Source organism: Hylobates moloch, unplaced genomic scaffold (genome assembly GCF_009828535.3).
Source record: "Hylobates moloch isolate HMO894 unplaced genomic scaffold, HMol_V3 SCAFFOLD_14, whole genome shotgun sequence".
Taxonomy (NCBI): domain Eukaryota; kingdom Metazoa; phylum Chordata; class Mammalia; order Primates; family Hylobatidae; genus Hylobates; species Hylobates moloch.
The window spans coordinates 93,194,365-93,309,805 of NW_026652289.1; the positions used below are offsets into that span (position 1 = coordinate 93,194,365).

General features: G+C 39.8%; 2 protein-coding genes and 1 pseudogene across 5 annotated transcripts in view; 1 reads left to right on the forward strand and 2 right to left on the reverse strand.

Annotated features, from left to right (window-relative positions):
• Window positions 1-19,097, reverse strand: part of SHC4 (SHC adaptor protein 4) — a 138,866-nt gene extending 119,769 nt beyond the window's left edge. Inside the window, exon 1 of the mRNA XM_032174244.2 lies at window positions 17,606-19,097. Within this exon, the coding sequence (XP_032030135.1) occupies window positions 17,606-18,190 (585 nt within the window). The 5' untranslated portion in view covers window positions 18,191-19,097. The remainder of the gene's footprint in view (window positions 1-17,605) is intronic.
• A 7,823-nt stretch (window positions 19,098-26,920) lies between these two features.
• On the forward strand, window positions 26,921-28,523 carry LOC116482185 (keratin, type II cytoskeletal 8-like; annotated as a pseudogene).
• A 15,231-nt stretch (window positions 28,524-43,754) lies between these two features.
• SECISBP2L (SECIS binding protein 2 like) lies at window positions 43,755-101,800 on the reverse strand. Of its 4 annotated transcripts, none has more exons than XM_032174394.2 (18): window positions 101,355-101,800; window positions 93,060-93,238; window positions 90,817-91,141; window positions 88,148-88,283; window positions 83,784-84,013; window positions 83,480-83,504; window positions 82,700-82,815; window positions 74,529-74,663; window positions 72,668-72,748; window positions 71,968-72,135; window positions 71,682-71,823; window positions 67,781-67,950; window positions 66,852-66,984; window positions 64,318-64,480; window positions 56,039-56,259; window positions 54,996-55,150; window positions 51,510-51,729; window positions 43,755-48,050 (listed from the first exon to the last, which is right to left on the reverse strand). In XM_032174394.2, the coding sequence occupies exons 1-18, from the start codon at window positions 101,376-101,378 to the stop codon at window positions 47,368-47,370; spliced, it is 3,306 nt and encodes a 1,101-aa protein (XP_032030285.1). In that variant the 5' UTR covers window positions 101,379-101,800; the 3' UTR covers window positions 43,755-47,367. The 4 variants fall into 4 exon arrangements, with proteins under 4 accessions (XP_032030285.1, XP_058283383.1, XP_032030287.1 ...); XM_058427400.1 differs by lacking the exon at window positions 101,355-101,800 and adding an exon at window positions 97,979-98,159; XM_032174396.2 differs by lacking the exon at window positions 74,529-74,663.
• Window positions 101,801-115,441: the final 13,641 nt, after the last annotated feature.

The window sequence follows — 115,441 nt, forward strand, 5'->3', positions numbered from 1 at the left end:
TCCTCTGCAGACTCCTTCCTACCAAAAAAGAGCTCTGTGAAAAGGTTTCTTATTCGAATCAGTTCAGCAGCTCTTAAATAGACTTTCCTATATGTCAGCAAAAGTAACGTCTTAATTCCCATTATCTGAAAGTAGAGTCTTTACACAGTAACACCTTACTGAAAGTATTACACCTAACAACTTCAAATGTCCCAAGCATGGCTAAGAATACGAAAATATGCACCCAAAAACATCTAAAAATACAACTAAGTCAACACTAATGTTTATGCTTATGTTTTTCTCTTAGGAGAGCAACCCAGTCTTTCATTAAGAGCCCATTTATCCTTGGTTTCCATAACAGTGGTAACAGGTTGTCCTCTCCAGAGCTCAAGAGCCCAAACTGAAATGTTGGGTCCTCCCAGGGACAGACTCACTCTGAAAAGCAAAAAGTGATAGCTGACTGAACAAAAGAAATCTGATAAAGTGTAAAAATATAGACAGATAAGTTCAAAAAGCTCAACCACTTGGGAACCCAGACTTCAGGGGCAACCAACCATTGCATTCCATGACTGTTAGAATGAAGGCTCCATTTCCATCAGAAAAAAAAAAGCAGATTGAATTCCAATCAGTATCCACTTCTGGGTGTACACCCAAGACAGTTGAAAACACATGTCTGCACAAAAACGTACCCATGAATGTTTATTATAGCACTATTCATAATAGCCCAAAAGTAGAGACAACCCAAAGGTCCAGTAACTGGTGAATGGATAACAAAATGTGGTATTGCCATACAATGGACTATTATACTGGAATAAAAAGAAAGGAAGAACTGACACATGCTACAACATGATGAATCTTGAAAACACTTGCTCAATGACAGGAACCAGACACAAAAGACCACATATTATATGATTCCATTTATAAGAAATAGCCAGAAAACACAAATCCACAGAGACAGGAAGTAGATTAGTCTCTGCCAGGGGTTGGAGGGGAAGAAGAGGGAGTGACTGCTAAGGGTTACAGGGTTTCTTTTTGGAGTGCTAAAAATGTTTTAACATTGGTTTTAACATTTTAACATTGCAACAATGGTGATGGTTGCACAATTTTGTGACTATATGAGAAACAATTGAATTGTACACTTAAAGAGTGAATTTTACAGTATGTGAATTACAGCTCAATAAAACTGTTATAAAAATAAACCATAGATCTAGAAAAAAACCTGACATTTACCTCCACAATTTTTTTTTCAAACAGTATCATCTGTCTATGAAGAGAAAGAAGCATATAATCTTCATTATACAGAGGTTTCCATGTAAAATACTACATTTTTAGAAGACTGACATCTAAAGGGAGAAGCTTCAATTATCTGAAAAAGTCAATGATTGCCTAGTGATGTCAACTAAATGAGCTTTACTGTGTCAAGATTCTTACTGGTGAGTGTTGACAATGTCTGTGGGCATCTTATTCAGAAGAAATAGCTCCCTTCTCCCTTCTTATCACTTAAAGAGTTGGGTGATGACTCACAGAGTTTCTGCTCTTTCCATTGCTTAGAGTTGCTCAGTGTGTGTAGGAAGCATTAACTCACTAGCAGGTGAGCCACCTCAAACCTTTTTGGAAGTCAGCAGGGTATAAATCATAAATAAATATATTACCCATGACTGTGCACATTATGCTTCCTGGAGGCCTCCAGAATCAATACTCACTCCTCGCCAGGGCCCAGGGGCCTCCCACAGCAATGCCCACGTCCTTCCTCATCCTTCCTCTTCCTTCTCCCTCCTCTCTTTCTCCTCCCCCTTTCCTCTCCCTCTCCTCTTCCTCCTTCTTTTCTTAAGTGATAGCCTAGTTGTAAAATTGGATTCTTACATTTTCTGAAGAGAAATTTGGAGATTTATCACACATCCCAGGCCAGAATCTCTTTCACTTGTTTCATGTTGAGATTTTCACTGGATGGCTGTTCCCCGTTCCTTGCTTATCTTTCTTGCTCTCTGGGCAATGCATTTGGAACATTCTCTCCCCAGAACATTCCTATCACCGGACTAGGCACAATGATATGGTACTTGCCTTTATTTCACAGAACTTTGCAACTTATTGCTGCTTGTCATAAAAGATAAAAAAAATTCAAGATTTAGCGTTGAATAAGAGTTTCTTTGTTTTTAAGTGAACAGCAGGTATCTATTTCAGATGGATTAACATTTTTTTAAACTCACCTCTGCATTTGAAAGGGTTGAGAAGAGACACTTGACATAACTTAGACAGGTCCTGAGAGTCCAGCATTATGTAAATAGGCTGTGTGAGCTCCTGTGAGCTATCTATAACGCTTATGCTAGGGGGGTTTAGGGTATGAGGCTTCAGTTAGAGCTACTCTGAAAAGTTTTAGTCTTTTATTTCAAACTGTCAGTATTTCCAAGATACATATTTTTTCAAATCAAAAACTATTTCTAAGTATGTCTTCATTTGGCCAAAATGAGCATCTTTATTATTTCAGAAGCCAAAAGAAAATCAGCATGAAAACAGACCAGCCTCTGGCCAGGGTCCTCCAGCACCTCTGGGTCTTGTCTTTCAATAGAGGAACGGCTAGAAGTGTGACCCCTTCCCCAAGACACTCTCCTGCCACTGATGGATCAACAGGTACTGACATGCAAGGGTGCCCCGATCCACAAGAGAGAAAAAAACACACACATTGCAGACCAGCATGCACAGTATTAATTTTCATCTGTGTCAACAATTATATTTGTGTATATATACAAATATGCAACACTTAGGAAAAAAGTCTGAAAGAATACAAAACAAGCTGTAAACAGTGCAACTGCCCCTCAAAAAGTCATTGCATGTCATCCTTTTTTCTTGTCCTGACTCCTCTATTTAAAAAATACAAGTGAGAGAACAATCTCATTCGCCAGGATCCTGGAGGCCTTTGAGTCCCTAGAAGCATTGGGTAAGTAAGAGCTAAAATATATCCACTTTGTGGGTAAAGTATCTTGGTTTTTGCCAGCGTATTTCTGATAGTTAACATCATCACACCTGAGAAAGGTATACATTTTTTGCAAATAACAAACAAAAGCTATTGAAAAAAATTACACCTGCTTTTGTAACACCCTTTATTATAATTTGTTTAATGTTTGCAGAATGCTATGGAGATGCAAAGGGCCCTCTAGAAGATTGATGTTGTTATCAAGAAAACAAAAATCAAGGCATCTTCACTTAGTCTTCAGCTGATAAAAATATTGACAACAGTGGGAGAAACTCAAAACTCACATGTTTTGGCTTTCTTTATAAAGGGAAAGGCCATAGATGAGTTTCTAAATTTAAACCTGCATCCCCAGAGATACCCTTCTAGTTGCTGATTCAGTTTCATCTCATGAATACAGAGGGTCTTGGATAGGATTCTGCATGGGCAGCCAAGATATCTGTTGTATTCCTAGCTGTGTTTTTTATTTCTAGGTTGCCCTGGGACACCCTCTATATATCATTTTCCCTGAACAGAAACCATTTTGAGAGTAAGTACAACAGTATTCGTTAAATGCTCTCTGCTCTTCAAGGGCAAGATGTTGTCGTCAAGTTTAGTAGAAAAAGAATTGAATGTAAAATGGGCTCATTGATTAAAGCTATACAACAAAGCATTTACATGTGATAACAAAAATAGGAAACGCATTGTAAGACATATCAACAAATCATGTTGCTGAATTGTTAACACAAAATTCAATACCATAAAACTCTGCTGACTGATCTCCAGTTGACAACTTGCTGCATGAAGCCAGCAGGCTACCAGTATGTCCACACTTTCGGCTGTGACTATTTGAATTGTGGGCTTACCAAGAATTCTGCTATGTTTGTGCAATTGTAATTGCTGTATATGGTACCTTTATATAACAATCGTAATTGCTATTGAAATCACACAATTTAGGCAGATCTTAAACACACTGGACTGGGTGCTGTGGCTCACACCTATAATCCCAACACTTTGGAAGGCCAAGGCAGGAGAATTACTTGAGCCCTGGAGTTTGGGCTCAGTCTCTACAAAATTTTAAAAATTAGCCAAGCCTGTTGGTGTTTGCCTGGAGTCCCAGCTACCTGGGAGGCTTACGTGGGAGGATGGCTTGAGCCTGGGAGGTTGAGGCTGCAGTGAGCCGTGATTGCACCACTGTATCCCAGCCTGGGTGACAGAGCAAGACCTTGTCTCAAAAAAGAAAAATCACACACCTCGCTCTCATCTAGATGACTCTGCCACCTCAAACTCAACATGTTGGGAATGGAATCTCATCTGTTCCCTCTCAATACTGCTTGTCCTTCTGTAGTCCTGTGTCTTCCACTGGCATCTCTCCCATCCCATCCTAGGCCACGTACCTCAAAACCTTAGGCAGGCTGGCCAGGCATGGTGGCTCACACCTGTAATCCAGCACTTTGGGAGGCTGAGGCAGGCGGATCACGAGGTCAGGAGATCGAGATCATCCTGGCTAACACGGTGAAACCCCGTCTCTACTAAAAATAGAAAAAATTAGCTGGGCATGGTGGTGGGTGCCTGTAGTCCCAGCTACTTGGGAGGCTGAGGCAGGAGAATGGCATTAACCCAGGAGGCGGAGCTTGCAGTGAGCCTAGATCATGGCACTGCACTCCAGCCTGGGCGACAGAGTGAGACTCCGTCTCAAAAAAACAAAACAAAACAAACAAACAAAAAAAAACCTTAGGCAGGCTGGACTGAATTCTACCCTCTCCCCTTTCCCTCCTCATCAAATTATTCTTCCACGATATCTCTATCTCTTTACGTCATTGCCTGTATCAAGACCCTGATACAAACAGTTCTCACCTTGACTGTTGCTGTCATCTCCCCTTAATGGGCTTCCCCACTTCAAGGCACTTCGTTTGCCAGTGCACATCCTCATGCCTCTGCTCAGACACCTAAACTTCTTAGGCTGATACTTAAGACTTGTTATAATCTGGATCGAACCTCAGCATTATTGCCCACCATTCTTTTCCAGCAGCCTTTACTCTGGCCCAACTAAAATTGATGCCCTCCCTTGTGGATAACCTATAATTCCTTATCTATGCTCCTTCATCTACAATACCTTTAAAAAATTATATATATGTAAAGTAATATAATTTTATAATTATATATAATTGTACATTAATAGATATAAATACAAATTATATAATTTATAATATATTATAATTAGTATATTACATATAATTTTATAATGTATACAAGTTATAAAGTATACATATAATTTATATAATATATTAATATGCAGATTATATATTACATAATTTTAATATATAAAATATAAAATATGAAATAATATATAAAATAATATATTGATATTATTAAAACATTTATTATTAATAATATAAATATGATACAATAAATATAACATATTTATTAACATACAATAAACATATATAAAATAAATGTTTATATTAAGTACATAATTATATAATATGTGTTTATTTTATATTATGTAATTATATATTATTTTATATTATATAATTGTATTTCTATTATTTTATATATATTTATATTATTATATATTTATTTTATGTTATATAATTGTATTTATTTATATTATTATATATAAAATTTATATATTATTAAATTTCATATATATTTTAGATAATATATAAAGTTTTATATATATATATATATATTCCCTATGGTTAAACAGAATTCTAACTGATCATTAGGGACCATCTCAGAGGCCATCTCCCTAGGAAGCTTTCCTTGACTACTCAGCTAGAAGACATCTCTACCAGATAGAAGACATATCTACTTCACCACACTGATGTATCTGACTGAGTTTCCCAACCTGTGTTTCACAGAATATTAGCTCCATGAGAAGCTGATCAAATAAGTTTTAAAATGACGCATGCTAGAGCCCCCACCTTAGAAACTGCAGTGGGGATGGAGGGAAATGGGAGTGTGTGAGGAATGTCATAAAGGTGGAATTGACAGTTTGTGATAAGAGGAGGCTGCGTGTGGCAAGACAGAGTGAGTGGTCTAGAATGCCCCCTAGACTTCTGACTTGGACAACAGGGAGGCACCATTCACTGAGTGTGCGGAGGTGACAGCAGAGGTGTGGGATATCCAGTGGTGTCCTTGGGTCGCGATGGTTGGCGTTAATATCCTGCAGGAGGGTAGGAGTAGGAAGACAAAAGACAAAGCCCTGTGGTTCTTTCTCAGTTCTCATCTTCCTTGAACCCTCCACGGGTTTTGACATGGTTTTGACCAACCTCTCTCTCCTGGAAACTCTCTCCACCCTCTCCCTAGGTGACCTGCCATCTCTTCATCCTGCTCCTCATACTGCCCATTCCCTTCTTCCCTTTCCATAGAACACCTAAATCCTAAATCCTGCTCTACCCTCTCCTTGTGGCAGCCTTATCCATTCCACGGGCCTTGATGACAACAACAACAAAAATAATTTCTCCCCAGTCCTAACTATTCTATTTTTTGCTGGAGATTTCCACCTGGATGCTTTGAGGTCACCTTGAACACAGCAGGTGTACAATGGGACTCGTCCTCAGCCCCATCCTTCCTGCCCCCTCACTTTCCTGCCTGTGACCCATTTCCAAAGGGGCGAGAAGCTGGTGGCTTCTTCCTCCCTTAGGTGTCCCATCTTTCTCCTCTCTTCCTAGTGCCACTGCCTTTGTTACCACTCTGTTTTTCTTCTGGTTGCCTTTCTCCAGGCTCCCTCCTCTTGCTTCCTCTCTGAGCATTGCAGCCCATGTAATCTTCCTAAAGCATATCTCTGCATTTGTCATTCCCCCATTTAAAAAAAAATCCAGTGGCTTTCTGTTGAAAACCCAACTTTTCAGGTACTATGCAACCTTGTTGTATCAGTCCATCTTATTTTCCCTCTGATTTCCTACATATGCCTCTTGCACTGTTCAACCAAGTCAACCACTCACTGCTCCCCAAATACATCCTCCACTTTGCCACCTCCATGCCTTCACTTTGCCTAGGATGTTCTCTCTCCATCTCAGCCTATGGAAACTCTACCCATTTCTTAAAACTCAGGTAAGATACCTCTTCCTCCATGAAACTTTCTCTAATCATCTCAGATGGAAGGTGTGCCCTTTCTTCTCTGAACTCCCATATTCCTTCATTGGTATCACTTTGGTTTCATTTATTATAACCTAACATTTATTACAGTAATGTGTGTGGACATCTTTGCTTTACTTTCCTACTACACCTCCTCATGCAAGAATTTTGTCTCATTCACATAATGTAGTGGAAAGACTACTGGCCTGGGAGTAAGGAGATGTGAAATTTAGGCTTTGCTCTGCTGCCGATGAGCCCTGTGACCTTGGAGAGCTTAACTCACCATGAAACAGAACTTTGTAGTCTAATGTTTCAGAGGAGTTCTGAGTCCAGGGTTAAAGGAACCAAGCTGAGAGGGACGTGGGAGGGATGATGGCCTTTCAAGGAGCTAGGATTGGCATTAGGTTAAAAAAAATTAAGTTTGAATTATGCATTTTACCACTTCCCAATAAATGATTCATATATATAATAAATTATTCTCTGATGATATTGAGGGTAAAAATCCAATTTCTGGGGTTGTCCTTAAAGCACATGGGTTTTTCAAGCCTCCTGCCTTCTGGAATGTCAACCCTCTAATAGAGGAAGTATTCATCCCCAAGACAGGCTCTGCTCTTAAAATTTACTTGTAAATTAGTTGTTAAAAATCTTAATGCGTTTCCCTGTGGAGATGAAGGTACTAGTAACAGTAGGATACCATGATTAAGATACAAAGCTATCTGCACAGCAAAAGAAACTATCAACAGAATAAACAGACAACCTACAGAATGGGAGAAAAGTTTTGCAAACTATGCATCCAACAAAGGTCTAGTACTCACCATCTATAAGGAACTTAAACAAATTTACAAGAAAAAAAACAAACCCATTAAAAAGTGGGCAAAGGACATGAATGGACACTTCTCAAAAGAAGACATCCATGTGGCCAACTATCATATGAAAAAGGCTCAACATCACTGATCATTAGAACAATGCAAATCAAAACCACAAACCATCTCACACCAGTCAGAATAGTTATTAAAATGTCAAAAAATAACAGATGCTGGTGAGATTGTGGAGAAAAGGGAATGCTTATACACTGTTGGTGGGAGTGTAAATTAGTTCAACCATTGTGGAAGACAGTGTGGTAATTCCTCAAAGATCTAAAGACAGAAATACCATTTGACCCAGCAATCCCATTACTGGGTATATACCCAAAGGAATATAAATCGTTCTATTATAAAGACACATGCACGTGTATGTTCACTGCAGCACTATTCACAATAGCAAAGACATGGAATCAACCTCAATGATCATCAGTGATAGACTGGATAAAGAATATGTGGTACATAAAAAAAAAAAAATATGTGGTACATATACACATGGAATACTATGCAGCCATAAAAAAGAATGAGATCATGTCCTTTGCAGGGACATGGATGGAGCTGGAGGCCATTATCCTTAGCAAACTAATGCATGAACAGAAAACCAAATACTGCATGTTCTCACTTACAAGTGGGAACTAAATGATGAGAACACATGGACATATAGAGGGGAACAACACACACTGGGGCCTATCAGAGGGTGGAAGATGAGAGGAGGGAGAGGATTAGGGAAAAATAACTAATGGGTACCAGGCTTAATACCTGGGTGATGAAATTATCTGTACAACAAACCCCCATGACACAAGTTTACCTATGTAACATGTACCCCTGAACTTAAAATAAAAGTTAAAAAAAAAAACACTGTGTAAAGCAAACTACAGTAGTGGAGTTGATATGTTGGACTCCCATTTCAATACTGACGCTTGCTACTTATAAGCATCAAGGCCAGATAACGGGCCTCTCTTGGTGTCAGTTTCCTCTCCATCTACCCACTCCACAGGGTCATTGTGAGGTAATTGATGCAAGCTTCCTGCAACATACACAGAGCTCAACAAATCATAGCTATTATGTTAATGAGAATGTGATGTTGTGTTCCTATATTTCCAAACAAAAGCTAATAAAATCTCATATTTCCGTCCCCCTCCACAGAAAAAGAAAGTAAGCTAGGCTGTCAATGTCATGTAGCCCGAGTGCTCCTAGGTTAAGGTAGAATCTGTCCTAATGTGGACATCCTTGATGTACGAGTGGCTCATAGCAACATATGGCTCATGTGGCCCACCCTCATCCCATGACTTGAGATCCTGATATGGAAGCCACAGGAATATTGTTTAGGTGGAAAGTGGTGTGAACTATAACTTTTAGAGAATCTGTAGATTTAAAAGAGGGGAAAGAAGAAAACGAGAAGATTTAGAAGTGGCTTAGATTAGATTTACAGGAATCACTGAGCAGTTGTTTATTTTTCCATTTAATATTGCCTCTTAACCTACGTCCCGGGTTCATACACTTCATCCCACTGGCTCAAGGTTTCTCACCCTCCGCACTTCTGATGTGTTGGGCCTCACAATTCTGTGTTGTGGGAGCTGCCCTGAGCCTTGCAGGCTGTTTAGCTGCATCCTGCCATCCAGCCACTAAAGGCCAGTTGCACTCACCTCTCCTCCCAGTTATGACAATTAAAAATGTCTCCAGACATTACCAAATGTCCTTTGAGTGGCAAAATAATCCCCAATTGAGAACCATTGCTCTGACTGGACTCAGCAGAGGTTCCGAAATCTTCTCTGCTGCAGAATCACATAAGGAGTTTGCCCAAAATGCAGGTTTCTGGGCCCCAGCCTCAGACATTCTGGTCCAATAAGTCCAAGATGGGGACTGGGAATCTGCATTTTAACAAGCATTTTTAACTGATACAGGTGGTCCTCAGCAAACTTTGGGAAACACTACAATAAAGAGTGAAGTAAATAAACATCTTTCCAAAATGCAGATGCTTTTTGCTGTGCTGCACTGGATGAGCAGGGGACTAGCGGATAAACATTAGGCAGCTTTAGAGAAGAAGGCAGGCAGGCCCTCCCTGGTGAGCAGCACAAGGCAAGACTTAGGGAAGAAAGTTCTGCCAGGGTGGCGCTGCTGGCCAGGAGAAAGTATGCCAAAGGAATGTGGGGAAATGCCAAAACCAACTTTAGTCTATCCTGAGTTTTTGGCCCAGAGGCACCCCTAGGCTATTGAAAATTCATTCTCCTCCCTCCACTTGGGACCTACTATGAGACAGACTCTGTGCTAAGCTTTTTACATGCAGTTTGTTATTTTATCCTCTCCCTAACTGTATGAGAAGGCTTATCAAGTTCTAGTTTTATTTCTCTGAGAAATTCCATGTCTCAAAGAACTGATGTACAAATTAACTCTTCACCCCCAATCTCTTTATGAAATAGGAACAGCCTGTACTAATCCTAGAGTGCTACTACCCTTAAAAACTCTTTGCAACATTGTTACAATGAGAAAAAGCTCCATGAGTTGAGAACACAGGATTCCTCTCTTGGGTCTCATGCAGCCCCCAGTACTCTGTCCCTTTGCATAAAAGAAAGACATCCCAGTATGTTTACCCAGGAAGGGGACATTCTCAGCTTCTTTCCCACATATTCTGAGGTGGAAAATGAAAGACAAAGGGACTAGAAATGTCTTCACATCCCAATGCCACGGGTGGGTGTGCAAACCTAGCCACCTTCAGGTGCAGACAGATGATGTAAGTGAGTGAAGCTGGGTAGGAGGGGGGTGTGGCGCAGCCTGTGTGCATCATTTAGATCACTCTCCTAGTGATGGAACTGTCATATTGGGATCCAGGCTTGGTTCGGTCCCTCCATATGATAACACCGTATTGGCTTCAGAGTAATATGAACATGGAAATGAGAGGAAGCCATATTGGGGAAATAACCCTAAGGTCATTAGGGTTGTAGCAAATGAATGAAATGGGAGCCAGTCCATGCACGTGGTAACAAGTCCTGGCCCAACACGGACACGCTGCCATCCACAAGGACCTCCTTAATCAAAAGGTTGAAACTGGCCAAGCCAGGGCTCTTTGGTCTCCTTGCCACCCTTCTATGCTCCCTCTTTTCTTCTCCCTTCTATTTTAAGACAATTTTCCCATTAGAAAGAAGTTTTTGTAATTATCTTTCTAAAGAGCACACCCAGCATTTTAAGCATGTAGAGGCATTTGGTGTAGCACATTTATTTCAGGGAGTAGGGGAACATGAAGCAAGGTGGAGGTAGAAAATAGAGTGTTGTACACAGAACTGGGAGCTCTTGTCTGGGCGCCACCACTGGTAGATGTGTGGTTGGGGGCAAGTCACTTCACGTGTCTGAGCCTTAGTTTCCTCAACTGCAAAATGAAGTGTGTGGACTCACTGATCTCTAAGACTCTTTCTTGCAGTTAAGGCTCTGGTGTCCAGGGGCATGAAAGGACTGCACCAATCAAGGGATATGTGAAGGTCTAGAGAGAAGAACATGGGAACGGGTCAAACCTGCCAGGCTTTCTCTAAGTTCCAGCAGAATCTACTTCCACATCTACTCCAAGAAAGAAATAGGACGGAAAATATAATACCCTCAATGCCAAGTCATCAGTTTTAGCTGGAATTATTTCCTCCCATCCATCCTATCTCCCTCTCAACCACCAATAACTTAGAAAAGAAGGAAATTTACAGAGGCAGAAAGCCATGTCCCTTTGCTGTGGGTACCTGAGCGACCCAGGTCTGGCTTCATTGTGTAAACCATGTGACTGTCTCTCCAGGAGTCTCCTGGAGTTACAAATCTCCCTCTTTCAAGGTTAGAGTTACCAGACTATGTGTGTGGCGAGGCCTTTATCTCTTGGCTCTTTTGTCCAGAGAAAATAGAGATGGCTTAATTTCTGTCATTCCTGCAGTCCTCCTATTGGACACCAAGTCCAGTCAGACCTAGCTGGCCAGACACGTGAGGAATGCCATGTTCCCACAGTCCCATCCACTATCGCTCACCTCTTCCAACCCTGGCCTGCCCCCGAACTAGCCCACCCTTCACCTCTCCCTGGAATCCTACTCTTGGATGCTGTTCTACCACCCTCCATCTCTCTAAAACTTACTGCCTCCACCCATGCCAGTATAACACCCTCCTTTCTGCCTTACTGCTGAAGCCAGCTCAGTGTTAGTAAGAGGGTGCTAAAATAGAAGTGAATGCATCCCTGAAGGACATCCTTTCTCTTCTCTGCTAACATAAAGTGGATAAACATTATTTCCTCAAGGTAACTCTAACCAAAAGAGATCCTAATAGTAAGGGGTTTCAAACAGGTAGGAAAGAAGACCTGGAGTCTCAGGATTTTAAGCAGCATTTTCTTCAAATTTTTTTTCTTTTTTTGACACAGAGTCTTGCTCTGTCGCCCAGGCTGCAGTGTAGTGGCACGATCTCAGCTCACTACTACCTCCACTTCTCAGGTTCAAGCAATCCTCCCACCTCAGCCTCCCAAGTAGCTGGGAGTACAGGTGCACACAAACATGCCCGGCTAATTTGTGTATTTCTAGTAGAGATGAGGTTTCACCATGTTAGCCAGGCTGGTCTCGAACTCCTGACCTCAAGCGATCTGTGTGCCTCAGCCTCCCTAAGTGCTGGGGTTACAGGCATGAGCCACCGTGCCTGGCTGAAACTTCTTTTAAATATGAGAAAATGAGGCCCACAGAGGTGAAGTGACCCACCCAAGATCACACAGCTTAGTGTCAGAGCCATTACTTTAATACAAGTCTCCAAACTCCTAGACCTGTACTCTCCTATGGAAAAGCTACTTGAGGTAGACATGACATTGTGGTACTGTGGACTACATCTAGTCTAGACAACAGATGACTGACAATACTAGTTTACTGGATCAGTGATAAGATACCTTAGACAGGAGAAGATGGATGGTAAGAGTATACTGTGGGATTTGTAAAGGAAGTAAAGAAAATCTTTCAACACAAATTTCTATTTGCACACAAAGCTGATGAGCTTGATACCCAAGAAGGCCTATGTGAGCAAACACATTGCAATAAATGTTCTTGGGGACTGTTTTGGGTTGAATTATGTCAACCAAAAAAGATATGTCCAAGTCTTAACCCTCAGAACCTGTGAGTGTGACCTTCTTTGGAAATAGGGTCTTTCCAAATGTCATCAAGTGAAGATGAGATTATATTAGATGAGAGTGAGCCCTAATCCACTGACTGATGTTCTTATAAAAAAGAGGGAAATTTGGCCATGGACACACAGAATGCATGTGAAGACAGAGGCAGAGATTGGGGTGATGCATCTACAAGCCAAGGAGCACCAAGTATTGCTGGCAACCACCAAAAGCTAAAAGAGACAAGGAAGAGCTCTAAGATTCCTCCCCTAGAGCTTTTAGAGACAGCGTGACTTGGCTGATACCTTGATTTCAGACGTCCAGCCTCAAGAACTGTGAGAGAATCGATGTCTATAGTAGTAAGCCACGCAGTTTGTGGGACTTGTTACAGAAGCCCTGGGAAACAGTTGGCTGGGCTGGGCTGAAGTGAAGAGACTGAAATCATGCAAATGCGTATCACAAGGCAAGTTCCATGGGCTGGTCCTATGATGAGGCTATCCTGCACAGTGTGGCCTTTCATCTACGCTACTCCATTCCCATACTCCAGAGACTGCCTGTCTTGCTTGGAGGCAAGTGAGAGGTTGGGAAGTGGAGGAACACTGGAGTGAGACACACCTGGATAGGAATCCTCAGTCTGCTACTTACTAGTTGTGAAGTATCCTGTGGATCACAGACACCTGGGCTCTCAGTGTCCTCACCTGGAGAACGTGGCCTTCCTCAGGGGGTGGTGGTGAGGGCCACTGCAGTTACCTGCCAAAGCTCGTCAAGGTTGGTTTCTTTGCCTCTGCTTTATTAAGTCTTTGAGCCAAGTTGAGAGTTGGAAAGGAAGCTGACATTTTAAACACCTCCCGTGTGAGAAAGGAACCCTCCATTCATTAAATACTGGTGCTGCAAGGGGGCTTTCAAGCCAATTCTCTCATTTTAAAGAGGAGAACACTGTCACGTTGTAGATTTTCCACATCCCCCACTATGTTGGGCACCTGGGAGACCTTTAAGTGAATGTCAGCTGATGGATGAATGGACTTGGAAAGGCCTCTAAAGAAAGGAGACTTAGTCTTATCGGGAGAATGAAGTCGCATTTGACACCATTTAATGGGCTTTGCCCACCTCACTACTTTGCCCAGACTGGGATCTCACTGTCCTATTTCTGGCTCAATGTCTTTCAAAGAATGGTTTGCTAGGCCCCCTTCCCTGAGAGACTTTCAGGGGGTCCAAAGTCTGAGCTTAAATTAAAGTTACTCAAAATAGGTGGTCAGGATTCATAAAGTGTTTTCAGCTGTATAATTGATTCTACATCATAAGACGAAATGAAGAACCATTTTTAAAAAAGAATATTTAACCCAAAGTCAACTCTAGCTTAGTGCAGATGGAAAATATAGTCCCTATCATAAAGAGAAAAGATGCAAGAAAACAAAATAAAGACTAGCTATAACAACCCCACTTTTTACTCAAGAGGAATATAGCTTCCATTCCCACCCAAGCTACTGCCTTTTTCACTTACCCCACTTTATTGCTCTCCATAGCACTTAATGCCATATGAAATAGCATATATTTTTTCATTTATTCAATTGAACCTATCTCCACTCACTAAAATATTTCACAATGATTCAGACCTGGTCTCTTTCGTTTACTCATGCTTAGAACTGATTCGTTTTGTTCATGGATGCCCAGTGCCTAGAACAGTTCCTGCTGCATAATTGATTCATAGTACATATTTGTTTAATAAATGGATGAATGGATTAGCAAATAAGTTGGGGCAGGGAGAGGAGCAGTCACATGATATGGATAAGAAAGTAGAATAGGAAGTGGCTTTTTTCCTGTAAAATTTGCCCCTAAATCCACCAGCCCTGTGTCAACTAGCCATTAAGATCATCTTTCTCTCAGTTCTCTTCTCTGAATCCATTATTTCCAAGCAAGGTTTGATTTAAAATTTTTGTGTGCTTTTTCCTACAGATGGGAATACAGAGCTCACGACTTTGGTGCATTTGGTATGATATTTTTACTGTAAATTAATAGCTTAGCATTTCATTTTTCAAAATTGGTTCACATCTCAAAAGAATTCTGAGGAACAGAACAACAACCAGGATGGAAACCTGTGGTGAAGACAGATAAGAATGGCACACAGGAGATTTGGGCTCTAGATCTCACTCTGCTTTAACTCATCTGTGTGGCCTTTGAAAAACCTGGGGTTTGGTTGCACCATAAAGGAATTGACCTTGGTAACTTCTGAGTCTTCCATCTTTCAAAGTTAGGATTCTATAAAACTTAATAAGTAAGTTCTTTCACGTATTTTGACTTCATAAGAGATGTCATTAGCTTGTATTGGACATCATGGATATTGGCAATCTTGTGAGGTTCATCTGGGTCATGGGGTCGGCACTTTTTCTGGAGTCAGTGATTACTGCCATGAAAAGACAGATGGCGCCCCCGTTAAAAATCTAAAACGCCAGAGGAGGCACTCCCTAGGGAAACTGGAGATCACACAGCAACTCTTTTCACATTTAAAATTGTACAGGTGTGTGGGTATGGGGAGCTTGCAGGAGGTACAAGAGGAAAGGAAAGCTGAGGCAGAGGCTGGAGGATGTGTAGGTGATGGTAAGGCAGGTGCAGAGAGCCCAGGTTTGGAGAGTCACTCGTTTTCCCATGAGGGGCTGCCACACACCTCATCTTGATAAATGAGAATATTCCCATGAACTTTGAGTAGAAACATGAAAATATTTCCATTATGTGCCATGTCACTGTGGGTGTGGGCGAGAGCTGCATGTCCCATACATTTATCTGCTTTAGAGGTTTTAGTTCCCCATTTGCCAGGACTGCCCAAGCCTGCTTTCTCTGTAACCCTTCCAGTGTTTATTATTTGACCTTCCCTGAGATCCTGTTTGTCTGTTTGTAATACAGTTCTTGGGATAGCTCTCTGTACCTTCGGATCAGACATCTCGCCTGAGTGCTAGCCTTGTATGACTGTCTTCCTACATATTAGCATTATTTAGAGATCATTACATTAAATTTAACACGTCAAAAACAAACTTAAAATGAGTCCATTTCCTAATTTACTCTGTTTCAGTCATTGGCATCACTGATGTCATTCTGAGACTTCAATTTGAAAGTTTATTTTTCACCTTTTACAACCCTCCATCAATAATCATTCACAACCCCAATAAACAACAATGGTAACAAACTAATCAATCTACCCCCTGCTCCATAAATGCTCACTATTCTATTAGTTATATTATGATCTGAAATGATCTGCTTAATCTCCCAGGGTTGTTGAGGCTTCTCTCATTCTTCTCTCACAGAATGCCTTACCATTCACCTCCTTTCTCTCCTCTCCACCTTAATCAGTGTTCTCGTTCCCTCATACCTAAACTCTCAGAGTATCTTACCGCCCTCCAAGTCTCTAATTTTTCCCTGCTCCAATCCATGTCAAATAAATCAACCGACTGGTCTTTTAAAAATTACTTTCAGCAAGTCATGCCCTACAAACCTAGGAGGATTCTCATTTACCAATCAGAGTATTTACAATCTCCTCATTTGGCATTTAAGAGCTTCAGTCAACTTCGGTCTCCCAAGCTACCCATGAATTCTATTTGTCTTTATTCAACTCATACTTGTTTGAGTACTACAAGCCAGCCCCTCCCTCAGTCACCCACTATTCTCCAGCATTCCCCTTCCTCTTCCGTAAGGCCCAGCCTGTGTGATGCTCCCCTGCAGCCACCACAGTGACTTTGCTCCTATTCTTGGCCTACCAGGAATCTCCTCCTTTCTGCCAACCCAGATCTGACATTTCTTCCAAGATTCATTTTCTCCTGAGGGTTCCCCATGGGAATGAATCCCAGATCACATAATCTTTCCTTTTTTCTGAATTCCTTCAGCATTCTCATATTAGCTATCTACTGCCAAGTATTATTATCTTAGTATTTCACATGTATTCATTGATCTCATTGAAATCTGAGCCCCAAAAGGGCACAGGCCAAATCTTCATTTGTCCAAATCTTGACCAAGCAAGGACAGATACAAGGCCAGTAAGGACCTTGATTTTGCCCATAGCTCATGGACAAGGCCTACTTGCTGCCACGTAGGCAGTAAAGGCAATAAATGTGCACCGGAGAGCTAAGACTAGCTCCTAGCACAAGGTTAGAGACTCGGACATGTTTCGAGAAGTGTTTGTTAAATGCTGAAATAAATTTTTAAAGAATAATTCAAGCCCCTTACACACCATGTGTTTCTATAGCACAGAAATCTTTACTCTATTCATCCAAAATACAGTGGCCAGTATAACCTACCAGGTCTCAATCACTGATCAGATTTGAAGTCCTTGACTCTTTTTGGCCAGAATACTAGGTCCAGTGGGGACAAAGTGGTGCCATCAGCTGCCTCTATCAGAACTTGCCTCTACATCTGCCAAGTACCCACAAGTTCATGTCCTTGAACCAAAGGCTGCCTGACTCCAGTACAAGTTAGGTAGTTGTAGGGACATTTGTAAACCCAGCTCCCCTCCGCCTTGGTCCAGTTGAATCATGTCCTGTCCAAACACAGAACCCAGGCAGGTAACGTTAGACCCCTTGCAGAAAGCAGAGAAGATGCCCCCTTCCACAGAAGTTCGTAGAAAGAGTGCAAAGAGGAAAATGGACTTACCCTCACACAGTAGTTCATGCCCATGCCCAACAGGTGCTGTAGAAAGTGCCTGTCCTGCCCGCTCCTAAGGGGTGGCTCCCCAGGGCCAGGAAGCGGGCACAAATCAGGGGTTAGGGCGGTTGCCCTGTGGCCCACCAGGTCCTGCTGCGGTGGAGGTGCAGTCCCGGACCTACTTAGACTGGTTTCTGGGGAAGAGGGGCCGCTGGAACCTGGGTCCCGGCTTTCCTGGAGCTTCAGCCGAGGCACCTCTTTGGTACCCAGGCAAAAGTTTTTCAGACTCAGCAAAGTGGCCGGGTTGGCCAGCTTCATGCTTGCCATGCGGGGGATCAAGGTGCACAGTGGGGTGGGGCTCTCCTGCGACGGCAAGGTGGCATCTTCAGCCGGCAGGTGAGGTGCCAGGGCGGGGTGTGGAGGCTGCGGCGAGCCCTTGTTCCCGACCGAGCCTCCGGAGCTACCTTCGTCCAAGGACGTGATCGACTCGTTCCGAAAGCGGCTGTACTTGGCCCTGTGCAGCATCCCGGGGTGCCCGAAGAGTCCTACATACAGCACGAGTCCTGCCAGGCTGTCCTGGCCGCGTTCTCGCATAGCCTTGGCAATGCTGAGACAGGATACTGTTGCATAAATCGCCTCGTCGTCGTCTGGTAGATAAACGGTGCAGACATCAAATGCCTCAACGCCCGATGCAACTCGCAGCAGCCACCTCTCCAACTCTGCTCTCGAGCTCGCCCACCTCGGCTCCCGGCCCCTTAAGGGTGACGGCCCATGGGGGAAACGCCTCCCCTGCTCTGATTTCAGTCCCTCCCTGGCCCAGGCAGAGGCACCAGTGTTCTCGCATGGAATCCTTGTCCGGAGAGCCTAGACCCAGGCTCCCGGCGGCGGGGGTCGCTCACGGCCAACTCTTAGGCACAGAACCCGGGAGAGGGCCGGTCAGGGGGACCGGCTGCATCACTAGCCTTGCAGGAGCCTAGTAGAAATATTTAGCACCCGACTCTCACCCTCACCCCAGCCTTCTGTTCTGCACACAGGAACTTTCGAACCTGCTCCCTTCTGCTCCCACAGGGCGGGGCAAATGACTGGCCTATTAACCCTTTATTTGTTCCAGTGATTGTTCATTTAAAAAGGGAAAAAAAAATGTGTCTATGAACCAAAGGCCCTTCTGCCTGGGTTCGTTGATTCCAAAGGCTGCCCTCTCTTGGAAGATCTTGTCTTGCATCCCGTTCTGGGCCACCAGCCAGGAGTACTACTGACGGGCGCTGCTCCTCATTGTTTCACTGACTTGTGATGGGTCCGTGTTCCTCAGATCCCCTCCCAGCCTGCCTACCCTCGCTCAAGCTTCCCTCCCTCCTGGACTCCTCTCGGAGCTTTTCTCAGAAGCCCATTTGCAGCCGAAAGCTGAGATGTGCAGGATGATACGCAGCGTGTTGAAATTTTTATGAATGAACTTTGCCGAATGAATTTCTCGCTGTGTGTGCAAGCTAATAAATCTGTGAATGAAGCTGAGAATAGCTGTAATTGACTGACGGTCTCAGAGGTGCTTGGTTTTTATCCAATCAGGAGGCAGCTTGATGACTCATACACCATAAATATACTAAACTAGTAGCCGAGAGAAATAAAGCTAGCAGGAGAGGAGGGACATATTTTATTCCGTGGTATCTGATGAATGAGTTAAAAGGAAAGGCAATCTTTACTACAGATCATTAGCCGGGGAGCAGCAGGTTAAAAGATCTGTTTTCTTTCTTGTTGAGATGGCCGGGAGGGCAGAGCAGAAGAGCTAAAAATTAGACCCATTGTTCCAGGGATATTAGGACATATGGTTCACAACTCCTGTGGGAAGCCATGATGCATTTTTCTTAGACACATAGTTCTTTTTTTATTGATTGTTGGTTCCATCTTCCGTCTGGTGCGACTTCCTGTACCTATCAAATGCATCCTGAAGACATGATGACAACTGCAAAGGCTTAGCACACAGGAAGCCAAAACTAGAGCTGGGAAAAGGAAATGCAGGTTCTTCAGGAATGGAGAAGAGGAAACTGCTGAAACACTGGGGGTGTGGGGTGTTGGGGTGGGGTGGAAATCACACATAGGAAGAGATGAAGAACTCTCAGAAAAGACTGCACTACTCCACGTCTCAAGGCTTTGACATCTGAAACTGTTCATTAATTAAAAAATTAAGACAAACTGGCAACCAAAGGAATCAAGGGTGCCACCTTCATTATCTTATTGACCCTAACGCTGGATTAGCCTCATGTATATTCATGACTTTGAGAGCCTGAGCTCCCTTGGGATCCAAACACAGGTTCTGAATTAAATGGTCGAGAGTGACCAGTGAAAGCGGCATCCTCCTCCCAAACTCCCTGGTCCCCCAGGGAAATAACGCACCTATCACATCCTGTCTGCCAAGCCTGTTCAGACGTTTCTATCCCTGGAAAGGCCTTTCTGCATCTTCATAAATCTTCCCTTCAACCCTTGTTGACCTCCTTTTCCCTCCCCTACATCTCCTCCTGGCAAAACTGAGGGAAGTAGCTTGGACCCCACATCCCTGGGACTGAGGAGACAGGCTCTGGGCAAGAATATTTACCTCTCATTCCTCCTCATTCCTCATCTGCTTTCTTCCTCTCATATTTCTTGCCTTCCCTGGGGTCCCTGGGTCCCTGCCTTGCTTCTGCTATGCTGTGATGACCTCATCATATGCTTCCTTTAGAAAGTTACTTTACCTCTCTATGCCTGAATGTCCTCATATGTTGGCAGCAGCCATCTAATGGGGTTGTTATGAGGGCTTATGAGGCTCAATGCTCCATACAGTGCCCATCTCACTAAGTACATGTGGGCAGTATGAAAAAATGGCCATTGGAACCAGAGCTGCCTCCCCTTGAAGCTCATACTCTTACCCCTCACACTGCAGAGTTTACATCATTCTAGGCAACTAAAAAGAAAAATTAGTACAAAGTGGGAGAAGCCAAGAAAGTCAACATTGTCCACAGAAAACAATTTTTTAAATCAGGTGGGCCTGGAGAAGGCTGGAAAGGAAAGGGGCCTGCCTGGCTGATAGGAATCCTTACAGAGGTCTCATGACTGCAGGATGGGGTGTCCAGGGGAGCCAGCTCATCTAGGTAGGCACCATGCTGGCCAGACTCCAGGAGCTCAGACCAGCCTACACTCCTCAGAAAGTGTGAGTCCTGGGAGGGTTGGGGGTTGCGAAGTGGGACTAGATAAGGTAAGAAAGCAGTCATGGCCATTGTGGGCTCCTTCTCTTCCTAAAGCCTGGAGACCTTGGCTGTCTTGGGTAGCTCTGCCACAGCGTTTTATGAGGGTGAAAGAGACCAGATCTGCAACTGGGAAGTGGGGAATAGCCTGTAGGCTGAGCCTGCCCAGCTGGACCACTCTCTCAGTCCTAACAGCCCAAGAGAAGGCTCATTGATTGAATTGCTTCTCATTCTAGGTAGATGGGTGGGTAAGGCAGATGGTTTGCTTTCTCCAAGGCATTAGAACATCCTCTTCAATTAGTACTGATTAAAATAATATTAATAAGAGCTATTTGTGGAACACCTGACAGTTTATCTACATTCTGGTTCAATTATTATAACAAATTGTGGAGGCTTGGATTATGTTCCTCACTGCCTTACAGATATGAAAATGAGGCTGAGACAAAGGGCAGTCACTTGTTCAAGGTGCTCTAGCTGTTGAACAATGATCCTGGGATCCCTCTGGGCCTGACTGCAAAGCCTGTGCTGGCAGCCACTGTACTCTGCTGCCTCCCAGGGGACCAGAGAGCTCAAGTCTAGTTTCCAGGCCTATGATGGCTACAGGGCATCTTACTGCTTCCTAAAGCTCTGAGAAATGACTGGACAGGAAGATGAGCTGGGGATTTTTGGAGGTTCTAGGGTTGTTGGGAAGCCTACCCCTGAGCTGGCCCTCACAGATCAATGAGATCAGGGCTGGCAGAATATTTTCCTATCTATGGTTTTCCTGTATCTACCCCTCCAAAACCCCCAGGGAAAGTGTATTTAGCCCAAAGATCATTTCTCAGAAGATAATACTAGACTAGATGTCTCAGGAAACCTTGGTAACTGGGCCACTACCTACAAGCAGTATGCACTCAGCAGCAAAATATAACTGGATGAACATTAATCTGGGAATTCCAGAACCAGCTGTGGGATTCTGAGTAAGTCATTTAACCTCTCTGAGACTTAGGTTTTGTATATGTGTGCAATAATAATCAATAATATCTGCTGAGCACTAACTCCAGATCAGGTCCTGAACTAAGCGCTTCACATTTAAGCCCCCCAGCAAGTCTATGCAGCAGGTGCTGTCATTTACTGACTTGCCCAAGTCACATAACCAGGGAGTGGTAGTTGTGGTATAGAACCGAGCACTGACTCACTCCAAACTATGTCCTTAACCACTGTCATATGATCCAGTGTATATGAACCTAACTCCTACTGTATGCTCGATAAATGTTAGTTCTTGCTCCTTTTCCTCCTTGGAAAGCATACCTATAAAATTCACCCTAAATACCTCACAAGTAAAAACATGAATAATAGATAAGAAAAACCATTATTGTCATTAAAACATCTAAGAACTATGAACGCCTCATCATTGCCCTTGGAAAACAGAGTTCTGCTTAGACCCCAGTGGTATGCCTCCTTTACTTTGAGACATCCCCCCTCCAAAGGCACCTGCTAGGAAACAACATGTCAGCTTCTTAAGAGATATCTTGTGCTGGCTGAGCTTCTTGAGTAGAACAGGCAGTTTCAAGGAAGACCTGGGTCAGGCTGGGCCATGCTGCAATGAGCCAGGTCCAGGAGGAGGAGAGAAGAGAACCTGCAAAAATGCCAGCCCAGCTTTTGAAGATAACCCGATATGGAATTTGGGGTAGAGGAAGGTTGTGCTAGAGGATATGGGGAAGAGGAGAGAGACCAAGGCGGAAACATAATAACCCGGGGGGGCTGTGGGCCGATTGCTACTTTGGAACAAAGTGGAGCAGGTGGCATCTGAGTGCTATAGCACAAGGACTCTTACTCTATCCCTCCACTACAATTTCTACCATAAAGCAGACCTACTAGCAAAGGATTTTCACTGAGCAATACCCACAATGAGTCTAACAGCCCATCAGCTGGGAATGAAAACATTGCTGAAGCTCTATTTTGGGGGAAAAATTCCACAAGAAAATATTGATATAAAGTTCTTGGTAGAAACCAAAATATCATTTTCAGGATGGGGAAATGAGATGGTGAAGAAGAGTTGTATCTCTGAGAGTAAGGGCCTAGCCTCACAAAAATCAAGGCAGGATCATATCCCCCAAAGTTGTCATTAACTCTGGAAATAATTGCCTTTTGCTTCCTGAACCCAATGTTTTCTGTTTTTTTCACAGTCTCCAGCCCTGTAGGTCAACAGTTTTCTGATGGTTGCTGTTGATCTCACACTCCTAGAACTAGGACCAGCTAAAAAAATGTACAGGAAAATGGATATTTTCCTATCTGTTGAAAAGAAAATAATGTACCTGGGAAGGCTATGCAAAGAGTTAGACAGCATGCAGATGAAAAGTAGATGAATTACTTAGGGTCAGGTTCAGTTGAAAATAAGATGAAAATTAAAAATTACAATAGATTAAATAGAAAGTTTATCACTCTGGAGGTGGGACATCCGGAGGCAGTGTGAGCTCTTGGCCATTCCTGAAGTATAGTCCTTCTCCTCATAGCCCCAAATGGCTGATGGAGCTCCAGATATTTCATCTGCACTCCAGGCAGCAAAATGGATGAAAGGACAAAGAACGATATGCCCTCTCTCTGGAAAGAAACATTCTGGATACCCCATACAATGTTTTAATTTTTACCACATTAGCCAGAACTTAATCACATGCTGTACCTAGCTGTAAAAGAAGATAAAGTCTTCTTCATCTGAGAATGAAAAAGTCTTTTGTCTGGGTGCATGGTTGCTGCACAGAAAATCACAGTTCTGTTACTGGGGGGAAGAAGATAAAAACATATTATCTGCCATGGTAATATTTTTAGAAGTCCTTCTACTTTATTAAATTTAAACCTAGCATAGGATTAAAATGTTCTTGGCCAATGTGGTCCAATTTCCCCCTTTTTCGTACATGAAAACACACACACACACACACACACACACACACACACACAATGCTTATAAATGACCCATGTAAAAACAGGCACTGTCAGAATAGAAGCTTACCTCTGCAGAGCCAGGGGACTGATGGAGCCTCTAGGCCTCTGAAAGGTGGTCAGGTGCTTCCAGAGGCCAGCAGCAAGAAGCAACAGAAAGTGCACCCAGGCCATGTCAGATGGCAGGCCAAGTAGTTAATTGGGGCCAGGAATATTTTACAAGGAGTAAGTGGGTGTTAAAGTGGTCCGAGTACAATCATCAGGTGTCTGATTCAGGAGCAGAATCTCCACTCTAATTGTGACTGGCAAGAGAAAAAGGCAAAGATAGAGTCCTGACAGGTTGAAACTCTGACACTATGAATTGGCTAATCCAATCCTCATTTCCAACTTTCTTTTCCTTTGCCCACCTCCACCAGGAAAAGCTAAATACTCTCCTTCTCAGGCTTCCTTGCAACTGCAGGGAATAGGGGCATTTGATACAGTTCTGATCTATGAGATGCAAGTGAAAATATGATGGGGACTTCTGGGAAAACATCTGCTTCCTAATTAAAGGGGAAGATAAAACCGGAGCCCACTCTCTTCACCCCATGTCTTCTCATCTTGAATGTGGATATGATAGCTAGAGTTATGGTAGCCATACTGCAACCATGAAGGAAAGACCAACCAAATTATGAAGCCAATGCTTTGACATCGTTGAATCCCTGAACCAACATCAGCAATCACCTCTAGATTTGTTATGTGAGAAAAATGAACCTCAACAGTTCAAGCAACTCAAGCAGCTCTTAGCTGTTAGTTAGTACTTACAGCCCAACACATTGCTACCTGACACAAATACAGTGGCAAGAACAGGATCATAAGAAGAGCAGGGCCTCTAGGCATGAGACAGAAGCACAGTTATGAGAGGAGATTATAGAATCAGGTGGGAAAAGTCCAAAAGCAGTCAGATCAACCTGGGTTCAACTTTGGATGTTGACAGTATGGTGAGCAGACTAAGCACTCCCAAAGATGTCCATACCCTAATCCTGGGAACATGACAAAAGAAACTTTGCAGATGTGATTAAGATTACAGACCTTGAGAAGGGGGAATTATCTGTGTGGGCCCAATCTAAACACACAAGTCGTTCAATGCAGAGAACATTTCCTCATTGTGGTAAGAGCTAGGAGATTTGAGATATAAAAAAATGGAGGAAAAATTTGAAGTGTGAGAAGGATTCACCCTACTGTTACTGCCTTTGGTGATGGAGGAGGGGGCCATGAAGACAGGGTCCTCAGCTGACAACCAACAAAGAAACAGGGGTTTCAGTCATAGAGCTGTAAAGAATTTAATTCTGCTAAGTCTGAATAAGCAAGAAACCAGATTCTTCCCTAAAGTCTCCAGAAAGAAATGTAGCCCTGCCAATACTTTGATTTAAGCAGGTGATTGGAGAGACCTGTGTCAAACACCTACCCCAACCCTTACAGTAGCAAGATAATAAATGTGTGTTGTTTAAACTAAGTTGGTGGTAATTTGTTATGGCAGCAATTGAAAACTAATACAGATTTTGGCACCACAAGTGAAGTACTACTATAACAAATATAACATGTGAAGTGGTTTCAAAATTGGGCAATAGGCCATGGCTGGAAAAATTTTGAGGAGCATCACCAGAAAAGGCTAAATTAAGATCAATATCATTGTAATAGTCAAACTGCCCAATGCAATCTATAGATTCAATGCTATTCCTATCAAACTACCAACATCATTTTTCCCAGAATTAGAAAAAACTATTCTAAAATTCATATGAAACCAAAAAGGAGCCCAAATAGCCAAGCAACCCTAAGCAAAAAGAACAAAGTTACCCAACTTCAAACTATACTGTAAGACTACAGTAACCAAAACAGCATGGTACTGGTACAAAAACACACACATAGATCAATGGAACAGAATAGAGAACCCAGAAATAAAGCCACACACCTACAGCCATCTGATCTAACCAAGTTGACAAAAACAAGCAACGGGGAAAGGACTCCCTGTTCAATAAATGATGCTGGGATAGCTGGCCAGCCATACGCAGAAGAACGAAACTAGACCCCTACCTTTCACCATGTCCAAAAATTAACTCAAGATAGATTAAAGATTTACATTTAACACTTCAAACCATAAGCATCCTAGGAAACACCATTCTGGACATCAACCTTGGGAAATAATTTATAACTGAGCCCTCAAAAACAATTGCAACAAAAAGAAAGATGGACAAGTGGGACCTAGTTAAAGAGCTTCTGCACAGCAAAACGAACTATCAACAGAGTAAACAGACAACCTACAGAATGGGAGAAAATATTTGAAAACTATGCATCTGACAAAAGTCTAATATGCAGAATCTATAACTTAAGCAATTGAACAAGCAAAAAAAAAATCCATACAACTCTACTAAAAAGTGGGCAAAGACATTAACAGACATTTCTCAAAAGAAGACATACAAGCAGCCAAAAAACATGAAAAGATGCTCAGTATCACTAATCATCAGAGAAATGCAAATCAAAACCACAATGAGATACCACTCATACCAGTCAGAATGGCTATTATTAAAAAGTCAAAAAACAACAGATGTTGGCAAGACTGCAGAGAAAAGGGAATGCTTATACACTGTTGGTGGGAATGTAAATTAGTTCAACCACTGTGGAAAGCAGTTTGGAGATTTCTCAAAGAACTTTAAACAGAACTACCTTTGATCCAGCAATCTCATTACTGGGTATGTATCCAAAAGAAAATAAAACATTCTACCAAAAAGACACATGCACTCATATCTTCATTGCAGCACTATTCACCATAGCAACCCTAGTTTTCTTTAACTAGGTCCCACTTGTCCATAGCAAAGACATTAAATCTACCTAGGTGCCCATCAATGGCAGATTAAAGAAAATGTCATACAAATACACCATGGAATATTATGCTGCCACCAAAAAGACAAAATCATGTCCCTTGCGTTGACATGGGTGAAATTGGAGGTCGTTTTCCTAAGTGAATTGATACAGGAACAGAAAACCAAATACTGCATGTTCTCACTTATAAGTGGTAGCTAAACATTGGGTGCTCACGGACATAAATATGGCAAAAATAGATACTGGAGACTATTGGGGGAGAAGCCAGGAGTGAGGCAAGGGTTGAAAAACTACAGGACCTAGAAGCAGCTTTTCCGTTCCTTCTCGAATCTCTGCCTGGTTCAGCGTGCCTGCCTCCACTCCTACCTCCACCATGTCCATCAGGGTGACCCAGAAATCCTACAAGGTGTCCATCTCTAGCCCCCGGGCCTCCTAATGGGATCATTAATACCCCAAACCTCAGCATCATGCAATATACCCTTATAACAACCCTGCACATGAACCCCCTGAATATAAAAGTTAAAAAAAATTATTGACTAAGCTTGTTGAGCTTCTCCCGAGTGGGCAGCAGCAGCTTCCGAGATGTCCTGGGCACCAGCACGGGTCTGTGTGGAGGCTATGCGGGGCCAGCGTATGGGAGGCATCACAGCCATCACAGTCAACCAGAACCTGCTGAGCCCCCTTAACCTGGAAGTGGACCCCAACATGCAAGGCATGCACACCCGGGAGAAAGAGCAGATCAAGTCCCTCAAGAAGTTTGCCTCCTTCATTGACAAGGTACGGCTCCTGGAGCAGCAGAACAAGATGCTGGAGACCAACTGGAGCCTCCTGCAGCAGCAGAAGAAGGCTCGGAGCAACATGGACAACACGTTCGAGAGCTACATCAACAACCTTCTGCGGCAGCTAGAGATCCTGGGCCAGGAGAAGCTGAAACTGGAGGCGGAGCTTGGCAACATGCAGGGGCTCTGCATGTTTGTCTTGAAGGAGGACTTCAAGAAAAAGTACGAGGATGAGATCAATAAGCCTACAGAGATGGAGAATGAATTTGTCCTCATCAAGAAGGATGTGGATGAAGCTTACCTGAACAAGGTAGAGCTAGAGTTTCGCCTGGAGGGGCTGACGGACGAGATCCACTTCCTCAGGCAGCTGTATGAAGAGGAGATCCCAGAGCTGCAGTCCCAGATCTTGGACACATCTGTGGTGCTGTCCATGGACAACAGCCGCTCTCCGGACATGGACGGCATCATCGTGGAGGTCAAGGCGCAGTACGAGGAGATGGCCAACTGCAGCCGGCCCGAGGCTGAGATTATGTACCAGATCAAGTATGAGCAGCTGCAGACACCGGCTGGGAAGCACTGGGATGCCCGGCGTCGTACTAAGACGAAGATTTCTGAGATGAACCGGAACATCAGCCGGCTCCAGGCTGAGATTGAGGGCCTGCCTCAAAGGCCAGAGCAGAGGGCTTCCCTGCAGTCCGCCATCGCAGATGCTGAGCAGCGCGGGGAGCTGGCCATTAAGGACGCCAACGCTAAGCTGTCCGAGCTGGAAGCCGCCCAGCAGCGGGCCAAGCAGAATATGGCACATGGCACGGTAGCTGCCTGAATACCAGGAGCTGATGAACGGCAAGCTGGTCCTGGACGTCGAGATCGCCACCTACAGGAAGCTGCTGGAGGGCGAGGAGAGCCGGCTGGAGTCTGGGATGCAGAATATGAGTATCCATAGGAAGATCACCAGCGGCTATGCAGGTGCGCTGAGCTCGGCCAACCCGAGCGTCACAAGCCTTGACCTCAGCTAAGGCCTGGGACTCCAGCTTTGGCTCTGGCCGGGCCTCCAGCGCTTTCAGCCACACCAGCTCCATCAGGGCCGTGGTTGCGAAAACGATCAAGACCCGCGATGGGAAGCTGGTGTCCGAGGCCTCTGATGTCCTGCCCAAGTGAATGGCCACGGCAGCCTATCCCTTCTGCCGCTGCCTCAGAGCCTGAGAGGGAGGCCGCTGCGCAGCGGAGCACAGGGAACAGGAGGCCCACCTGAGGCTCAGCCCTGGCCCTCAGCCCACCCGCGGGGAAATTTACTGCCTGGGGGACCTGCCTTGCCCGTGCCTCCAGTTACAAAGCAATTCCATTTTTTTTTTTTTCCAAAATAAAACCTCAGCTAGCTCTGCAAAAACAAAAACAAAAACAAAAACAAAAAATAAAAAAACTATGGGGTACTATGCTCAGTACCTAGGTGATGGGATCATTAGTACCCCAAACCTTAACATCGTGCAATATACCCTTATAACAAGCCTGCACATGTACCCCCGAATATAAAAGTTAAAAAAAATTGAGTAAACAATGCTTCAGTATTACACTGAAAGGACATGCTGCCTACATTTTTGCCTTATTCTTAAATTTTTAGTGATGTTTAAAAACCTATCACTAAAGGAGACCAAAATGAGGGAATTTCAAGCACCAGTCAATAGACGTATATGGATAGATACATACGAGTAGATATATTAGCATTCTAAGATATAATTCTCCCCTAGAAACCACCTATATGAATGGCCTTGTTGATAAAGCAAATAATGAAATTAGAGAGGAACTTTCCTGAAAGGCGAATTCCATCCGATGAGCTCAGTGATTTTTCAATCAAAAATAAAATTTGACCCACTGGGTGTAGTCTGGTGATCCAAGTGTAGCCAAGACTTTCATTTGCTTTTCAGTTAGGTTTTCTCTTGGTAGAATCACACTGGCAATGTGGTTAGACAGAGGCAATCTGCAATAAGAAAAAGCCACTGGTAGCAGACAGACTTGAATTTGATTCTAACCATTCCATCAGCTGATAGTCTCTAAACCTTGGCTTCCTCACCTGCAAGTGGGTAACTCTAAGTATCAAAAACAATGGAGCACTGTTCCCAAACCACTGATTATCTGTAAAAATGTTTTCTCCAGTTTATATAGAAATAGTAATAACCTTAAAATACATGGGGGAGAAGGAGAACCTTATAGTGAAGTTCTATTTAAATAGTGCTTTTTTAAAAAAAAAAATTGAGATTGTCTTTCCTATTTTCTGTGTGTGGTAAAATGTCTTTTCTGTTACGAAGTAATGGCAAACATGGATACTAGGCAGTTTTTTAAATGGCTCTACCTGGCAAAACGTAAGTTAGCAACCCTATTTCTATCTCCAAATGATTTTGGATATGCTCTGAGAATCACTGTAAGGGAGTCTGTGGATTTACTTTGTGAACTAAAAATACGTGTACGAAGTGAGCTATTATTGCTGTAGTCTCCCAAAGTGCCGTTGCCTGTGTAGTGATGAAAATATCGTCCAGCTGGTCCTAAAGATGCCTAAAGAACCCATACTAAAAAAAAAAATGCTTTTTCCCAGGAGACTAACTGGGACAGGCCTCTCACAGAGAGACAGGTCAGGGTCTGCTTCTGGGTTAAGCCCCAGACTTCTTTTTAAGAAGAGGAATTTTATCTTACAAGACTTTTGCTTTTAGTGGGAAAAGTGAATAGCATGGTAGGATTCTCTCTTTATAGAGACTAAGGAACCTCTCTGGCTTAAGAGTAAGTGATGACAGGGAGGAATGCAGTTTGCTGCAGGAAAGCAGGGATAAGAGAAGGGAGGATCTAGTGCAAATTTGGGAACCTGTGTGGGGCTGGTGGAGCTGGAAATGGCCAGAAGGGGCAACACAGTAGTGTTTGCATGTGGGCTGGGAGAGCCAGGACTTCTGTCATGATAAATAGTGCTGAAATAATCCCACGGAGACTGGTCAGCTTCTTGAGCTGACCACGTTTTAAATTTCTTTTTTCATTTTGCATAGAAGTACTTCACTGATAGATAGGTTACAAAGATAAGTCAGATATGAAAACTAAATTCATCCTTAGCCACAATCCTTATTCACATTTTAGCGACAAAAACCACCTCAGGCTGCTTTTCCCCTATACATATTTTTTTCAAACAAAAACAACACAATATTGTGCATACGGTTTTCCACCTGCTTTTTTTTAACTTAACAAAAAAAATCTCCATATCACTGAATATACGATGTTACTTTAACGGCTATATAGTACCATTGTGCAAATGTCGCATAATTTAACAAATCGGAGAGGGGGATTTAGATTCCTACATACACACACACAATAGGACAGTGATAGCCATTGTTGCTAAATCCTTCCATACAAAATGCTAATTGCAGACGCCAGATAGCGGGTATATAGGTGTCTATTGTACCATTCTTCAACTTTTTAGCATGATTACAATTTTTCATAGAAAGATTTGGCTGAAGAAGTTTTTTTTGACATATCCTCTCACAGATCCCAATCTAATTATCTCAGAATGAGCTCTCAGAACGAGCTCCCAGAGGTAGCATTGCCGGGCCCCGGGCTGCCTGTTTTCCGACTGAAAGGCGGGCCGCGGAGGAGTTTCCCGGATGAGCTTCGGCCGCGTGGGCTCCCCGCGGGCAGGCGCAGCGCCCCCTCGGTGCGGCGGCGGGAGCTGCAGGCCGCCGGCTCCGCGGCCTCCCCGGGCTCTGCCCTTCTCGAGGAGCCCCGGCGGGCGGCGGGGAGAGCGTCTGGTCCGCGCTTTCGCACGGTCTCCCTGAAAAAGACCAGCGGAGCACCCGGCTGCCAGGCGCACAGCATCAAAGCTGCGGGCGCCCCTAGAAGAAAAGGGCCAGTGTGCATTCCGTGAAACTCCAAACCCTTCTCCAGGCACAGCGACTCAGGGGGAGGGGAGCGGGGGCTGGAACTGCGCTTTCACAGTGTGGGCAGTCAGGCCCCGGGTGCCCCGCCGGGACAATAGGGCCTCAGTGCCGGATACTAGGCGGCCCGGGGGCCTGGTGGGAGCATAAGGGAAGCTGTGTCTCCGCAGCACTCAAGTTCACCTTTGTCTTCGGAGTCTAAGTCAAAGAAGGCTAAAGAAGGAGCCTGCAGGCTTTCCTCCCTCGTCATGGGTCTGGTCGATAGGAAGGGCCAAGTTCTTTCCCCAAGATGCTAGGAATTCAGATGAAAATAGAAATGGGCTTGCCTGCTAGCTTTGACAGCGGTCAGTGTTTCTATCGAGAGCTGAGTCCTCTGGCCGGGACCTACGAGGAGGGAGACGCCAGTAGCAATTACTGTAGCCAGCGGTCCGGAAGGCGCCTATGCACACGTGTTGTATATCAATGCGAACTTGCCCTGGTTGGGGAGAAGTAGCGGGTGGGAGGTGGGCAAGTTTCTTCCCACCAACTATCCGCTGTCCATACTCCGCTACTGCCTCTTCCCCAGAGAGAGAAGCCGCCCTGTACTCTGGCTGATAGCAGCAGCCCACTGATCAGTGGTGGAAGGTGACTTAGGCTACCGTCCTTATACTTGGCCTTGGCCGTTTTCTCCTGGAGTTGACACAAGATCAGCTGGCTGGGGTCAGGTCTCTATTGCCACTTAAGGGAAAACAAAACCTGGCTCTTGGCTGAATTGCCTAAATAATGCCAATGGCTTGCACCAGACAGAGGAGTAGCTGTGATTGAAGAGCAGTTCACAGTCCCTGCCCTGCAACACACGCACATCCACACAACCCAGTTGTACATCAATTTCCTAATCCTTCTCTTTGTTATAGAGGGTCAAGATAGTTAACAACAACAACAAACAACCAAACCAAACAAATAAATAAACTAACACACAGACTTTTTTTTTTTCAACTTTTATTTTAGGTTCCAGAGTACATGTGCAGGTTTGTTATATAGGTAAATTGCTTGTCATGGGGTTTGCTGTACTGATTATTTCATCACCCTGGTAATAAGCATAGTACCCAATAGGTAGTTTTGAAAAATTTTCTACCCCTTCTCCCCCTCCCCCCTCCCCCTTCCTCCCCTCCCCCCTCCCCCCTCCCCCCCAGGCAGGCCCTGGTGTCTTTTGTTTTTTGTTTTTGTTTTTTGTTTTTGAGATGGAGTCTCGCTCTGTTGCCCAGGCTGGAGTGCAGTGGCACTATCTCAGCTCACTGCAAGCTCTGCCTCCCGGGTTCACGCCATTCTCCTGCCTCAGCCTCCAGAGTAACTGGGACTACAGGTGCCCGCCACCACACCCAGCTAATTTTTTTGTATTTTTAGTAGAGACGGGATTTCACCGTGCTAGCCAGGATGGTCACGATCTCCTGACCTTGTGATCTGCCCGCCTCGGCGTCCCAAAGTGCTGGGATTACAGGCGTGAGCCACCACCCCCTGCCTGTTTCCTTCTTTATGTCCATGTGTACTCAATGTTTAGCTCCCACTTATAAGTGAGAACATGCAGTATTTGTTATTTCTGTTCCTGCGTTGGTTCTTTTAGGATTATGGCCTTCAGCTTTGTCCATGTTGCTGCAAAGGACCTGATCTCGTTTTTTTTTATGGCTGTGTAGTATTTCATGGCGTATATGTACCACATTTTCTTTATCCAGTTCACCATTGATGGGCATTTAGGTTGATTCCATGACTTTGCTATTGAACACACAAACTTTGAACTCTTGATCTGAGTTTTATTCTGACTTTACCACTTACTATGACTTTGGACAACTAACTAACTTCATTCAATTGTGTTAGTTTGTGAAGTGAGCATATGAAATCTGCCTTATAGAGTTGCTGTGACAATCAAAAGTGAAAGCATACTGAACATTCCTAGCACGGTAGTAAGCTTTCAAACAAAGGTACCTATTTATTTGTTTTTCAGATAAAGGTATCTTTTATTTGTTTTAAAAAATTTGATTATTCCTAATATTGTTCCAAATGGATTTGAGGCTACTTACACAAATACAGAGAGTACTATGACGTAATAAATGAATACTTTCAAGTTTTGTTCTGTATACTTCTGAGTTCTTTTCATTATTTACAACAAGAACATATTATTCATCCATTAACTTATGAAATAAATGAATGTAAGAAGCAACTGATGAGAAAAAAACAAGAAGGAAATTAAGGTGAAAGCAGTGGTGACAGTATATAAAGTGTTTCACAGAAGGGCAAGTAAACTTTCTAGAAGTTTAGGCTGTCAGTCTAATTCTGAGCTCCCAAGCAAACATGTCAAACAGGGGAACATGATCAGTTTCATAATTCATGCTGTTCACTGATGAAGCCAAACCTGTTTCTCAGGGTCACAAGCTATTTCTTTGGAAAACTCTCTTGAAAGTTTTTGTGAAAATAAACACTGCAAGAGAGATTAATTTAAACAGTTAATTGAGGAGAACCCTGGAAAGAAAGTCTTGGGTAAAATACCTGTGCTCAATGCCTTTAGGTGAAGGTGGAGGGTGGAGATTTAGGACATAGTAGCTATATTAGTCTGCTCAGACTTCCATGACAAAGTGACACAGGCTGGGTAGCTTTAACCACAGAAATTCATTTTCTCACTGTTCTGGGGGCTGGAGTCCAAGATCAAGGTGCCAGGGTTGGTTCCTGGTGAGGCCTCTCTTCCTGGCTTGCAGATGGCCGCCTTCTGGCTGTGTCCTCACATGACCTTTCTTCTGAGCATGCTTAAAGAGAATTCTGGTGTCTCCTTCTCTTATAAGGACACCGGTCCTGTCATATTAGGGCTCCATCCTTATGACCTCATTTAATCTTAATTATCTCTTTGAAGGGCCTATTTCCAAATACAGTTACATTGGAGGTGGGAGCTTAAACATATGAATGGAGGCAGGGGACACAATTCAGTTCATAACAGGAGCCAAAGTGGGGAGGGAGGAGTGTCACTAGAACACAGGGAAGGAGAGCAGTCCAGACCTGCCATGAGGACCTTATTTCCTCAGGACACAGCCTAATTCTACCTGGTAAAGAATGTGGAGCTAAGAGGCTCTTTGTCACAGGGTGAAACTTGGGCAGAGTCTGACAAGGGACCAACATGTGGCATCACTGCATGTCAACGTGAGGACCCTACTGACCAAATCCCTGGCTTGGAAGCAAATGACCTCTGTGACCTCGGGCCAGTCACGTAAATGCTCACAGCCTCAGTTTTCTTATCTGTAAAATGGGGATGATAATACCTACCTAGTTTACCTCAGAAGGTAGAAAATTGAGCTACAGTGAGGAATAGCAGTAGTGAGAAGTAATTCCCAACCTCACCTGGCCCACCCACTCCAACTGTATATAAGTATTATATATAAATATTATGTACAACTAATAAAATGAAATGGCGGATGTCAAAAGTGCTGGGTAGACTACAACCTGCCATGTAAATTAGATGTAAGGGATATTCTCAACAATGCCACCGATGACAGCAGTAGAAGCTATACACTCAGCATCTTGTCAGTTCCACACCCTCCTTGGCTGTGGGTGTGAGAGGCGTTGCCTGGCCAAGGTCAGCATTCATTACAGCTGTGGCAATGGGAGGCCCCCCAAGAGGACTGCCCTGTGATCTCTGGGCTGAAAAAGAGACCTTCTTCCCCTCCATGCAGTAACGGGCCCAACTACTTCTACCTCTGCTCATAGTCTCTTCCTCTCTACCCTCCAGTCTCCCTCACAAACTGAGATGTTGGGAAGGCACTAGCAGATGGAGATGGAACTTCACATCCTCTTGAACCAGATCAGGTCCCAAGCCAGGCACATCCCTTTCTCTCTATCATGGCTGTGAATGAATAATCAGATGTGTAGTGAGACTTTGAGGTCTGTCCAGCCACGGGGATAGGAGCTCCTTGAGGATCCGAGCTGCCATCTCTGCTCTGGCCCGGGGTGTAGCACAGAGGCTCGGGCACAAGAGGGCTCAGCACACATCTGAAAATGTGTGAGCAAGTGAATGTCACCTACGAAGCGCCCCAGGTCCTTGATGTCTTGGTTTTAGTGACTTTTCTCTGGGGAGCCAGGTGATAAAAGAATGAGAAGGAAATTGCCATTTCTGTCTATGCCTGGGAAGAAGCTCTCTGAGCCTTGATTTTCTCTTCTGTGAAAAGCGGGTAACACAGTTCTCGGAGGGAGTTTGAGCATTCAGTGAGAGGATGCGGGTAAAACATCAACTACAGGGCCCGGCACGTGGCCGTTCTCATGTCATTGGAAGGCTTGCCTTCTCCATGTGCCACCTGGGTGCCTTGTACATGTTTCTACAGTGGCATTCCTTCTGTACGATTCTGAAAATCACCCTTTATTGAATGTCTATCAAGTGCCAGGCACTGTTTTAAGTGCTGTGCATTATTTCACTTGATGCTCACAGCTCTATATTATTATTCCTATTTTACAGATGAGGAAGCTGATGCTCACGGCAAGTTGAATAACTCATTCAAGATGAGATTGGACCACAAGAATGTCTTACCTGCAGGTAAGAGTCTATGCTCTTACTCTCTTTGTGAATGCCTTCCCAACCATTCTGCTGTAATAAATATAAAATATAAAAGCATTTAGTATAACATAAATATAAAAATAAATAAATTTGTATTTTTAGATCTCCTTCTCCAACCTTAAGTTTTAAACATTTTAAGGGCCAATGCCTTTTTTCTCCAGTACCCAGGACAGTATCTGGCACATAGTAGGCATACAGTAAGTAGCCACCATTTATTGGACACGCTATGTGCTAAACATGTCACAGACACTCTCTCACTTACGTATTAGGAATCATGATGTCCATTTGTCAGATGAGAAAGCCAAAGCCCAGAGAGGTTTTGTCACATGTACATGATCGATACTAAGTCTGTCCTAGATCTGCCTGACTGCAGAGTGCCTGTGCACTGAACTATAAGATACATCGCCCACCTTCCACCCAAATGAGCATTATTGATCCTTTCGGAATGCAGCTCCACATGGGCTGAAGTGGAAAATACATAGTTTAAGAGGATAAAAGCTGTCTTTCATTTGTGTTTATGCACATGCACAAATACACACATATAGATGTATTTCCATACACGTATCTATTGTTGGGATGTGCATAGATGGGCTCTGGAAGGCTGCATATTTAGGGAGCTGCCTTTGGGGAACAAAGAGAAGCAGGAAAGGGACTTGCTTTTCATTGTACATCTTTTGGTGTCTTTGGAATTATGAACCATGTGTAGATATTGTCTATTCAGGAACAATAAAAAATTTTGAAAAGACTGCTATATGTTTGGTGGAAAAGACACTGGATCCAAGAGACTCGGGTTCTGATCTTGCCTCTGCCACTGGATACATTTGAAGAATAATCAGATTTATTTTCAGTTTCTTTGTCCATAAAATGGGTATAAGAATCACTTCCCTTACCTCCCTCACAGGGCCACATGAGATCATTTACACAAAAGCATTTTTCAAGGTGTGAACAGCATTGCACATGGAATACATTATTATACCATAGTGGTATCATTAAGGTCAATTCCTTGATCCACCCACTCTGGCAGCCTGAGGACCTCATAAAGAGCAGCATGGCTTTGCCAAGATAAGAAAAGAGGTTTGGAGGCTTATCAGACATCTGTGGACAGAGGGCCATGGAGCACCAATGCTACATCTTTCGACAAAGTGTTTGCATTTCTTCTTCCATCACCATCACACACCTACAAAGAGCAGTCTCTCTCCTCTTGAGAGTTAAGAACATTCTGGTCAGATGGCCAGAGGCGGGGCAGCTCCTTTCCAACGAGTGGAGATAAACATGGTGAGGATGGGAGACATGTGCTGGTGTCTGGTGGTGCTGCCAATTGCTGATTTCTGCTTGGGAGAAGGAAGATTCCAGGTGCAGAGAAACTGCAGCACCTGCAGTATCGTGGGGTGGCAAAGTTTGGCATTCTCTGCCTTGAGAGTTCTATGACCTCAACTCAGCAAGCACAGCTATTTTAGCAAAAGTAGAATTGGGCGTTGGAAGGAGCCTGAGGGAAATTCTAGTTTCTGAGTCTCAGGATGCAGGGACAAGAGCACAGCCTGGGGATTGGTGGATCTGGAATCCCAGCCCTAATATGCCTCCATAGAGCTAAGTGGCCTTAGCCAGATCCCTTCACTTCCCTGGACCTCAGTTTCCCCATCTGTAAATGAGGGGCTTGGACTGAATCATCTTTACGATTCTCTCCATATTAAAGATCCCCTAACCTGGGACCTCTGTGTTGGGGAAACATGCCGCCTGCCCTGTGTCTCTATTTGACAGATTTCGGGAGTGTGCTGTGTTTTCTTATCCCTGTCATTGCATCTGGAGGCCATAGCCAGGAGAGTGTCTGTTCTGAGACATCAACACCCAGCAGGGGAAAGTGCTGCTGACCTGCCTTTGCACCGGGAAACCTTGATCCTTGATTCTCACACTGCCCCACTGGTGGGGAGTTTGGGTAGGAGAAAGACCGTGTGTGTGTGTGTGTGTGTGTGTGTGTGTGTATTTATATGTGTGAGTAGGAGGGGCCAGGTAATTGGAAATGTGTACTTATTTTCCTGAATTATACACTTTTCTCCTAGAAACAAGGGGAATTCAACAACAGTTTCAATGTATTTCACTGTTGATTCAAAAGCTGAAACGCATTTGTAGCAGCATAGTTTCCTATAACTGTGGGTGTTTCCTATCATTTCAGCTCCAACACGAGTTATGGTTAAGGGTTTCTAGGGCTTAGCTTGGGAATATAATGAGCACTTTAATATGGCTACTCTGGGATAATGTTCCATGTTTCAAGCAATTTAGGAACTCTCAGTACACAGCCATGTGTGAGATGGGGCAGCCTGTGTGTCTGTCAACTCTGCCAGGGCACTAACTCAACCGTGGCCCAGAATCAGCATCAACCAACACTGATTTGATTAAAATATAACAGAGGGTCCTTAGTTTGTGGCTTAGTAAGTCTCCCTATGTCTTTCAACAGTAGAATAATCTTAAGAAGGGAGCTTCTTCTTTGTAGACAGGGGCTTTGTGTTCCATTCTCTCCAGAATTACAGGAGCTGCTCAGGCATTTCCAAGCCCCTGTCCAGTGATTCTCCTGAGGGACTTGGTTCCAGGGCAGCCAGTCCCTGGGAGGTGGCTGGTGTATCCTGCAGAGGGTTTCTTGTGTCTCTTTCAGAGATGCTACTCAGCAGGGCAGGCAGCTGGACTCCATGTCACAGTGTCTTAGAAAACTCAGTCCCCGCCACCTTTGCTTGATTCAATTGTGTGATAGGGCCAGACCACCGAATTCCTTTGGCCTCCTGTTCGCACTTGAGTTGTGCTTTTCTTGGAGTGTTCACTGAGCAGCCCTTGCCAGAGGTGCCTCCCTGCCCTTTTGCTCCTCACACGCCTGCCCACATGATGGGACGAAACAAGTGGGAGACATGGGAGGAGGTACTGGCACGTGATCAGAAGCTCCAGGTCAAACTCTCTTCATTCTCTTCCCCAGGCGGTTGAAAAAAACACTTTTTTAAAATAAGGCCTATTGTATCAGGAAGACCTGGATGTCTCTGGCTAAGCCAACTCCGGAACATTACAGAATATATAAACATGTGCCAGAAACAGAAGTCAAGAGCATTTGACAACTCACCATATGAACACATGCCCACCTTCTTGGGGCCATGAACCTATATGGGACTAATGCGGTCTCCCAGGATTGAGTTAGTGCAGGGCCTCTCAACCTCTGCACTGTTGACATTTCAGGCCAAATAGTTCTTTCTTGTGGGGTGGGGTCGCTCTCTTGTTTACCATAAGGTGCTTAGCAGTATCTCTGGTCTTCACCTGCTAGATGACAAGTAGCCCCTTCTTCAGTTGTGACAATCAAAACTGTTTCCAGACATTGCCAAATGTCCCCTGGGGGTGAAATTGCCCCCGGTTGAGAATCTGCGAGTTACAGCAGTCCAGGTATTCCTTATGTGCCTCATCCTCCTGGACCTTCAGAGTTTCAGCAACATAGATTATGTTGCACATTACATGAAAAACTAGTTCTCCAGGATGTTCATAGTTCCTGCACAGAGAAAGTGCTCCGTGACTAAATTTGGAGAACTCTGTGTGCCATGGTCCAACATGTTGAGGAAATGCAGCCTGATATATAATAAATCCTTCCTTCATGGAGGGTCAAAATACATTAGGATATTGGAGGCTGTAAAATGTCTGACAGTAAGGAACCCTGTTCAACACTGCCTGACCCAGATTTTGCTTTTTCTTGGCCAAAAATGACTTTAGAGATTCCTCTTTTAAAAGCCAGACACCCCAAACCATTTGAGCCAAGCTCTCTCAGTCCCAAGTCCAAAATTCCCAAAGAAAAAACACATTGGCCCAGCACAGATCAACTGTTTCAGGATTTCCAGACTAATCAATGGTTTCGGGGTCATTTAACTGCCTGCTCCTGTTGCAATTAAGAGATTATATCGCTGGTGGCTGTGTGAGGCATAAAGTGTTGTTCCCCAAAGAATGGATGTACTAACCAGACGAAACAACAGATGCCTAGTTAATACTACTTTAGTACTGATTTCCTTTCAAAGTTCATTTTTCTTTCTTTATGCTTTTTTTCTAAGTGCCTGAGCAGCTTCATCATCTTGATTCGTGTTCAGATTTCTTGGAAGCTGGTGGCAACTAACCTAAATTGCTGCAAAAGTTACAAGTACATGGAAACATTTTTTAAATTCTAGAATTAAAAGAGACAGTTTGTTTTGTCAATATTTCCACAGACTGGGCTACTGTAGGGGCCACTGCAGCTGGCCAGGGTGAAGTTGGCTGTTGATACAGGTCCAGAGCTTTCACTATGTTGGATTCCAGATAGTTGCCCCTGTGCTACCATTTAGAGGTTTGCTACCGTGCACTGGCAATAGTGTTTGAAGAGGTGAAGCAGCCCTGAGCAAAGCAGGGGCACCACGATCAGCTTACTCAATTTCTATTCTGAGCAAGGAATGCCATTACTTTAAATACTGTGTTCTGGTTGCTAAGGAAACCAAATAAGTGGGTTGCTAACACAATCTTAGAACTTTCTATGAAGATTAAAGCACTTTGCTCTAGCTAAAGAGCAGATGGGAGAGTCATACATGGAACCCGTATTTCTCACTACCTGGGGGAGGGTTAGGCCGGGGAAAAGATGAAGAGTTTTTCATTCATGGGAAGAAATAAAATTTGTAGCTCTTGGCTATTTAACACATAGTTGTTATTTGCTAAATCAATCAAGATAGGGGTTTAAATCTGGCTTCCAGTTCCATTTCCACTACTAATACTTCTTTTGTTTGTCAATTTATTGAAGTCAGTGCAAAATCTGGGAAGTCAGTTATGGGATAGAAAATAGTTGCGTTTTAGTTGGCCCATTCCTTTTGGTTATTCTCATAAAATATTTTAAGTACATAAAAAGCTCTACACAATTAAGGAAAAGTAGTGTTGACTAAAGCACAGCATGAGCTAAAAAAATGCAAAGTGGTCAGTCTTGCTTTGTTACTTTCATAGCCTACTTTCTGCATACCTGCATACTGCACACCTGCATACTGCACACCTGCATACTGCACACCTGTGCCACTCTGCTTTCTCTGGCCTCCAGTTCAAATTTTAGTGGGAGGTGGTGTGGGGGAGGGGTGGAGCGGGAAGAACTAAGGTGATCAGTCTAATTGCCATGACCCATTCTGGGGACAGGACCCATCCAGGCCACTTTGAGGGTGCTGGCAGTCTTTGGCTATGGTAGCCTTAGAAAGTGCCCAGCTCACATCCAACTCATGACCATCCTTGACCAAAAAACGGCCTCACTGTTTCTCTGAGGAGCCAAGTTCTGATTCATCCAGTACATCCCCTGATAGAAGAGGAAATCAAGAACCAGAGATTCGAGGGACTTGCCCAATATTAGAGAATAGAGAAACAAGAATTCAGGCCTTCCCAAACCCCAGTACTGTCAAAGCATCCAGGCTTGCTTCTGGTGGTGCTCCTCCTATGCATCTGCATGACTTCTACCACTGGGCAGAGCTTAGTACGTTTTTTAATATGTAAAACCACAACAAATGTATCATCTCTGGAGATAAAAGAACTGGGGGCAGGAATCACGTGAGTGTAAAATATTGGACGTCATCTCAATTTTAGAGGTTGGCCAGAGAATAAATATCTCAGGCTTTGCAGGCCATATGGTCTCTCACCTCTGCATTGTAGCACTGAAGCAACCATGGACAATACGTAAATAATGTGTGGCTGTGTTCTAACAAAACTTTGTTTACAAAAAGAGGCTGCTGGGCAGCGTTGGCCCACAGGCTATAAGGCAATAGTTTGCTGATCACCTTATCTAAAAGATGACATCATTTAATTGGTACACTTTATTAGGAAAAGAGAAAATTAAGGACATAGTTTTATCTTTCTTGGTCATCATGGTGTTTGAGTATTTGTAAAATAGGAACACAGTAATTTCTTACCTTTCTAATTACAGATGTTACAAGATTTGTTAGAAGCTCACCATTTTCCTTACAATATTGGCTTTAAGAAGGGGGAAGCAAGGAAAAGGAACAACGAGAGGGATGATGACCTCTAATATTTCTGTGATTGAGAAGCCACTATTTTAAAAGTTTTCTCTCATTTCGCTTTATCCAGAGCTAACAAACATTAACTGCTTTAATTTCAGTTCAATACTCCATTCTCAAGCTGAGGGTTTACAAGGCAATGAAATTCTCTAACTCAAACAGAGAGAAGACTGAGAAGGGTGAAAACAATTACCTGGAGAAATCTGCACAGTGAAGTAGGAACCGCCTTACTCACATCACTCATCCCCTGGTAGATGAGGATGCAACTGACACTGCCTCCCATCAGAGGCCTACCACGGGAATGCAGTAGCTATTATCTGTTCCCTCTGGGTAATTAAAAGCCATGGCTAGATGAAGCACTCATTCCTTCCACAGAAACCTGTTACGCCAGCCTCCAAAACCAGATCACAATTCCATTCTTTGGTTGGTTCCTCAGTAGTTAAAGAACATCATGCTCAGCCAGAAGCTCCAAATTTCATGCAGCTCATTATCTTATTTGCTCCAATCCTCTGCTTCCAACTGAAACCTTAGATACAGGTACAGCCAGTTTACAGTTGCACAATTATCCAACCCATTTCTGCAAGAGTAAGGGTCACCTTGCTTGCCACATGGTTGCTAAATAATTACTCAAAGTGTCAAAATGGAAGGACTGGGAAGGGATAAATACAGAGATTGAGACTGGGTCCAGAACTGAAACATCTCCCATTTCACAAACCATACTCTGGCTCTGCAATCCACAAGGCTGCCACTGATGCCTAATATATAAGCCAAGTGTAATATTCCATGACAGTAACATCAGAAGAACCCAAATCAAGCCAAAAGTACTGACTGAATTGCTAATCTAGAAATTTCACATGACCTGACTATTCAACATGTCTAAATGTTCTTTCTAAAATGAAATGATACCCATAGGTATGGTTCCCAGTTCTGAGCTTAGACTCAACTAAGCACCTTTAATGGCAAGGCCCATAGTTCAGGTTACTTCTCTTTCACCGTTTCCTGCTTTAAAAAAGTATTAATATTACACGTAGCTTTTGACTATTTTCAGGTGCGACGCACACCCTCTTCTGGTCAGTTAGGAGAAAAACTGATCACTATTGGAAAAAATTAGGGAGTGGTACATGTACTGGTTAAAAAGGAAGTATCTGATACAACTGATGAGGCATCCTCCTTCTCTTTGTGATCACCAAAAAGTTCATTTCTTTGTTATGAAAATTAGTATCCTATTTTCTGACAGATGAATGTACTCTTTTTCAGATTCCCTACATTTCACTGTGACATAGTGAGAAATTCTGGGGCTACTTAGGGAAAGGGCGATGAGGTGAGGCCCAATAACTTTAGTCCCCAAGGCCCTCTTCAGTCCTCCTGGTTCCACATTCCCGAAGACACCCGAAGGTGAAGGAAGCATGTTTGCTTTGCACACCCTGTGCACTTTGTACCAAGACATAACAAAGTGCAGTGATTGGGGCATGGTCTGTGGTATGGGGCTGGGTTAACATCTCCGTGACTCTTCTATCATCTGAAAAGTGAGAAATAGTAACCAAAATCTACTTCAGAGGATTGTTTTAAGGATTAAGTGAGTTAATACTGAGAAAAGACTTAGAACAGTGCCCAGCACAGAGGAACTAATATAAAAAGGTGAAGGAATCTGTAGAAGCCTTCTCCTAATACCACGATGGTCTCTGGCTAGACGCCTGGGCCCATGCCACAGATCACACCAACCACCGCAGATGGAGATTTTTATTCTTAACTCCTTCGTGCCGATTGTACAGCCTTTTTTGGCAACCCCATATGACCACCAATCAATACTCAAGCTGGACTCTTTCTTCTGTTCTGTCTTCTACATGTGGGGAGTCATGAACTCTTTAAGTATCTCTTCTGAAAGGACAGATTTCATTTCAATAATCATTTTATTAGTACAGAAGAATCCCCACTAGTATTTACATAGTGCAAAAAAGCTGTTATTACCCCCCAAATGTGATATAACAATTATCCTTCATACAGCAAAAGATGAAAATCCCTTCATGTTATAACTCACACTAATTTTGCTAGTTTTTTATTAGAGCATTACAATTAAGACATTAAATTATAAACTTATGTGGTATATTTAGAAATTAAATTATAAAATAATACAAATACTTTCAAGGTGTGATGTGCCAACAAAGTTTAAATTTTTCTCATTAGGATTCAGATTTCAGATTAGGCAAACAGTTTGGTTGATTCTGTGATGCATGTAAAGGTTGGAAGGGATGAGGGAGGAGGAAGATGTCTGTAAATAAATTATTTCACAGAATTTTTTAAAATCAAAAAAAGATAAAAATTTTTAAATGGGTTGATGTTCTAACTGTTGGCCCAACATACAGAAAATACATGACAAGGGTGTTTTTTTTTTTTTTTTAAGCAAACAGCAGCTTTACAAACAGTAATACTTCTTTATACATATATTAAAGTAACAATGTGTTAAGATTGAACAGTTTCATGTTAAAGAGTTGAAAATGAGTGTAGCATTCACTACTCATTTGCACATTTCAATTCCCACCCCTCCCACCTCCCCCAGCTTATTTAAAATCAGACAAGTACATATTTGGATATTAATTTCTCAGTATTTAAACTATGTGAATTCCTTTTGACTAATTCTTTTCCAAATACTGGAATCATATAAAATACCATCTCTGCAAAAACGACCTCCAGTCAAAGCCAGTAAAAACTTCTCAATGTATAACACACATTACTTTTCCATGTTTAGTCAAAAGAAATATATTACATCATTTACAAACATATTTAAACCAAAAATTAAGCTAATATGAACATTTGTCTTTTGAGAAGTAATCTTCACAGCAAACAAACCTACTGAAGAAATCTAACTTTGGAAGTGTAATTCATATTTTAGTTAATATACTTATATACTGAAATAGAAATCTATTATTAATTATTGCCAGTAGAACCACCTGCACACATTGAGAGAAAAAATCACTATGTTTTTTATTTCTTGTGATGATGAACCAACCCTTACTCTTCCCACTGGATCTCTTTATGGGTCTTCAAAGAGCCAACCATGACCACTTCAAAAAATATATGAAAACTCTCCTAATTTTCACAACTCCTCCAAAGCCTGTAATTCAATATTCCAAAATTTAAAGGAAACAAGTTATAAAGACATTATTAATATTTATTTAAGCATGCTCTCAAAATGGTAACATTTCCTTTAATAATTCTTGGGTTGTCCTCTAGAGGTGACCTGTCTCATAAAAAGGCTATGGTCCCTTGGATTTGCTGGCAGAAGAGGTACTGCATATGCGAGAGCATTTACCGAACATATAAATAAACACTTCTGAAGTCTATAGCAAAACTAAAAGTTAACCAGTGTTCTGAAGATTTCCTCAACTTCTCTTTTGATACAAATGTCAAAAATCTAAAATGACAATTCATGTTCAGAAGAGATATAAAATATAAGAAAACTGTGAAAAGCCATCATCTCAAGGTCAAGAGTTATCTGAATCACTGACATCGAGCAAAGGAAATTTACACCATAAAAAGTATGAACAGTTTTTAAATTCACTTTAAGACTGTCAGTAGTTCAAAACCTCTATCATTTCTTTAAACCAACGAACACTTCCAAATGTGTAGAGACAGTAAGATCTGCCATGTATAAATCCATGAGTACTATTTCCGAGGCTTCATTCCTTACCTGCTGCGTTCCTTTAAATATTGGATATTTAGTGCCTAGGAAGTCTATACTGGAGAACAGTTTAGACAGGACAGTGTAAGAATGTCCCCTTTTAGCACAATAATAAAGTTGATTGACTAACATTTTCTACACAGCAATGCTCCTAAACTTTCACAATTCACAAATACTAAATCATCAACCAAGACTCCAATCTCTCCAGTAATTAAATGCCAGCATTATAAAACATCAAAACTAGCACAGTAGTCCCAGTGAGTTCAGTAAAGAATCTGCCCAATTCTTCTCTCCTGCCTCTGTGAGGCAAAGCCCTGCCCCAGATAATCAGGGCAGGGAAAATACCCCTTCCTTCTCGGTTTTGTGCCTGCTTATGGAAGCTTGTAAGTGGAAAACTGGCACACACACACGGATGTGTGCATGTGTGTGGGGGGGAGGTGGGGGGACAGTTGGGGGTGGTGGGGAGTTGGATGGAAGACAAAAAAATTACATAGTTTGTCGCTCTTCCACCATTACATAAACTTGTAAAGTCACTGAAGTCCACGTGGTGACTGACTAGCAAATAAAACATTTAGCTCATTTATTGTCTCCTAAGCAGGTATACAAACTCCTAGAGAAGGGCAGAGATAAATAATAGTGAATAGAGAATTAATACCTACATATCTGTATACTCTAAATCATCTAATAGTTTCAGCACAATTAGAACAACTTTCTCTTATCTTCTAAAACTTCCTCATCTAAGCCTTGATTATCAGGATACATGTCACAAGTTGTGCAAAGTTCCTTTCTCTGACCTCCTGACAGTAACTATGGTCATTGCTATGTGGAAGGTGCTCAAGGCTAGGTGCAAAATAGGTATTTTTTAAAAGGTGAAAGAGTTTTGCACTCAGGACAAGTTTGGATACTCAATCAAATCCATATCTCAAATCAAGAGTCCTGAACCACTAGCATGCAAGAGAACACACCAGTATAAGACTCTGTTTCTGAAGAGTTTACGTGTAAGTGCAGCAGTCATACAATCGGTTACAGTTATTCACCTGTCAAAATGTGCCTAGCTTTTTGTAAATAAGTCTATGTACAAGAGCATTCCTGAGGTAAGTAAGAAGCAAATATGAGACAGAACCTGGAGGTCCTATCATGGGTGACTGTTCACTATTATAGACAGCATCTATCACTTTCCACAAATGAGGCTAGCTAGCTATAATCTAAGATGGTGGCTCCACTGCTAGCTGAAGTTTTGAAGGCTCTGTTTTAGCCCATCCCAACATTAATTAATTACAATAATCAGTGACTTCTGACTAAACATTTGTGGACCACATAAAAGTTGCATTGATTTTGTAACATACAACACTGGTGGACTTAGTTACCCTCACCCTTTCATTTAGTTTTCTGACTCCACCCCCAGTTCTTTTTTAAAGAAGCCCAAACAACTTTTTGGTCAAATTAGAGTAGAGGAGGTGGAGTCCTGAAGCAAACACTGATAACTGCTTCTATCCTTAGAACCTTGTTCTTTAACTTTCAAAATGACTTTTAAGTAAGCATTTGACATTTATTTTCTTTAAGATCTGGTCTTCTTTTTATCATTATTTTTGATTACAAAATAAGCTGAAACAGATCTGAATTTTCCACACAGTTCTTAGAAAGACACTTAGATGCTAATTAAAAGCTAAGCTACAGATCATAACAAGTAAAAGCTACAAAAATATTTGTTGGGAATTAAATACGTATATTAAATACTGGACAGTGCAAAATGTTGAGATGAAGCATAAAAGGTAATGGCTGCAAGCCTTCCACAGCTGGAGATAGAGAGCCGACATTTCCTGAGTTACGTAGCTTGCGTTGTGTAATGAGAATCAGAGTGCTCTTTGTTGAGCGAGCTGCAGTTGCTGGACTTCTGCTGCCCAGGACTGGCCTGCTGGTCAGCAGTCCATGCCTCACTGTCCATCCCTGGCTCCAGCAGCTCAGGCGCCTCTGCTTCCTCTTCTCCACTTTGCTCTACATTGTCTTCCTCAGAACCATTAAGGGTTTTCCCAAGCTGAAGGGTTTCCATAGTTCTCTGGGTCTCTGAGACCCAAGACTCAATTCTACTATTGAGCTGCACTTCTACAGATATGGGTTCATGAGTATAATCTTCCTCCTCCTCCTCATCTTCATCTTCTTCTTCTTCAAGCATGCCAGGTACAAGAGTGCTGGTGGTGCTGGTGATGGAGGAATTCAAAAGATCTCGGCAACTGCCATCCAAAGAGCCAGTCTCTGTACTCTGCTGTGAGGCCCATTCCAGGTCATCTGGCTTCACTTCCTCTTTATCACTTGCTGTGGATTTCCCAGCACTTGTAGCTGAGGTAGTACTGCCTGTAGCCACTAATGACAGCTGCTTACCAATTGGGGGTGTGTCAAATGGAAGTTTACTGGGTTTTTCCGAAGTGCTGTGCTTACAGGATACCTCTTTCTCATTTTCTGATGCTTCCAGTCCATCTGAAGTTTCCACCATGTTTCTCCAATTTGTTTCTACAAGTATCGAGCAGATTTTTTAAAAACCAGAACACTGTTTCAAAATCATGCAACTCTTTAAAAAACCCCCAAAAAGAAAGAACAACAAAATTTATAAATTTGTTGGCTTAGAAACTGACTGGAAAAATTACAAATTTAGTTTATTTAGTACTACTTTGAGACAGAGAGAGAGAGACACACACACAGAGAGAGAGAGAGAGAGAGTGTGTGTGTGTGTGTGTGTGTGTGTGTGTTTCAGATGGGGTCTTGCTCTGTCTTTTAGGCTGGAATGCAGTTGCATGATCTTGGCTCATTGCAGCCTTGACCTCCTGGGCTCAGCTATCCTCCTATCTTGGGCTCCCAAAATGTTAGGATTACAGGTGTAAGCCACTGTGCCCAACCTAATTTAAGTGTTATAAGGGGAAAATAATTCCCAAAAATGTACATTCAAGATAAAGAAACAGGGAGGTAAAAATAAGTATATTAACGCTTCAGAATGCAAGAGATCTTATACCAACAGGAGCTCACTGGCATTCATAAATAAAATCCATATATTCATGAAAATCAATGAACTGCCTAACTTTTTTGTAGCCTAGAGGTGTACTGGGCTCAAGGACCCACAACCCAAGAGATAGAAGAGCCAAGATGTCCAGCAATAATAATTCTGATTTCATGTGTTTGTACCATGCTCACTCAGCAAGTTATTTAAATTATCTTTTGGCCTGTAATGGGACATGTGTTTCCAATTATAAGCAAAGAATCTATCCATGCGTTTCTAACATCTGTGAAAGGTTGTTTTACAATATATCTATATAGCTTGGCTTACAAAGTGATTTTGGAGGACAAAAAAAGTATTATATACTACAGTGATGACAAACTAAATTATTTCTCATGATAGGAAATCAGTTGAAGGCAAAAAACGTACCAAGAATCAGTAAAGATCTCTCACCCCTCTATTTTTTCAATTTTTTTTAAAAAATAAAAATTCTATCATATTGACATTACAGCTACTATTTGCAGTTTATAGGTATAATATTCTAATCAAGTTGTAGCAAACCTATTCACGTTAGTATGTTCAATATGGTCATCGTCTATGGACTATATATTGATAGAGAACATGTTTTGGGCACTTTATCATACACTGTTTGGGAAAAAATTTCTTTCCTGAAGCTACTTTAGTGTAGAATGAGTCCTTTCCACTGTCATTTCTACCTCATGAAAAAAAAATCACCTCCTCCTATATTCTCATTCTCAGCTAATGACATTATCATTTACACAATCTCAAAGCAGAAGAAACCTTATAGTAACACTTGATCCTACTTTTCTCTCTTATTAATATTACATCCCTTTAGCCCACTGAATTCATCACTATACCATGACACCTGTAGCTCAAAAACTACTACATCTGTTTACTACTGCCTTAGCTCAGGCCTTCTTTTTCTTGCTGTTCATTTGTAACATTTTCCTAACTGGTTTTGTGAATTGATTATATCATTGTCTAACTGGCTTTTTATCACCCTAGGATAGAATCCAAAATCCTTGGCGTGGCACAGCAAAGCCCTTCATGATCTGGCCCTTATCTATCATTCTGGTCCTATTTCATTCTGACCCTGAGCCATGGACTACACACTCCATGCTCAGTGTCATCTAAATTCTCAATGTTCCCTAAAGATGGAACACAAGCTATATACTTCTTTCTGTAGATGTGTTTTCCTCCTTTCCCCTTCAGACTCCTGTTCATCTTGATAACCACTCTTAAATGTTAGTTCCTTCATGAAGTTCTTCCTGACTCCTGAGAAGGCAATCGCTAACCTGAACTCCCACAGTACTTTTTACATATACAGTCAAAAGCCTTGTTTTGTGTTTGCTGTTTCACCTTCCTCATCCCTCCTCACTTCCACTCCAGCTCATCTTTGTGTCCCTATTACTGGTATATAGTAAGTGCTGGGAAAACAAAACAAAACAAAACAAAAAAACAGTCTAGTAAGTGAAAAATTTCCCACATATATTTAATTATGAAAAAAACTCTGAAAGGCATAAAATGTTTAAAAATTTTAGATGCACATTAATATTTCAACAGTTTTTTTTTCTAAAGAGAAATCCAAGACCCCGAGATTAACTGATTACACCTAAAACCTTTAGGCAGAGTATAGAAAAACCAAGGCTTCAATCTTTGAACACTTTGAATCTGGTGCTTTCTGAAAACATCACCTCAATCTCTGAGACTTTCGTTTGACACTACTTGTGTTTATATGTGCCCATATGAATATTATTTGTTACTCTGTCATCTGCCCAAACCCACAGCTTTATAGGTTTCTCTTATGGCTTGCCTTTGAGATGTGGCATTTCACTATACAGAGAGGATCGTGCTCATTTACAATGTTAGCACTTTCCCTTTATCTTCTTAATTTTCAACTAGTATCACTCCTGCAAAAGAAACATGTCTGCCTCTAAACCAGTATCACTCATCCCTGGCCAACAGTTTCCTAAGGGCCCACAACGACTTGTTAATTGCCTCTGCTCTGGAGCTTTACTGAAAGCATTCCAAACATCTAACTACAACCGCAGGCAGGCAGGCTAGGAAGGGGAAAATGGGAAGAAAATGAGGACTCAGTTTTTTTACATGTTAAATTTTAGGTGGCAACAAGCTGTTTGATAACCTCCCAGAGAAAAGAAAAAAAGAACCAACAAAGAGCCAAATGAAAGCAGGTGGCTATATTATTTAAAATTTTTAAAAAAGAAGAAAGTTACATAGGGAAAACAAACCATAAACTAAACCAAGAAAGAACTAAAGAGCTCAAAGTATTATAGAAATAAGGCAAAGAAACTACTGAGATGTAGACTTCAATAAATAAATGTTAAACATTAAATACTATTTTTTAGTCTGTATCTCTTCTTGATTACAATCAGACTTTACTTAAGGCAAATATCACGTCTAGGTTTTATAAGCTTAGAGTGAATAATATTCAGGTCTGTAGTTTACTTAGTACATACAACATTTAACACTTTTTTAAATTTTTTTTTTCTTTTTAAGACTAGTCAAGTGCAGTAGTGAGAAGGGGGGAAAGAGCAGAACAAGGAGATTGATCTATAACTGACTATGAACAAATTAGATAACTCACTACCTTAAGACCAGCCCTTAGGAAATATAAAATTTTAGTAACTGAGCATAAAGTATTGGAATAAAACTTCCTAACGTTTAGTTAGTGATAGGTCACAAGTATGGTGTGTTTTGCTTTTTAAAGCCCCTGAGGCTTTTATAAAGATTTGGAACTGTGATTAAATTCCAGGGTCTCATAAGAAGTCTCAGTCCCAAATATTCTCCTGATTTTTAATGAACATGTTTAATGCAATGTTTTAAACCAAATTTCGAGCAACATTTGAATAACCAAGAATGATAAAAATAAAAGGTAGAATAGAAAGTCATTTAAATCATCTCACGGTTTAAGTCATTTAAAATAGTATTCAACAACTTACCATATTCCTTTTCATTTACTTCAGAGATCGGTTCAGAAATAACACTGCAGAAAGAAATGGCACTTGCTGCAGAGGGATTCCGAGAATGTCCCATGTGGTGTGGTACCTTCTTCACATTCTTTAAGGCTTCCTCAGCCTGCTCCTGTTCCATTGCTGCAACCATATCTTTATATGCTTTCCTGGCTTCCTCAGTGAGTTCCACTAACTTATTAAACAGGCTCTGAAAAGAAAGAGTATTTTGATTAATCCATGTTACACTTTTTATTCCTATTAGGGATAATAAATATCTCTACTGTTTGTTTCAGGGTCAGACACACTTTCGATGAGGACAAAATCCAAATGGTATGCAAACCACAGAACCTTATGAAATTACTCTGTAACTTACATTTACTGTTTATTTAATTCTCACAAGTCTGAGGAAATTTCTTGATTCCAACACTAGCCACTAAATGTGATATATTATAAGTGCTTACAACATTCAACAAGTGCACTCTTCCTTTAGTGTCTGCCACTACAGAGGGTACAAAGATGACTGAATATCAACTCTACTCTCAAGGAACCTTCTATGTGGCTGGAAAAAGACGGTAAGAGACGCCTATAATCCAAGGCATAACACCTTACATGCCTTGAGAGGTGTAAAGAGTTATGGCTTTAGATGAGGCATCAATTCTAAACTGCTGGGCATCACTGAGGAAGTCATGAAGGGAAGATGACATCAGCATTGGCCTTGAAAAGGGTACAGTTTTGAGGGGTGAAATCAGGGCCTTCAAAGCCAAATACGCAAAATCATTAATAAAGCTACAGACATAAGAAAAGTATAAGGCTTTTTAGGGGAGCAGTAAAGAATTTTATCTGGGTTAGAATATAAGGGAACGAGTGTATTCTGAGTGATGTTCAGGAATGTAGAAGAACATGGCAGTCTCTATAGGCATTAAGTTTTCCTGTAATGTTTACTTTTTGGAAGAACCAGACGAAGACCAAAAGTAATTTGGTGATAATATGGAGAGCTAGGACCTTGAAGATGATGAAAAGATAACACAAGCTAGAAAGGCATGACTACTGGGCCAAATGCAAATTAGAATATAGAGCTTGGAAGTAGAATATGGAGCTAAAACACCAGATGTTCTTTCACTGCTGAAACAAAAATAGGAACAAAATAAATAATTTCCGTGAAGTGGTAGATACACTAAGCATATTCACATTTAATGAGATGGCAAAATTCGGCTGGGCACAGTGGCTCACGCCTGTAATCCCAGCACTTTGGGAGGCCAAGGCAAGTGGATCACCTGAGGTCAGGAGTTCGAGACTAGCCTGACCAACATGGAGAAACCCCATCTCTACTAAAAATACAAAATTAGCTGGGCGTGGTGGTGTATGCCTGTAATCCCAGCTACTCAGGAGGCTGAGGCAGGAGAATCACTTGAACCCGGGAGGTGGAGGTTGCGGTGAGCCAAGATCATGCCATTGCACTCCAGCCTGGGCAACAAGAGTGAAACTCCGCCTCAAAAAAAAAAAAATAATAAGATGGCACAATTCATATAGCATTAAAGTTGTACTTCAATAACCATGATACCTAATGATGTCCAAAGATTTAAGTTTCTACAGCCACCAGAAGGCCAATCTATACGACTTCTAGTTATGCCATAATTCTGGCATAAGAGGAATGCATCCCATTCCTGTTAAATGTCCAATTTAGTATCACAATGCAACATACTCACAACATTAAGTAAAGAATTTCAAAGAATTAAACATAACCTGGACATTTTTGAGAATCTGTTTAATTTTATAGTAAGTATAAACCTTCAGATGAAAGCATGACAAAAAGTGCTACACTGCTGTAGAATAATAAGTCTCTGAAGATTCATCTCAAGAGGGAAAAATATAAGTAGCATCCTTTATCTAGCTGCATTTTAAATTGTTTAAATTAGCAGGTATAATATAGGATGCTGCTAATTGTACTGATTTTTGAAGAGTGGTAGGTGTTACCTACTAGTAGTGTAAAAAAATATAATCAGGATTTATTATTTTTAAAAAGGAGGAAGGACAGATTCTGTTAAAAACAAAAAACAACAGCCCCTATGTGGTTACATGTAACAGGCTTGACAAATATTTGCAGTGTTTAACAAACCAAGCATTGAAGTGAAAACAATAAAAAGAAAATATGCAAACGGATATGTGAGTTTAACATTGGTTTTACAATCTAAAGGAAAGAAAGAAATTGTTAGGAATAAAAGAATATAAGGAAAGAGAAGAAAAACTGAAGAGAAGATACTAGGATCAAGGAATAAAAGCCTTGAATGAGGGTAAAGATTGGAAGCTTAATTCCAAGATTAGTTGTATCAGAAGGTAACAGTAACAGGTGCACTACCATTCATCGTGAATAGACATACTTGATAACATACCAAGCTGGTCTGGAACTCCTGGCCTCAAGCACTCCTCCCACCTCAGCCTCCCGAGTTACTAGGCTAACAGGCATGAGCCACCAAGAAATTCTCACATACAGTCTAGCATAGTGGGCAGATATACATCTATCTCACAATATTATTCAACAAACATATATTGCCTGCTTATACTCAAGTAATGTGAAAGGTGTCAGGAATATAAAGACAAGGGAAGGGGCCTGTCACCAGGGAATTCACAGTTAAAGGGAAAGAAACATACGTAACCTACAGCAAGGCAGTATGCTATGCTAAACGTGACAAAAGCACGGGCTATTGTGGGAGCACAAATATTTATATGCTCATAGAGCAGGTGGGTAGAGAATGTCATGGGTGGTGGGAAAGAAACAGAATGGACAGGGGAATGTAGGATATGCAAACATGGTGACTGGATAGACACATACACAAAAATAGTGTGGTTGGGAAAAATAGTCTGTCAATGATATCACAAAGTACTTTAGAATCAACTTTGTAAAAAAAGTCTTAAACACTACAGTTGATGAGCATTACTCTAAATTGATAACCATTATATTATCAGCTCCTATAGATAAAGATCTATATTAGCAGATTGCCAAAGAGATGATGGTTGATAGTATCATGGGTACAACTATTGTGACAATTGGTTTAGAAATTTCATTTTCTAAAGGAAAATCCCTTCCAATTAAAGGATTCTTTTGTCTCCTGATTCCTAGTAGCACAAAATACACCCATCTAGAGACTGAAGAAATTACATTACATAATATCAGATATCTTTAACCAGCAGTAAAATAAATTACCAAGTACTATGCAGTTGAGCCCGGAAGAAAAAAACCACTTTGGCAGAAACAGGAACTAAAACCTTTTCAAAATGCTTTAGGATTAATCTACATAAATCTTTTCCACCACTAAAAAAGGAAATGTAATACTCAAAAAATTTCCACTCATTCTTTGAGGGTTGTCAACTCACTCCTTCAAATGCTTAAACATAACACTGGCATATGTCAATTGAAAAATGTGCTATCTGGGGGATGTGCTGGAGAGCAAGACTGTGTGTCTTCTAAATTCTTACCTCAGCACCAAAGTAGTTGAAGATTCCCACTACGCTAACAGGAACCAGCTTGTTCACACAGCGTCCTAGAGCTTTCCTTCCAAGGGCAAACACAAAAGGAATTTCTTGTTCCCGTGCCATGGCTATAACATTATAGAGAGCCTCATCCAGACCACCTGAGAAAATCAACACATGCAGACGCCTTTAGTTGTTGCCTACATGGAGCTAATTGCACACCCAATAGCTAAAGCATAAAACATCGCAGCAAAGAATTCTATGAACACTTGTAGCACTTAACGCTGTTACACGCGTTATCCTATTTGATTTTATACTATACATGGAAGTATATATGTATTTTCTTTCTCCCCATGAAATTCCAAATTCCCTCAAATCCAGTATTTTTCTTTCTCCATAGGGATTAGCACAGCAGCAATCAAACTGCAACTCAACAAATATTTATTATAAAGAAATTAATTAAAATTGTTAATAGTGGCTGACTTGCAAATGTTTCAGCTCAAGAAAAGATCTCTCACAATGCAGATCGATTACACATTACTGGTCTCTCTGATATTCCTCGCCATGCATATGCCTACTACTACTACCTGCTTTGTCTACTACAGTCACCTAAAGTTGCCCATCAAAAAGGACAAATAAGGATGCATGATGTAGTTCAAAGTACTTGTGTGCTGGTTTGCCTAAGTGCCTCTAAATGAAACTGCTGGTTTCTCAGAGACAAATCACCATCATAAAATTTTAAAAGCAGAATATATTTGCAGAAGAAATGCATTCTGGCTAGACCTCCATCTGATCACAACAGAAGGGACAGTTGGTGGGCCAAACTGAAATCTTCCACTGGTGTTCATACATGAGGATTTTATTTACAATCCAGTCTCAATTCTATTACTTAATTTCAGGTATTGAAAGACTGCATTTTCTTTTCTCATGCTCCAATATTCTGCTTTATACCTAAACTCTGATGAGAAAGACATATGGCTTCCACTTTATATTCACTGTATATCCCACAGCTATACTATCAAAACACTTCAAAAGCAAAAAGCGCATACCTTTTGACTGGATTTTTTCACAGTTTGGAGAAATTATAACACATTTGATCTTGTTTAACTTCATATGTTTGGTAACTTCTCTTAGACCCATAACGAGTCGTCTCCTTGCTTTTGCTCTTACGGGATCTTTTTGGTAGATGCGTTCCTGGAAACTGACAAGCTCTTGGAGAAGAAGAGTCACACATTCATCAATCTCTTTACAAAGAACCTGATTACAATACCTGTAAAAAAAAACCAAAACGGGTAACTCCATCCCAATTATTTTCCCTATAGTTACAAAACTACATTAAAAAAAATCTCTAAGAGAAAATATATACAGTAAGAAGTTTTCATGAAAAGTCTTTCAAAGAAGTGTTTTAAACTTCTTAAATCCTTCAGTCATTTACAAAAACAGAAGAGTGATACAGATATTCCTTGTTTCTGCATTTCAAATAGATTTTTTTAAGTATTCAACAAATGCTTGCTTTTATTATGATACTGGTTTTATCACTTTATCTCCATCACCTAGAAAAAGGCACACACTAAACACTCAAAAATATCTGATAAATTAACAAATATACTTGTTGTCTTCCACGTTGTATTCTTTTTTTTTTTTTTTTAAATTATCCTTTAAGTTCTGGGATACAGATGCAGAACATGCAGGTTTGTTACATAGGTATACACGTGTCATGGTGGTTTGCTGCACCCACCAACCCGTCATCTACATTACATATTTCTCCTAATGCTATCCCTCCCTTAGCCCCCCACCCCCTGACAGGCCCTGGTGTGGGATGTTCCCCTCCCCGTGTCCATGTGTTCTAATTGTTCAACTCCCACTTATGCGTGAAAACATGCAGTGTTTGGTTTTCTGTTCCTGTGTTAGTTTGCTGAGAATCATGGTTTCCAGCTTCATCCATGTCCCTGCAAAGAACATGAACTCATCCTTTTTTATGGCTATATAGTATTCCATGGTGTGTATGTGCCACATTTTCTTTATCCAGTCTATCATTGATGAGCATTTGGGTTGGTTCCAAGTCTTTGTTATTGTGAATAGTGCTGCAATAAACATATGTGTGCATGTCTCTTTATAGCAGCATGCTTTAGAATACTTTGGTATATACCCAGTAATGGGACTGCTGGGTCAAATGGTTCCGATTCTAGATCCTTGAGGAATCACACACTGTCTTCCACAATGGTTGAACTAATTTACACTCACACCAACAGCGTAAAAGCATTCCTATTTCTCCGCATCCTCTCCAGCATCTGTTGTTTCCTGACTTTTAAATGATTGCCATTCTAACTGGTATGAGATGGTATCTCATTGTGGTTTTGATTTGCATTTCTCTAATAATCAGTGATGATGAGTTTTTCATACGTTTCTTGACCGCATAAACGTCTTCTCTTGAGAAGTGTCTGTTCGTATCCTTCACCCACTTTTTGATGGGGTTGTTTTTTCTTGTACATTTGTTTAAGTTCTTTGTAGATTCTGGATATTACCCCTTGGTCAGATGGATAGATTGCAAAAACTTTCTCCCATTGTATAGGTTACCTATTCACTCTGATGATAGTTTCTTTTGCTGTGCAGAAGCTCTTTAGTTTAACTAGATCCCATTTGTCAATTTTGGCTTTTGTTGCCATTGCTTTTGGTGTTTTAGTCATGAAGTCTTTGCCCATGCCTATGTCCTGAATGGTATTGCCTAGGTTTTCTTCCAGGGTTTTTATGGTTTTAGGTTTTATGTTTAAGCCATTAATTCATCTTGAGTTAATTTTTGCATAAGGTGTAAGAAAGGGGCCCCATTTCAGTTTTCTGGGTATGGCTAGCCAGTTTTCACAACACCATTTATTAAATAAGGAATCCTTTCCCCATTGCTTGTTTTTGTCAGGTTTGTCAAAGACCAGATGGTTGTAGATGTGTGGAGTTATTTCTGAGGCCTCTGTTCTGTTCCATCGGTCTATGTATCTGTTTTGGTACCAGTACCATGCTGTTTTGGTTACTGTAGCCTTGTAAAGTTTGAAGTCAGGTAGCGTAATACCTCCAGCTTTGTTCTTTTTGCTTAGGATTGTCTTGGCTATATGGGCTCTTTTTTGGTTCCATATGAAGTTTAAAGTAGTTTTTCCTAATTCTCTGAAGAAAGTCAATGGTAGCTTGATGGGGATAGCACTGAATCTATAAATTAGTTTGGGCAGTATCGCCATTTTCACAATATTGATTCTTCCTATCTGTGAGCATGGAATGTTTTTCAATTTGTTTGTGTCTTCTCTTATTTCCTTGAGCAGTGGTTTGTAGTTCTCCTTGAAGAGTTCCTTTACATCCCTTGTAAGTTGGATTCCTAGGTATTTTATTCTCTTTGTGGCAATTGTGAATGGGAGTTCACTCATTATTTGGCTATTATTGGTGTATAGGAATGCTTGTGACTTTTGCACATTGATTTTGTAGCCTGAGACTTTGTGAAGTTGCTTATCAGCTTAAGGAGATTTGGGGATGAGACGGTGGGGTTTTCGAAATATACAATCATGTCATCTGCAAACAGAGACAATTTGACTTCCTCTCTTTCTATTTGAATACCCTTTATTTCTTTCTCTTGCCTGATTGCCCTGGCCAGAACTTCCAACACTATGTTGAACAGGAGCGGTGAGAGAGGGCATCCTTGTCTTGTGCTGGTTTTCAAAGGGAATGCTTCCAGCTTTTGCCCATTCAGTATGATATTGGCTGTGGGTTTGTCATAAATAGCTCTTATTATTTTGAGATACATTGCATCAATACCTAGTTTATTGAGAGTTTTTAGCATGAAGGGCTGTTGAATTTTATTGAGGGCCTTTTCTGCATCTATTGAGATAATCATGTGAGTTTTATCATTGGATCTATTTATGTGATGGATTACGTTTACTGATTTGCATATGGTAACACCAGCCTTGCATCCAAGAGATGAAGCCAACTTGATCGTGGTGGATAAGCTTTTTGATGTGCTGCTGGATTCGGTCTGCCAGTATTTTATTGAGGATTTTCACATCGATGTTCATCAGGGATATTGGCCTGAAATTTTCTTTTTTTGTTGTGTCTCTGCCAGGTTTTGGTATCAGGATGATGCTGGCCTCATAAAATGAGTTAGGTAGGAGTCCCTCTTTTTCTATTGTTTGGAATAGTTTCAGAAGGAATGATACCAGCTCCTCTTTGTAACTCTGGCAGAATTCGGCTGTGAATCTGTCTGGTTCTAGGCTTTTTTTGGTTGGTAGGCTATTAGTTACTGCCTCAATTCCAGAACTTGTTATTGCTCTATTCAGGGATTCGAATTCTTCCTGGTTTAGTCTTGGGAGGGTGTATGTGTCCAGGAATTTATCCATTTCTTCTAGATTTTCCTGTTTATTTGTATACAGGTGTTTATAGTATTCTCTGATGGCAGTTTGTATTTCCGTGGGATCAGCTGTGATCTCCCCTTTATCATTTTTTATTGTGTCTATTTGATTCTTCTCTCTTTTCTATTAGTCTGGCTAGTGGTCTATTTTGTTAATCTTTTCAAAAAACCAGCTCCTAGATTCATTGTTTGTTTGAAGGGTTTTTTGTGTCTCTATCTCCTTCAGTTCTGCTCTGATCTTAGTTATTTCTTGTCTTCTGCTAGCTTTTGAATTTGTTTGCTCTTGCTTCTCTAGTTCTTTTAATTGTGATGTAAGGGTGTTGATTTTAGATCCTTCCCACTTTCTCCTGTGGGCATTTAGTGCTATAAATTTCCCTCTAAACACTGCTTTAGCTGTGTCCCAGAGATTCTAGTACGTTGTGTCTTTGTTCTCATTGGTTTCAAAGAACTTATCTCTGCCTTAATTTCGTTATTTACCCAGTAGTCATTCAGGAACAGGTTGTTCAGTTTCCACGTAGTTGTGTAGTTTTGAGTGAGTTTCTTAATCCTGAGTTCTAATTTGATTGCACTTGTTTTGAGAGACTGTTTGTTATAATTTCCATTCTTCTGCATTTGCTGAGCAGTGTTTTATGTCCAATTATGTGGTCAATTTTAGAATAAGTGCAATGTGGTGCTGAGAAGAATGTATACTCTGTGATTTGGGGTGGAGAGTTCTGTAGATGTCTAACAGGTCTGCTTGGTCCAGAGCTGAGTTCAAGTCCTGAATATCCTTATTAATTTTGTCTCGGTCATGTCTAATATTCACAGTGGGGTGTTAAAGTCTCCCACTATTGGCTGGGTGCAGTGGCTCACGCCTATAATCCAAGCACTTTGTGAGACTAAGGCAGGTGGATCACCTGAGGTCAGAACTTTGAGACCAGCCTGGCCAACATGGCAAAACCCTGTCTCTACTAAAAATACAAAAATTAGCCAGGTGTGGTGGCACAGGCCTGTAGTCCCACCTACTCAGGAGGCTGAAGCAGGAGAATCACTTGAACTCAGGACATGGAGGTTGCAATAAGCCGACATCGTGCCACTGCACTCCAGCCTGGGTGACAGAGCAAGACTCCATCTCAAAAAAAAAAAGTCTCCCACTATTGTTGTGTGGGAGTCTAAGTCTCTTTGTAGGTCTCTAAGGACTTGCTTTATGAATCTAGGTGCTCTTGTATTGGGTGCATATATATTTGGGGTAGTTAGCTCATCTTGATGCATTGATCCCTTTACCATTATGTAATGCCCTTCTTTGTCTCTTTTGATCTTCGTTGGTTAAAGTCTATTTTATCAGAGACTAGAATTGCAACCCTTGCTTTTTTTTTTTTTTTTTTTTTTGCTTTCCATTTGCTTGGTAAATATTCCTCCATTCTTTTATTTTGAGCCTATGTGTGTCTTTGCACATGAGATGGGTCTCCTGAATACAGGACACCAATAGGTCTTGACTCTTTATCCAATTTGACAGTCTGTATCTTTTAATTGGGGCATTTAGCCCATTCACATTTACAGTTAATATTGTTATGTGTGAATCTGATCCTGTCATTATGATGCTAGCTGGTTATTTTGCCCCTTAGTTGATGCAGTTCCTTCATAGTGTTGATGGTCTTTACAATTTGGTATGTTTTTGCAGTGGCTGGTACCGGTTTTTCCTTTCCATATTTAGTGCTTCCTTCAGGAGCTCTTGTAAGGCAGGCCTGGTGGTGACAAAATCTCTCAGCATTTGCTTGTCTGTAAAGGATTTTATTTCTCCTTTGTTTATGAAGCTTAGTTTGGCTGAATTTGAAATCCTGGGTTGAAAATTCTTTTCTTTAAGAATGTTGAATATTGGCCCCACTCTCTTCTGGCTTGTAGGGTTTCTGCAGAGAGATCCACTGTTAGTCTGATGGACTTACCTTTCTGGGTAACCTGACCTTTCTCTCTGCCTTTCACATTTTTTCCTTCATTTCAATCTTGGTGAATCTGATGCTTTGTCTCTTGGGTTTGTTCTTCTCAAGGAGTATCTTTGTGGTGTTCTCTGTATTTCCTGAATTTGAATGTTGGCCTGTCCTGCTAGGTTGGGGAAGTTCTCCTGGATAATATCCTGAAGAGTGTTTTCCAACTTGGTTCCATTCTCCTCGTCACTTTCAGGTACACCAATCTAACGTAGGTTTGGTTTTTTCATATAGACCCATATTTCTTGGAGGCTTTGTTCGTTCCTTTTCATTATTTTTTCTCTAATCTTGTCTTCACGATTTATTTCATTAATTTGATCTTCAATCACTGATATCCTTTCTTCCGCTTGATTGATTCAGCTATTGATACTTGCGTATGCTTCACGAAGTTCTCATGCTGTTTTTCAGCTCCATCAGGTAATTTATTATGTTCTTCTCTAAACTGTATTCTAGTTAGCAATTCCTCTAACCTTTTTTCAAGGTACTTAGCTTCCTTGCATTGAATTAGAACATACTCCTTTAGCTTGGAGGAGTTTGTTATTACCCACCTTCTGAAGCCTACTTCTGTCAATTTGTCAAACTCATTCTCCATCCAGTTTTGTTCCCTTGCTGGCAAGGAGTTGTGATCCTTTGGAGGAGAAGAGGCATTCTGGTTTTTGGAATTTTCAGCCTTTTTGCACTGGTTTTTCCTCATCTTCGTGGATTTATCTACCTTTGGTCTTTGATATTGGTGACCTTCGGTGGGGTTTTTGTGTGGACATCCTTTTTGTTGATGTTGATACTATTCCTTTCTGTTTGTTAGTTTTCCTTTTACCAGTCAGGTCCCTCTGCTGCAGGTCTGCTGGAGTTTGCTGGAGGTCCGCTCTAGACCCTTTTTGCCTGGGTATCACCAGTGGAGGCTACAGAACAGCAAAGATTCCTGCCTGTTCCTTCCTTTGGAGCTTCATCCCAGAGGGGCACCCACCAAATGCCAGTGGAGCTCTCCTGTATGAGGAGTCTGTCAACCCCTGCTGGGAGGTGTCTCCTATTCAGGAGGCACGGGGGTCAGGGACCCACTTGAGGAGGCAGTCTGTCCCTTAGCAGAGCTTGAGCGCTGTGCTGGGAGATCCGCTGCTCCTTTCAGAGCCAGCAGACAGGAACAATTAAGTCTGCTGAAGCTGCGTCCACAGCTGCCCCTTCCCCAAGATGCTCTGTCCCGGGCAGATGGGAGTTGTATCTGCAAGACCGTGACCGGGGCTGCTGTCTTTCTTTCAGAGATGCCCCGTCCAGAGAGGAGGAATCTAAAGAGGCAGTCTGGCTACAGCAGCTTTGCCAAGCTCAATTCAGATAGATTTTATATAAATGATAGGTTAAACTAAGGGAAGAACGATCAGAATTACTAATTATTAAATTCCTAAGGATATAAACCATATGACAACCTGCTATTAGATAAAAACAAATATAATGATTTTGGTAAAGACTTACTAAAGATGCTTCTAGTAGGAAATATATACAATTTCTAACTGAATGTCCTATTACCAACAATTCCTCCTCTGGGCTTGGATAGATTTCTGGGCACTGGCTTTCTCAGTCATAAAAGTAAGGAGCTAGGTAAAACGGCCTCAAGGATCCCTAGAGCTCCAAAAATTTATGGCTATGGAGGATGAACTTAATAATTAAACTGAAGCCAAAACCAAAGAGGTCATGAGATAAAAATCACATGCCTTTACATCAGACAAAGCAAATGAATAGGGCTCTCTGAGATTATGTATGACTATAATGTGAGAAATAGAAAGTCAGAAGTATGAGGGCACTACAGTACCTAATTTCTGGGATAAAGAAGTCATCTAAGTATATACTTCTCCTGTATACTCTTTCCATCTTTTCTAGTAATCACCCCTCATGTCTACCATAAGCAGGTACTTAATAGGGAGAATTGGTGTTTCTTAACTATGAATAACCAGGCAAGCAAATGTCTACTTTTAAATTATATAGTGGGAAAATCTGTGCCTGTTCTTCTTTAGTGCAAAAAAATTTGCAGGGGAATTTTTTGTATTTCTGTGAAAACTAGTTAAATAAGTACAAGTATGACACTACTTCGGAAGAATATATATAAATGGAGAGATTGAGGAACATTTAACTGTCAAAGTGTGCCAAATTGAAGAATGCAATCGAAGACTAGAACATCCCAAAATGCAATTTTCTTCATTCTTTTTTTTCCTTTTTTCCTTCAAGCTGTTCATTTCATACATATGTAACATTTTATCCCCCAAGTGTTTCATTTGCTCCACATCTGTGATTTGATATTTAATTAACTTTCCAAAGCTAGGCAAGAAGTATTTGCTCAAAAACAATGATATAAGGAAAAGGAACAGAATAAACCAATGTAATTTGGACTCACACAGATTATACTTTCACCCTGGGATTCTTTCATATGTCATTTTTAAAGGTAAAATTAATTCATCAACATAAACGTTAAAATCTTAAAATCCTTCACGGCAATAACTGTTAAAGCTATTCACAGATGGGGTATCATATTCTGTGATCCCCCAGTTATCTCAGTTTAAGAACTTAGAAATACTTGCACAAATAGCTTTATGTAATAGGTTCACTTCATACAATAGGGTCTTAGAAACCTATTAATTGGTTACAGTGATCTTTTGAAGGGCCAATAATACAAACAAAAAAGCAAAAGCATTTGTAGGAGGAAAACTGATAGTACAACATTTAATATATAAGATATTAAGAGTCTAGATTTCTAGAATAGAAATACCACCTGATATAAAGAGAATATACTTACTGTCAAATCACTCTGATGTGAATATTAACAGCTGACAGAAGGCAATGCTTTAAATAATAATAAACCCAGCTGTTAAAATCCGAAAGGAGTTAAAGATCTCTGGTCTTTTGTCTGCTTGACTCACTGAGTAACAATGACAATACTAAATTCAGAACTACAATCAAGATCCTTAAACTATTCAACCTCAATAATGAGTATAAAACTTACTCTCTAAATCTTTTGCTGTGGATTTTGGTTATTGTTGAAGATGCCATTGGACTGCCTATTCCAGAACTAGCAGGAGAGCCTTGTGACACAGGTGTCATACAGTATGGAGAGTTCTGACTTGCTGGAGAGAGTGAAGTATCACTGGGCATGCTTAGTCCAGTATCTGTGGAGATGTGGAGTGAAGGCAAAAAATTTAGAAACTTCAAATGCTGAAAAGCTCTATGTTGATCAATGTAATTTAGAACAGCCGTTGTCTTTTGGGTCATTTCCAAGTTTTCCAGAAGCTAATAAGGTGGGCATTTTTCATATCACAAACAAACATGTTTCATACACTACAAAAATTAAATTCTCCTATTGTCTGTTGAAGTATATTCTTAGCCAGGTGAGGTGGTGCATGCCTGTGGTCCCAGCTACTCGGGAGGGTGAGGCGAGAAAATCGCTTGAATCTGGGAGTTTGAGGTCAGCCTGAGAAACACTGTGAGACTTCCATCTCTTTAAAAAAAAAAAAATTCCCTCTCTTTCTCAAAAGTTAAGCATAGCCCAGAAGTCTCCACAGGGATGAGGAAGAATATACATTATCTAAAACATGTATTCCTAGAGAATTTAAATTAAAGGGAAAAAATCTGCACCTCTTAGGCCGGGCGTGGTGGCTCATGCCTGTAATCCCAGCACTTTGGGAGGCCAAGGCAGAAGATTACTTGAGGTCCAGGGTTCAAGACCAGTCTGGCCAACATGGTGAAACCCCATCTCTACTAAAAATACAAATAAATTAGCCGGGCGTGGTGGCACATGCCTGTAGTCCCAGCTACTCGAGAGGCTAAGGCAGGAGAATCACTTGAACCCAGGAGGTGGGGGTTGCAGTGAGCCAAGATTGTGCCACTGCACTCCAGCCTGGGCAACAACAGAGATTCTATCACACACACACACACAAAAGAAACAAACAAACAAACAAACAAAAAGATACCTCTTTCCAGATCACATTACTCACTTCTTCATTTCTAGTTTTCCATCTATTTCTTAGAAATCTTTTTTTTTTAAAACAATCTAAAACTTCCCATTATTGCTGGCAATGTCAAATTCTACCTCACCCTCTCCACACCACTCCTGATTCTCCAGGCACCACCCCGGTTTCTCTCTTATTTGGTCTTTACTTCTGTGTTCAAGAAGCCACATTATTAAATGCCATTTCTTGACTCTACTGTCTCCTTCGTTTAGTTATTGCTTCTTTCCTAAACAGCTAAACTCAGGAAATTAGTTCGTATTTGTATATCTAGTCCATTAATTAGCAAAGTTACACATGGTGTTTTTGTTTGTTTGTTTGTTTGTTTTTTTGATACAGGGTCTCACTTTGTCATCCAGGCTGGAGTGCAGTGGCATGATCTCCACTCATTGCAGCCTCAGCCTCCTGGGCTCAACCAGTCCTCCCACTTCAGTCCCCCAAGTGGCTTGGACTATAAGTGTGAGCCACCATGCCCAGCTAATTCTTGTATTTTTTTGTAGAGACAGGGTTTCGCCTTGTTGCCCAGGCTGGTCTCAAACTCCTGAGCTCAAGTGATCTGCCCATCTTGGCTTCCCAAAGTGTTAGGATTACAGGCATGAGCCACTGCACCCAACCCACATGTATCTTCTTACCTTCCTACTGGGCTGTAAGCTATTCAACAGCAGGACCTGTCTACTATATATCTTTATTACATTCCCCAACGTCCTCCTGCCACTCTAGTTACTCAAATACATGGGGTAAGCATTCAGCAAACATTTGCTGAATGAATGGACAGATGATTACACCTAAAATCAAGGGGAATCATTAAATTGAGAATAAAAGAGAACCCTAAACAAACATGTCCCTGGTGAACAATCCTTTGAAATCAACTCATTTTTCTAAAAACAATGAAACATTGTTGCTTAATCTATGTGTAAACCAGATTTAAATGTGTTGCAAAAAGTTGGGCAATAAAGATATACTAGCAGAAAAATCTTTCTTCTGTGGTGGTATAAATATTAGAAGAAATCTGTGGTTTTGCTAAGTTACCAACTGGAATCATATGTATTGCTACTTACTGTATGACACTGAATCTTACTGACTAACTAGATTCTGCTTTGCAATTGCATTCATTGTGGCATATGTATTAATTCCATGAAAGCAAGAAAATCAACAAAAATGACTCAATGAAAAGTAGCCCTAAAAAGAAAGATAGCCAAAAGTATTCTGGACGTAAAAGAAAACAAAATGAAAATACTTGTGACAATTCCAGAGATCTCATGCATTCGTGACATCTTAATTTTGAGAGTTCGCTACAAATTCAGGATTTAAGACTCAAAAATATCATAGGCCTACTATATAACACCTGTCCCCTTCTCTTTAACCATCTCCCTAAAAAAGCATCTTTAAAAGAAACCACTCTAAAAAATAAAGAGATTTATGTAAAATATGGAGCACGTCTTCCAATCAGGAGCATTAACTAGTGAGAGCTTACCTATCTATTAAAATATTTCAGACCATTCCATGAGAAGAGGAGAAAGGGGGAGCTCCTTACCTTCCTGGGAAACAATCTCCTGTGGCAAATCATCAATAAAATCTAAGTGCATTTCTGTTGGTTCCTCGGATCCCAAAAGATTGTGGTCCACAGTTAAGCGCCCCTTCTTTTCCTCTCTTTCTTTTAAAATAACCTAAAAGTCATTACACTAGTCTTCAATTACTGATTACTCTTCAACTATGTACAAATGATGACAATATACATTATAACACAGGTATAGTAGTTCACTTAAACATGAACATGAGAAGTTTGGCTAACTGGCAAAAAGGCAAATGTAATTTCAGACACTGTAAGTTGAAGGAAGTACTGCATACAAAATAAAGAAAAGCAATTATGTTATAGAATATACAGCTATCAAACCATATCTGATGCTTTAAATCCTAGGTGGCAAACTAGAGTTTCCAAAAAAAAAAAGGTTAAATTAAAAAGTTTGGAACCCAGGTCATACAGTTACATTTGATTGACATTCTACAGTTTTCAATTATTTGGACATGAATTATCTCATTTTGACCCCTTTAACAATAGTGAGTTAAATCAAATATGATCCCCAATTTATAGATGAGAAAGATGAGAGTAAAATGGTTGCCTAAAATGATATGTGTAGCAAGCACTGAAGTTAGTACTGAAATCCAGGGCTTCTGATTCCTGGAGTCTAATGTTTTGGGATACTACATATTTAACTTTTTTTTTAACCTTACAGAAATAATTCACTTTCCAGGGCCCTGTTCTACAGTCATGATATTGATGAAAGACAGTCATGATATTGATGATATCCTGAGCTTCAAATTAACACATTATCGTCAAGATTCATGTGTATGAATACTTCTCACAACAATCTGTTGGCTACGACACCACAACCTACTTTTACAAAACAGATTAAAATCCTTATTCATCCTATAAAATAAATATCCCACCAGATTTCAGTTTACCTTTTTAAGTGCTGTGGGTCGTTTTAGTTTTGCAATTTCCTTCTCTTTTCCTTTTTTTGCTTTAGAAGAAGCAATGTCCACAGAATTAAAAGATGTCAAACAGGGCTGACTTTTGGTTAAAGGTTTTCTATTAGTAGAGTCTTTAGTGTGAAAAGAAGCTGCAGTAACCACTAAAAACAAAGAGGAACATTAGTTTCACCATTAGGGCCAATCCCACATACTTTCAAAATTTCCAATAACTACAAAAACAAAAACGTCCTCCTCCCATGGAAAAAATGACATTGTAACAGTGGAGCACTACACATGGCTAGGCAGTGTCCCTCAGATACAGCTTTTATCTATCCTTTAGAGACTAAGCCAATGCAACTAACCAATTTAGAGGTCCATTATAGGGATAAATAATTAGTTCTACTCTCCTGTACAACCCTCAAATATGGCAATTCCTTGCAACTGGTCTTCAGTCAGAACCATTCTACCTTTGAAACTTCACAATGCTGCACCCCTTCTTATTCCTACTGAATCTGCTATTTGTCCTTATGTAAGATATCTTATCTATCACTTCTCTCCTTATTTCAGTTGGTCAGTAAAGAATAATGATTTTACCCACTCAGATGCACTCAGCCTCATTCAGTAATTTTATTTATTTATTTATTTATTTATTTTGGGATGGAGTCTACTCTGTCGCCCAGGCTGGAGTGCAGTGGCACGATCTTGGCTCACTGAAACCTCCGCCTCCTGGGTTCAAGCAATTCTCCTGCCTCAGCCTCCCGAGTAGCTGGGATTACAGGCACGTGCCACCATGCCCAGCTAATTTTGGTGTTTTTAGTAGAGACGGTTTCACCATGTTGGCCAGGATGGTCTTGATCTCTTGACCTTGACCTTGTGATCCGCCCGTGTCAGCCTCCCAAAGTGCTGGGATTACAGGCGTGAGCCACTGCACCCGGTCTCAGTAATTCTTTTATGTCTGGTTGATACCCTCAGTTTCTACTGGCTTCTTCCAATCCTTTACTATACCTAAATCCCCAACCTCAGTCCTCTCAGTCTAGCAGAGCTTTCCTGCCACTTCCCTGAGAAGATGCTGTCCAATATAAACTTACAAACCACCTGAAAGGAGGTGGCAGACATCCTTACTCCTGTCCAAGGCTCACCAACTGTCTTTATTCTTAATATCCCATCTCAGTTCCTCTAGGATCTAACTCTATTCCTATACCCTTGCATCTTTCATGTTCCTCTCTGACCCTTGACTTTTTTCTTGATCCCCTAATAAGATGCTAAAATCTTCTATCTAAAAAAAAGAAAGGGTTTTTTAAAAAGGCACACCAACTAAACCCTTCCCTTGACTGACTTCCCTTCAAGCTAAGGTGCCATCATTCCCCTTTCCTTCCCTATTAAACTTCTAAACAGTTTTTCTCTCACTATCACTTTTCAAATCATTACAATTTCACCTCTGCCCAACCCATTCTCTTGAAACGTATTGTCAAGGTCACACATAATCTTGCAATTGCCAAATACAATTCTCTGACTCTTCATTCTACTCGTTTTCTTCAGCATTTGGTACCAAGGACTACATCCTTTTCCTCAAAATTCTATCCTTGCCTTCTGTAACATTACACTCCTTTATTTTTCTTATTCTTTCTCAAATCTATGTTTCTTGTTCTTCTTCCTCTTATCCTTTAAATGTGAGCATTCCGCAAGTCTTTGTCTGTGAACATCTTTTTCCTAATTTTTCTTTCCCCCAACAATCTGATTTCCACAACTTCAACAATCATCTGTATTTGAAACTCACTGACTTGTAACCTAAACTATACATTCATAACTATATGCTAAATAGGAACCACCAGAATCTCCCATGCTAGCATTTAAAATACAACAGGCAGCATCTGCTCTTCCCAACAAAATTCTTTTGTGATCCCTATCTTGTGTAGTAACATCGCAGCCGTTATCACCACCACAGTCATCCAAGACAGAGTCTGGAGTCATCATTGACCTGTTTCCAGATCCATCATTTCCCTATAATTCTTTTTCATCATGATCAGTCTCATCCTTTTCTTGAACATGTGTATATATGGGTGTATATATATTTAAAAAGATATATCATTATATATAAAATATATAGTTACATAATTTATAGTAATATAATTATATTAACATTTAGCAACTGCTAAATATATACATTTACGTATATTAACAGTATATGTATACATATATAAACGTATATATTTAGCAGTATATACTGTATATATGTATATAATATAGACATTATATATACTGTATATATGTACATATATAAACATATATTAACAGTTGCTAAATTAATCGAATTTGTAACAATAAGCCATATGAAATATCACAGGTTAATCTTGTCTCTATAATAATATTAAACATTTATTGAGTGATTATAACCCAGATACTCTAAGCACTTTACATATATCATCTCATCTAATTCTCAAGACAATCCTGAAGTAGGTACTCTCATATTAATGTGAGGAAACTGAAGCACAGGAAGGTTAAGTAACTTGCCAATGAAACACATGGAAGTACAGGATTCAAACAAAGGCAACTTGATTCCAGGGCCCCTGCTTTTAGCTACTAGGCCATACCGCCTCCAGAACACTGCTAACTGTCAGTTTTATTCCCTATTTTTACTCTTAAGTGAGAGATTGCTGCCACTCTCCCCATCTCAACATGCAACTCTAAAGCTTTATATACATTCAGTACTATCTGTAATAATAGTTATTACAAATAACTATTGTAATAACAAAGGTTGATAGTGGATTGGTAACTAGATAGGTTTAAACATTTTGCACACAGGTTAAAATTATACGTTGTAATTTATCTTTCTGTCTAATAAGTAATTGTCCCTTTACATAGGATCAGAAGAAACACAAAATTCAATTTTGCCTCTCAGCATCGGTGCTGGTGCTGTACATTCGTACCTTTCCTGTTCCTTTGTTCTACTCCTCACCCTCTAAAAAAAGACTATGAAAAGAAATGAGGGAACACAGAAAAGCTGAGCTCTAAATCTGACAAGGTTTGTTAAAATAGAAATTACTGTTTCAGTAGAAAGCCAGATCATTTTCTCATATACACATACACACAATCTGATCAAAATCCTTGTATGCAACTGAGTTTTAAACTGGATAATTTAAGAGAGCCAGATTACTTGGGATTTTTTTTATTTCAATCTTTGAAAAAGAAAAAATTTGGGTGAGTCAAAATGCATACCAACTGACATTTATGCAGAGATCTAAAGAAGCTGAGGGAAGCAAACTATGCTGATACCTGAAGAAAGAGCATCCCAGGAAAAGGTAATAGTAAGGCCACAGATACTGAGCTAGGATCATGCTGGGTGTGTCTGAGGACTGCTAATGTGGCTAGAGCAGAGTGTGTTAGGAGAGAATGCTGATGAAGGCAAAAAGGGTCAGCTAAAATATGGCTTTAGTTAGGAGTCTGGCTTCATGCCAAGTGAAATGAAGCACTATCAGAGGATTCTGAGCAGTGAAGTGATATAATCCAGCTTACATTTTAAAAAGGTCACTCCTTTTAACACAGACTAGGGGTTGTGGGGAGGGAAAAGCAGGTAGTAGTAAGGAAGCTACTCAGTCTAGTACTGTACAATAATGGGGGCTACTGTGGTGGCAAGAAATCTGGTGAGTAGTTAGAGTATGGACATGTTTTGCAGGCAGGACAGATAGGACGTGTTAAAGGACTAGGTGTGGAATGAAAAGGAGCATGGACGATCTCAAGGCTTGTGGTTTAAGCTGACTTAAAATACACACAAACACACATACATATATATACATACACACACACATATATAAAATTTTAAAAATTTCGATTAACAACATCTAACAGATATTACCAGAGACAAACAGCAAATTGCTCAGACTAATGATATCACCTGTATATGACAGAGGTCTGGTGTTAGTAATTTGCCGTGCTTTCATTGCCTGCTGTTGTTTTTCCAGAGCAGCTAACATGTCCCCTAAATCTAGCTGCACAGGTGTTTTATTCTTTTTTCCAGCTGCTTTTGATAAAGCTTCCTACAAAATAAATATAAAAAATTAATTTTTTTGTTACGGTATGAAACTGGCATTTTAAGATGACTATATTTATCACTCCTTCTATCTATTCCATCAAACCTAGCAAGTAAACTATCACATTTGTTCATAAAAATGAATATGTACCTGTAATTTTTTTTGCTCCATACTTATTTCTGAATATTCTTGAGCTGTGGCAAGGGCTGCTGCTAAAGCCTTCTTCTTCTGACTTTTTGCACGTTTAGGAACTGAGGTGGTAATGGGAATTGGAGTCTGAACTATATTGATTGGTGAGTTTTCAGGTAAATCATCCAACTATGGTAACCAGAAAAAAAAACATTTGTTAGTGATCCCATAAAAGTCAATCGTAAGGAAAAAGGATCCAGAATGTGGGACGTTCTGCAGTACAACCGGACTAGACTCTTCAAAGAATTCAGTGTCATAAAGAACAGGATTTGACAGTGGGACCATTTCAGACTGGGAAATAATAAAGGGACAAAACAGCTTAATGCAGTGGGTGATGGCTGCCTGGATCCTTGAATGAAATAAAACAAAATAAATCCAAAGTAAAATTTTGCAACAGTTGGGAAAATTTCAGTACAGATTGTATGTTATATGATGATATCATTTAATTAATGGTATTTTAGTAATAGAACTGTGGATTTCATAGAGAATTATCTTTGTTCAGGCTATGCTGGAAAGAAATATTAAAGATAGGTACTAAACACCATCTCCTGCACACTCTGCTGCTCCATGTGCCTTTACACTTATCTTTAATATTTCCCTTCAACATAGCCACTGTTCAAAAGATGTTATATTTTGCTTTTCTTTTTAAAGAGTTACTTACTACTTTAGAAGAAAGTTTTTGTTGAATATTCTCATCTTTAGCATTTCCATTCTCATTTAGTTCTTGAAACCCATCTTCATCCTGAAATATTTCACATTTTAAGTAAAAAGAGTTCAAGGCAAACTCCTAAAAAAAACTTTTTATAATGCTTAGAAGTATTGAAAAATGAGGAAGTTATTTCTTGTATTCTACTACTGAATTATTCAAAGTCGGTCTTAAAGAGGAAATGTCATTTCTCACATGCTAAAACATAAACAATTTAATTATTGAAGGATAGGGGCGTATCCACACATCTCCATTTTTTGGATTTATGCACCTACTATTTCATTTTTATTAATAATTCTACCTTCAGATACGTGGGTAATTGAAAAGAAATTCAAACTGGGTTTTATCACATTCAGATCATTTGAAAAAGTGTTTAACAGACAGCTTCATGTAAACTTTATTAATATATTCCTTGTTCTGCATTACTCCATACGATTGCCAATAAGGTTAAAAAAAATTTTCCATTGAAATTAATTTATTAATATCTTCCTTTATCCTGAAAATTATATCTAATATCTTTAAATATAAGTATAGAACCAATAGTACAGTTGAGTACATGTACTACAATTGCCAGATCTGGATATATTGAAACTATTCTTGATAGAATAATTGAGATATACTCTCAAGTCCTTTGGCTCAATTACTAAACTTATCTAACATATTATTGATTTTTTTTTTTTTTTTTTTAGATGGAGTTTCGCTATTGTTGCCCAGGCTAGAGTGCAATGGCACAATCTTGGCTCACCGCAACCTCCGCCTCCTGGGTTCAAGCAATTCTCCTGCCTCAGCCTCCCAAGTAGCTGGGATTACAGGGACCTGCCACCATGACCAGTTAATTTTTTGTATTTTTAGTAGAGATGGGGTTTCACCACATTGGCCAGGCTGGTCTCAAACTCCTGACCTCAAGTGATCTGCCCGCCTCAGCCTCCCAAAGTGCTGGGATTACAGGCGTTAGCCACCACGCCCAGCATATTATTGATTTCTATCCTCTGACCTCAAGCAAGTTTTCCAGTTTAATCTCCCATCTATTAACTCATTTAATAGAATTTATGATCCAACCAAAATGAGTTACTCAAATGAGTTACCAGAGATGTGTGGTGAAAAACATCTTGACACATACAAATTCTACTTGCTTCTTAAATTCATTTCAAATGTTACCTACCCTGCCACAAATCCAGTGACCTGTCTCTGCGCTCAACTCTAACCACACTCAACTAAGTATTAGGTGTGTATATGCCTACATTCTCCTACTACACAGCAACTTTCCCAAAGATAGCAGGTCTATTCACCTTAATGTATCATTCAGAGCACCTTACTGCACACATATACTAGACCACCAGTAAGAATCTGTTAGACGAATAACAATGCAATTAGGATATGAACTGTCTATCAGAGAAAGTAAAACATTTTTCTTCCTTCTCTAAAATTCTCCTGGCTGGCAGCACAACTTAACTAGACTGAACTACTCAAATCTGAAAAGCTTTTCAAATGGATTGAATAACAACAAAAATTAAGTGAAAAAGCTCCATACTAAATAAAGTCCACATGAAATCAAGTTCTATCTCTATACATTACCTCAAAATGATGAAGACACAGGACAAAAATTTATAAAAATAAACATCAGTAAAATTAATGTTAGATTAAATATATATAACCAAGACAAAAATGAGTTAATACTTCTGAGTAATTTATAATTTAATATTAGAATCACATGTTAAGACATAAAAAGTACTCACAATGTTCACAATGTAACAAATTAATTTCTTAATGGGAACATTTCCTATAACAGCTTACAAATAGAGTTTGAAAAAAATACCTCAAAATATAAAGACTCAGAATTTGGATCGCTTCTATGGGATTGACTAGAGCTTAAATGCTTATTATCTGGTCTCTTTTGCAAATTCTGTCTTCTTTCTGAGGAAGTACTGTGTCCTCGGCATCTGAATCCAACCTAAGTAAACCCCAGAGGGGAAAAAAAATCTAATTATTTTTAAATAAATGTTTCACTCAAGTATATAACACTGGCAGAAAAGTACACACAAGTGTACAGCTCAATAAATTTTCACCAAGTGCATCACTTATTTAAAGATCAAGTTTCTGACAAATAAGGTACTTATAAGAAAAATAGAAAAATGAGACAATTAATGCACATTGCTTTTTTCCCCTCGACATGAATATTTACTAGCAGCTTTATTCACAAAAGTGAAAACAGGAAACAAACCAGATGTTCTATAGTGGGTGAACAGTTAAACTAACTGTGGCATATCCAGATCATAGTATAGAAGTCTGTATCAACCACAAAATGGAATAAACTACAGTATTGATAAACTCAACATCCAGAGAACCATGGAAGTGAAAAAGGCCAATCCCAAAAAGACTGTATGAAGGCATACAAAATCTATTGAAACAACAAAATTAGAAACGGAGAATAGATCAGTGGATTCTAGGGGATAAGGAGCAGTTGATGTGGCTATGAAAGCCAACAGGGGGGTCCTTGTGATGATGGATCTGTTCTGCGTCTTGACTGTATCAAGGCCAATATCCGGATGTGATATTGCACTACAGTTTTGCAAGATGTTACCACTGGGGGAAACTGCATATTACTTACTTACTTATTTTTTTTAGAGACGTGATCTTGCTCTGTTGCCCAGGCTGGAGTGCAGTGGCTTGGTCATAGCTCACTACAGCCTGAACACCTAGGCTCGAGTGATTCTCTTGCCTCAGCCTCCCAAGTAGCTGGGACTACAAGCACATGCGACCACACCCAGCTAATTGTTTTATTTGTATTTTTGTAGAGACAGGGGTCTCGATATGTTGCCCAGGCTGGTCTCAAACTGCTGACTTCAAGCAATCTTCCCACCTTGGCCTCTCAAAGTACTGAGATTAAGGGATGAGTCACATGCCTGGCCTTTTACATTACTTTTTCAGTTAGGATCTTACTCTGTCACCCAGGCAGGAGTGCAGTAGTGCGATCAAGGCTCACTGCAGCCTCACCCTCCTGGGCACAAGTGATTCTTTCACCTCAGCCTCCCAAACAGCTAGGACCACAGGTGTGCACCACCACACCCAGCTAATTTTTTTTTATTTTCTGTAGAAGCAGGGTCTACCCATATTGTCCAGGCTGGTCTAGAACTCCTGGGCTCAAGGGATCCTCCTGCCTCGCCTCCCAAAGTGCTGGGATTACAGGCATGATTCACTGTGCCCAGCTACTCTTTAATTTAACTACTGTAAGTCTTCTGATACTTGCAGTTTATTTTTTTATAAAATAGATAAAACAGGAGAATTATTTAATACAAATCTTGTTTCCAAGATTTAAGAGAATAAGCTTTTATTCAATCACATAAATTAGTATTATTATTGTATGTTATGGACTAAAATGTTTCTGTCTCCCAAAATTCATGTATTAAAATCCTAATACTCCCTCCACCCATGAGATGGTATTTGAAAGTGTGGCCTTTGGGAGGTGATTAAGTTATGAGGACACAGCCATCACAAATGGGATTAGTGACCTCATATAAGAAACCCCAGAGACCTCCTTCACCCCTTCTACCACATAAGGACAAAGCTGGAAGACAGCCACCTATGAATCAGGAAGCAGACCCTTACTGGACATCGAATTTGCCAGTGCCTTGGACTTCCCACTCTCCAGAACTGAAAGAAATAAACTTCTGTTGTTCATAAGTCACTGAGTCTATAGCATTATCTTATAGCAGCCGAAACAGACCAAAAAATCCCATTAACAAATATGCAAAATATTCAACTGTCATATGGGCAAGAAAAAAAAATTAAGCATTCTAAGACTCTTAAGACATTTCAAGTTACCTCTCAAGTACCAAATGTAGCTAACAGTAAATGCCTCTCTTAACCAGGACACTTAAAAAATACGAAAAGTATAATCTTCAGTAACAGCTACTCCAAAATTCTAACAACTGCAAATTGGAAAGAAGGTGCTGGTACACAGGCCTTGGATTCTGAAATCAAACAGATGCACACAAAGACCTGGAACCACCTGGATTCTCACGCTTGCTGTTGTAGACCAGAATTAGTATATATGCATTAATGGTGTTACAAACAGTAAAACAAGTTCCTTTAAAAACAAATGCAACCTGATTCTTACACTTTGAGACATAAAGCACCAGGATTAAATTAAAACCCCCAAACTAATGGTCCCAACAAAGTTCACGTGAGCCAAATGTGCAAGTATTCCAATAAACTCATGAATGAATCAATAACCTCATGACACCGAAATACTTTTTGTCAGCTCTTCTAAGAAAGAATTTTGTTGATAGAAAGAGGGTATACTGAACAAAACAAAGCAGAAGCTACAGCTTTGAATATATATTAAGATTCTTAAATGAGTAGCACAAATTAATTTAAAAATTTTAAAGTTTTCATACCCCATTTACAATAAAAAGGAAAAAAATATTAGAAATTGCCACTAAGAATACGTACAAACTCATTTAAAGAAAACTTTACAACACTTCCATTTATTTGATTGACTGACTGACTGCTTAACTGAGACAGGGTCTCATTCTGTCGCCCAGGCTGGAGTGGAGTGGCGCCATCATAGCTCACTGTAACCTCAAACTCCTGGGCTCAAGCGCTCCTCCCACCTCAGCCTCCCAAGTAGCTAGGACTATGGGTGCGTGCCACCATGCCTGCCTTACACCACTTCTAAAGAACACAAAAAAATGATTCAAGTCAGGTGCGGTGGCTCATGCCTGTAATCCCAGCACTTTGGGAGGCCAAAGCGGGTGAATCGCTTGAGGTCAGGAGTTCGAGACCAGTATGGCCAACGTGGTGAAACCTGGTCTCTACTGAAATACAAAAATTAGCCACAGGTGGTAGCAGGCACCTGTAATCTCAGCTACTTGGGTGGAGGCTGAGGCAGGAGAATCACTTGAACCCAGGAGGTGGAGGTTGCAGTGAGCTGAGATTGTGCCACTGTACTCCAGCCTGGGCAACAGAGCGAGACTCTGTCTCAAAAAAAAAAAAAAAAAAAAAAGATTCAAAAATAGGAAGACATATTGTTTTTGCATAGAAAGATGACACATCATAAAGGTAGCTGATTCTCTCTAAGTTTACAGATTAATTTAAATACCAATGGAACCGATTAGAGAGTCCAGAAATGGATTCCAATATATTTGGGAATTTAGTAAGTGATAAAGGTAATTAAAAGTCAGTGAAGAAGACATCAACTTTTCAACAAATGGTGCTGGAAGATTTTAAAAAGTCACTTCAAAATTACAAAGTAGGATCATATCTTACATCATATACCAAGAAAAACTCTAAATGGAATAAAGATTTAAATGTAAAAAGCAAGGCCATGAATACACTAGAGGAAAAAACAAGCAAATTCCTTTACAGCTTTGGAGTAGGGGCAAAGCTTTTCCAACTATGATTTAAAACCCTTTAGAAGCCATAAAAAAAGGACCAATAAAGTCAATTTATAAATATAAACTTCTTAATGTTATTTTAAAAACAAACTGTGCATGGCAATAATCATGATAATAATGAGCAAAGTAAAAAATAAAAAGGAAAGCCTAGCAAAATATTTGCAACTTGTATTACATATTAAAGACTCCAAGTAACTTCAGGAATTTGATAAAAACTTGATCAAACTCATTTTAAAATGTACCCCAAAAAAGAAAGAAATAGATCAAGATTCAAAAAATAAGCAAAGGTTAGGACCAGGTAAGTTCACAGGAAAAGAAGTAAATACAAATGCTCCTTAAACACATGGAAGAATGATCAACTATATTAAGACATAATTTTTATCTAACTGGCATACACCCAGAATCCTGAAAACACACTATATCTGAAGCCGTATGAAACTAGGCACTTTCCACATTGTTGTTGAGGATGCAAACTGATACAATCTGGTGATATTTACCAAAACAACAGATGAATTTACCTTTTGACTCAGCAGTCCCCAACTAGAAACTGATTCTATACATACACATTTCTAAATGACACAGCAGCATGTCTATAACAGCAACAGTTTGCAAACAACTCAAGTGTCCACTGGTAAGACTACAGAAATCAACAAGATTATATCCACACAATATTACGAGTTGTCTAAAAGGAAAAAGTGTAGAAACCCTTTACGTAGTAATATGGAAATTATGAAAATGTCTCCAAGATACACTGTTAAGTGAGCAAAGCAGAGAACAGAGTAGATATGCTCTTTTATGTAAAGAAAGAACAAAAATAAGATATATACTTCTATTTACTTATAATGAAGTGAAAAAACTCCGGAAGACTACAAGAAATTACTCAAAGTGGGAGAGGTATGCGGGAGAGGAGAACTCAAGGAGAAGCAGAGGAGAAATGAGACTTTTACATTGTATATAATCTTTTTTTTTTTTAATCTCTTTTACTTTTCAACCTATTCCATAAAATAAAGCTGTTTTAAAAGATTTCAAGTTTTTGGATTCTTTTTTTTTTTTAATTTTTTATTTTTTATTATTATACTTTAGGTTTTAGGGTACATGTGCACAATGTGCAGGTTTCTTACATATGTATCCATGTGCCATGTTGGTTTGCTGCTCATCCATGTCCCTACAAAGGACATGAACTCATCATTTTTTATGGCTGCATAGTATTCCATGGTGTATATGTGCCACATTTTCTTAATCCAGTCTATCGTTGTTGGACATTTCCATCATTTAAAATTAGACCTATACTAGACTAAAGAAATGATCTATATTACCCAATGTTAAAACACCGGTAAGGATGTTTAAAATTCCTGTAATTAAACAGCATGGTATAGGTGCAAAAATCTGATGAACTGAACAAAACAAGTAGCCCCAAAATAACATATAAGAAATCAGTAGGCTGGGTGCCATGGCTCACCCCTGTAATCCCAACACTTTGGGAGGCCGAGGTGGATCACGAGGTCAGGAGTTCAAGACCAGCCTGGCCAACATGGTGAAACCCTGTTTCTACTAAAAATACAAAAATTACCCAGACGTGGTGGCAGGCAACTGTAATGCCAGCTACTCAGGAGGCTGAGGCAGGAGAATCACTTGAACCCGGGAGGCGGAGGTTGCAGTGAGCTAAGTTCGTGCCACTGCATTCCAGCCTGGGCAACAAGAGAAAGACTCTGTCTTAAAAAAAAAAAGAAAGAAAGAAAGAAAGAAATCAGCAAATCACTAAAATGGAAACACAAACCAGGGAAAGAATGTTAGGACAACTGGTTAACTACTTTGAAAATCTACTTCATTTTGTTTTACCATGGATCAAAATAAATCTCAGATAAAAATGCCCTGAAATATTATATTATAAAAAGTAGCAGAACATACAGGTCAATATTTATTTGATTTCTAAAAGATGTTTAGAACCTAAAAACAATCAGAAATTGCAAACAGGGAAAAAACATTTTGACTTAAAAAGATTCTGCATCTCAAAAATCAAACAAATACACTTAAGTAAAGTACAAGGATAACAAAGCATCAGAAGTAGAAAGCAAATACATTATCAAACATCTGGCTCTAGTTCTTTGGTGCCATATATATTTGCAAAGTTTTCTTTTTTGTTCTTTTAACATTCCTCATCAAGTTTTGAGAAAGAGATAAAATGATTTTCATCTCAGTGTTATTTCCTCTCTAGTGAGCTACTGATACCAAAACCAATAGTACTGAAACTGTAAACATGGGTAGGACTAGCAATTACAGTCTCAGCAGAAAATTTCAGCCCATATGTAAATATTACATAGAATTCGTTTATCTAATCTACATAAATGATTCCTCTTTTAGCTCTTTTGTTTTTAATCAAATGAAGTTAGACTGCCTCACAAGCTTGCCATAAATGATTTGTTTTTGCAATAACCATAGGGAAGAGTGAATTATTTTGTTTTTTTGACAGCCTAATTAATGTTAAGGTACATATGAAGTACAGGTTGAGTTATTCCTTATCTGAAATGCTTGGGACCAGCAGTGTTTTGAATTTCAGATTTTTTCAGATTCTAGAATATCTGCATATACATACTGAGGTATCTTGGGGATGGGATCCAAGACTAAACAAGAAATTCACTTGTGTTTCACATACACCTTATACAAATAGCCTGAAGGTAATTTCACACAATATTTTAAATAACTGTGCATTAAACAAAGTTGTGTTAAGTACTTATGTGTAGAATTTTCTACTTGTGGCGTCATGGCACTAAAAAAGTTTCATATTTTTCAATTAAAAAAATGGGCAAATGATTTGAACAGTCATTTCTCAAAAGAAGGCATACATGAAAAAATGCTCAGCATCACTAATCATCAGGGAAATGCATTTATCAAAACCATAATGAGGTATTTTCTCATCTCAGCATGGCTATTCTCAAAAAGACAAAAAAAAAAAAAATGCTGGTATGCTGGTGAGGATGCAGAGAAAAGGAAACTCGTATACACACTGATCCTGGGAATGTAAATTAGTATGACCACTACAGAAAATAGTATAAAGTTTCCCCAAAAACTAAAAAAGAACTACCATATGATCCAGCAATCCCACTGCTAGATCCAAAGAAAAGGCCGTCAGTATGTTAAAGAGATATCTGCCTCTCTTCTTTACTGCAGCATTATTCACAATAGCCAATATATGAAATCAACTTAAGTGTCCATCAGCAGATGAATGGATGAAGAAATGTGGTATATATACACAATGGAATACTATTCAGCCATAAAAAGAACAAAATCCTGTCATTCACAGCAACATGGATGAGCCTAGAGGACAATATGTTAAGTGAAATAAGCAAGGCACAGAAAGATAAATAACACACGTTGTCACTCACATGTGGAAGCTAAAAAAGTTGATCTTACAGAAGTAGAGAGTAGAATAGGGGTTACCAGAGGCTGGGAAGGGTTAAGGGAGAGGGATAGGGAGAGGTTGGTCAACAAATGCAAAAGTACAGTTACATAGAGGGAATAAATTCTAGTGTTCTATAGCCCTGGTAGGGTGACTACAATTAACAATAATTTAATGTTTATTTTCAAATAGGGGACAGGATTCTGAATGTTCCCAAAACAAAGAAATGATCTATGTTTGAGATGATGGATATGTTAATCACCCTGATTTGATCATTACACATTGTATACATATATCAATATATCACACTATACTTTATAACTATGTACAGTTATCATGTGTCGACTAAAAAGAAAAAAGTTTCAGATGCTCTAAAATCCCAATCCCAAACCCAAAATGCTCTAAAATCTGAAACTTTTTTCTTGGATGCTCAACCTGTATTTCATTCCAGGGAGGCAAAGGAACAGGCAAAGAGTTAGTATATTTAACCCATTAGTAACTTGCTCCTATTTAAGTTTATTCACAGATGAACATGTCCATATAGTCATATGATAGTTTTAATTCCTTAAATAGAGTTAAGGAATCCAAGAAGGTCATCTAAAAAATGAAAAGGAAAAATAATGACCATTAAACGACTCCCTGATGTTACAGCCAACCAAAGCAGGAAGATAGAGTTATGGGTAGTTTATGGCAGTGCACAGCCTGCTCTACTGTACTGCAGTTACACCTTGTTCCTCTGGGCCTCAGGAAACTGCCCTGTCTGACTACCTCATGGCAAGCCATCACTATGGCACTGCCATTAGCACAAAAGGGTATTTACAGTTAAGCAAAGACACGTGGACAAGGCTACAATCCTTAAGATCAAAGAATCAATACTTAAAGCACAAAATGCTTTCGAATTTTTATATGGGAAAAAGACATGGCAAATGAAACAGGATTAAAGGGCATCCTTTTTTAACATTATAAAATATTTAAATATACAGAAATGTAGAAAAATGGTACCATATATACCCACTCAACACTTTGCCATTTTGTTTCATTATTTAAGTAAGTTTATTAGCTAAGCCATTTTAAAGTTACACATGATAGTTCACTTCCAAATCAATGTGCATATCCACTACACCACTGTAACTAACAAATCTAAAATGATTCATCTCATACCTAATCAATTTTCTCCAACCTAATTCGAATTACCTGTGAATTATTTCTTTGTTCAGTTTGCCTTCCACCTCTAGAAAATGTCTGATTTTTTTCCATCCAAGGTTTTTTCTGAGTTGCCTGGCAAGTTACATTGGACCAATTTACACCACCTATAACAAATGAAATTTTAAATTATAATTTACTTATAAAAGATAGGAAAACCTAAATTGACCTGACTTCACGTACTGAAATTCAGTCACTAGAAATGTAATCGTGAAAATTTTTCTATAAACCTTTTTTTATTTTATTTTTTTGAGACAGAGATTCGCTCTTCTTGCCCAGGCTGGAGTGCAGTGGCGAGATCTTGGCTCACTGCAACCTCCGCCTCCCAGGTTCAAGCAATTCTCCTGCCTCAGCCTCCCAAGTAGCTGGGATTACAGGCGCTCACCACCACGTCCAGCTAACTTTTTTGTATTTTTAGTAGAGATTGGGTTTCATCATGTTGGCCAGGCTGGTCTCAAACTCCTGAACTCAGGTGATCCACCCGCCTCCGGCCTCCCAAACTGCTGGGATTAGAGGCATGAGCCACCTCACCCGGCCCTATAAACTTCTAAGCAGTACTACAGCTCTTAGTAATACAAGTGTCCTCTTACAGAATATCTCCAGCTGGTATTTTCTCAAGCTGATCAGCAAAACTGTACTTCCAAATTACCTTGAATTTCTGGAAGATTTCTAAGTTTTTTTTGCAGTATCAGCAAGCCTCATGCTTAAAAGGAAAACTCTGATATGGACAAAGTAGAAAGTATAGCAAAAACACAATGCAGAAACAAGTACCTGCACACATAGATGATTCCACATGCTAAAAAAGAAACAAAAAGACAATTATACTCTACTTGAGAACCAACATTACATACTTTGCTAAATGTTTTATAATTTATCCTAGTGTGAAGCATGCATATCACAATATTATACTTCTTCATAAATGAATACTTTTATTAATAAAATACAAAATACATTTGTAACTATCCTATTACTACAGGAATTGTTAATGGAAACAGATACTTAAGCTTAGCAGAGGATGCAAAATAATAATACTGATATCAATGACCAATAAAGAAATCAAGACGATGTCACATACATTCATGGTCCCAGAATCAGGATTTCTCAAAGCCCCTGCTGCAGGCTGGTTGTTGCTGTGTTTGGGACTGCAGTAACCACTATCACTGTCAATGTCGGCTTCACTAGCCCCCTGCTCACTAGAAGATTCAGCAGTAGGGTGGGATGCTCTTCTTCTCCTGCCCTTGGACTTCCAGAGCATTGTTGCAGTGGTCTCTGAGAGAGACTTGTTAGCAATATCTGATGGGAAATCTACAAAGGCAAGGAAAGTTTGACAATTCTTTGTGATGAACAAATTGATAAATTCTCATTAAATCATCATTAAGATTGTAAGAAAATAGACACCAAACTTCACAAATGAAGAAATAGGTGACAACTTTTTGAAAAGGTCATTAAAAGGTAAGATGTTTCTGGTAAGTTGGTTCATAATGTTTTTTGTTTTTCTTGAGGCAGGGTCTCAGTCTGTTTCCCAGGCTGGAGGGCAGTGGCGCAATCTTGGCTCACTGCAACCTTTGCCTCCCAGGCTCAAGCAATCCTTCTACCTCAGCATCCCAAGTAGCTGGGACTACAGGCACACACCACCACCACACCGGGGTTATTTTTTGTAGAGACAGGGTTTCGCCATGTTGCCCAGGCTGGTCTCAAACCCCTGAGCTCAAGCGATCCACCCGACTTGACCCCCCAAAATGCTGGGATTATAGGCATGAGCTACCTCGCCAAGCCTATATGTTTTTATTATGAAAATAGAATAAAATATATCACTAAAATACTAAAACCACCATCAACCATTTAGGAAAGAGAACATCGTCAATCTTTTGAAGGTCGCTGTGTGCTCCCCTCCACTACTATACCGTTTTCTTACCCAGAGCTTACCATCTATTCTGAATTCTGTGCGTATCATTCCCTCACTTTTCTTTATACATTTGCCATGGATTTCTGTATTTCTAAAGCCTTTACATGAATATACCACAGTGTACTTATCCTTTGTACCACTGATGAGATACCTGAGTTGTTTTAGAGTTTTGCTACTAAGAACAATAGTACTGTTGACATTGATACACAGACACATGAACATGCATAAGTGCATATGTAAGTTTCTCTAAGGTAAATACTGCCAGAACTTAGGGGATGCATATACCCAACTTTACTTGATGCCAAATCATTTTCAAAGGTACTTAATAGACAGTTATACTCCAACAGTAGTATATACCCCCAATGATCCATATATTCATTAAATACTTTACATTATCATCCAGACTGTACCTAATCTGTTGGTTATAAAATGGTGGCTATTGTGGGTTTTAATTTGTATGTACCTGCTTAATAATGAGGCTGATCTTTTTTTTTTTTTTTTTTTGCTTTTAGCCACAAGTGTTTTCCCTTCTGAGAAATTTTTATTAATATTACTTTTGAATTATCTGACTTCTGCCATTTTTCTACTGAGTTGTATTTCTTATTTACTTCAAATTATAATTGTAGCAAGACATTCCAAAAAAAAACAAAAAACAAGACTTTCTTTGAACAAATTACAAGTTTTCCTTTTTCTACATTTCTGCCCATTCATAATTTTTATACAACACTGATACGATTTTGAGTTGTGCTCTGCTTAATATGATGTCGTGCTATGACAAGTCTTCATAATTATAAGATGACTCCATATTATTCCATTGAGTGGGTGTCCTGTACTTAAGAGTAGTATCCAAGCAGGACTTGTTACCTGCTACTAGTGGACACTATGAAAGCTTCAGTACTTTTGCTGCACTGCTGCAATATGCATCTTTAATCAAATACCCCCTCTCTTTCTAGGAGGAGGCTCCATTTGGATACATCCATAGGAATGAGATGACTGGGTCCAAAGAAAAATTCCCATATTCCCGCAAAATTGTTTAGCCTGCTAGCACAGTGTTCCACGGGCCCCAAGGACAGGGTGGGATCATTCTCTTATTGATTCATATTAATTCTTTATATATCTCATGCTAATCCTTTGTCATTTATATACACGGTAAAAGTCTTTTCCAAGTTGGGGATTATTCTTTCACTTACTTTTAATAAATAGAAATTCTTAATTTTAGAAATAGTTCCCTCCCTGCAGTCATAAAGTTATCTGCCTATATATTTCTTCTACCACTGGGTTTCCCTAAGTCCTTAATCAATCTGAAATAGACTTGCATGGGGCATAAATCAGTAATGCTATCTCTGTCATCTTCCATATACATGTTTTCATACACATGTGGGGTCTGTTTCTGGGCTCTCTGTTCTGTTCAACTTTTGTATACTGCATTGACAAAATAAACCTATAGGAATTAAGATGCCTTTATAAGTTTCCATATCTAGAGGAAAAGTTCTTTTCTAGCGATGTCTTGGGTCTTCTGAGACCACTGTTCCTTTATTTTAGAATTAGTTTATCAAGTTTCCCCAAAATTACTGTGAACATGATATTTAGGTTTTTCTTAATGTCCCATAATAAAGACATCATTTTCTTTTTTTTTTTTCCTTTTGAGACAGAGTCTTTCTCGGTTGCCAGGCTGGAGTGTAGTGATGCGATCTCAGCACATGGCAACCTCCGCCTCCCAGGTTCAAGTGATTCTCCTACCTCAATCTCCCAGATAGCTAGACTACAGGCATGTGCCACCACACAGAGCTGATTTTTATATTTTTTAGTAGAGATGGGGTTTCACCATACTGGCCAGGGTGGTCTCGAACTCCTGGCCTCAAGTGATCTGTCTGCCTCGGCCTCCCAAAATGCTGGGATTACAGGCATGAGCCACCGCGCCCAGCCTAGTCTTACCATTTTCCGCCTATACATCCCATATGTCTTCTCTAAGATTTCTAGAAACTCTCTTTTTCAGTGTTACTGTTAATGACATCTTTTTTTTAAATTTTGTGGGTGGCAAACTGAAATGCAATTAACTTCTGTATATTAGATCCAGCCATCTTATAAACTCTTATTAAATAATGAGCTTGTGTTCAAATGTAAAAATCTGTTACAAATGGAAAGACATTCCTAATAAACTATAATATTTAATTTGATCTCTGATTGATACCAATTAATCCTCAGAAATTAAAAACTTAACTGAAGATAAAAATACTGATAGAATTAAAATCCTTGGATTTGAAAACTAAAAATAAAAATACTAATAGGATGTACAATATATAATATTCTATTCAAATTTTACCTTCATCTTTTCATTTTCTAATTCCTGTGCCTTAGAAAGAGTGTCTTTGTGGTTAAAATAATAAGCAACGTACAGAAGTAAGGATATTTTAAAGCCTTCCCAGGGTTAAAAGCACATAGAAATGGGTCACTATGACTACAGACAACCAAACCAGAGAACTTCGTAACATATTACATTATGATTCTTTTCCATAGCCACTCCAAGTATCTGTCAGTCTGTTAATCTCAAAGCTTCATGCCTTTATGCTTTAACCACACAATGACTGGACTATCAGCAAGACTTTTTAAACTGATTTTCAGATCCTTTCTCTGCTCCTAATGGATCTAAGCAACTGTAAAAAGATATACAGATCTCCAAAAGAAAACGTATAATCTAAATGAAAAAAGTATAAGCCATCTTATTCATTCCAACTCAGACTTCATTTGAATGGAGGCTGTACAGAGATAAAAAAGCTAATTGTGCCTTTGAACAGATCTTGGCCTTGGATCACAAACAAAGATTTTTTACTAGTGTCAATGACTATGGGTGAGAGGAGATAAACATCTACTCTACAGATAGTTTCTGTACTGAGATCAAAGATACAAAGTGAAATTTCATAATATAAACTGTAAAAAATAGCACATTGTAAGAATATTAATTCTTGTCTATTACCAGGTGAAAGCTTTTTTATTTAATGCCTGCACAGACCTCTAAAAATTTTTGACAAAATGATATTTGACTAGTTCAAAATTTGTACTTGTTTAACAGGATATACATGACATACATACGTGTGGTTCAGATCTATGCTAAAATATGGCATAGAAAACTTCCTAAGTTCTTTCTACAAAGATATATAGGATATTAGGATGTTTTATAAAGGGCTTTAATCTAGTTATAAAAACATGTACAATTTTAATTTTAACGAAAATGAGTTTCTCAAATTTCTATAGTATCTCCAAAATTCCATCTCTGGTTTCTGAACTGCTCCGTTTTTACAAAAAGAAAGAACATCTTAAACCCGCCCAAAATTGTACGTAAGGCCAGCAAGCAAATTGAAAAAACATTAAGGACATAGATTGCTTTATCCTTCCTAGAGAATTTCACAAAGTGGCAGGACAAATGAAAGAATGAAAGTCTACAATTCTGACAAGTGGTTCAGACCACAATGATAAAGTGAATGAATGAAAACAGATAAAAATCAGTGATGCACATGTAAGAACCCTTGCCTTACCAGTTTGCTGTGAAGCATCTACCAGAAGCACAATTTTTGATCGACTATCAGGACCTGCTGCATTTGTTTCTTTCTGAGTAGCTACATTTTTCACCAGCGGCCTTTTGCTTTTTATGTGCTGTTGTAAAAGCTGTTGCTGATTAAAAAAAAAAACAAAAAACACGCAACTATTCAATGTACTAAACATTATAAAATACACATCTAAAATAAACATTATAAAGTACACATCCTAAGGGTATGTTCAAAATTCTTGGCTTCCATGGGGAAATAGTATTAGGGTTTCATGAAACACCTGCAGCAAAGCATAAGAGGCTAAACAATGTATTATACGCACATATATATACTTTTTCAAATAATAATTAACACAAGTATGATTAATAAATGAATTCATTTTTAACTGCTACTTGTATTTTTTATTTTCTCAGTCAAAAAATAATTAATAGCAGGAGTATAATAATGTCATATAAGGGGTTGTAAGTTTCTTTAAAAGGGTAGTAACCTATCCCAAAGTAAATTTTAGTTTCAGAAAAGCAATGACATGAAAAATGGTTTCTGCTTCAGAGTTCAAAAAGAAAATATAAAAAAGCTGATCCTGGCAGAGCACAGTGGTTCACACCTATAATCCCAAACTCCTGGGCTCCTAGGCTGAAAGATCACTTGAGGTCAGGAGTTTGGGACCAGCCTGGGCAACATAGAGACCCCCAACTGCTACAAAATAAACAAACAAACAAAAAAACAAAGGCATCAGTAGTCTTAGCTACCCAGGAAGCTAAGGCAGGAGGATCACTTGAGCCCAGGAGTTTGAGATTACAGTGAGCAATGACGGCTCCACTGTACTCCAGCCTGGCTGACAGAGACAGACCCTGTCAATCAATCAATCAACGTTAATAAACTGATCTCTTCCTTTACTTTTAAAAATATAAGTATTCATCACTTAATAGCAAGTTACACAATAGAACTCTGAATTTATTTAACTTCTTGAACGTCCGAAATTGAAGTGCTGGGAATGTATTCTAAGAAATCATGTTTCTTTTTTTTTTTTTTTTTAAGATGGAGTCTCGCTCTGTTGCCCAGGCTGGAGTGCAGTGGGGCGATCTCGGCTCACTGCAAGCTCCGCCTTCCAAGTTCACGCCATTCTCCTGCCTCAGCCTCCCAAGTAGCTGGGACCACAGGCACCCACCACCACGCCCGTAGTAGAGACGGGGTTTCACTGTAGTCTCGATCTCCTGACCTTGTGATCCACCCGTCTCGGCCTCCCAAAGTGCTGGGATTACAAGTGTGAGCCATCGCACCTGGCCAAGAAATAATGTTTCTTAAACATCTGTAAATTATATACTACTATCTTATTTCCAACACTTTTTTTTCATTCTGAGTTCCTGAAAGGATATTTCTTGACCAAGAATGTTTCCATGAACAAAAACTGAAAGCTTTTTAAAGCAATCTCTGCTGCTTGTATTTCAATTTTTAGAAATTATACGAGGAGGCAGCAAAGACTTCATTGAAGAAGTTGGGCTAATGGAATCTAGGGAAAGCATCAACTCCTTGATGATGTACTCGTAAGATATGTCTAAGATGTCCCTCTTCTATCAGCTCAAAAGTGCCAACTAGAAACACATTCTCGCTTCCCATTAGCTTTGACAATAAGGCTTCAACTGTAAAATAGCCTTTTAAGTTAAAAAGTTAACTAAAATTAAACCTTAATTCTCTTGTGATTCAAAGCCTTCATTTCTTTTTTTTTTTTTTTTTTTTTTTTTACTTAGTCAAAAGTCAAAAGGCTGGTACTGAATAAGTGGTTTCACACATTTATCTTTAATTTTCTTCAGTCCTAGGAGACCCTTGTTCATATAAAAGTAAAGCACCTCTTAAATAACAAAGTGCTATTCCTACTAAAAATTCACAGATTAGAAACAATAAAGTTGAAGGGATCTAATGAACCACAAATGTTCTTTTCCATAAGGTCTCCAGCTAACTTTTGAAGATTGAAAGTGTATCTTTTGGGTTTTTTTTTTTTTTTTTTGAGACAGGGTGTCACTCTGTCACCTAGGCTGGAGTGTAGTGGTGCTATCTCAGTTCACTGCAGTCTTGACCTCCTGGGCTCAAGCGATCTTCCCACCTCAGCTCCCAAGTAGCTGGAGCTACAGGCATGCACTAACATACCCAGCTAATTTTTGTATTTTTGGTAGAGATGGGGTTTCGCATGTTGCCCAGACTGGTCTCAAACTCCTGGGCTCAAACGACTAGCCTGCCTCGGCCTCCCAAAGTGCTGGGATTATAGGTGTGTGCCACTGCACCTGGCCCATTGAAATATCTTGAAGTGCATTAGCCATTCAACACAGCTAGCACAAGATCCACACTAATCACTTACAAATGTTAGTGTCACCATGCAATTTTTATCACTAAATTTATTTGCAAATATTTCTGCCTTATGTTATGTAAAACTCTCTAAAGGAATGTGAAAATGATTATAAATCATATCACAATTAAGAATGAGGAACAAACAACACAAAGAAAATTATTTTAAGAATTACATACCCTTTACCATTTTACAATAGTGAACAATATGTTTTATAGTAAATTCAGCATTAACGGCCAATCAATCCAAGTAGCAAATTACTTACACTAATATAAGTAATATCAAATTTAAAAGCCAGTAAAGACCAGACACTTACTTTTGGGACCACTGATCCTCTGTTACTGTTCCTGCTTCGATGGCTGGACAATGGGAAGACCTGTCCAAGCTGACCTGGGCGCTCAGTGCATTCTGTGGTGATAGCATTTACAGTATTTGCAGCCTGAAAGGTGCTGGAGTAAGGTGTAGGAAAAGGATGATAGAAACCCATAACCTGGGCACATGGTGCTGGCATCAGCTGATAATATGTATACTCTGTAGAAACAGGTGGCTGAGCAGATATAATGGGGTAGGCAAAGTACGGTCCAGTAGGGTTTGGATTGGGTTGTTGCCATCGTATATCATTATTATATAAAGGAAACTGTCTGCAAAACCAAATCAAAGAAGAACAAATGTATTGACAAGTCTAAAAATACCACTAAAGCAAAATCTCTTAACTTATACTAATAAAAGACAAAACAGTACAGAACAGTAGCTTCATGATAATTTTGGGAAATGAGACAAAACTATCATCATCTTATAAATTTATTTGCTATAGAGATCATTATGTACATGCAGTAACAATGTAAACAACAGTATAAACGAACCCAATCTGATGGTTTTACAGTATTCCACATACCAGCATTGTCTGTAACTCTGCCTTCAAATTCCTCAAGATATTTCTGCCTAAAAGTTAAACACCTAGCTACTGTATCTACCAACAATGGCAGTCCAAAGTTCCCATTCAGGTACACAACTGTGACAGCCTTCTGTAAAGAACAGAGTAAAGTGACCATTGTGTAAGGTGATCTTTACATAGGGTGGTTTAATTCCTCATTTTCAGCTCAATCCCAGAGCCTCCTACTCCACCTCTCATTCTCCCCTAATCACTTGGCCAAGTCCAGCTCTTTTCCTGGCTCCCCTCCCAGCAACCGAAGCAGGCTCTGGGTCCAAGGAAAAGAAGAGAAGAGGCAAATCTGTCCACTGACATCTTCAACAGTGGAGCTTCTTCTAATGCAGTGCATAGAAAACACTAGCAAAATTCTTCCTGTCCCAGCAGCCCCTCGCCAAATCAATATGGGGTCCTAGGGACTAGGGAGTTGAAGCCTAGAGCTTTTCCTCATTACTCCCATGACAAAGCAAAATAGTAAAATGTTCACGGCCATATTCCTAAAAATATTTTTTAAATAATCTGTTGGCTGGTTTACTCGTGAATTCACAAAGATTATTTGGTAAACCAAGAAAATCAATTAAGTTTATCATACTGTACACTTGGCCATTTTTTCAAATAGAAAAATAGCATTATTAAATTTAGTTTCATGAATCAGTTTGCACATTATCCAATATAGGCAAAGATATTTAATATCATGCTAACTTCAATTGAAAATGATTCCTTAGTTTCTACTATCTGTCTAACCCTCAAGACTCTTGATTAAGAGTCTCAGAATATTAACTTGAACACTTACTACTTGAGTAGTTGAATGGCCTTATATACCATACATCCACAATTTCTCAAAGAATGTGCACTGGCACACTAATGTGCAACAGTGGTTTATAGATGGGTGGAAATATTGACTGACTCAGCCCTCAGGAATGACAGAGCCTATAGCCAGTTACCAGCTGCCTCATCCATTCATAGTCCTAGACAAACGAAATTTTCTGTGTGACATAACTTGAAAAAGGCTGAAAGTATTTTTATACAGCAATAAAATAAACTATACCAATGAAGTGCTAATCACTCAGACAGTGTAAGCAGGGTTAGAATGGCTATCATGACTATCATAAGTAACACCCTAACCACTAGGTTACACATGACCTAATTGCGGGCAATTTTGCTAAATCATCCGATAAGTATAGCACAGACATAAATGTAAACTAAAATCTGAGTCTAGAAATACTAATATATGCTAACCATGACAGCTTCAAAGTTAAGGACTATTGGTTGGTATTTTCTTTTACACCAGGGACTGTCTTGGCAACTATGAGATTAGATGTTCAATCTCAAAAAAAAAAAAAAAAAAATGTTTTTGTTCACCTCTGAATATTTTATTTCTCCCTTTGAGTTGACTTACTTCAAATAAATTTCAATGACTTACTGAAGGAGACACAGCCCAAGAATTCAATTTTCTCTTAGAAAAAATAAGAAACTAATCCATATTAACAATTTCCAAATTTCAGTATCATTTTATTTACTCCTCTTAATAGAGAAATGGTTAAAGTCTAAAAGTTGCAAAAGAGAAATATTAAGTGCACTTTGCCAGCTTTTATAGTCACCCCTACAAAAAGAAAATAAAAATAAATTACCTATTGGACTGGTTTTCCTGCACAAATGGGTAACAAGTAATCAGGTAGCTGGGAATTGGAGTTGGTTCTACACCAGAAACACTTCCATTATCATTTGGGAGAGCCATAGGGATCATAAATGTATCAGGACTCTTCTTCTGGGGAATAAATGGCTCTACCTCAGCTGACAGCTTGACATTCTTCAAAGAGAAAGTAGAATACATTAATAACAAATGAGCAAGCAACTTCCTACAAATTCACAATTTAACAACAGAAGAGTCAGTCCTTACAAATAGTAATTAGGTCTCAGCATTCATAAAACAGCCAAAAGGAAGAGCAATGTCAATTTTAAAATAACTGAATAATGATCAAGTTATTTAGACAAAGCCATCAAATAAGGAAAATAAACCAAATGTTACATTTCAATGTAATTAAAGCTGTTAAAACAATCGAGAGAACACAGAAGTTATACCTCAGGGTCTAAAAATAAAGTTGGTAGTAAGAGATGTAGCTCTTCAGACAAAACAATGTGTTTTTAACTCATTTTGTTGGGAGAAAAAAATTGAACAAAATTATGAATGATAGTTATTATTCTATATTTGTTTCAATAGTCTTAAAAGTTGTTTATTTCTAGGCCGGGCGCGGTGGCTCACGCTTGTAAAAAGGGGGTGGATCAGAGGTCAGAGTCGTAGACCAGGTGAAACCCGTCTCTACCAAAATACAAAAAAAATTAGCCGGGGTGGTGGGAGGCCTGTAATCCAAGATATGTAATCCATTTTAGTTTACTTTGTATCTTTTCTTATGAGAAATCTATAGAGATTTAAAAGACATAAAAAAAACCTATAGTATTTAGGGATGCACATATGGGCAACAAAAATATAAAGAAAAGTAAATAAAATCCATAAAAGTCAGGATAGGAATTATTCTTAGCAAAGAGAGTTGTGATTAAGAGGAATCTGGAGAGCTTCCAGGGTGCCTGGCAAAGTTCTATATCCTAACCAGGATAAAATTTACAAGGTGTTTGTCTTGTAACAATTCATCAAGCTGTACATTGGTTTTATGCAGTTTCTATATGTTATAGTTAACAAGAAATTTAACATTTTAAGTTATTTTTTGAAATCGTTAAGTACATTCTGTAAAAAATCATATAAATATTATAATATCAAATGATATGAAACATGTTTTAATGAAACCAGTAAGTGAAATGCAAGTGAATGTTTTTAACTACTGTAAAAAATTACCTTAAAAGCCATGGTCCTGGCCAGAACTTTTCCCCAACAAACCCGCTAGGGTGATATTTATTAGAGGCTCCCACCAAAACATAGTTGTAAGAATAAATTTCATGTTTCTCACAAAAGCAGTTAGTAAGGAATCCAAGTAAAAAAATCTGAAGACGAGATATGCTCATTTGTTTCAGAAAAATTAAGTTCTCTAAAAAGTTCACTGTAAATATTCATAAATGCTTGTTAAAAGGGAAGGGGCAGGGATGGTAAAATCTGAACTGTACAGCAGTATTAATTCAGTATCCTTCCTCCCTACCTGATTTGAGGTTTACATTTGTACTATTAACCAAATCAGAAGTAGATATACTATAATAATAATACAAATATTAGTGAACTGAAGTTGGTTTCTTAAAGATTAACATAAGAGGCAAAAATATCTTCAAACTCTCATGATACAAGCATTAATTTTCACTCTGTGATATTCATTAGAACCCAAACTCACTTATATAGGACACAATATATCAAAACAATAAATATTTCCCCAATTAGGAAAAAGAAAAGCCGACTGACAGCAATAATGCAAAGATAATGGAAGCTTGCTTTATACAGTTCACACATACAAGCGTAAGAAAAGAAACTAAAATCACGGTTTAACTGCACTAAAAATGTAATTTTTAGGATTTTTTTTTTTTTTTTAGACAGGGTCTCGCTCTGTCACGGGGTGGAGGTGGGGGTGGGGTGCAGTGGTGTGAATATGGCTCATTGCAGCCTCAATCTCCTGGACTCAAGTGATCCTCCCACCTCAGCCTCCCAAGTAGTTAGGACTACAGGCGCACATCACCATACCCAGCAAACTTTTTAATGTAGAGATGGGGTTTTGCCATGTTTCCCAGGCTGGTCTTGAACTCCTGGGCTCAAGTGATCCTCACACTTCGGCCTCCCAAAGTGCTGGGATTATAGGCATGAGCCTGGCTAGGATTTCTTTTAAAAAACAAAAAGTTATTTATTTACGACATATGAGAACTCACTGAGCAGTTTTATAAATCTGAGCTAGTAGACATTCAGGGTTTTTTTCAGCAAGGTATATGGGTACATCAAATTATCAGTCTTAACCATACTAATATAATTATAAATAAATAATTTTAAAATAACACTTTTTCTGACCTCTCTCCCCAAAAAATATCAACTCATAAATTACTTTGGTAGCAATAAATTCAAATTCTTGCTCAGGTCAAAAGTTGCAAAAAATTTTTACACCCCACTTCATTTGTACTTTATAGAAAGTTTTATAAACTTAGGCAACCTACTGTTTAAGAGGTATTATGTATAATTCAAAACTAATGTCTGCACATATACACAGTATGTGCCTTTATTAAAGTTTGTACTGGTTTCTATTCTAAGTGCAATTCTAGTTATCAGAGTTCAACAATAAAACTCACAAACACTAAAATGATCCTTTGTTTTTAGCACACACAAAAAAAGAGAGAGAGAGAGAAGCTGCTACAGTCAACAGCTGCACAAACAGAAGATGTCACTAGTAGGAACAGACTGGCAAACTTTCTCCTATAGCTACAACTCTGTATGGTTTCAAAAGCTGTTTATTGTGACTTTGGGGCCTTCAGTAATATACATCAAAATGCAGCATCTGTTGTTCTCAGGACTGAAAAGGAGTGTTAAGATCCCAAACTATTCTTAAAAGTCCACATAATAAAGCCCATAAAATTAACACGTTAAATAAATAACAAATTCTGGCAGTATTTTAATTATATTAGTATAGAAATAAAAAGCCTTGCGTAGTGAACAACAAAATGTATGAAAAAACTAGACTAGATACATTATAGAATGTTATTCCTCAGTTTGAATTTCTGTATTTAGTCTCTCTACTTTTGCCAAGATCTATTTTTTAGGAATAAGAACTTTCATAGCAGGGAGTTGTCTTCATAAAGGAAATAAATATGGAATAAATGTAAACTACACTTGACAAAGTCTAATCATTCTTGCATTATTTGCTTCACAAAAAAGCACGACTATCTACATAGCAAAACTATCTTCATCTTTCAGAAATTATTTCAGAATTTTCCAAATTAATGAAAAAAATCACAGTCCCAGCATCATCTTTGTAAAAATATTTAAGCAGTTTCATGTTCACTTTTTATTTTGTGTATATTAAGGCAAATGTCTATAAACAAAATGTCTTTGATGTAAATAATCTAGAAAGCTCAAGACTCTGTCAGAGTATGAAACAAAAATGTTATTTAAAAGAGTTTATTAGACAAATGTATTCAGATATTTGAGAGCCTATATAATTCAACAAACGTGCATTTAGCATACGTTCCAGAAAGAGCACTGTGCTGGACTGGGTTAGGGAAAATGGGCAAACATTACCACAAAGCACACGTCGGCAGAGAATGTACACTAAATTCCTCAGAGATGGAACCTCCAGATGAATGCAAATAATTTTCCCAGATTAAGCAATAAAAAACTGACACCCACTTAAAATCAAAACTGAAGTTGGAACATAACAAGACACTCTCCCACAGTGAAACTCCAGAGTATGTACCACACACCCACAGAAAAAATATGACCATGGAAACCCTCCATATTCTTTCTATGTTAAGGTAAAAATAGAATATCTCAAACTTTAAGATATTTTACATCTCATGGCAAAAGAATAAATGTCCTCTGAAGGGAAAAATGATTAATGCTTAAGAGATAAAAACTAGCTGTGCTGTTTTTTGATTAAAATACCAAAACAAAACACAGTACTTACATGTGTAAGTTTCACAGACTCCAGACAATACTGAGGAAGAGAAATCAAAGTATTTAACCTAGATTCCGCCCATACTGGGCAGAATGCTTTGCTACCCATACTTTTCCTTTTTAAAAAACAGATCAAATCTAATGTTTTTTAAATCTGATGGTTACTTTTTTTAAAAACCAGCTTTCTAGATTTAATATTAGTTTCTGAATTATCCACTACTTTGTTTTTATTATTTTCTCTTTTGATTTGATGGAGTTTCCCCTCTAACTTCTTGCCTTGGATGCTTAATTTTCATTCTCCTTGTAAACTGTTTAACAATTAGGGCATTTATGACTATGCATTTGCCTCAGAGTATAGCTTCAGCCACATTCCATAGGTTTTTTGTTTGTTTTAGAGACGGGGTCCCACTATGTTGTCAAGGCTGGAGTACAGTGGCTATTCACAGGTGTGATCTCACTACTGATCAGCACCAGAGTTTCTACATGCTTCATTTCTGACCTGGGCCAGTTCACCCTTCCTTAGGCAACCTGGAGTTTCCGCACTCCAGGGAGGTTATCATATTGATGCTGAACTTAGTGCAGATACCTGATCCACATAGCACACTACAGTCCAGAACACCTAGCTAGGGTCAAGCGATGCCCCTGCCTTAGCCTCCTTAGCAGCTGGGACTACAGGTATACACCACCATGCTGGGCCCCATAGGTTTTTCATATGTGGTATTTTATTATTAACACATTTTTAATAATGTATCATACTATTTTTTATTCTTTTTTGACCTAAGAGCTTGAAAATGTCTTTTTGGCCAGGTGCAGTGGCTCATGCCTGTAATCCCAGCACTTTGGGAGGCCAACGTGGGTGGATCACCTGAGGTCAGAAGTTCAAGACCAGCCTGGCCAACATGGTGAAACCCCATCTCTACTAAAAATACAAAAATTAGCGGGTGTGGTGGTGCACACCTGTAATTCCAACTTCAGGAGGCTGAGGCAGGAGAACTGCTTGAACTGGGAAGGCAAGGTTGTAGTGAGCTGAGACAGTACCATTGCACTCCAGCCTGGGTGACAGAGACTCTGTTTCAAAAAGAAAAAACAGAAAATGTCTTTTTAAATTTCCAAATGTTATTTTCCCTTAATGTATATATTAATACTTTCTTTTTATTATGAATATATTATTTTTTAAACCTGATAAGACAGGTCATTTACTTATATCCTTACGTAAGGGCCAACTATATGTATTATTGAATAATAAACATTTAAAATAACTTCTTTAGAATACATTTCATTTGGAGTACTGACATTATTTAAAGTTTATAAATTATTTAAAGGAAACAATGAAAAGCTAGACAATTTTGTATCCTTATTGGTAAAAAGCCTGTTGCATGAAATCATATGTATTCACTAGTTTTTCCAAAAATTAAAGACATTAATAACTAGTAATTTTATAAATTCTTTTAAAAGACCTATCTAATGCTAATGTACTAAAAATTAAGCCAACATTTAAATTATTTGTGATAACAGAAAAGAGACTGTTAACCTCAAGGGTTCTGTCACTTCTAAGCCCATTGTTTATTTTTAAAAATCTCAATAAATTTCCTAAAAATAGAAACAGTAAGTCTTTATAAACAAAATGAACTCCACGATTTATTCTTCACATCTCATAATGAAAGTTTTTTTTTTTAGGGGAAAAAATGCATTATATACCAAGCAACACATATTCTTAGAACATTTAACTCTGTCAGTTAAAATTAAGCTAGCTATTTTGATTAAATACAGAGAATACTCTATAAAAAGTGCTGAAAGAGGATACTCTTGAGATTTTCTTCTAGTTATAACATTCTTTCAAAAAGTCATTATTGCAATTAAGATTATCCATCTAGCACTGTATTCCCGGTAACTTACTTTTTACAATCTTGATCAGCACACATACAATTTACCTTTTCTATAAAAAGATTTCATGTATTAAAAAAAGGTAAAAGGTAATTCACAAGAACAAGAACATGAATGCCTTCAGGCAAAAAAAAAGTTGTGTTTTTTTTTTTTTAAAGTTACACTTGTAAAGTACACAAGGATTTAATTAGGTTAAGATAAAATGCAGAAAGTCTATACTTTTTAAAAACCAAACTTCTATGAATTGCTAACTACTACAATACTATAATGAGTAAGTTTTAATGCTATAGGCATCTAGAGAAATTCTGAGTATGTCAACACTGGTCTAAAGCGAAAAAAACATTCTGTGAGGAAAAATGGAAATTGACACATATTACATATACTTTTCAATGACTTTAATCTACCTAAATTCACTTCAATAGTAGAAGTACAAAAGTATAATCCAAATATCCTGGAAAAGCCATTACATGACTCTATGGTATAAAGAATCAAGAATTCCACAAAATTGAGAAATCTCAGTTCCCAATCTACTATTAAGTTAATGGTTCTTAGCCGTCCTTTGAGAATACGATGAAAATAATGGATTCTTGCCCTAGAAAAAGGCATATAAAGAAGCATACTCCTTCCAGGTCATTCATGGACCCCTGAATTAACTGCCTATCGCATAAACGAGGTGAAGACATCACTTTTCTATATATATTTTCTGAGTGTATACGGGAGTGGAGGATTTTCAAATTATTCTTTCATTTAGGGTTAAGCTGGGGAAGAGGGAAGAGGTATTGGAAGAAAAAAAAAGTCAACAGAAAACCTTCCATGTTTTTTTCCTAGTTCTTAAATTTCTACAAGGTTTTAATAGGTCGTGGACTTTGCAAAGATGTGAGATGAAAGAGGAAAAGGCTCTCTAGTTTAAATAATTTGCTCACAGCACTTGCTGCTAGGATAATCACAAACAGCTATGCTAAAAATGACCATCTAAATAGTTAATTATATTTCCTCTAGGATGAAAGGAACTCTAAGTATACATAAGGTAGCATTACTGGTTTTAGTCCTGGCATCCTAGTGAAGGAACAAAATATTGAACCCTTTCATTAGTAACACACATACAAGGAAACGATTCAAGGAAAATTCGTATTCATTTGTCAGGCTTTGAAATCTCAGGTATTTATGATAGATACCTTCAAAAATGTTTTTAAATTAAACTAGATATAGGCTGTATACAGAATACTTCTGGGTCACATAAATGCCTACGTGTATTTGCCAACAGACTCCGTATCAATTTCTCTTTGGGAATTCCACGTATTGTTTTATAAAACTCATTTGTGTCTTCAGAGTTATATTCACATAAAGCTTTTTAAAAAAAAAAAAAAGTCTTTTGTACAAACAAGTATACACAACTAGGAAGCTGTGTTTGGCCTGCTAAGAGTCCGATTTCAAAATACAAACCGGCTTCAACTACATATAGACACATACAGGAATTTGGGAAATCTTATCTCATTAATTCAGGTGCTAGTTATCCGTCTGTAAAGTTAATAGGCAGAAATTACTAGCCTCTCTTCTTCCGTCATCTAGTCACCAATGGGCAAGGCCTTCGAAGAAGGGAATAGAGAGTGAACAAACTTGGACTTCAAATTAAGTCGTTTCGCAGAGATCTTAAGAGTGGAAAATACTGGGGGGAAAACTATTGTTTTCGATTACTTTTAACACTGTTATTATCCCTGCCTGCTACCACCTACTAGCATGGATAATCAGGAATTTGATGCAAATAAAAACAAAACAGAACACTAATAGTACTACTTTGCGAATATGAAAACGGGTTCGAAAATAAGCTTATGCTTTACACCCTTAAAATAGAAGCTAGCTTTAAAAAAAAACCCCACTAATTACAATTATTTGCAAAATAACTGGATAAAAGGACAAGGGGAAATCGTAGTATCGTTTCTTAAAAGAAACACCTCCGTAAAACCCCTGCAAAAACAATGCTTCGCTCCACTGAACACAGATCTAAAAGGCCCGTGACTTCCCTTCATCTGTAGTTACCACACATTCTCTTATAGTCTTCCCGGGTGAGAAGCCTTCAAACGCCTTTCCACCTTGAAAACACATTCCAGAGCTGAAGGGAATGGGGGAAGCGGGGAGACTGCTGGAAGTTATAAGCCCTCCTCCCAGGAAAGCAGGGACAACTTGGAGCCTTCTGATCCCTTCACCAAGCCGGGAGAAGCGGCAACGGCGAGCCCTCCGCCTGGGAAGTAATCAAGGTTGGAAAAGCCCCCAAGTCCCAGGCAGCAGCTGGAACAATGAAGGAGAGCCGGGAGCTGCCAGGCTCCCAGGTGAGGGGGTCTGCGACCGCAGGACCCGCCCCCGGTCCCCCCGTTCGGAGACCTGGGCCTGGCCTGTGAGGAAGCGGCGACCCCAACCCCCGGCTCGGCGGGCCCAGCCCAAACCCGCGTACCTGCTCTGTGGGGGCTCGGTCCATGGTGCCTGCAGCCGCAACGTGCCCGCGCTAGTCGGTGTAAACAGCGCCTCGGGCCGCTTTCTCCATGGCCCCCCGCTAGGGTCCAGACTGGGTTCCGGACCTCCGCCCCTATCTGGCTGGCCGCGACACCGATTCGGCTACGCCACTGGCCGAGGAGGCGGCTCCAGCTCCGGGAGATGGAGGAGGCGGTGGCAGCTTCGGGGAGGGATCATCTGGGACGGAAGCCGAGGAGGGCCCGAATGGGCTGGAGGCGTAGTAAGAAATGGAGGCGCAGGGAAGGAAAAGGAGTGGGGAGGAGGCAGAGAGGGGCAGTGGGCGGAGTGACAGCAAATGGCCTCAGCAAGGGTAGCAGGAACCCGGCCTGGCCTGGAGGCTAACGCCAGGTGGAGGCGCCCAGGAGCAGGTGCCCCGAACCACACGCCACCCCTGCGACTGTTAAACGAGAAGTGTCAGACCACTTGGGACCCAGGTCACCCGGGACCTCAAAGACCTCTTCAGGATCTGAAACCACCTCTTAGTGATGTTGGAAAAGCTTTCATCTGCCCACCGTACATCTGCTCCTTCCTTATGTTACGCAAATAAAGGGAGTCATGACTATAAAGGAATGAGAATATTCTGAAAATAATGGAGTCTTGCCCTAGAAAAATGCATATGTAAAATGCATACACAGAATGACTGGAAGAGGCCCGCTAGGAAGCTCCCCACAAATATCTATTGATGAGTTAATTAATTATCCGGGTTCATGCCCACCTCTAGGCTCACATCCAGGCTGACCTCGCCCATCTCAGAACTCCTAATTTTATGCAGGATCTGTATAACACCACCCAACGGTAATTATTTTATCTTCAGATCCTTAGCTCCTTAAGGCCAGAGACTGTCTTGAAACTGGGCACCACCGTTAGCATGGGAAACTTCTTCTGGGCATCTCCTCAGACACACCCTCCAACACCCACACCCTCCGTGAAAATTCAACCAACCGCGGATAGAAATATTTTGGGGAAAAAAGAAATAACAAGTACAACAATAAAATACAAGTAATACAGTTTAACAACTGCTTATACAGCATTTACATTGTTTTAGGTATTATAAGTAATCTAGAGGTGATTTAAAGTATATGGGAAGATGTGCATGGATTATATGCAAATACTACACCATTTTATATAAGGATCTTTAGCACTTATGGATTTTGGTATCAGCAGGGATCCTGGAGCCAACATCCCCCTGGGATACTTAGGGACAACTGTATAAGCTAAATTACACTTAAGTGAAGGAAGAGTTGAGGTGGCTGCTGTTTGGGGCACTGGTGTGGAGATCCACAGCTAGGAATGGGAAAGAGATTTTAAGAAATTTGCTTTGTCATGCTTCAGGAGACATCAGTAAAGACTAATTGCCTTTTCAGTTAGTCTAGGTTATTAGTCTGGTTATTAGACTCCAATATGAGGCTTGTTATGTAAAGGCCCCTTGCTGTACTTATGTTGATACAGGTTGGGTATCTCTGATTGGAAACCATGAAATCCCAAACCCTCCTGAATCCCAAATGTTCCAAAATTAGAAACTTTCTAAGCACAGACATGACATTTAAGGATAATGTTCATTGGAACATTTCAGATTTTGGACTTTCAGATTAGAGATGCTCAACCAGTAAGTATAATGCAAATCTTCCAAAATCCAAAATCTGAAACACTTACGGTTTCAAGTATGTCAGATAAGGGACCTTCAACCTGTATTATATATTGGCCTGCTGAAAGGAGCTATATTGTGTCAGCAAGACTTATATCAAGGCTGGCAATAGAAACATCTTGAAAGGAGAAACATTTATATTTACACATTTATATTTACATTCAAATATATTTATTTAATTTTAGTAACTTTTCTGCCTCCTCAAATTTAATATAAATGCATGTGTATTTGAACTGCAAATGTATGTAACATTTGTACCTATATGTGCAATTAACGTAATGTTAGATCCCTAGTGCCTATCACACACCTAGCTGGGATTCAATGAATGCTGAATGAATTTAGGGTTGGTTGCTCAGAAAAACTAAGTTATTTATAAGGAGTAGTTATGTAAACTAACAGATGACCATCCTCCTTCACAATTGAAAGATAAAATGACTCTGAATTTTCAGATTTTCTTCCTACTGGTGGTCTATAGCCATAATATACCCTCATCTGAGTAAAAAGATAATAGCAATGCACTCATAAAAATACTATAGTACTTTTGCTTTTCTTCCCTCTTCTGAGGAATGATCTGAGGAAATTTAAATATAGGATTCCCAAGGATCTTTCCACATTATAGGATTTTTATGACTGTAAAATTGTTTTCAGTGAGAATCTTCTATGTATAAGACATTCATTAAAATTATAAGAACAGAATCATAAGAATTATGAGAACAGAAATGTCACAATGCCCTTCTCATTTAATGTAATCTTTAAAAAGATGGCAATAGCTAGTAGATAAAAAATTAAAATCTGTGAAAAAAAGTAAGGCATTTTAAAAACACTACATTTTACAGATGATATAAATGAATGCAAATTATTTTATTCACCAATAAATATTTAATGTGTGAGGTACTATGCTAAATACTAGAGGTACAGCAGTTTATGAGACACCTTGAGGGCTGAGACCATGTTTGTCTTGTGGGCAAGACATGCTTAGAAGAAATCATTATAAGTGAGATGAGTGTAACGAAAAAGAAAGTACAATAGGTGCTACCATGGTAAGGGATGGAAGGTCAGGGAAGGCATATTTGAGTAAATAGCATCTACAAAAAGACCTGAAGGGTGAGTAGGAGTTATGAGCAGTAAAGGAGAAGAAGTAGGAAAATTGTCTCAAGAAGAGGAAATGGCACATGTTAGCATTCTGAGGAAAGAGAAAATTCAGCCTTTAGTACTCACACAAGCTCATCCCTTGGGATGAGGGTTCAGAATGTGAGGGATAATCCAATAGATGAAGGCCTCTGAGAAGCTCGGAGGGGATAGGATACAAATACCAGGGGCAAGAAATAGGCCTTTGATGGGAGTAGGGGCATGTTATCTACTGTAACAGAAGAAAGGAAGAAAAGATCAATATGGCTACAGATTATATACATTTATAAGTTTGGTGCCAAAAGTTGAGGGAATGCCTAATGGCTTCTGTTTTCTCAGTGATGTAGGAGGGAAGGTTACCTGCTGACAATAAACAGAGGTGGAGTTGTGGTGACTAGGCACTTGTGAAAATTCAGCAAACATACAGTTAAATTATGCACATGTCATTATATGTACATTTTATCTCAAAAGAAAAAACTATAACCAAATATTGAATTCTAGCTTTAACAAATGCATACACCTATGTAATTCAAATCTCTATCAAAACATAGAATGTCACCATTACCTCCAGTGACATTGAAAACTTCTCTACTTGTATCAAATGCTTGCCTTATACATTGTTGTTATTCTTACCACCTATACCAAAGCCTAGCATGCAGCAGGTGCTCCATAAATATTTATTGAATAAATAAACTGTAATATTATATTAAATCAGGATTCTTTCATCCAGGGTTGGGGTTTCGTAGGCATGTGATTTTATTGAAGGAGGAGGATTCACTAGGGTGCAAGTAGAATTATTATTTATTGTCCTGTACCTTCAAATTCTCTGAAGACTATTTCTTTTTCTGCCTTGGGTGAAATCTCATGAAGGTCACACAAACTTTATTCCACATCAAAACTTCTCCTTTTCCCCAGCTCAGTCCTGATCTGTTTTGGGATTGATCCGCTTCCATAATGTTTCACTTTGATTATGTAGCATTTAGCATGAATGACTCCATTTTGGTTTGGTCTGGTCTGTTGGGACCTACTGCAGGAGCTCTGTCTAGAACACTGGCTTCCCATAATTTTGATTAATAATTTCCCCCTTTTGCTCAAGTTCTCACCTAAGTGAGTGTAACCAAAATTTAGGGTTTAGCATTACTCCCAGTTGCCATAATTTTGGATTTCTAGTCACAGCACATCATTCATAGGTTACAGTGTCTTCATGATCACTCATTTCTTTGAGTTTTTGTCATTCCAATAAAAGGGAGATCATTTGACATTCTACAGATGGCTATATGCAAGCATTTAAAATTTTGGAGAAAATAGAGTGCACCAGGGATACTACTCTTATGGTTATCAGAAGGATAATACCAAGAGTTGGGAGTATGCTCCCTAGCCAGTGTCCTCATGAACTAAGCCAACTAAACTCAAATAGATCTACGAATGAGCCTGATAAAGAATCTTCTTTTAACCAATCAGCCTGTTTGTTAATCCCCTGCAAGTGAGTCTTTATAAAACCTGATGTATTCATACAACAAGAAGTGTTGGTAACCGCACAGATCCTTCCCTGTTCAGTTGAAAATAATCTAGAGTAATCCTGTCATCTAGCACAACTTTAGCAAGATAATTTTTAAAAGTTTGTTGTGCAACCATAGCCTTTGCAGTAAAATCTGCTATAAAGTCTACTACAAGGAACACATTTCTAATCATTGTCTGATTTATATTTACCGCATGCCACAGAAAAGAAGACCTAACAATGATGCCCATGCAGAAAGGTGAAGTCCTCCTGGCAATGTTCTCTTTAACCTATGATGTATGCTAAGAAGAGTGGACCAAGGTTCTGTTTTTGACTGTTAGTGGAGCAACAAAGGTACTGTTAAAATTCCTAGTCCAGCTGGCCACGGTGGCTCATGCCTGTAATCCCAGCACTTGGGGAGGCCAAGGCATGAGGATTGCTTGAGCCAAGTCGTTCAAGATCAACCTGGGCAACATAGTGAGACCTCACCTCTACAAAAAAATAAATTAATTTAAAAAATTAAAAAAAAATAGCCAGGTGTACTTATGCGTGCCTGTAGTCCCAGGTACTCAGGAGGCTGAGGTGGGAAGATTGCATGAGCCTGGGAGGTCAAGGCTGCAGTAAGCTATGATTGCATCACTCCACTCCAGCATAGATGACAGAGTGAAACCCCGTCTCTAAAAAAAAAAAAATCCCTAGCCACATTGGCCCCTCATCTTCCATTTCTTAAGGCAGGGGTTCCCAACCCCTGAACCATGAACTTGTACCAGCTAGGGGCCTGTTAGAAACTGGGCCGCACAGCAGGAAGTGAGCAGTGGGTGAGCAAGCATTACTGCCTGAGCTCCGCCTCCTATCAGGTCAGTGGCAGCATTAGATTCTCATAGGAATGAGAACTGCACTGTGAATTGCGCATGCGAAAGATCTAGGTTGCACACTCCTTATGAGAACTGAATGCCCAATAATCTGGGGTGGAACAGTTTCATTCCAAAACCATCACCGCTACCACCCAACACCCCCAGTCCATGGAAAAATTGTCTTCCACGAAACCAGTCCCTGGTGCCAAAAAGGTTGGGGACCACTGCATTAAAGCATAAGGTTTCCCCTGTATAAAGTTAGCTGTAAAATCCTCCACACATAAAAGTATACTGCATGGGTACACCCAAAGCACCTTTTCCAGTTCTATTGTTCATAGAGGCATAAGCAAGAAGATGTAAGCATCACAGGATGGCAGGTCCTTGATCCATGATCTTGAGAAAGTTCTTCATGTCTAGGATTCTGTCTGCTTCTGGGGAGAAAATTTCCAGTTAGCTTTACCTTAAGGTCTCCAATAGGTATACAGTACCAGTCCCCAACCTTTTTGGCACCAGGGACTGGTTTTGTGGAAGACAATTTTTCCATGAACCTGGGGGTGGGGGATGATTTTGGGATGATTCAAGCACATTACATTTATCGTGTACTTTATTTCTGTTATTATTACATCGTAATATATAATGAAATAATTATACAACTCACCGTAACATAGAATCAGTGGGAGCCTTGAGCTTGTTTTCCTGCAACTAAACCAGGGGTCCCCAACCCCAGGCTGTGGACGGTACAGTCTGTGGCCTGTTAGGAACCAGGCTGCACAGCAGGAGGTGAGCAGCAGACAAGCAAGCTCAGATCAGTAACAGCATTGGATTCTCATAGCAGAGCAAACCTTATTGGGAACTGCCCACGGAAGGGATCTAGGTTGTACGCTCCTTATGAGAATCTAATGCCTGGTGATCTGAGGTGGAACAGTTTCATCTCAAAACCATCTGCCCCTTCCTCTCCTCCCCCATCCATGGAAAAATTGTCTTCCATGAAACCTGTCCCTGATGCCCAAAAGGTTGGGGACCATTGAACTAGACAGTTCCATCTGGGGGTGATGGAAGACAGTAACAGATCATCAGGCATTAGATTCTCATAAAGAGCGTGCAACCTAGATCCCTCGTGTACACAGTTCACAATAGGGTTCACACTCCTATGAGAATCTAATGCTGCTGCTGATCTGACAGGAGGTGGAGCTCAAGCGGTAATACCAGAGACGGGGAGCAGCTGTAAATACAGATGAAGCTTCACTTGCTTGCCCATTGCTCACCTCTTGCTGTACAGCCTCGTTCCTAACAGGCCATGGACCAGTACCTGTTAGGGAGACCCCTGGTATACAGTCCTAGGAGTCTGGAAAGGCTGTTTAGAGTTATGAGACTGTGGATACAAGGTTTGCGGTCCCAAAGTTTTGCTGCAGTGTGTGTGGCAAGGGCAGTCTTTCTCTTCACTTCCAGAACACCCAATATCTCGGTTCTATATCATCAATGTTTTAATTATCCTGAGTCAATGGGTCATTAAAATTTCCTTTGCCTGACTAAAATACACTTTGGCATAATGCATTAAAGCCTTGCAGCAATTAGTCATATCAGAGTATAGGAATGGAAGAGATATAATGTTCTATTATTAGGGGGATAGGCCTTCCAGTGACTGTGTCATAAAGGGTCAACTTATGTTTTCCTCTGGAAGTGGATCTGATTGCCATGAATCTTCAATACTTTGGATCAAGGCAATCCAGTCGATTCATTTAGCTTTGCCTAATGCTATAATACTTCATTTAACTGTTCTACAACCTGTGCAGTGAAACAAGTACCTCCATCACTGGAGATTTCTTCAGAATTCCCCAGGAGGGAAACACATTTTAAAATAACCTTTTAGCTACTGTTACAGCATTGGCCTTCTTGCATGGGAAAGCTTCTATACAATCAGAAAATGTGCGTAGAAAATGGCAATTGAATGAAATGCCCTCATAAATGTTCAAAAGGCTCATCATGTAGCAGAAAAGTACCTCAAATTTTGATATTTTCCCTTAATTATGAATTTGACAAACTAAACATTGATCATGAGCCATTTTAGCAGTTTAGAATAGTCACCACATACACACACACACACACACACACACACACACACACACACACACATAATTTGAATCATTTTACCTCTTTCCGAATGAGTCATAGGGTATACAGCTTTTAATAATGGAAGCTATAAGGACTCAGGAAGGGCCAGGCAGCCATCCAGACTTTCCATGAGTCCACACTTAACATTGGATTTTTATCATTCTTAAATAGCAATTTTGTTGCACAGCACTGTTTGTTAAATCTGTTATCATAGGTAATTTGCCTTGGGCCATGGAGTTCATTTAAGTTGAATTTCTTAACAATTTCAGTACTGGCTCATTTTGCATAACATTTGGCAAAATTTTTTCTTGATATTCAATCAGTTCTTGTCCTGCTTGGGTTAGCAGTTTTATGAATCAGTCAGTCTCTTCATGAGAGTTCTAGGAATTCCTACCCAGTCCAAATTATATGATCCCAAAGTTATCACAACCCTGTATTCAAGAGTGCTTCTCAGGGTCCTTTCCATCCTTTCCATGAGCCTCCTTGAAGGTACAATACTCTAGGATTTTAGTTGCTTATAAATAGCTTTCAGAAAATACACCAGAATTAAGCAATTAAGTGGAAGAAAGACTTAAAATGGTCATGGTTAAAGACACAATCGACAACGAAATTTGGTTATTTCTGTGACCTACAATAATTAAACATACTAACTATAACTATGACTGATAACATATACCAAGACATATCAGAATTTTAGGACTCTCATACAATTTTAGAACATATATTAATAACATATCCTTAAAAATATAACATGAGAAGATTAAACATCATTTCTTATTTGGCAGTAGTCAAACTTCAGAAGCTTAAATAATGCAGGAAGAATTTCTTAGCATTACTAGTGTTCCTACAGTCATGATATGGCACATTGCAATTTTAAATACTAAACTCCACTATTAACCAAAGTCATATGAGGAACAAGATTATTTTTGGCTAGCTCTGCTAGTATAGGATACTTCTGATAGTGATGTCATTGTCTGTTATTAAGCTTCCCTTCCTTTCTAATAGAAATTAAGTTTTATCTGCTTTTCTGCTGCTGGACTTGAAGATTTGGCCAATGGACATGATTCCATTCCATTGAAGCCCCCTAGAAACTGAAGTTTGTGCTGTGCTTGAAGAAGATGCTTTGTGGATATTTTCAGATGCACACCTAAGATTGTTACTCTCATTTAAAATTTTAATTTCTAATATGTTTATTTCTGCATGCTTTTTATTATTAATTAAATTGTATGAATATTAGTGGTTCAAAAGGATGTAATTTTCTTTCTAAATTTATGTAGTCCATCTTTTGTATAATTGTATTAATTTTCAATTATTTTCTTACCTAACTACTTGAAAGTTCTACATTTTTGCACAAAATTAACAATTTTCACAATTACCATTATTACTGAAGTTTGTGTTAAACAATTAATAGAATTTCAACATGAGGAAATACATCCAAAATGCTTACCTATATTTGAAAGTGCATATTCATATATTAACACTAACTCTGACTAACATACTTTGTTCTTATAATTTACATAGTTATGCTGATTAGATATAATAGTTACCCAGTAAGATCACCTGATAGGGAGGCCATACCCAGTTTAGACTTGCCAGAAGGTGAAATAGAAATTTGACAATATGACCTTCCAAAGGCCAACACTGAAGGTGAAACTGAAAAGCAAATTTTGGCCAAATGCTGAGGCCAGGGCACAGCTGAACTGGAGTATGTATCTCTCATTATTTGCAGGAGAGTAACATGATCTAATGGCAAGAGGGTGGTTAGGGTAACAGAACAGACCATGGAATCAAACCTGAGTAAAGATAGTATGAATCAAAATTACTAGAGATAATATCTTTATGTTTTCAGCATATAAGATGAATCCACCAAAATTCCTATAAACTAGTGGCAAACTGATAAGAAAAAAGATTCCATTGATAATATAAGTGTTATGATGGAAAGAGCACTACTAGACTAAGACTTGATAACTTGGGTTTAAATTTTATCTATGCCCATTTCAGGCCATGTGCCCTCAAAAGTCGCTTAAGCTTCCCTGGGCCTCAGTTTCCTCATCTGCACAATGCACGGGGTTGTTGAGGGGTTCAAGTTGAGGTAATGAATGCAAGCACACGTTGCAAGCCCTAGAGGAGTGGTTCTCAGTCTGTGGCACTTTTAAAGCTAGAATATTCAGTCCCCTCTTAGACCGATTAAGTCAGAATCTCTGGAGCAGATAATCTCCCAATCAGCCGTAGTCAGCCATAAAATTTTAAGTCAGATCATGTCACTCCTGTCTTCCAAGGAGCTCCAGTGGAGCTTCCTATCTCAGAGTAAAAGCCCAAGTCCTTGGAGTGGCCATTAAAGTCCCTGTGATCAAGCCCCTACCATGCCTCTGGCCTTAATTCCTATTCCTCACTCACTTGCTATTCACTTGCTCACTCCTTGCTGTTCCCTTGTCTTTCTAAGCACACTCTCATCTTGAGATCCCTTGGCCTTGCTGCTTCCACTGGCAGGAACTCTCTTCCCCCAGTTAACCCACATGGCTCAAGCCCTCACTTCAGGCCTTTTCTTAAATGTGACCTTGGAGTGAGGCCTTTCCTGACCACCTTCTTTAAAGCAGCATGCAATACAGAGTGATATAATGGACTATGGAGACTCAGAAGGAGGAAGGTGGAAGAGGGGGTGAGGGATTTAAAAAACTACATATTGGGTATAATGTACACTACTTGGGTGATGTGTGCACTAAAATCTCAGGCTTCACCACTACATAATTCATCCATGTAATCAAAAACCACTTGTACCCCTCAAAGCTATTGAAATTTTTAAAAAAGAAAAAAAAATAGCATGCAAACACACACACTCCCTCTCCTTTCCAACTTTTTCTCCATAGCACTTATCATCATCTAAAATGCTGTATATTTGTCTGTTTTGTTAATTGACTGTCGTTTTTATCTCAAATATAAGCTCCAGGAAGGCAGGGACTTTGTTTGTTTGTTGTGCCCACTGCTCGACGTTTCCAGTGCTTGGAACACTGCCTAGCACATAGCAAGCCCTCAGAACACATTTATTATTGCTATTCCAAATGGAAGCTCTGAGCATGCACCTTATTCAATCTACAAACTTCATTGATGGCTCACTGCCTATCCCAAATGTATTCTGTGCTTTCCCACCTCCCTGACTTTGTTCACACATTTTTTTTCTACTTAGTGTGTCCTTTTTATATTGAAAATCATTTCCTCCATTTCCTGGATGAAACGAATCCTCCTCAAAATTCCTCTAGCTTGTTGTGCCATATCCTGCCTGAAATTATTTGTGTACTGTGTATAATTATTTGTGTAATTATTTCCTTTCTAAGAGCGTACACTTCTTGAGAAATTACAGTGTTTTTTGAATGAACAAATGAGCTTGCCTTTAGAGCTGAGTCAGACATTTACCAGAAAAAGGAAGACAGGTAATTAAATGGTGGATTTAAATGGAAAACTCCCTGACTCCTTGGAGAATATTAGACGCAGGTAAGTAAAACGAAAACAGAAGACGATAACACCAAAAAATGATTTTTGGATGGTAAGGTCAACTACATAATTAGCTGTCTTGTAAACAATCTAGTTTAGGTAAGAGCGAGTTGAAAAAGAATAAATAAATGCATAAATGGACTTGGAGAACTAGATAAAAATTGGACATGACATTCATTTTTATGGCAGTGAGGTCTTCAGACCATTCCAACTAAAAACAGGAAATAACTTCCCAGATTTATTATGATGTCCTTGAGATTGTTTTCTTTTTATTTTTGAGACAGTGTCTCATTCTGTCACCCAGGCTGGAGTGCAGTGGCACAATCTTAGCTCAAGACTGTGAGCCAAGATTGGCTCACTGCAACCTCCTAGGCCCGAGGGATTCTCCTGCCTCAGCTTCCCAGTAGCTAGAACTACAGGCTCATGCCACCACACTGGGCTAAATTTTGTATTTTGGTAAAGACAGGGTTTTGTAATGTTGCCCAGGCGGTCTCAAACTCCTGAGCTCAAGTGAACCACCAGCCTCGGCCCCTCAAAGTGCTGGGATTAGAGGCATGAGCCACTGTGCCTGGCCTATCATAGTATTTTCATGAACTATTCCAAATCTCAACCTTTCTCTAGAGGATGCTGTCTTATGATAGTGAAAACTATAAATCTTTGATAGTCCCCCTTCATTTAGAAGTACTATACAATCTGAAATTGAAAAATATCCTTCAAAACTCAATGTTTTCTGGCCAGGCATGGTGGCTCATGCCTGTAATCCTAGCACTTTGGGTGGCCTAGGCTGGCAGATCACTTGAGGCCAGGAGTTCTAGACCAGCCTGGCCAACATGGTGAAACCCTGTCTCTATTTTTAATATTTAAAAAAAAAAACACAGTTTTTTTTACTCTGTCCTTAGAAACCTTTGCAAACAAGCTATCTAGATTTTTCATGTCAGTGACTCACATCCACAGCTCCCCAAACCTAACATTCTTTCTGGAATGTCCTTTCTGAACCAGTAGGCGATTTCTTCATCAGCAGGCCCTGATTCTTAGACTCAAAATGGACGAAGCTCAACCTGTGAATGTGTAATTCTTGTTAACCTTGATGTGTCATCAAGTTTCCTTAAGGCTTCCAATGATAAGCAAGATATCGCCAGTCTCAGAGGGACAATAACAAGTGCTAAATAACTAAAGCTAGCAGAGATACCATCTCTGGAAACATTCCTGCTTCAAAGAATACCGTGACAGGAAGCATACGTTATAGATGACAGAATTTGTTTTTTTTTCTTAAAGAAAGAGTTTTAAATGTTTTTGCATAAATAACATCATAGCAAAAATAGCACAATAAAAAGAAAGAAAATCCACCAACTTAACTTTCTAACATAAGAAAAATATTTCTTAGTTCCTGTTCATCTATGTGCGTGTAACATGATTTTTAATCTGTGTGACCTGGAGGTTCTCAGGCCTATTGTGCAAAGGAGTGTCTGCCCCTTCTCTAGAAATAGGGTAGGAAGAAATCACTGCCCCCTGCTCTGGGGCCTGTATAAATGAGGTGTGGAAGCTTAGGAGGAGCCTAAAATAGTCAAGGGGAATGTGAGAGATGAGGCCCAGAACTAACCTGAAGGTATGTATCACTTGGCTTGATGCATGATGTGGGAGCTCCAGAGATCCATCACTGACTCTAAAACAGAACAGGGTATATCCATGAGAATATCATTTCCATCCATTTAAAGGATAGCTGGAATCTTCATGTTGACAATTATATCAACTCAATCCTCCCTTGCCAAACTATCTAGGCCCTGTGTTATCTGGGTCCTGTGGGTAGAAGGTAGTATAAGATAAACATTGAGGGAAATAAGAAATTATTTATAATAATGTAAAACCCTAAAATTGTTTTGGAGATAGAGAGAAGGGCACCAATACTATCCTGTGGGGTTTTAATCTCAAAAGACCCATCAATACCAAAGTCAATCAGAAACTATACCTACTTATAAAACCCCAGCCTCTTCTCCAGTCCATCCTTAGCCAGAGTTGGCAGAACTCTTAAGGAACACAACTGTTGCAATCCCAGTCTTGTTGCTTCTGGCTGACCTGCCCTGCTTCTTCACATTCACTTGTAACAGGCAGGCCATTCACTCGCCAGCTGACCATGGGGTCTCCAGATTCCCAGCTGTGCCAAACTCTAACAGGTTAAAATTCACAGTCTTTGAACTGGTCAAGGTCTCTAAAACAAATAATAGGAACTACAGCCCCTGGCCATCAAGAACAATGAATGATAAGAGGCTGTTCACAATGACCTCTTACCAAGTAGTAATAATAGCTTACACTGATTGTTCCAGAAACAGTGCTGAGCCCTTTACAGAAAACATTTCATTCAACCTTTACAAGCACCCTTGAGGGAAAAGCTACTGTCTTTTTTTTCTCCAGAAGGAGAAACTGAGACATATATGTTATATACATGATATATATAATTACCATGTATATATGGTAATTAGCTTACACAAAATTCCTGTATAGATGGAAGCGGCAGAGTTGGAATTTGAAGGCAGCAAGCAAAAGAACTTGTACATAAGGAAACAACTCCTTCCTGTTGGTGAGACTAATACAGGAGACACTTCATAGTTTAGCTTGGAGCTCACAGGCTATTAGGTCCTGGGCAAGGCCTCCTAAATGGTTCATCTCATCACATGTGCCCTGAGTTATACTGTTTGCTCCTCACGCCAGCCAGAAATGCCCTGGCATAGAAAATAACCACAAACCTAGTGAAGGTGAAATGGGAAAATTTCCCTGGTCCCCCTTGCAGGGCATGCGATGGGGGTGTGGCCCGCTTCTTCATTACCCCCCTGCTCAAACCTCTAGGGGAGCATACAGACGGCCAGGCTGTGGGGCTACAACCCCACAGCAGTGTATAGGGGTGAATGTTTACAGCCGAAGCCCCAGGGGGGGTGTGTTACCATGTGCTCTTTTAGTTTAGCTATCCAGAGGCAGCTCGTGTTAGTCAGCTCAATGAGACCCCTGCCTTATGGCAAGAACAGAGGGCTTTCTGTATCCCAGCGTTCTTGCTTTGGTGTACCGGAAGAATTGGATCATATGTGGGCTTGGAGAATTAGTGCAAGGTTTTATTGAGTAGAAGTAGCTCTCAGCAAATGGGGGAGCCAAAAGGGAGACGGTTTTCCCCTGGATTTGGGCCACTCGGCAGCCCCGGCTCTCCTCAGACTGCCCCAGCCGAACTCCTCCCTGTTCTGCCAGTCCATAGCCTGCCCACGTGCCGTCTGTCATGTGCTCTTCCACCAGCATGCTCCCCTTCACATCCTCTCACA

What these genes read in the sequence shown, in the direction of transcription:
- SECISBP2L (XM_058427400.1), bottom strand. Translation starts at nt 98,062, where the DNA reads ATGGTACTGTCTCAGCTCACTACAACCTTGCCTTCCCAGTTCAAGCAG. An exon ending in TGGAGCAAAAAAAATTACAG is followed by an intron (nt 71,824 to 71,967) that starts GTACATATTCAT and finishes TTTATTTTGTAG; the next exon opens with GAAGCTTTATCAAAAGCAGC. An exon ending in GACCCACAGCACTTAAAAAG is followed by an intron (nt 66,985 to 67,780) that starts GTAAACTGAAAT and finishes AATGACTTTTAG; the next exon opens with GTTATTTTAAAAGAAAGAGA.